The sequence below is a fragment of the Pan troglodytes genome, chromosome 9, assembly GCF_028858775.2.
Source record: "Pan troglodytes isolate AG18354 chromosome 9, NHGRI_mPanTro3-v2.0_pri, whole genome shotgun sequence".
Classification (NCBI taxonomy): Eukaryota; Metazoa; Chordata; class Mammalia; order Primates; family Hominidae; genus Pan; species Pan troglodytes.
The window spans coordinates 113423057-113550940 of NC_072407.2; the positions used below are offsets into that span (position 1 = coordinate 113423057).

Consider the following 127884-nt stretch of genomic DNA (forward strand, 5'->3'; position numbering starts at 1 on the left):
GAAGAGAGATGGGGAGCCCAACGGCTACCCTCGTGGTACCGTGCTAAGGTTAAGGTTGCCCTCGTGGTACAGTTCTGTGAGGAAATTACTGATGGGTATTGGGGACTTGCCCTCATTCTGCCATCAACCAGTTATGTGGCCTTGTGAAAATCCCAAACCTCTCTGAGCCTCAGTTTCCTCATCTTTAAAATGAGATGTTGGAATGAACACGCTCCCTTCCCTAATCCGGCAGTTAATGCAGTCTGGGAGTTCATGCAGGAAGGAAGACTAGCGGCATTACCTGCCTGAGGCTGGATTCACAGCAAGGCCTCCAGCATCTATACCTCCACTCCTGTTGCGTATCGTGCCAACAGGGTCCGGGGATCCTCTGAGCCTTTTCAGCCTGTGTGGGCTGTCACACAGCTCAGTTCCACATCTTTCATCGTGCCCTCCTTTGTTATATACGTGGCCCTATGAGGACAGTCCTCTGTATTCCCACAGGACTGAGCCTAGGAAAGAGGTTCATTAAGTATTTTGCCACATTCTAGGCCCAACATATCCCCAATTGCTAAAGACTCTGAGGCAAGACATTTCAAAGCAGAGAACAATTGTTCTCTAATTAGGATCTGATTTTTAATTTAAACTTCACCTGAAAAGCAACCTGAACTCTATTTTAGTCTTTTCCGGTTTGCTATTCCTAGAAATCCTGTCCAGTGACCTGACCTTGTGGGAATTTTCCATCTTGTCTTGTGTTGACTCAGGACAAGACACTTCCTCCCTCTGGGTCTGAGTTTCTTCATCCACAAAATAAAAGAGCTGAAGGACACAGCCCCTAGGATCCCTTCCAGCTCCACTACTCTCGCCAGTTGGAGTAATCTGAACCTACTTAGGCCCCCAGGACCTTTCACCAGCCAAGTACAACCTCCTTGTCCCACTCACCAGGTAAGAAGTTACCTTTGAGATGGATTTCACAGAAGGGAGGAGAAGTGCAGAGAGCTAATGGCCATGATTATAATAGAAACAGGATAGAGAGACCACAAGGTTACAGAACATCCCTTAAGACCTCAGAGCAGTAGGAAGCTTTCCCACCTACCTACCCAGAGCAGAAGGAAGGTTGACAACGTGAACCTACTTTCTACTACCTGGGAAATGTATGTGATTGATATGGAGTGAACAGGCTTCAGAGCAAGAATACCTGGGCTCTACCCTGGCCTCACCTCCTATTACTGGTATGATCTTAGTTAAGTGATTTCATCTCTTTGTTTCTCCATTTCCCAACACAATAAATGGGGTTCATTACAATGTCAATCTCACAAGGTAGTTGTGAGTACCAAAAAGCGTGGTGCATATCAAAGTTCCTCGCAAAACTTTGATACTGAAAGCATGGTCCAATGAGGTCAGCCTTCACTGAGAGCTTCTTAGAAAGGCAGAATCTCGGGCCCCACCCCAGATCACCCATACTGTTGAATCAGAATCTCTGTCTTTAAAAGATCCTCAGGTGATTGGCAGGGACAGGAACGTTTTGGAATTGTTACAAAACATTACACAGATGCTAATCTTACTTCCTATAAAAAATAATTAAGATCATGATACCAATAAACACACACACACACACACACACACACACACACACACACACATCCTCCCCTGCAACAGCATTTCCTCTTCTCCTTCCACTGGACTCCTCCACGCCCTGCTCACCACTTCCTGCAAGCTCACAGTGCCACCATCTGGACAAACAAAGGCAAAGCAGATGACTAAGATGTGCAGGGAAGGACACTCAAGGGCCTGGAACACCCAGAAGAGAAGTGGCTTTGTGGGAGGAAGTCAGCCTGTGCTGAACATTATGGTAACCACCAGCCACCTATGGCTACTGAGCACTTGAAATGGAGCTACTACAAGCTGAGATATGCTGCATATCCAAATGCACTCTGGATTTGAAAGACTTACTACAAAAAAAGAATGTAGCTCCTGGAAGCTAAGTCTTAGTCCTAATTACTGCGTGGCTGTCCCCCCACAGGTAGTCTCTGTCACAACTCACCACCTGCTCCCTGTGCCCCGGGAACTTTCCTCTCTGGAGCAGGACCCTACAACGCCTCCTTCTGCCACCTCTGCCCTTTTGAAAAGTAATTAATGACAAGGCCAGGACCTGAGCCTTTCTCTCCACTACCTGCTGAATGCTTTATCCGACACATCATGTGGTTATCCAAGGATTCACTGGTGGTTTTACAGTTTCCAGGTTTTCTGGGTATGCATATTCTTTAAGAGCACTTGAATGGTTGCCTGAATTTTCAGTCTTTCTGGACCGCAGTCTTCTCCTTTATAAACTGGGAGAAGAGAACTAAATAATCTCCAACATCCTTTCTAAAGCTAAAACCATATGGGTCTCTGAAACCTGGCTGTACACGCACCAAAGGCAGAAGCCTCGGGTTTTATTTCCTTTGCATCTCTCCTGCAGCATTTCACACACGGAGAGTACTTAAAGGAATCTGGCTGGCTTTGCCTTGCAGAAGAAGGGAACTGAGATGTCCCTTGCCCTCACTAAGCCCAGTTATGCACACGCATGCACACACACACCCCACCAGCTTCTCTAGGAAGGAAAAGGAGATAGGAGATAGAGAAGAACCGTGGAGAGCAGAGGCGGCAGATGGAGGCATTCCTCCAGAGAGGAAGGTTCCCGGAGGACAGGGAGGTAGGAAAAAGAGAGTGGAGACACTTAAGTTGTCTGGGCCAAAGCTGCTCAGAGGATCCATATCTTAGATTTCATCCTCATGAAATATTCAGTGAGTGCATCCCGGAGCTCCCATGGGTGGCAGAGGCTGCCCTTCCTGGGCATTTCTCTCTGAGTTGTGATCCTGGGTCCACATGTCCCTGTGCCTCTCCTGTACCGCCACCCTCATCTTGTTTTCTCATAGTGTTGCTGGCACTGGGCCTCTGTGCTTTGCTGCCTTCTAACTCTCCATCTGCCTCCCCAGTGGTCTTTCTCAGCATCTGTCCACCCTCTTACTTCTATGCCTACCTCTCTCTCTGCCACTGTCACCCCATCCAAGGGTGAGGATGCCCCCCTTTGAGGGCACCCCAGTGACATGGGCTTCCATAGCTGTCTTCTGCCATGCCCTCCAGAGTGCCACATGCCTGAGCATGGAGAACCCTCAGGACTGCGGGAATGAGACGCCTCGTGCAAAAGAAGAGCGAGACCCACCAGGATGCAGAGAGGGTAGGAGCTGGGGGTATAGTTGAGGAGTGGGGAACAGAAAAACAGCTCTGGGGGAAGATGCTGGCTTTATGAGACACCTGGGCTGGGCTAGGGCTCAGAAGCCCCCTAATGGGAGAAGAGCACTGTCAGGGGTCCACTTGGGCCCCTGTGGGATCGTGGGTGACCCACCTCTCCTGGAAGCTAAGTCTTAGCCCTAATTACTGCATGGCTGTCCCCCTACAGGTAGTCTCTGTCCTAACTCACCACCTGCTCCCTGTCCCCCGGGAACTTTCCTCTCCGGAGCAGGACCCCACAACGCCTCCTTCTGCCACCTCTGCCCTCCCAGGTTCTTCAACCCCTGGCCCGGCCAGGATGCCTGTTTCCCCTGTGGCTCAGAGGCCACCCAGCCAGAGAAGGGCAAGGACACGTGTGTCTGCCTGGGGCCTGGGCGAGTGTTCCAAGTATGTCCTCTGGCAGGGGGGCCCAAAGACAGGCTGCATTTCCAGGACTGTTTTGGTCTCAAGTCAAACTCGGCTCAGGTGTAACTTGACCAGGGTTGGCTCAGGTTTCCAAGTGACTTGGGGATAGGGTTGCCAGATAAAATACAGGGTACCCAGTTAAACTTGAATTTCAGATAAATAACAAACATTTTTTTAGTCTTGCATGGGACATAGTTATACCAAAAAAAATTGTCTAAAATTCTAATTTAACCGGGTGCCCTGTGTTTTCATTGGCTAAATCTGGCTCGCCTTCTCCAAGAAAATGACAGACTTTATGTTGCTCTTTGCCACGATCACTTCCAAAACACATCCCAGCCCAAGCCCTTCCAACTTGAACGTTCTCTGCAAGCCAACAAATGTGCATGTGAATTCTTCCTTTGCTGAATGTCTCAAGTCTCTTTTTTTATTGAAATGATAGCACCGGCCAGACCCTTACCAGAACAGGCTGGTCTCCTTCCCCTGACTCCTCCCCTGCCCTGTTTATTGCTCATTTCCCCTCCCCTGCCCTTGTCTTCTGGCCCATTTCCAAAAGGGTCACAGCCAAAAACCTGGGCATGGTTCACCACAACGAAGTATTAACCAACCAACATGAACCAGCACTCCTCCCTCCCCCTCCCCGCCCCCAGCCCAGTGACAGTCGGTGCCCCTGCCTCCCGGGCCACCGAGACTTTGGAGAGCCAATGGGCTGTGTCCAGTGGGAACACAGGAGCTGCAAGGACGGAGCCACCTGGAATCAGGAGGGGCTATGTTTGACCAAGGCTCAGTGGAATGACCACTGTGCCCACGAGGTAGGAGAATGCCCATCTATTATGTCCTTGGCCTTCCTGCCCCTCCACCCTCCCATTCAAATGTCCACCATTCCAGCCACTGGGCTCATTCCATGGCCCCTCTCTGGAAATATAGAGGTCAGTACTTTGCACTCTCAGGCAGTTCCTAGAAGCAGCTGGAGAGAATGAGGAAGAGCTTCCCCAGGGAGGTGTCCCCAAGAAGTTTGAGTCTTTGTGCAGGTGTGTGCCACACCAGGAGATGCCCATGGACATGACCCAAGCCCTGGGGCTCTGCCTGTGCTGGGGACAACAGTCAAGCAGAATGTGCAGCCCTCTGTGCCCAGAGAGACAGAGACACATCTTGCAGCTCAGCTGCCCTGATGGCATCCCACAGATTTCTGTCACTGAAGGCATGGGGAGTCAGGTACAGTACTCTGAGGTCCTACCTCATGCAGAGCCAGGGCCTGTGACTTCTGCCTCCAAAGAGGGAGCATGCAGGACATGACTATGTGCAGGGTCCAGAGGCTGCTGCTGCCTGGCCCACATCACTGGCACCTCACCAACATCAGAGGCTCAGAACCAGAGCAAGGCCCCTTTGTTGATTTTATTTCATCCTACAAAACTCCTTGAATAAGAGGTCATTGTGTTCATGAAAGAAGAGGGACACTGTCCAAGAGGTCATGACTCCAGGCTGCCCCTGCCCCATGGAGTTCCTGGAACTATTCCCACCCCCACCTCCCTTGTGTCCTTTCAGGACACTCAGACACAGCTCAGGGAAGGGGCTGTGTTCGCCCTCCCTTCCTACTGGGCAAGTGTGTGACTCCGTGTCTTGAGGGAAGATCTGACACTGGCTCTTTTTGTTTCCAGGATTTTTACCTTCTGGACCAGCCTTCCCCACCACGTGCTGTGGGCCATCCCTGCAACTTGGACCTAGGGCAGAAGTCTGACCCCTCTATGTGGTCAAGATGGATGGTAAGAGAGCTGGACAGATGGAGGCCACAGGGAGGCCTGTGGCTCGGGACCACACACATGCAAGCCTTGTCCTTACCAGGGCGTGTGCTCTGTCTTATGACCAGAAGCTGAGGTTTGACAAGGCAACCACTCCCCTAGGGAGGGCTCCCTGAGAATTGCATGCAAATTCTGACCCCCCTCAATGTTTCAGAAAGTTGAAGCTACCATGTGCAAACCAGGCTGAACAGCTGCTGATTATATACATGCTCTTGGGAAAACTCTTACCCCGGTCCCTGCAGGGTCAGAGGGATCCCTGCTTGTTCTAGCGCTTGGCTTCCTGGGCCTGACCAGACCAGATGGTGAGCTACTACACTCCCTAGGCCTTCCCTTCGGGGATCCCAGGCATCCAGACCAGGATCCAGGTGGGCATCGCAGCTCACCTGTTGCCCCTCCTATCCCTCCCCTACCCTTCCCAGGTCCCAGCACAAACCCATCTGAAGAGTGGCAGCTCTCCCTCATTCTCTGAATCTTACCTAGGAAAGTCTAGGGAAGGACATCTGGACTCTTCTCGGTCACTGAGCCTCAACTCCACACATCTTGGGGATCTGCTGCCCCCAGAGCCAGGCATCCGAAACCCCACAGTCTGCCTCCAAGCCAATGATACCCTGGCCTTCCTGGTGACTCATGAGCATTACCCAGAGTATGACCTGTGAGTGTCCAGAGACCACAGCCCCATCATCATGGAGGCCCTAGAGAGGAAATGCCCCTGCATCAGCCACCACTCCCAAAGGCAACGTATTCCCTCCTTTCTCTCTCCTCAGGGGCCACTTCTATAACACACTGGAGCAATTTGACTGGGGGCGCTTCCGGGCCCTGGCTGAGGAGTCCCAGCTCTATGAGCAAAGCCTCAGCCTCTTTCTGCAGCATTTCCAACAGCCGGGCATTTATGTCTTTCGTCTGAGCAGCAACCGACATCGGAAGATGGTTTGTCTACGACAATTTGCCTCATTTAAGACATTATCCCATTATTTCCCCTCTCTTTAAAAAATACTGCTGCAGGCCAGGTGTGGTGGCTCACACCTGTAATGCCAGCACTTTGGGAGGCCAAGGAGGGCAGATCACCTGGGTCGGAAGTTCGAGACCAGCCTGACCAACATGGAGAAACGCTGTCTCTACTAAAAATACAAAATTAGCTGGGCATGGTGGTGCATGCCTGTAATTCCAGCTACTTGGGAGGCTGAGGCAGGAGAATCGCTTGAACCTGGGAAGTGGAGGTTGCAGTGAGCCGAGATCGTGCCACTGCACTCCAGCCTGGGCAACAAGAGTGAAACTCCATCTCAAAAAAAAATAAATACTGCCTCATAACCAGCTCAGACAGATCTGCAGGGAAGGAGATGCCCTGATGTCCCTGTCAGTTTCAGGGTCCCACAATGCTAACAGATGGTCGTGGGATGCCAAAGTTCATTCCACAGCAACCCAGCATGTGCTGTGCAAGGAGGGGAAGGTTGAGAGGATGGGAACACAAGTGTGTATTCAGGGACATCAATGGCATTGAGCGGCTTAGGACCTCTGGCTATCTCTCCCAATCCTCCACTTTGTCTCCCCCCGACCCCCATCTGCCAAGCCCACCTACGCATGGTTTTATCTGTGTGACCTGCACATTGCACCACCACACTGATCCAGGTGTGCTGTTTGTGCCACACACAGCATTTAGTATCTCCCTGTCAGCACAACATCCAAGAGGTTTTACTGGCTTAGTCCCAGAACATGCACACAGCTCCCTCATACAGATAGTCATCTGATTTGAGTCATCTGATGTGAACAAGTTTCCCAGGAAAACTCTGATTCTGCCTCCCAGTCCCCAGGTTTACACAATCATCCAAATATTTGGTTGGTGTTGGCCGGCGTGGGTCCCACTCTGTCTTGTGGCCAGTCTCTGGCAGACAATGGGACAAAGACTGAACAGACTTCTTTCCGCCCCGTATGTCCGGGCCCTCCCGCCAGGGGGCCAGTGCTTTGGGGAAGGGCCCTTTGCCTCCACAACTCCCAGGTATCTCATCCAGACTGGCATTGCCAGGATCCCCCGGCCCCTGAAGAGGTCTGGCTGGCCAGGACTCCTGGGGGAGATTGTACTGCTCCTAGGGCTTTGAGTAAAGCCAGACAAGCGACATCTTAACCACTCCACAAGACCACCTCTCCAATCCCCTGTAAGTGGATCTTCCATTCCTGTTTATGATAAGCATTCTAATAGTTGCTAAGATGCAAAGGTGACAAAGGTGCAGTTTCAAGCCTCCAGGGCTTGAAACAAACACATGTCAGCAAATATAATGGAGCTAGCTAAAGCATGTCCAGGGTGCACACAAGGCAGGAGTTGACTGTTCTCCCTGGAGAGGGTGGAGGTCAGGACAGACTTTCTGGAAGAGTTGATCCCTGAATGAGGTTTGAAATAGGAGAATTATTAATATAATGTGGTTCCTGTACTACCAGAGGGTTGGTAAGTTGAAGAGGGGGTACGCAGTGGGGAGGAGGAACAGAGATGAGAAGGGGAGTATTGTGAGCACAGCAAGCACATAGGCATGAAACAACACACATCTCCTCTGGTGACCAAACAGGGTTTCCCATGACTGGAGCTGAGGTGTGAGGACAAGGATAAGGCTGGAACAGGGAGGGAGACTAAAATGGGATGGTCTCCAGGCCCTGCTAAGAAGTTTGGACTCTAACCCCTAGGCAAGGGATAAGAACTTTCAGCAAGTGAGAAAACCTGGTCTAACTTTTATTTGTACTCTAGCAGTAGGGTGGAGGACAGAGATGGATCAGAGGGGGAAAAACGACAGAGACCTAAACAATTAGTCCAAGCAAGAGAGGATGAGGTGCCCCCTAACCACGGTGAAGTGCGACCTGTTTCCTTTCAGAGTCTTCAGGAAGGATGCTGCTCCCTCAGCTCGCCCTTCCCTTCCCACTCCCCATTATGTACTCTGTAGATTCAGTGTCACAGCCTGAGCTGGGCTCGGAAGGCTGCTCCCCACCCCACCTTCAGGAGACGTCAGCAGGAATGCAACCTCGATGCCTACACTTCCCCAAGAACTGGGACAATGTCAATAAGGAGAGGCCGATCTCACCAAGACTCTGACGCCCCCAGGGTTGAGGGGGGTCCTGGTGAGTGACAGGTGGGCTAGAATCCCAGAAGCACCCCCAAATCCAACTAGCCAGCTCCTGCTTCTTTTTTCCATCTTCCAAGATTGCTCAATTCTCAATTCCTCTTCATTCATCCACTGATTTGCTCAAAAAATCTTTACTGAGTGGTACTGTATGTCAGACACTGCCGGGCACTAGGCATAGGCAATATAGAGCAGGAAAGAGACATCTAAACACACTTTCCAAAAGAAACATAGTATAACCATGTACAAAGCGGCCAAGTTACACAGTGACCAGTACTATCTAGAGGAGCAAGTTGCAGAAGGTATTTATTGTATGGCACGCTGAAGGGCTCCCCTTCTATCCTTGCTACTCACAGCATGGTCCTCAGACAGCCGCACTGGGATTTGTTTGTGCTCCTAGAACTTTAATGTAGATATGAATTTCCTGGGGATCTTCTGCTTCAGTAGGTCTGGGATGAGGCCTGAGATTCTGCATTTCTAACAAATTCCTCAGTAGCACTGATGCTCCTTACCCAAGAACTACACTTTCAGTAGCAAGACTGTGCCTGGACTGTTGAGGCTCTATAGGAAGAAGATGCATGAAAGATCTGTCGGGAAGCTCATATTTGCATTTCAGGAGGATAATCCTTCTTCCCTCCGACCCCCACAGGTGGGAGCTGGGAGGCTGAGGAGCAGGTAGACCTGGAGTGGTTTGACACAGAGGCCTTCTTTGGAATCCTCCTCAGGCAGTCTCTGTCAGTGACAGCCAAACTCAGCCAGACGAAGGAAGAGGTAACTGGCAGCTCCAGGCAACACTCCTACCCAAGACTGGAGGAACATGTGGGGCTAGAAAGAGTCTCCTCTTCAGGAGAGTTGGTTATAGGACATAGAGTCCAAAGAATATGGGACATAGAGTCCTTAAGGAATCAGAATAAAGCAGAGTATATGGGAAGGGGAGATAGAGGATTTCAGATTAAAATTAGAACTGATTTCATGAAACCTAGGGCTTCGGACCAGTAATAGGGATTCTACCAAGGCCACCATTGGAGCTCTTTCTCAGATCTCCATCCCTAGTCCTCGGTAGCACAACTAGGTGAGCAAATTTATGCCAGTAGATGGCAGGCATTAGAAGCAAAAAGAATACATTAGAAGTCCAAGTACCAAAACTGGGCCAGGGCTTCCCCAGCAGAATGTGCATGCTGAGACTGGCTGGGACGAGCCAGTGTCTGTCCTCATTCACTCTTTCCAAGTGTCTGGGTTGGGGGTTGGGGGTGGGGGGTGGGGTTCTGGAGTCTCTCCAGCTGTTGGCAGCAGGGGGCGCTGCAATCACAACAGTGAGAGGCTGGGTGGCTCCGGGAACAGAGTTCACACACACTCAATCCACCCTCTCTCACAGCTCAAACTCCTCTACCTTAAACTTCTGGGTGAAGCCCGTTCTCTCCAGCAGCTGTGGGGAACAAGGCGCTGCCTCCCAGCCTCCGCTAACCGGCTTCTAAGGAGCGTGCAGAGGGAGCAGCAGCAGGTGGGCTTGGTTCACACCTTCCTCTCTGGTCTCTGTGCCCAAACACAACTCCCTCCCCTCACTGAGGTCCAGGCTCCCTCCCTTAGCACCTCCCCTACCTGTTCCATCTCCCTGGCCCTAAAGCTCTTACCTACAGTTCCCACCATCTCTGGGAATTTCTCATCCCCTTTGCCGCTGCTGCCATGCCTGTCCAGAATAACTCTGGAGTTCCCAAGGTGAGCGGGGTGTCCCCGAGCTTGCTGTCCCTGGTGGCTGTAGCGCCTGCAGGTGAGCAGGCAGGGTTGTCTCTGACCCAGGCTGCTGAGGCAGCTGCCTGGGCTGCAGAAGAGAAGGCCAGCCGGAGGAGGCACCTGGCAGGCGAGTACGCAGCCAGCCTTCGTCACCAACTCAAGCTCCTTTGCCAAAACCTCCTCGGGAGGCAGGAGCAGTGGGCCTCTTTCTGCTCGACGCTGAGGGAGGCTCAGCAGCAGCTGAAAGCACAGATGGGCTCCAGGTCAGAGAAATCCTCTCCAGCTGGGCAGAACCCAGAAAGGTGTGGATCTGGCCAACCTGGATCAGACTTAGGGAGACATGAAATGGGGAGGAGAGAGTGTGGCTGCAGGGGGTCCCGGAACTGGCCAAAACAAAACGTCCTTTTCCCACCCCTGATTGCTCCTGTGCCCCTGCAGGGCAGTTCCCCAGCTGGACACTGTGCTGGGCCACCTGTCCCAGGTCGTGCTGCAGGAGGGCCACCGTCTGAAGGCCTGGGGCATTCTGGGCACTGGCACTGGGGCGGAGCTACTGCGGCCAGGTGAGCTTTGCTTGGGCCTCAGCCAGGGCCCCCCAGGAAACCTGGCCCTGAATCAGGGCAACTAGCCCTGTAGAAACTCCAGTTCCACCCCCAGACACCCAGCAGGGGAGGAGAGGTAGAAGAGGGCAAAACAGAGCGGACACCCCAAGGTTGGGAGGGGCTTCCCATGCAATGCCTGCTCAAAAGAAGAAGGAGCCTCGAATGTGGGAAGAACCAAGGAAGAAACAAAGCCATGGCAAGTCATAGCTTTATAGATCCGGAGGCACTTCCTGAAAATAAAAGCCTGGCAGATGAAGGCAAACGGCCAAGTTTGGGAAATGATTAACCTGTCTTGTGGTCTCACAGGCCTGCTGAGTCCTGGGAATCCCGTAGCCCCCCTGTAGGCTGTTGCCACCATTTCCCAAGGCTTTTCCAGTCTCTGCCAGCCTGCGCAATGATATCACAATGGCACGTGGAATCCTGCTCTGGACTCAGCAAAGATGAGACCCCTGCCCCTCAGGAGCACAATGTCTGTGGAGGCTGAGGAGGAGTTCTCACCAGCTCCTTCCAGTCACCAGCCAAGGGAGTCCCCGCATGTTCCCTCCCCCACCGGCCCCCAGCCCAGGGCTAAGCAGGCAATGATTGCTTTCCTGCAGCCCCAGCAGGCCCTCCTGGTGCTGATGACATCAGTGTGAACCCCGTCACCGAGTTGATGGTCCCTGTCCCCAACTCCTTGATGCTTCCAGCCAGCGGCCACGCAGGCTCCATACCCCCTGGCTACTTCATCCACCCTGACACTGGGAGGGTGCTGCCCAAGGCTGGACACCTGGGATATGATCTGCTGAGAGCTACCCTGGTGCCCACTATGGACACCAATGCCGGTGCGCCCCTGGCCCACTGACTATCCCCAACTCAGCTCTGGGCTTCAGAGATGAGGCAGGGCTTGCTGGGACTCTCAGGAATGAGCTCCCAGGGAGCACAGCACAGGACGCAGGGCTCTCTCCTTGGACAGTGGGGCTTGGTGACCAGCAGAGTAGTAAATACTTCCTTCCCCTCCTCACCTTGACATTCTTGCTGGATCCAGAAGGTGCCATGAGCTGCATGGTAAAAGGAGGCAGGTCCCAAGGCCCCTCTGTCCTGCTCTGCAGGGCTGAAGGAGGCTGGTGCATTAAAGGGTACCAACAGCTCCCTGTATCCCTGTCCAGGTGGTGTCCGAACATCAGAAGCTGCCATCCTGCCCTATGTGCCCTACCCAACCAGTCCCACCACAGGTTCCCCTCCAGCCACGCACCTGCCCATCCTGCAGCCAAGAAGGACGTCCCTGCTGGGGGCTCTCATGATAGACCCCATCACAGGCATCGAGGTGCCCGTGCTGGCTGTGAATCTGCACCCCCAAACAAGGCAGTGGCTCACTCTTGGGGGGACATACTGCAATCCTCTCACCAAGACCTTGGCCCCTCTGGAGATGGGGGGCCCATTGAGGATCCAGTCACAGGAGGCATCTGGCCCATCCTGGGAGTCGGGTCGAATGAAAACACAGGTCTCCCGGCAGCCCTCGGCATTGTCCTCCCTCGCCCTCCTCCATGCCTGGCCTGGCCTCCCAGTCCCCTTCCTCTCAGCCCCCTACACTCTCCATGTTCTGATCTGAGCCACAAACTCCACCCACGACCCTCTTTCCACCCTTCATCCTCACTCAGCCTCTTACCCCCAACCTTCCCTCTCCCCTTCCCCATCTCTACTCCAGTGCCCCTGGGGAGGGGAAGAGAAGCAAGGTACTTCTATAAAGTTAATGGACACTTTTCAACCAAAAAGGACCATTTCTCCACCTGTCACCACCATGCTCTACCCCCTGCCCCCTCCCTCTCCCCCTCCTCCTTCCCTCCCACAGCTCACTTCCACCCTTGTGCCCTAGTTCCCCTTATGCCACACCTGCCTACATCCCTGCTGGTTCCCTCTCCCACCTTGCCCCCTTGGTTTCTTTCTTCCAGCTCAGCTACTTGTACTGGGAGGGCTGCGAGATGCTTCGGGGAACCTCTTGCTGCCTGGTGACAGCTCTGTGGAGCCACTGAGCAGGAAGACAGTCCGGCTCCAGGGGGCTTCCCGACGAGAGGGCCAGACATTGCCCCATATGGGAGGGCCACAGGCCCTGCTGGACACCAATGTGCTAGTGGCCCAGAGGCAAGTGATTACAGTGCTTCAGCCGTGCCAGGAGAGTCCAGAGTCGGGTATACAGGAAACTCTGGAGGCTGCCATTAAGGACATGAGACAGGCACTGGCCTTGACTCTGCACCATGTCCTACAGCAGGCTCAGAGGCTGGAGAGGCAGCTGGTGACAGCAGATGACATTGAAGCCAGTGGTGGCAGGATAGGTATGGACAAATCTGGGCCAGAGGCTCTCAGGCCCCGATATCTCAGGCCCAGAATGACCTGGTGCTTTGATGCTCCTAGGCCCATAAGCTCAGGGACAGGGCTGCAGCCCTACTGGCCATGCACATGCGTGACCAAGGGAAGAGAGAAGGAACTCCATGACTTCATACCCCGACCCCATGAGTGCTTGACTGCCTCCCTGTCTTAATTTCTTGCCAATGCCATTGAGTTTATGTTATGGAGCGTACATTCTCTTGTTACTTCATGGCTCATGAAACACCACCAACAGGTGCTATGATACCCATTTTAGAGTGGGAAACCTGACGTTCAGAGTTAAATGAGTTGCCTAGCTGGGGTCCTCTAGCTGCAAAGCCTGAATCTCCTGAGTCCTCAATCTCTTCTCACCTTCATTCTGCAGCAGTCTTCCACTTCCCACGAATAAACGCAAGAAAGGAGCTCATCCCAAAACTCCACCTCCCACCGACAGCCCTGATACAAGGAAAGGCAAGGAGAAGTAGGAGTGGCATCTTCCTGGAGTTAATCTCACTCATTCTAGAAATTACCCTCTTCCCACAAATAACAACAAAACAAAAAGAACCAGGTCAGAATTGACTTGAGTTTGAAGACCTGCCCCACAATTTATTAACTCTTTGACCTTGGGCAAGTTATTAAAACTAACCCCTCCCTGCCACTGTTTTACCATCTTTTAAAAGGAAGAGTAAAATTGTGCATACTGGCCGGGCACGGTGGCTCATGCCTGTAATCCCAGCACATTGGGAGGTCGAGGCAGGTGGATTGCTTGAGGTCAGGAGTTCGAGACCAGCTTGATCAATATGGTGAAACCCCGTCTCTACTAAAACTACAAAAAATAGCCAGACATGGTGGTGGGAGCCTGTAATCTCAGCTACTTGGGAGGCTGAGGCAGGAGAATCGCTTGAATCCAGGAGGTGGAGGTTGCAATGAGCTGAGATCACATCATTGTACTCCAGCCTGGGTGACAGGGTGAGACTCCGTCTCAAAAAAAAAAAAAAATTGTGCATACTTTATAGCTTGGGTTGTAGGACTGAGTGAAATATAACTTCTACAGAGTCCTGAGTGCAGATTCTGAGGAATGGCAGGTGCTCAAGAACACAAGCCCCCTTCTTTTAGAAGTGGTTCTCAGCTTCTCAAAAGGTCTGATGCCACTCAATTCCCACTTGCTTCTTCCAAAACAGGCCATTAGGGCATTGTCCTTTCTTCCTTTCTGAATTCAGAATGCTAAGTTGAGCCTAAAGAAAACAAATGTAGTGTTTGCAGGGAAGCCTCTCTGGTCAGGGACGTAGTACTTTGAACCTGGAAAGACTTCAGGGTGATGCTTAACCCTCAACTCCTCCTCTTCACTCCCTCTCCCCCTGGTGTTGGGAATGATGCGCTATCCTGGGACAGAGCTGTGGGCCCCAGCCCTGTATGGAATGGAGATCCCAGATCCTGAGGGCTCGGGGCTCATGGTGCCTATCCTGGGCATGGAGCATGATGAGAATTCTGGCGATGCCACACCGCTGGCAGGCTCAATGGAAGACGCTGATGGCAAAGGTAGGAGAGAACTTGGGACCTCTGAGAGCTCAGGAATGTGACTTAGCTCTGGGAGAGAAAACCCCCTAAAGCTCAGGAGGGGTACCCATGTGCCAAGGGAAGGGGTCATTCTGGTCTTCTGCTAGGGCTGCTGAGACCCAAAATTAAAGGTGCCCAGAGATTCCAAAACCCCAGGACCATAAATCATGTATGTCTCCCCTAGATTATTGGGTCCTTTCAAAGACCAGCACTTCAGAAACTCACCACCCACCCCCACGCCAGGGCTGTGGCCACCAGGAGCCCTATAATCCAGCTTAGAGCCCTTTGAAGGGCAAAAGGAGGTCAGGGGCTCTTCCGGCTTCCTTTTTGCCAGAAAAAGGACCTTCCTTCCTTCCCCATCTCTGGTTTCTAAAGCCAGTGGTGGGCTTGGCATCCCACAGGTCTAATCCCAATCTCGATTGGGGCTCAAGCCATAGACCCCTGGACTGGGAAGCCTGGTCCTGTCATTGGAGCTCAAACGGATCTCTCTGCCAGAGTGGTGGTGCCCGTTGTCCAGGTGCTGGAGGCTTTACCTGGGGGAGTGAGAGACCCTGGTCAGGTATGTAGGAGGGTTTATTGTATTCATTCATTCATTCATTCATTCACTCAGCAACTACATATTGAGAGCTGTGTTCCAGGCAACATGTTAGGCATTGAGATACAAGGACAACTAGATAGGGTTCCCAAGGAACTGGCTGGCCATGGGTCCCAAACAGTGGGTGGTTCACAAGGGTGTTAAGAAAGCTCAGGGGAGGGCATCTCAACACACACAGGAGAGCTCAAGACTTCCCAAATGAGGTAATGCACGCAGCAGAGAGACAGCAGAGAAAGTCACTCCAGCCTCGGGGAAAGCAAATGCAAAGGCAGCAAGTATGAGAAATGTATCTTCTATCATGAAAGCCACGGGGAGCTGCTGAAGGATTCTCAGACATGGGATATAATCAAATATAAATGCAAGACTTTAAAATTTTGAAAATATGAAACAATACAAAACATAAGTTACTCATACATTTTTAAAGTATGTCAATGAAGAAGCAAAAGCTTTCCTGCCCATTCCTCTCCCTCCACCCACAGTCAACACCCCCATGGCATCCCCATCCAGGCACTCTTTACCTCTCCCCCTGTCTCTCCCACCAAACCCAGCCACTTCACAAGTTGGCACACCTCCTCCCATTTATTTTTATGTTTATGTATGTGTAGGTACAGTCAGCGTTCTAGAAAGCTCTCCCTGGCAGCTGTGCGGAGGATGGATGGGAGTGGGGCCAGACTAGCAGAGGAAGCCCCGTCAGGAAGTTATTGCGGTAATTCAGCCATTGGCAGATCTCCACCACAATGAAAATGATTTAGGGCCCCCATACATTCTCAGTCTGGTTACGTTTCAGAAACTGTGATAAAAGGTATGTGATAAATAAAAGGTTCTTGTTAGAAGCCAAGAAATTTCAATTCTAGCCCTGACACCACTGTTTCACAGGTCAGTATGTCTTCACGATATGAGGGGGGTGAGAACAATTTCCTGCTGCCACGTGCCTGTCTCCTCTGGACTTCCCAAGAGAAGAGTGGGGGCAGGAGGCACGGGGGACTCTGGAGCAGGTGTCACCAGGAGGGAGGGAGGAACCAGGGAGCTTGAAGAAAATGTATGGTTATTTTTCTAGCTAAAACCACGTTGTTGGAAGGCAGAGGTGGGAGGATCACCTGAGGTCAGGAGGTCAAGACCAGCCTGGCCAACACGGTGAAACCCCGTCTCTACAAAAATATTAGCCGGGTGTGGTGGCAGTCACCTTTAATCCCAGCTACTCGGGGGGCTGAGTCAGGAGAATTGCTTGAACCTGGGAGGCAGAGGTTGCAGTGAGCCGAGATTGCGCCATTGCCCTCCAGCCTCAGCAACAACATGAGACTCCGTCTCAAAAATAAATAAATTAATTAATTAAATAAAACCAAGTTGATGGCCTCACCAAGTTTAGTCATAGATACCCAAGGTCAGGGAGGGCCATTACCCTGTGAAACTTTGGGGATCTACGGCTGGACCACATGGGGCCATGAGCAGAAAAAGCCAGTAAGCCCTAAACAGGCTGGATATTGTAGCTGGACGTCCTGGAGCAGGAGTTGAGAGCCCAGGAGCAGTACTGGTGCCACCAGGAACAGGAGGAGGAGCAGCTACTGGAACAGCTGGGGCACCTGAGCCAGGAGCTCCACTTCATGGCAGGAAATGGCGCTGAGCAGCAGGTGAGGCCCAGAGACACCACCTCACAGTCCCCATCCATCTGCCAAGATTGCACAGTTTTCTCTTTGAAAGTTTGGAGTCCTTTTCTCCCTCAACCATGGGAATGAAATCCATCTCAGAAAAGACACAGTCCCAAGATTCCCCAGCCCCAGGCCCAAGATTTCAGTCACCCCTAAGTATCTAAGCAGGACAGAGGTAGGGGAGGAAAAGCAAACAGGAGCCCCACCCAGAGCTCCTGGCTTCCCCTCCGAGGCCCATTCCTTTGTCCCTTCTGTCCTACATAGCTGAAGGCTGCAGAGGAGGCCTGCCAGGCCCTTGAGTCCCGCTGCCTGCAGGAGATGGAGAGAAGAGCCAGGGCTCTGAGCACACACAGCAGCCCAGAGCGGGGCCTGCTCTCTCAAGGTGGGAAAGCATCTCCTAGGCTCAGATCCCCACAGCAGAAATCTCCAGGGAGTGCATCACCACAGATAGCTGCCCCGTGGGGAGCCCCTCCTGCCCTCTGAATGTGCTCAGCCCTCCCAGGCTCAGCCAGGCCCTGGCTCTTACCTGCAGGTTCCCCTGACTCCGATAATCTATTGTCTTTTCTTCTCCTCCTTACCCCTGGTGGTGGTCGCTGCCATGTGGCCTTTTCTCTGCCATTTGCAGCAGAGAGGAGTGGGAACAGGAGGCACAGGTGGTGCTAGGTATGCAGAAGGTCCTGCAGAGTTTAGGGCAGGCAGCAGAAAAGCTTAGGCAAGCAGCTGGCCGGCTGCAGGGCCAGGAGGAGGAGATGCGGCTGCAGCAAAGCAGGAATCAGAGCCCACAGGTCTGGAACCGCCCCAGGAAGGTGACGCTCTGAGGCTGACAAGGGTCCCCACATGTGATGAGCACATCCTCCCACATCATCAGATGTGGCTCTTCGGGGCAATGTAATATTCAGGGGTAGGTGGGCTCAAGGAACCGTGGATGTGCCAGAAGGGGAGTGAGAAGAAAGAAGGCTCATCTTAACTTGGCCATTACGTTCCCTGTGTTGTAGGTGGTTCAGCGTCCCTCTGATGAGTTTCAGTGGGTGGTGAGGGAGAGACAGAACTTCCTGGCTAAGGCCCTGGGTCAGCTGCAGTACCGACGGGAGTGGAGCTGCCTCCAGCTGTTGCACACCCAGGTGCTGATCCCTGGACTGGACTTGGCTGAGGAGATCTGTATTTCCATCTTTGATAGGGGGCCTCAGAAAGAGACTCCCAAGGCAACCACGTGGGACAGGTGGGGACCAAGCATGGAACTCAGTGCTATTTCATCCTAGATGATTGCCTCAGGAACCCCTGTGTGTTTGGAGAATTACCCTGGAGACATATTCTATGGAACAGTCACCACTTCTCTCAGGGACCGGGCTGCTACCTGCCCCCTGTTGATCCCATTCCTGAAGCAGCTCACTGCAGCGCTAGTAGGAGCTCCAGGGCTGGAGGATCAGAGGCCAGAAACAGGTCAGGCTGGTCCCTATTCCAGCGTTGTCTTCTGCAGCCAATCCTGGCCATTTCGATAGGTCCTAATGCTACACTTAGAATTCCCAGCACCATAGGCGTGTGTCCCCAGTAGGTTCTTTAGGAAGAACATTAGAGGAACCAAATGCATTAGTTATTGATTGCCATGTAAGAAATGACCCTAAAATCTGATGGCTTAAAATGACATTTATTTTCTCACAGTTTCTTTGGGCCAAGGATCTGGGTGCAGCTTAGCTGGGTACCTCTGGCCCAGGGTCTCCACAAGCTACACTCAAGGTGTGGGCCAGGACTGCAGTCATCTCAAGGCTTGACTGCTGGAGGATTCACTTCCAAGCTCACTCTTACGGCTATTGGCAGACCTCAAGTCCTTGCCTGCTGTTGGTCAGAGACAACAATTCCTGCCACGGACTTCATGGGCAGCTCACAACATGGCAGCTGACTTCTCTCAGAGGAAGGAGGCCAGAGAGTGAGAGAGGGCGAGCAAAGTGGAAGCCAACGTCTTTTTTTGAGATGGAGTCTCTCTCTGTTGCCCAGGCTGGAGTGCAGTGGTGCAATCTCCACTCACTGCAACCTCCGCCTCCCGGGTTCAAGTGATTCTCCTGCCTCAGCCTCCCGAGTAGCTGGGATTACAGGTGTGCGCCACCATGCCCAGCTAATTTTTTTATATTTTTAGTAGAGACAGGGTTTCCCCATGTTGGCCAGGCTGGTCTTGAACTCCTGACCACAAGTGATCAGCCCGCCTCAGCCTCCCAAAATGCTGGCATTACAGGCATGAGCCACTGTTCCCAGCCCCACAGTCTTTTTGACTCAATCTCAGAAACGACAACCCATCACTTTTGCCATGTTCTATTCATTTGGATGAACCACTAGATCCAACCCACATGCAAGGGGAGGGAATTACACAAGGGCATGGATACACATTAGGGGGTCACTGGGGCCATCTTAGAGGCTGCCTGTCACATCCAATGCTACAGCTGGCTCCTTTTGGCTTTGGCCACAACCCTAGGCCCTCACCTCAATAACTATTTTATTCCCCTCTGTTCGGATACAGATAAAGCTGACATCATCTGGACTTCACCATTCTTCTCCATCCTGAAGAAAACAGACATCTGGTCCCAAGCCCACAAGGAAGAAGCTGAATTGCAAAAATAAGTGTATCACAAACCAGGTAACCTTTTCCCTTGTAGCTCCTGTTTGGGATTCTCATGGGGGGCACTGAAGGTATGTGATGGGGTAACCCCTAGGATCTAGGAATGTTAGAATCCTGCCTTGCCAAACATCTCTTTCTCTCTACCCGCACACTAAAGTTCCCCAAGTGATTTTCCCATATAAGGAATAACAAATAGGAATCAAAGTACCCTTATAACTATAACTGAGCAAATTTCCAAAAGGGAATTTCCAAAGGCCCCCTACCTTCCCCACCAAACATGAATCTAAATCTTGGGACTTCATCCCATACCAGCCAGCCACATGTTAGAAGGAGCTAATGTAAAGGTGTGAGGCAGGAAAGGGAAAAAATGAACAGGGAAAAAAACAGAAGAACTGAACGAAGAGAAGACCTTGCTCCCCAAAGGGACCCCAGATCACTTTACCAATACCACTCCTTGGAATTGGAAGTCAAGAGAGCACGTGGCTTGCCTAACCTGAAGAACCAGGTCCGTTTCAACTCACACACATCCCAAGTGGAAAAGAAGTAACAGAAAATGCATGTGTGCCTTTCAGTAGACCACAGTGCAGGGCTCCAGGTAAGCACAGCACCATGAACACCCCTGAACTTGAGCAGGGAAGTGCAAACTATGGCCCACTCCATACCTCCAACTCCAACCTGCCACCTGTTTTTGCATGGCCCACAAGCTAAGAAAGATTTTACATTTTAAAATGATTAGAGAAAAAATGACAAAAGAAGAATAAAAATTTTATGGAGTGCTTTATAATATGCCACATACTATTCTAACTCTTTAGATGTATTAACTCATTTACTTTTTACAACAACCCAGTAAAGTGTGTACTATTACTCATCTTATAGATGAGGGAACTGAAGCTCCTGGATAGGTCAAGAAAGTATTCAAAGATCATATTGCTAGTGAGTAGTTCAGCTGGAATTCAATCCCCAAGAGTCTTTCCCCAGACCCTGTGCTCTTCACGTGCTTCCTCAAATGAAAAGTTGTTCAACACTATGAAGGCAGTGCCAAAAGAAGATGCAGGTAACACATTTTGGTGAGTTCCCAGGAGGGCAGATCACTTGCTTTTCTGGACCAGAGAAGCAAGAGAAGGCTTTGTAGGAGAATGAGGCCATGCTTCTACCGTGAGGAAAGGGAACACTAACTTTGAACCCTAATTTTGGCTTTTGGCTAACAAAGCCTAAAATACTTACTATCTGGCCCTTTCCAGAAAAAAAAAGTTTACTGACTCCAGAGAACTTGACCAATCTCATTATTAATTCCTCCTTTCTTTGGGTGAAACTAGGAAGGGAATGGCAGAGAAATGAGCTCTCCTTTAAGGGTTCCCAGCCCCACTTCAACCTTCGTCTTGCCATTATACTGGCCTTGTAATTTTGAGAGTAATTTTATATACATTATCTTGTTTATATCTTCTAGTTCTAGAAGATAGTAGAAGGTTATTAATTACTTTTTAATAGATGAGAACTGATGCTCAAAGAAGTTCAGTGACTTTCTTGGGGTCTTATAGAACCTGGGCTAGAACACAGGTCTTCTGACTGCTACTTCAGCAGTCTTCCCTAAACTTTGCTACCAATCCATTCTTTACTGTTCTCTCAAAAACAATAAAAAAATAGAAATTTTAAATACTCAAGGCCCATTACGGACATTCCCTACAGATATTGTAGGGAAGTAAGATTCTTAAATATATTTAACATTTGCTGAATGCTTTCTATGTACTAGACACTGTTCTGAGTATATTACATTTAATGCTCCAAGCAACTCAAGGAAATAGAAGAAGAAAATCTGTTGCCATCTTCTGTGGACCCTCATTCTGTCCTAGCCCCTCTGTTCCTATTGACTGAAACTCAATCATTTTTTCCATAAAGATGGACAGAAGACCATGTAGCATGATGCATATATAGCACAGGAGGATGGATGGGTGGGTGGATGGATGGATGGATGGATGATAGATGGTTGCAATAAACCTTTTCCTAAATTGAGTTGTGTTTTATCATTATTGTACAGAAAAGTTAGTGAAATTATTACTGGTTTCTCCTGATCTCTGTAGACCCAAAGAGCTCTTTGCAGGATCTTCTAAAACCTCAGACAGTGCAGAGGAAAAGTTGATAACTGTGCAACCCACTGACCTTTCTGCCAGGGAGTTTGTGGTTTACCAGTATGGCCTCTCCATCCTGCACCTCCTCATCCCCCAGCTGCATGTAAGTCTTGTTTCTGGCCTCTCTGGAGCAGTTACTCATGGAGCCTAGAAGGTCAGGGTGGCCAGGAAGAAGCTTTTGAGATGGCAGATATTCCCTAGGATTAAGCACCTGGAACAGCAAACTTTCTAGTCTCTCCTTTAAGGGGATTTATGGGAGTTATTTTACCAATCCAAAGTCTAATCTCTCGAATGATATTAATCACAGGTAGAATGAATTAGTCACTTTCTACATGCCAGAAAATATTCTAATAACTTCTATTAATTAACTCATGTAATCCTCAAAAAACCCTATGAGACAGATACTATTATTTTTCCTATTTTAAAATTGAGCAGAAGAGACACAGTGGTTACATAAACTACCCAAGATCACACAGCCAAAAAGGCAGAGCCAAGGTTAAAATCTAGGCATCATGGCTCAAATCTCTCTAGTCTAGTCAAGCTCTATTTAGAAAAGTAGTAAATTGATTGTCATATTTAGCATAAATATTAAATATGCAGTTACTCTTTCCATTTTCCTGTATACTAAGCCTACTTACCCTGTTGCAATTTAAATTAATGCCCCAATGCATTTACTTCTCATCAATTTGGCTGATGCTACGTAGCTGAGATGCATGAGAATTTTTTAGCAAAAGGATAGGTTTGGTTTTGTTTTTTATTCTTTTCAGGCTCCAGAAATCACCCTGAAGATTTCTTCTCATCTTCCTGCCATGGAAGCCCAAGGCAGTGCCTTCCAAGGTGCCTTCTTCTACCAGGTGCTGCAAATTCATTCCCAGATGTGGGTTATAAAATTCTGGGGTCCAGTATAGATAAATGAAAGCAAAAAGAACAAATTTTATAATTTTTTCCTAAAATCCTGACATATTTTATTCCCTCCTGGAAATAAGTCATTTAGCTAAGGCATAATAAATGTCACAGTGTAAGAGCTTTCTCTAATCAGTAAAATGAATATGTTCTGGCTTGTGCCCAGAGAAGCATAATAGCTTGGTGCCCTTTAATAGATCTCTGTCATTATCAAAGCCAGAGGTTCCAGGCTGGTATTTCCTACAAGAGTCATGGTTCCAGCTTCAGGAAATCCTGCACAATCAGCATCTTTCTACAGAAAAGGATCTAAATTGTTCCTGTCCTGGCAGTTCTTCAGATATGTAGATTGGAAGTGCCTTGCTGGTAACTGCCTTAAACACTGATGACAGTCTATTGCTAAACAATTCTGAGAGGAGAAACTGCTCATTGATACTGGAGGATTAGAAAAAGGTTTATACTTGACTAGTAGGTTGTTGGGGGGTTTAATAAAACCAGAAACTACTCACATATGGTACTCTCCACACATTTCACTTGATCCTCAAAGCAACTCGATGAAATAGATGAGAATTTAATCCCATTTTATGGATGGGTAAACGAACTCAGGTTGTGGTGCAAGTGCCATGTGCCAGGAACTCAGCCAGGTGCCTTACAGGCATGGTCTCATTTACGACTCACAACACTATGGGGTACTTTTGTTATCTTTGTTTTAGAAATTAGGAAATTGAAGCCCAGAGAGGCTAAGTAACTTCCCCAAGATCACAGAGTTAGCAAGAGTTAAGACTCGAGCCCAGGTGTGTTTGACACCAAAAACTCATAACCATGAGTCTATGCAGCTGCCACTCACAGCTGAGTCAAAGGATAGATCTCAGATTGTCTGATTCCAAACTACCTGAAGTTTTTTCATGCCAACCTACTGTCTCTTAAGAGAATGAACAAGAGAGTTACTTCAAATCAACAGGCAAGAGAGGCGATTTGAAAACTTGATTACAATAAAGGCATGGAAGATGAAGAAAGCCTTGAGAGCCCTCTAAGGCAGTGATTCTCAAACTGCGATCCTTAGACCTCCTGAACCAACCACTTGGGGAACCTGGGAAAAATGGAAGCACATAGACCCCACAGAACCAGGAATTTGGGGATGGGTCTCGAGAACAGCATCACTCCCTTGTGATTCTTATTACACAAAAGTTTGAAAACCACTGCTTAAGGAAATAGTGATTGGAGGATATTGACAAAAGAGATACACAAGTAACTCTGAATTTCTAAGTTTGTTTTCTGTAAGATGGAGGCAGTAGGAAAACTTGGGAGACAGTGGAGCAAATGACTTATTCAGAGAGTTGAACTCAAACAATTTTTCCCCGGTCATCTGAATCTTCCCTTCAGCAAATTTCCATTAGGGCCAGAGAGTATTGTTTTAGACCATGTGCCATAAACCCTGAGAAAGAAATGGGCGGTGGGAATGTTCCCAGGGGTGGACATCTCTGTGTTTGGGTGTTTTCTCCTCTCAGAGTGCTGAAAACACACTGTTCATTGGGAGAGAATGTTTGGCCTCTGTGGGAAGCTTTGTTCTGCTGCTGATCCGCTGCCTGGCCCACATCACTGCTGGGGAACCCCACCAGGACTCCGGCCCTGCCTTTCTGGGGTCATTTTACAAGGTATTTATAACATGTACAGGGCATTTTGCTTCTCTTTCTCTGTGACTCAGACCCCGTTCCCCAGGAGAATAAATGCTTTAGGCTTTGCAACATTTCAAATCTACTTGAGTCCCATTGTGGCCTTTGGTTCCTCCTGCCTGGCCAGGAAGAGGATTTTCCTAATCAGATTTCCCGTGGCAGCATATGACAAAATGCATGTACCACTGCTTCACGGAAGTGGTTTTCCTATGAGCACAGCATCTCAGCTTTCTGTGGCTGTTTAACAGTTCACACATAAACCGCACCAGAACTGCTAAAGACAATGATAACCCATGGTGAGGGCAAGTAAAGATGAGAACGCTCAAGCTCCATTTTTCTTTCAACTATTATTTTAAAGCTTTAATAGCAATTGTATAGAAGCCCTACTGATCTGTCTGTCCCCCTTGCCTTCTCTTCCCTTGACCAAGGGCCTGGAGGCCTATTTCAGGGAAGCATTCCCTATCACACTGAGAATGGCAGCAGTTTCCAGGGACAGTAAACTTGACCAAAGCATAAGTGCTATCCTGCTGGAAGAGCAGCCCATCTCTGACAGAGGAAGAGATCTTCTGTCTAAACTCATTGAAATGAAGCATGTGTCTATCTCCCTTGGAGCCAGAACCACTAGAAGAGGTAACTAACTTTATCATGTGTATCACATGGTCTTGACTAAAATGGACTTCTTCACAGAGTAAATGCCTCAGTGTATTCAGATATTTCTGACCTCAAGCCACATATGACAATATTTTTTGTTTTGTTTTTGAGACAGGATCTCGCTCCGCTGCCCAGGCTGGAGTGCAGTGACGCCGTTACAGCTGACTGCAGCCTTGACCTGCTGAGCTTAAGCGATCCTCCCATCTCACCCTTCCAAACAGGTGCACACCACCATCCCGGCAAATTTTCATAATTTTTTGTAGAGACAGGGTTTTGTCAGGTTGCCCAGGCTGGTCTTGAATGCTTGGGCTGAAGCAATCCACCTGCCTCAGTGTTCCCAAAGTTCTGGGATTACAGGCATGAACCATGGCACCTGGCCTCATGACAATAAAAATCCTATTCTACAGGGCAGACAGTAGTTACATGACTGAGTCATAAGGAATACAAATGTGGGCTAACTTCATGTCTCACTAACGTATTATCAATAATTAAGCAGAATCCCATCTGTAAAACTGTGACTCATACTAAGTTTAGATGCCCAAGTGGCAGCATGTTTACCCAAACTTATGGTGTGCTGTTTTCTGTGCAAGCTTGATAATGATATTCTTAATATCTTGTTAAAGCACTTTTGCCAGGTGCAGTGGTTTACACCTGTAATCTCTGCACTTTGGGAGGCCGAGGCAGAAAGATCACTTGAGCCCAGGAGTTTGAGACCAGCCTGGGCAACACAGTGAGACCCCATCTCTACAAAAATAAAATAAAAATAAATTAGCCGGGCATGGTGGCACATACCTGTAGTCCCAGCTATTCAGAAGGCTGAGGCAGAAGGATCCATTGAGCCCAGGAGTTTGAAGCTGAGGCTGCAGTGAGCTATGATCACACCACTGCACTCTAGCCTGGGCAACAGAGTGAGATCCTATCACAAAAAATACAATAAAACACTGTTTTGAAAATATCTCAGCATTTTAACTATTAAAAATAAAAATCATAAAATTTAAGTCTATGATAAGAAAAATATCATCCTGCACTAAAGGTTAATTCATTCTTATGAACAAGAGCATATCATGTTTCAATATTTATATCAAACTATAATTTTCAAAGCCACTTTTATATATAGTGTCACTCGATCCACCCAGCAATTCTGCAAAGTAGGTAGTGTCTATACTTTTAGCCACATTATTGAAAAAGAAGATAAGGAATTTGCCCAAAGTTATAAAGCTATTTGTAGTGGTGGATCTGAGACTAGATTCTAGATTTCCTGAATCCTGCTAAGTAATTGTCCCATACACATATCTCCATCATTGAATCTCTATTAGTTACTAAGGCAGATTTATTTTGTGGGTTTGATAATGATGTCGGTCATCCAGACCACAGAATTCTGTTGGACCCCAATTCCCACAAATCACAGAGAACAGTCCATTTTCTGTGCTCATCCATCAGCAGCATTTGACATATCTGACCACATTCTCCTCCTTGACATATTTTTTTCATTTGGCTCCCAAGACACTGGCCTCCTCTGGTTTTCCTCCTACTTCTCTGATTGTTCCTTCTCAGTCTTCTTTGCTGATCCCTGCTCTTTTCTCCGGCCTCTTAATGTTGGAGGGCCAGGACTCAGTCCCGTCCCCTTCTCCAGTCTATATTTTCTGCCCTTGAAGTTCTCTTCTAGTCTTCCAGCTTTAAATCTCATCTATATGTCAATGACCCTCAAATTTCTATCTTCAACCCCAATTCTTTAACCCATGCCTCCAACTGTTTATTGGCCATCTCCACCTGACTGTTTCAAACTCAACATGTCCAAAACCCAATTTTTAATTTCTTTCCAAACCTGCTCCACCCAAAACCTTCCCCCATCTCAACTGATAGAAACTGTTCTTCAGGTTTTTCAGGCCAAAGCATCCCTTGAAACTCATCTGTTACACACACCCACAACCAATCCATCAGGAAATCCTGTTGTTCTACTTTCAAAGCATATCTAGAATCCAACCACTGCTCATCAACTACAATACCACCCTTGTGAAAAGGCCACCATTGCCTCTTGCCCAGATTACTATAATACTTACTAATGGCTTCCTCAAGTCCACCCTTGTTTCTCTTCAGCCTACTCGCAACACAGCAAAGTGATCCTTTTAAAATGGAAATTGGATCTGCTCAAAATCTGCTGTGTCTCCCCAATTTACTCAGAGCAAAAGCCAAATAATATTGTCATGAGGCCTTATATCTCACTCTCTTACCTACTACCCTTCCCCTCATTCACTCAACTCCAACCACACTTTCCTCCTCACTGTTCTTCAAGCACTAGGGACACTTCTCTCGAGGGTTCCCTGTGCCTGGAATACTCTTTCCCCTAGGGCAGTGTTTCTCACCCAGGAGGAATTTTTGTCCCCCAGGGGATATTTGGCAATACCTGGAGATGTTTTTGATTGTCATGACTCAGGAGAAGGGGTTGCCACTGACAACTAGTGGGTAGAGGCCAGGGATGCTGCTAAACAGCCTACAGTGCATGGGACAGCTCCCAGAGCAAAGAGTTACTCATCCCAAAATAGTGCCAATCCTGGTCTACCCCTGACTCCCTTACCTCCTTCTTATCTTGGTTCAAATATCACCTTCTCAATGAGGCCTACCCTGACTATCCAATCTTAATTTGCAACTCTTTTCCCCCTACTCAGCAGCTTTCCCTTAATTTTTCCTATATCCTTTCCTAACACACTACATAATTTACTTACACTTGTTATTACTTTCCTTCCTCAGCTGGAATGTAAGCTCCATGAGGGCAGAGGTTTGTTTCATTTCCTGATGTAGGCCATGTCCCAGGCTCACAGTAGGCTTGAGATGTATTTACTGTGTTAATGAACAAGTAGATTTATATGGGCCCTGATGCAATATACTGAAACCACAATCTACCTGAGCTAACTATAAGACAGATAATAGCAAACATTTATTAGCTTGCCATGTGCTACCTGCCATGTTATGATTGAGAGTTTTACATACATCATCTCACTTAATCTTCTCATGCTCTTATAAGGTGGAAGCCACTCTTATTCCTAACTTATGGATGAGGAAACCGAGGCCTAGAAGTGAAAAAAAAAAAACACCATACTTGCCTAAGACATAGCAATAGTTGTGGAGCTGGAATGTTAGTCCTCTGCTAACCACCCTCTACGAAGAGATATTGCTTTAATTTAAAAGCAAAATTGTACATAGTACTCTCAGGTCCACATTCTGGCTAATAAGATCCAAGGGCACTTAAAATAAATGGTAACAAGAGTACTAACTCTGTCTTCCACATTCTCTACAGTATATTCAGAAAAACAAAGATCTTCTGCTCTTTACCAGTATGGAACATTTCCTAAAAAGCATCCTCGCTGCAGAATAACAAATCCTAAGAAAACCAAGAAATCAATTTGGGAGTGAAGATAAGGTGAGATACCCTTATGATCGATAGCATTAAGATAACAATTAGCTATATGCCAACTATTATTTATTATTGTGTTTGGGCCATATTTATAATTGAACATGTCCACAGAATAAAAGGTTGGAAATGAGTGATGGTATGAATAAGTGGCATCACTTCCTTTAAGAGCTTCTCCCACAACAACAGAGGGTGGATCTTATATTTCAGAAAGCATCCAAGAGAGCATAGAGCATTGGTCATCAGGGAAATTTAAAACTACATTGAGATACCACACACCAGAAAAATGAAAATAGTAAAACAGTTGTAGTTTAAAGCATAGTTTATCCCTTTCCCTTTAGGCAGGTAACATATTAATCCTAGAGAGAAGGAACTGAGGATTAGACTTGCCCCCATTCATCAAGCTGGAGGAGAACAAAAAGTAGCTAGAACATGGGTCCACTGTCTTCTCATTCAGGGTTTCTTCCACTACACCACAAAGATACCAACTGCTGTTTTACAAAAGTTTATTTTTAATCCTAAGCATTTAAAATGTGGTATCTTTAAAAATCACATGTTTTGGTTCCAAATCATCACTAATATTTTGTAAGGTCAATGGATAATATTAGCAAAGAGAGAACCCCAAAGTCTTCATCTTCCCCATGCACAGTAGAGACCTATCATGTCAAGATCAAGATCAGAAACTAGCAACCTAGAGAAATAACCAGGCACTGACTCCTCCTGGGCCCCAATCCACTTTATTTAAAGTTATTGCCAGTGTCTGGGATGAAAACTTTTAAACCTTTATTAAAATAACAGCTTTAAAAGTGAACAGATAATAAATTTATACCTCAACAAGTTGTCCAATGTGAATACTCCCATATAACAAGCCCCAGATCAAGAAATAGAACATCACCAGTTCTCTAGAAGCAGCTTATGCCTCATTCTAGTCACTTGTTCCAAGATAGAGTAACCACCATCCTGACTTCAAACATCATCAATAGTTTTCGCTTATTCATGAACTTCATATAAATGGAACCATAAGATATGAGTTACTTTGTTGCTTATTTTGCTCCACTTTCTGAGATTCATTCACATTGTGGGAGGTAGTTGTAGTTTGTTCATTCTCTTTGCTATAAACTATCCCACTGTGTAGATACATTACTACTTACTCATTCAACTGTTGATGCATATGTGGGTATTTTCCAGTTTGGGATTATTACAAAACAGTCTTGCACACCTTCTGGTGATGAAACATAACTATATTTAGCCAGGTACATACTTAGGACTAGAAATCTTGGGTCTTAGGACATGGATATGTTCAGTGTTAGTAGATACTACCAACTAGAGTTCCAAACTATTTACTGCTGCCAACAGTGAAGGTTCTGGTTGCTTTCCATTTCTATCAGCACTTAGTATTTTACATCTTTTTTACTGTTTTCATTTTTCTGGTGTGTGGTATCTCAATGTAGTTTTAAATTTCCCAGATGGCCAATGAAACTGAGTGTTTTTCATGTTGATATACCATTTAGATACCTTCTCTTGTAAAGTGCCTAATCCAGTCTTTTGCCCATTTTCCATTAGATTGTGCCTATTTTTTTTCTTGTTGATTTGTAGGAATTATTTATTCTGCAACTATTTCCCCCATTTTGTGGACTGTCTTTATAAAACAACTATATAATGTTTATCTTTTTCCATTTTATTTTTAAATCTAGAAAGAAAATGGTAATCTCATTTCAGTCTGCATGATTAAAAGGTCTTAAATACATCACTACAACATCTGATGAAGCTGATAAGAATTATTGGAAAATCTATAATATTCATGGTAAATCACATAAATGTGTATCATAGTTTTAGGTGTATATATAATAGGGGCTAATATTTGCCACAGAAGTTGAGGACCCCTGCTCACTGTGACTAAAATTTTCAGTGTGACTAAAATATCATTAGATCATGTATCTTATTAAAATATTTATTAAAGATATTGACTAAAACTCTTTCTGGGAATGTAAAACTTGTATATGTCATTATTCAATCAGGCTAAGGTTGTCTATTACTGAATCACAGAGTAGATGGATATATGTATATAATATTTGGTGATCTAGAATGTGTACTTAAAATATAGGCCATGTCACACAAAATTCACTTTGGAGGCCCTGGTTGAAACACCACAAAGAGATAAGCAGTCATCTGAAAGTGAAGTTTTAGAGTGCTGATCAGGAGACACAACACCATCACATGAATTTAGGTTAAAAATAAATCCAGATACAAACTTCAACTCAAAAGCTGCTCAGATTACAAAGCCAATGCTTGAAATTCAAACTGCTTCTCACATGGATAATTCTCTATCATGCCCTGTATTTATCTGTTCTCATGCTGCTAATAAAGACATGCTTCAGACTGGGTAATTTATAAAGGAAAGAGGTTTAATTGACTCACAGTCCCACATGGCTGGGGAGACCTCACAACCATGGCTGAAGGCAAATGAGGAGCAAAGTCACATCTTACATGGCAGCAGGCAAGAGAGCTTGTGCAGCGGAACTCCCATTTATAAAACCATCAGATCTTGTGAGACTTATTCACCACCACAAGAACAGTATGGGGGAAACCACCCCCCATGATTCAATCACCTCCACTCGACCCTAAGGAAGGATCTCTTAACACATAGGGACTACAATTCAAGGTGAGATTTGGGTAGGGACACAGCCAAACCATATCATGCACCAAGAGAAGTACCAGAATAGATACACACACACACACACACAGACACACACACACACAAACATTTGTTAACAAGTCTCCTAAGCAATGCAAGGAAGATAGACTACTAAAGAATTAAAGCTTTCTTTTTAAAAATATTATTTGGGTAGATAATGAAAGATGACTAATTTATGAATTCAGTGTCCATCTGGTATTCAACATTTTTAGCTCTGTAGGTCTTCTGTCATAATTAAGAGAAGTCCATACATGGCTGAGGATTTAGCTGTCAATCCAACTGATGAAAATACTAATGGTAGATTACTTTCAAGAAAATAAAATAAAAACACTGAAATAACATGAAAAGAAGATTTACAATTAAGTTAAACGAGGATTTTTAAATCAAGCTATCACGAACATCTGCTCAGAATCAAGTCACTACATCTAACTCCTCTATTTTGAGTTTTTTGTTGTTAGAATTGGCTACTTAGTCATCTTAATTCAGCTCACATAGTTAGATTAGTCATCAGGTAAGTACCAAATTAGACAGCCTTAAAAATACCTCATTAGTTACCATTTTGATTGAAATCGTGCTTTCATGGCACAGATACTAATAAAATGGTAAAATAGTCATTGCCCATAAGAGGGGCTATGAGGGAGCTGTCCTCCCATTTATTCCATTAACAGGGAATTCTTAAACAGAGCACACCCTCAAACCAATGCATAACTTTATAAGATTAAAGACTCTCTAGTATTTCAAGAAGAAGGCAAGTCTTAGTTTGATTTAATATTGGGTATGTGTCTTCAAGAACTTTATTTAGCTACCCACATAAATTATGAAATGTATTTACCAGAAAGCAGAGTGAAGATTAATTAAGCCAGACACACAAGACTATTTAGGATAGTTAAGCCAAGAGTCCAGGTCCCCTGGGAGAGGTGGCAAAGAAAAAGTAGTACAGAACTTAAAGACCTTTTTTCTATATTCCTCATTCTTGGCTGATCAAGGCATCTACCAGGACATGATCCTATTAATTTCCTGGCTGACTTCTTGGGCTCTCCGTCTTATTTCCATTAATACACTAACAGCTGCAGGCTTTTAGTAAGCACATGCTTTTTAATGGAAATGCCACAGATTACAAGACAGGGATCATGTTCTCCTTACTGCTGCATTATGCGTTTTTATTGCTGAATCAAATCAATAGCAAGTTCTTTTTTAAAATCGACATTCTAGTTATCTGTAAGGAACAAGCTTGTGTACACACACACACAGCCCACTGACTAGAAAACAGATAAGAAAACCTCAATAAATGTAGAAGACATATTTACCAACTATTATCAAAAAAGACCCTTTTCCAAAAATATATTCAATTGTCTTAAGATTTATTATTTCAAAAGTGATACATAGAATTCTATCTTTGAGGAAGATGGAATAGGTGTTTTTTCTCTACTCCTCCCACTAAGAACAACTAAAATCCCTGGGCAATACACATAAAAGAAAGAAGAGAAGACTCTGAAAGGTGTAGAGAAGAAGGCAGACTGGCTAGGGAACCTCAGATTCCAAGGGAAGATATGGAGGTGAGTTCTAAAGATTTTCTTTCCCCATCGTATATTCCAGACTTGGAAATAAAGAAGCCAGTAACCCATAAATACCAATGGTAACCAACCAAAAGAGACCACAAAAGCCTGCTCTTTAGCGAAAGGACCAGGAAAGGGACAGCGCAGCAAAAAAGAAAACTTTAACAATAAATCCTATACACTAACAAAACAACGAGAAAAAACTGGCCCTACCCACACCAGCATAAGTTGAATGGGGAGTCTAGAGCTCCATCTTTGCCAGTATGGATCAAGTCATCCCAACCTCCTGCTAGGTTGGTATCAGAGAAGACCGAGCAGAGAGCTGGGAATTTTCATCCCCACAGGGCAGTTCAAACCCTCTTCCACCTCATGGTATCAGTAGAAACCACATAGAAAGTCTGGACATCCCCACACCTGGCAGTAATAACCTCTCCCCTCCCTGCAGCTGCCATCACCACCACCACCTCCCTGCTGTAGTGGAATCAGAGGAGGACAAGTAGAGAGTTAGGGCTTATGCCATTGTCCAGTGATAATGAGGCCACCCTGGCCTCAGTGTTAGTGGAAGCCACATAAGGAGCTAGAACTCCTATACCTGCCCAGCAGTAATGAGAGACCCTTTCTTGGGTATTAATGGAGGCCAAGAGGGAAACCCGGACTTTTACTTCCACTAGGAGGTAGCAAAGCAGCACTCCCTTCTCTCCCCCACTGGCATAGGGTCAAAGGAAACCAGTTGAAACAAAGTTTAAATAAAATCCCAAGTCTCATGATATCAAAAGCATCCAGGTTTGGCAAAAATCATTCATCATACTAAAAACCAGAAAGATAAACAAAGAGTGAGGAGAAAACCTAATCAACAGATTACAACACCAAGATGACAAAGATGTTAGAATTATGACAAAGATTTTAAAGGAGCATCAGAAAAGTTCTTCAACAAGCGATTATGAACATGCTTGAAACAAATGAAATAAGTCTCAGCAACGAATGGTAAAGTCACAGCAAAAAAATGGAAGACAGAACTAAATGAAAGTTTTAGAAATGAAAAATGTAAAAACTGAAATATAAAGCTTCGTGAATAGGCTCAACAGTAAAATGGAAGAGATAGAGGAAAAATCATCAATGTTTTTAGATAGAACAATCAAAATTATTTAATCTGAATGAAAGAGAAAAAAAGACTGAGGAAATGAATGCATAGAGCACCAGAGGCATATGTTACTATAGCAAAAGATGGAGCATTCAAGTAATCAAAGACTCAGAAAGAAAAAAGAAAGGGGTAGGCTGAAAAAAAATACTCAGAGAATGGCTGAAAACTTTCCAAATTTGGAAAGAGATATAACCCCACAGATTTAAAAAGCTGAATGAATCCCAAACAGGAAAACCCAAAGAAATCCATACCACCACATCATAATTAAATTTCTGAAAACAAAAAGCAAAGAAAAAATCTTGAAAGCAGCCAGAGAAAAATGACACTCTACCACTAGAGGAAAAACAACTGGAATGACAGCAACCTTCTCATCAGAAACCAGGAAGCCAGGAAGAAGTGGCACAATATTTTTCTAATGCTGAATGAAAAGAGCTGTCAACCCAAAGTTCTATACAAGGAGAAATATTCTTTAAGAATGAGATGGAGAAACAATACATTCTCAGATGAATCAAAGCTAAGAATAAGCCGGGTGCAGTGACTCATGCCTGTAATCCCAACACTTCTGGAGGCCAAGGTGGGAGGATCATTTGAGCCTAGGAGTATAAGACGAGCCTGGACAACAGAGTGAGACCCTGTTCTCTATTTTTAAAAAAGAGCTAAGAATATATCAAGCATACCTCACCTAAAAGAATGGCTAAATGAAGTTCTCTAAATAGAAGGGAAACAAAAGAAAGAACTTGAAACATCAGGAAGGAAGATCACAGGAAGTGAAATTATGGATAAATATGATAGACTTTCCTTCTCTTGAGTTTCTAAATTATGTTTAACAGTTGAAGTGAAAACTATAACACGGTCTATTATAGCTCTAAATATATGTAGAGGAAATATTTAATGCAAGTATATTATAAATGGGGGAAGATAACAAGACAAAGGGAAGTAAGGTTTTTATATTTTACTTGAACTTATAAAATAACACTGGTAGACTGTGGCAAGTTACATACATATAATGCAATACCTAGAGCAACCACTAAAAAAGCTATACAAAGAAATATGCTCAAAAACACTAAAGATATGCCAAAATGAAATTCTAAAAAGTGTTCAAGTAACCCACAAGAAGGTGAGGAACAGAAAATTGAGAAATGAAAAAGAATAGAAAACAAAAACTAAGTGGTAAACTCGAGGCCTAACATATTTATAATTGCAATAAATGCAAATAGTCTAAAAACACCAGTTAAGAGACAGAAATTGGTAGAGTGAACTAAAAATAAGACACAATATGCCATCTACAAGAAACTCACCTTGAATATAATAATATAAGCATATTGAAAATAAAAGGATCAAAAATAGATACTATGCAAACATTAATCAAAAGAAAGCAGGAATGGCTATATTAATATCAGATAAAGCCGACATCACAGCAAAGTAGATTACCAGAAACAGGAACATTACATAATGATGAAAGGGTCAATCTACCAAGAATACATAGCAGTCCTAAATGCTTATATACACAACAGAACTGCAACACATGTGAAACACAGAGAAACAGACAAATCACAATTATAGTTGGAGACTTCAATACCTCCTCTCAGCAATTTATAGAACTAGACAGAAAATCAGCAAGGATATAAAAGAACTCGACATCATCAATCAACATTATCTAATTAACATTTATGGGACACTCCCCCCAACAACAACAGGATGTACATTCTTTTCAAGTGCCCACAGGATATGCATCAAAAATCATATCCTGGGGCATAAACAAACCTCAACAAATTTTTTTAAATTGAAAACATGCAGAGTGTATGCTCCAACCAGAACAGAACCAAATTAGAAATAAATAACAAAAACAGGTAAATCTCCAAACACTTAGAAACTAAACAACATACTGCTAAATAATCCAATGGTTAAAGAAGTCTTAGGGAAATAAAAGATACATTGAACTGAATATCAAAGAAAATACAACATATCAAAATTTACAAGACACAGCTAAAGCAGTGCTGAGAGGCAAATTTATAATACTAAGTATATACATTAGAAAAGAGGGAAAGTGTCAATTCAACAATCTTAGCTTCCACCCCAAAAATCTAGAAAAAGAGTAAAATAAACCCAAAGCAAGCAGAAGAAAGGAAGTAATAGCAAAAATAAATGAAACTAAACACAAAACAATAGAAAAAAACACAGTAAAGCAAAGAACTATTTCTTTGGAAAGGTCAATAAAATTGACAACCCTCTAGAATTAAACCCTTTGACAATTAAAAAGAAAGTGAAGACACAAATTACCAATATCAAGAATGAATGTAGGGATACCACTGCAGACCTGCAGACACCAAAAGGATAATAAGGAAACACTATAAACAACTCCACATGCATAAATTTCAGAGATAAAATAGGCTAATTTGTTCAGAAACACAAAGTATTACAACTCACCCAATATGACACATATTATTTAAATAATCCTAAAACTATTAAGGAAATTGAATTTATAATTTTTTGATTTCCAAGGAAGAAGTCTCCAGGCCCAGAGAGCTTCATAATATAATTCTACCAAACATTTAAAAATAGGATTAACATCAACTCTATGCAATTTCTTCTATAAAATAGAAGAGCATTACATTCTGATTTACTTTATGAAGTGTTTATAGTATGTATATAATAAATTACATATTGTACTATATATTTATAGTATTACTCTGATAACAAAACCAAAGATAGTACAAAAAATTAGAACTGTAGACCAATATATTTCATGAATATAAATGTAAAAACCCTTGAAATATTAGCAAATAAATTTCAGCAATATATAAAATGAATTATATGCCATGATCAAGTTGGGTTTATTCCATGGATGCAAAGCTGGTTCAATATTTTTTTTAAAAAATCATAGTAATCCACATGTCAATAGGCTAAAGAAGAAAAATTATATGATTATATAAATGGATGCAGAAAAAGCATTTTACAAAATCCAACATCCATTTATGATTAAAACCCTCAAAAAATGGGACTAGAAGGGAACTTCCTCAATTTGATTTTTTTTAAAAGGTAGTATCTACAAAATTGATGAGTATCTACTTAATGGTGAAGGATTGCTTTCTCCCAAGAAAAGGAACAAGTCAAGGATATCTGTTCTTAGCACTCCTAATTCAACATAGAGCCAAAAGTTATACCCATGAAAAGCACAAAAAAAAGAAATAAAATGCATCCATATTGGGAAAGAAATAAATAAAACTATCCCTATGCAGATGACATGATTGTCAATACAGAAAATCCCAAGCAATCTACACAGAGATAAAAAAAATTCCTGGAATAAGTAAGTTCAGCAACATCTAGAAAGGACAAAAGGAAAACATACAAAAATCACCTGTATTTCTATATATTACCAATGAACATATGGATACTGAAACTAAAAATATAACACCATTTATAATTGATCAAAAAATGAAATTCTTAGATATAAATCTAAAAATCATGTACAAGAGTTGTATAACACACACACACGAAGAAATTGATCTAAATAAATGGAGAAACATATTGTGTTCATAAATTGAAATACTCAACATAGTAGAGACATCCTTTCTCTCCAGATTGATATATAGGGTGAATACAATTCCTTTCAAAATCTCAGCAAGATTTTTCATAGATATAGACAAGATCATTCCAAAATGTACATGGAAAGGGAAAGAAACTGGAATAGCTAAAGTAATTTTTAGAAAGAATAAAGTGGGAAGAATCTATCCAGTTTCAAGATTTATACAGCTACAGTAATCAAAACTGTGTGGTGTTGGCAGAAGAATAAACACACAGGCCAAGAACACAGAACACAGAAATACACCCACAGAGATATACTCAACTGAATTTTCACAAAGATGCAAGAACAATTTGATGGAGGAAAGATAGTCTTTTCATTTTAACAAATGGTGCTGGAGTAAGTGGATATTCATAGAGGGGAAAAAAGCACTTTAATCTAAGTCTGGTATCTCATACAAAAAATTAACTCAAAATAGATGGCGAACTAAATGTAAAACATAAAACTTTAGAAAAAAAAAACTTCAGGATCTAGAGCTAGGCAAAAAGCTCTAAAACTTGACACCAAATCATGATCTATAAGAGAAAAATGAATGAATTCGACTTCATCAAAATTAAAAGATTTTGATCTGTGAAAGACGTCATTAAGAGGATAAAACACAACCTAGAAGTCTGAGCAAGATGGCCTAATAGAACCCTCTAGCAAGCATCCCCCCACAGGAACACCAAATTGAACAACTACCCATGCAAGAAAGCACCTTCGCAAGAACCAAAATAACCCAGCCCACCAAGGCAGTTCCTCAAGGAGTCAGCAGAAATTGCAGCATTCCTGTGCTTAGGGTACACCCCAGTGCTGATACACCTGCAGTGACCACAAGCTTAGATCACAACACTCAATCCCCTTTTAATATGTGGAAAGCCTTCTCAAGAAGGGCAGGTACAAATAAATCCAGATTACAAAGATTGGAATACTTAATTCTTCAATGCCCAAACATTGATGAATGGCCACAAGCATCAACAACATCCAAGAAAACATGACTTCACTAAATAAACTAAATTAGACACCAGTGACCAATCCCACAGTGATGAAGATATCATCTTTCAAACAGGGAATCAGAATCACCACCTTGAGGAAACTCAGCAACATAGATAAAAAGATAACAGAGAAGGAATTGAGAATTCTTTCAGAAAATTCAACAAAAAGATTGAAATAATTTGTTTTAAATCAAGCAAAAATTCTGGAGCTAAAAAATTCAACTGATAAACTGAAAAATGCATCAGAATCAACAGCAAATTGACCAAGCTGAAGAAAGAATTAGTGAGTTTGAGTCAGGCTACATGAAAACAGACAGTCAGAGAAGAGAAAAGAATAAAAAAGAAGCACACCTACAAGATCTAGAAAATAGCCTCAAAACAGCAAATCTAAGAGTTATTACCCTTAAAGAGGACAGAGAAAGAGAGACAGAGAGAAATATCAGGGTAGAAGTTTCATTCAAAGAAATGACAGAAATTTCCAAGCCTGGAGACATGAATATCCAAGTACAAGAAGGTCATAGGACACCAAAAAGATTCAACCTAAATAAGACTATCTCAAGGTATACAATAATGAAACCCTTAAAGAACAAGGATAAAGAATCCTAAAAGTAGTAAGAGAAAATAAGCAAATAACATATAAAGGATCTCTGGTATATCTGGCAGCAGACATCTCCATGGAAATCTCACAGGCCAAGAGAGTGGAATGACATTCAAAGTGCCAAAGAAAAAAGAAAGTCTAACCTAGAATATCATATCTAGCAGAATTATTCTTCAAACATGAAGGAGAAATACTTTCATAGAAAAACAAAAGCTAAGGGATTTCACCAATACCAGACCCACCTTACAAGAAATCTCAAGAAAGCTATTCAATCTGAAAAAAAGGGATGTTAATGAAAAAGAAGTAATTTGAAGATATAAAAATTACTCATAAAAGTACACAGAAAAATAAATACACTAACACTGTAGTTGCTCTAACAGTATAGTTGCACTAACAGTGTCATATAAACCACTTGTATCTTTCATAGGAAGACTAAAAGACAAATCTATCAAAAATAATTACAACTACATTTTAATAGATACACAGTATAAAAAGATAAATAAAGAGATCAAAAAGTGAAAGCAGGGGGTAGGGAGGAGATGGAGTTCAAGTGTAGTGTTTTAATTTTATCTTTGCTTTGCTTTTCTTTGTAATCACAGTTGTCACCATTGTCACCATTTTTAAATTGGTTAATAAATGCTATTTGCAAGCTTCATGGTAATGGCAAAGCAAAAACCTGTAAGAGATACACACACACAAAAAAAGGAAATTAAGACATACTGTCAGAGGGAATCACTTTTACACAAAGAAAGACAGGAAGGAAAGAGGACCAACAAAACAACCAGAAAACAAACAAAATGGCAGTAGTAAGTTCTTACCTATCAATAACAACACTGAAATTTAAATGGACTGAATTCTCCAATCAAAAGACATACAGTGGCTGAATGGAGTTTTTTAAACACCCAACTACATGCTGCCTGCAAGAAACTCATATCACCTATAAAGGCACACAAAGACTGAAAAAGATATTCTATGCAAATGGAAACCAAAAAAGCAGGAGAAGCTACAGTTATCAGATAAAATAGATTTCAAGACAAAAACTGTAAAAGAGACAAAGGAGGTTGTTATACAATGATAAGGGGGTCAATTCAACAAAAGCATATAACAATTATAAATATATATGTACCCAACACTGGAGCACCCGGATTTATAAAGAAAATATTACTGGAGCCAAAGAGAGATGGACCTCAATATAATAATATCTGCAAATTTCAACACGCCACTTTCAGTATTGGACAGATGACCCCAATAGAAAATCAAAGAAACACTGGACTTAATCTGTACTGTACACCAAAAGGACCTAACAGACATTTACAGAACAGTTTATCCAACTGCTGCAGAATATCCATTATTCTCCTCAGCATATGGAACATTCTCAAGGCCAGACCATATGTTAGGCCACAAAACAAGTCTCAAAAATTTTTTAAAAAATGAAATCATATCAACTACTTTTTCCAACCACAGTGGAATAAAACTAGAAATCAATAACAAAAGAAACTTTGGAAACTATACAAACACATGGAAATTTTAAAATATGCTCCTAACCGACCATGAGGTCAATGAAGAAATTAAGAAAATATAAAAATGTATTGAAACAAATGAAATACAACATTCCAAAACCAATAGAATACAGCAAAAGCAGTACTAGGAGTGCTAGTTTATAGCAATAAATGCCTCTGTCAAAAAATAAGAAAAACTTCAAATAAACAATCTAACAATGCATCCTTGAAGAACTAGAAAAGCAAGCGCAAACCAAACTCAAAAACCAGTAGAAGTGAAAGATCAGAGCAGAAGTGAATGAAATTGAGACTTTAAAAAAATACAAAGAACAAAATGAAAAGTTGGTTTTTTGAAAAGATAAACAAAATTGACAAACCTTTAGCCAGATTAAGAAAAAAGATCTTTCCTGTAGGAGTACCTAAAAAGGAAAAAAGAGAGAAGAACCAAATAAATAAAACCAGAGATGAAAAGGGAGGCATTACAACTGATACCACAGGACAACTATGCATCAATAAATTGGAAAACCTAGAAGAAATGGATAAATTCTTAGACACACAACCTGTCAAGATTGAAACCTGAAGAGATCCAAAACCTGAATAGACCAATAACAAGTAATGAGATAGAAAGCTTTTTATTACTGCTCCTATCAAAGAAAAGCCCAGGACCTAAAGGCTTCACTGCTGAATTCTACCAAACATGTAAAGAACTATGATGCCTGTAATCCCAGCACTTTGGAAGGCCAAGGTGGGTGGATCACTTGAGCCCAGGAGTTCAAGAACCAGCCTGGGAAACATGGTGAAACCCCATCTCCACAAAAACTCAAAAATTAATCAGACACGGTGGTGTGCACCTGTAGTCACAGCACCCAGGAAGCTGAGGCAGGAGGATTGCTTGAGCCTGGGAGGCAGAGGTTGCAGATCACACCAAGATCACACCACTGCACTCCAGCCTAGGTGATAGAGTAAGACCCTGTCTCCAAATAAATAAATAAATAAATAAATACACACATACATACTATTCATACTATTCTAAAAAATTGGGCTAAAAAATTGAGCAGAAGGTAATACTTCCAAACCCATACTATGAGGCCAGTATTACTCGGATATCAAACCCAGACAAAGATACAACAGAAAAAAAGAAAACTACAGGCCAGTATCTCTGATGAATATAGATGCAAAAATCCTCAGTGAAATACCAGCAAACTGAATTCAATAGCACATTAAAAAAGTATTCATCATGATCATGATCATGTGGGATTCATCCCAGGGATGCAAGGATAGTTAAACATATGCAAAAAATAATGTGATACATCACATTAAGAGAATCAAAGACAAAAACCACATGTTTTTAATTGATTTTTTTTAATATTTAATTTTATTTCAAGTTTGGTGATACATGTGCAGGACGTGCAGATTTGTTATATAGGTAAACATGTGCCATGGTGGTTTGCTGCACCTATCAACCCATTACCTAGGTATTAAGCCCCCCATGCATTAGCATTTTATCCTGATGCTCTCCCTCCCCCCGCCTCCTCCCTGACAGGCCCCAGTGTATGTTGTTCCCCTCCCTGTGTCCATGTGTTCTCATTGTTCAGCTCCAACTTATGAGTGAGAACATGCAGTGCTTGACATTCTGTTTCTGTGTTAGTTTGCTAAGGATAATGGCTTCCAGCTCTATCCATGTCCCTGGAAAAAACATGATCTTTCCTTTTTATGGCTGTGTAGTATTCCATGGTGCATATGTACCACATTTTCTTTATCCAGACTATCACTGATGGGCATTTAGGTTGGCTCCATGTCTTTGCTATTGTGAATAGTGCTGCAATAAACATACACATGCATGTATCTTTATAATAGAATGATTTATATTCCTTTGGGTATATACCCAGTAATGAAATTCCTGGGTCAAATGGTCATATGATAATTTTGATCGATGCTGAAAAAGCACTCAAAATTCATCATCCCTTCATTTTTAAAATACTCAACAAATTGGGTATAGAAGGAACATACCTCAAAATCATAAAGCCACATATGACAAACCCACAGCTAGGATCATACTGAATGGGAAAACTGAAAGCCTTTTCTCTAAGATCTGGAACAAGACAAGGATGCCCACTTTCACCACTTTTATTCAACATGGTGCTGGAAGCCCTAGCCAGAACAACTAGATGAGAGAAAGAAATAAAGGGTATCCAAATTGGAAAGAAAGAAGTCAAATTATCATTCCTTGCAGATGATATAGTCTTATATTTAGAAAAACCTAAAGACTCCACACCAAAAATCTATTGAAACTGAAAAATAAATTCAGTAAAGTTGCAGGATATAAAAATCAACATACAAAAATCAGTATCATTTCTATATGCTAACAGTAAACAATCTGAAAAAGAAACCAAGAAGCTACTCCCATTTACAATAGCTACAAATAAAATACCTAGGAATAAACTTAACCAAAAAAGTGAATGATGTCCACAATGAAAACTATAAAATATTAATGAAAGAAATTGAAGAGCACACAAAAAATGGAGACATTCCATGTTTGTGGACTGGAAGAATCAATAGTGTTAAAATGTCCATGGTACCCAAAGCAGTCTACAGATTCAATGCAATCCCTATCAAAATACCAATGACATTCTTCACAGAAATAAAAAAAAAAATTATAAAATGTATATGGAATCACAAATGACCCAGAACAGCCAATGCCATCCTAAGCAAAAAAGAGCAAAACTGAAGGAATTACATAACCTGACTTCAAATTATACTACAGAGCTATAGTAACCAAAACAGCATGGTACTGGCATAAGAACATACACATTGACCAATGGAACAGAATAGAAAACCCAGAAATAAGTCCATGCATTTATAGTCAACTCATTTTCAACAAAGGTGCAAAGAACATACACTAGGGACAGTCTCATCAATAAATAGTGTGGGGAAAACTAGATATCCATACACGAAAGAATGAAACTAGACCCCTATCTCTTGCCATATGTAGAAATCAAGTAAAGATGTATTAAGAACTTAAATATAAGATCTGAAACTATGAAACTACTAGAAGAAAACATTGGGAACATGTTCTAGAACATTGGTCTGGGCAAAGGTTTCGTGGGAAGACCTCAAAATCAGGCGACCGAAACAAAAATGGACAAATGAGATCACATCTTGCTAAAAAGCTTTGCACAGCAAAGGAAATAATCAACAAAGTGAAGAGACAACTCACAGAATAGGAGAACATATTTACAAACTACCCATCTGACAGGTATTAACTGCTAGAATAGATAAGAAGCTCAAACAAAAATCCAAACAGGCATTTCTTTTGTTCTCTTTGTTTTTATTTGGCTCAGAAGGTACTAAATAGAGATTTCTTAAAAGAAAACAAACAAGGCCGGGCACGGTGGCTCAAGACTGTAATCCCAGCACTTTGGGAGGCTGAGGTGGGCAGATCACCTGAGGTTGGGAGTTCAAGACCAGCTTGACCAACATGGAAAAACCCCATCTCTACTAAAAATACAAAATTAGCCAGGCACGGTGGTGCATGCCTGTAATTCCAGCTACTCGGGAGGCTGAAGCAGGAGAATCACTTGAACCCAGAAGGCAGAGGTTGTGGCGAACTGAGGTCATGCCATTGCACTCCAGCCTGGGCAACAAGAGTGAAACTCCATCTCAAAAAAAAAAAGACAAACAAATGGCCAACAGGTATGTGAAAAAAATATTCAGCATCACTAATCAGAGAAACACAAATTAAAACTACAATGAGATATCATCTCACCCCATCAAAATGGCTTGCATCAAAAAGACAAGTAATAACTGTTGCTGGTGAGGATGTGTAGAAAGGGGAACCCTCATACACCATTGGTGGGAATGCAAACTCCTACAGCCACTATGGAGAACAGTATGGAGGTTCCTCAAAAAAACTACAAATAGAACTACCATATGATCCAGCAATCCCACTGCTAGATACATATCCAAAAGACAGGAAAACAGTATATCGAAGAGATATCTGCACTCCCATGTTTACTGCAACCCTATTGACAACAGCTAACATATGGAATCAACCTAAGTATCCATGAACAGATGAATGGATAAAGAAAATGTGGTACATATACACAATGGAATATTATTCAATCATGAAAAAGAATAAAATCCTTCATAAAAAAGAATAAAATCCTATCATTTAGGAAGAATAAAATCCTTCATAAAAAATAATAAAATCCTGTCATTTGCAACAACATGGATGGAACTAGAGGACATTAAGTGAAATAAGCCAGGCACAGAAAGACAAATATTATATGTTCTCAGTCACATGTGGGAGTGAAAAAAAAAATTGAACCCATGGAAATAGAGTAGAATGGTTGGTTACTAGAAGCCAGGAAGGGTAGCAGGGAGGGGTTGGGTGAGTGGGGATTGTTAGTGGGTACAAAAATACAGTTAGAATAATTAAGATCTGGTACTTAGTAATACAATAGGATGACCATAGTCGATAAGTTACTGCACATTTTTAAATAACTGAAAGTGGCCAGGTGCAATGGCTCATGCCTATAATTCTAGCACTTTGGGAGGTCAAAGTGGGTGGATCACATGAGGCCAGGAGTTTGAGACCAGCCTGGCCAACATGGTGAAATCCCATCTCTACTAAAAATACCAAAAAAAAAAAAAGATTAGCTGGGCGTGGTGGCGGGCACGTGCTACTCGGGAGGCTGAGGCAGGAGAATCGCTTGATACTGGAAGGTAGATGTTGCAGGGAGCCGAGATCGTGCCATTGCACTCCAGCCTGGGCAACGAGAGCAAAACTCCATCTCAAAAATAAAATAAATAAATAAATAACTGAAAGTGAAATTGAGATGTTCCTAACACAAAGAAATGATCAACACTTGAGGTGATGAATACCCCAATTACCATGATTTATAACACAACATGTGCCTGTATCAAAACATCACACGTACTCCACATATATAACTATTAGGTACCCATAATAATTAAAAATAAAGAACTTTTTAAAATACAAGGTACAAACTGGAAGAAAATAGTTTCAGACCACACATCTGACAAAGCACCAGTGTCTAGAATATATCAAATACTCTCAAAACTCAGTGGAAAAATAAACAACGCACTCAATTAGAAAATGGCCAGAAGACTTACACAGATATTTCATCAAACAAGATATTCAGATGCCAAATGAGCACAAGATGTTCAACATCACTAGCCATGAGGGTCATGTAAATTAAAACCATACTAAGATACCCTACACACCCATCAGAATGGCTGAAATAAAAAATTATGACAATACCAAAGACTGGTAAGTGTGTGGAAAAGCTGAATCACTCATACATTGCTGATGGGAACATAAAATGGCAGTTTCTTTAAAAACTAAGCATGCAACTACTATATGACCCATTAATTGCACTCATATGTTTTTATTTCTCTGGAATAAATGCCTATGTTCACACATTGTCTACACAAATGTTTGTAGCAGCTTTATTCCTAATATCCAGGAACAATCCGGTTGTTCTTTGACAGGTAAATGGCTAAACTGTGATGTATCCATACCACGGAATACTGCTCAGCAACAATAAGGAATAAACTACCAATACATGCAGCAACCTGGATGAATCTCCAAAGAACTATGCTTAGTGAAAAGAGCCAATTCCAAAAGGTTACCTACAGTATGATTAATTTATAACATTCTTGAGATGACAAAATTAAAAGAACAGGGGGAAGATTAGTGGTTGCCAAGGGGTTAAGAGAGGGATGGGAGTGGGAGGAAGTGTGTGCAACTATAGAAGGGCAACAAGAGGAATTCTTGTGGTGATGGAAGTGTTCTGTATCTTGACTGTAGCAATGTCAATATCTGGTTGTGATACTGTACTAAAGTTTTGCAAAATGTTACCAAGGGGGAAAACTAGGTAAAAGAATGCATGCAATCTATGTTATTTCTTACAACTGCATGTGAATTTATAATTACCTCAAGATAAAAATTTTTTTAAAAAGAGGCGGCCAGGCACGGTGGCTCATGCCTGTAATCCCTGCACTTTGAGAAGCCGAAGCGGGAGGATCCCTTGAGCTCAGGAGTTCAAGGCCAGCCTGGGCAACATAGCGAGACCTCATTCTCTACTAAAAATCAAAAATTAGCCAGGTGCCTGTAGTCCCAGCTACTCAGGAGGCTGAGGCAAGAGGATGACTCAAGCCAGGGAGTCAAGGCTGCAGTGAGCTATGATTGCACCACTGCTCTCCAACCTAGGTGACAGAGTGAGACCTGATCTCAAAAAAAAGAAAAAAGAAAGAAAGAAAGAAAAGAAAAGAAAAATAAGTGGCACATACTCATCATAGAAAATTTTCAAAATGTAGATTAGGAAGATCTAATTTGGTTATTATACAAATAGACTAATAGATATGGCATTAATATATTTAGGGGCTTTTCAAGTATATTGACTACTTTTTATCACAATAAAAATATATAGTTGATTATATTTTTCCCCTACACATTTGCTCAGAGCCTCCTGAGAGGCTCTAAAGGATTACACAGGGATCATATGCTCATGGATGGCTGCCTCTGAGCCAAACCCTAGCACACTGTGGAATTGGTTTCTTCCTGAGTACCAATTTGGAACAATTAATTATAATGGTCATCTCAAGTACTGTGCTACAAGAATTATGAGGCAATCTCTGAACCCAAATCAGAACACTGTGATTGACTAGCAGTGTCCATCAGCAGCATGGGGTTCAGGGGTACAGTGTCACCTCTGCTGGCTGGAAGAAATGTTTTTAAACCAACCTTGCAAACTGCAAGGGACACTATTAATAAAACCCTCTGTGTAAAGGTTCTTGAAAAATCACTCAGTCTTCTGTCATATCCAAATATTATGTTGCATTTTTTATCTAGCAACTATTATATATGGTTGATTTTTCTTTTTTTAGTCCACTAAATTGTACATGTAAAGACCAAACAGCTTCAGATTTTTACAGCGATTAGTTCTCCATGCCCAGCCTAGAACACAATACTTCTTACTCTGCTGAGAGAATGATCAACCAAAAAGCATTATTTAATGCCGTGTATCAGATTATATATTAGGCAAGCATTTAATCACCAATAAAGTCATTCAGTCTATAAATCTGAACACTGCTATATGCCAACATTAAATGGGAATATGAGGTATCTGTACTCTGAAAACTCAGTCTATTGGGAGGATACTGATAACTATGAAACAATTATAATAGATAAGTGCTCTTCTAGGGGCAGACAGAATGCTGTAAGGAACCCCTAACATATGACTGTAAACTGGACTTGGGGATCAGGAAGTCTTCCTGGAAGAGGCAGCATCTCAAGTGATACCCAAAGATCAAGAGGGAAGGGAGAACAATGAGGCAAGGTGAGAAGTATCCCAATCAAGAAGTCTTAAATACCAGAGTCCCCGGTAATCCCAGCACTTTGGGAGGCCAAGGTGGGCAGATTACTTGAGGCCAGGAGTTTGAGACCAGCGTGGCCAACATGGTGAAGTGCCGTCTGTACTAAAAATACAAAAATTACCCGGGCATGGGGGCGCACGCCTGTAGTCCCAGCTACTCTGGAGGCTGAGGCACGAGAATCACTTTAACCTGGGAGGCGGAGGTTGCAGTGAGCCAAGATCTCGCCACTGCACTCCAGCCTGGGCAACAAAGTGAGACTCTGTCTCAAAGGAAACAAACAAACAAACAAACAGAGTCCAAAAGAGTCGAGGTTAGGCTGAAAAGATATGCAAGAACTCAAGTCATTAAGACCAGAAGTCATATTCTAGAATTTGAATAATTTCCTGATTGAAACATTTTAAACTGGAGAGTAAAGATTACCTTAGGATAGGTAACAAGACGAGAAACAGTTACTGTTGTTAGTAGACTGTTGCAATAATCAGGTAACTAATGACAATTGCCTGCACAAGGGCAGAAGGTAGGGAGGCAGAGAAAATGAAATGTTACCAGAAATTCTAACTTGATGGTTAAGGATTAAACTAAAGTACATTCACATACATGCCAGCATCCTAAAGCCTAATACTTACACCCATTGCTGGTAGTCTTGTTTCTGCCCCATTATCTGGAGACCAGAATTCACCCACACACGTATGGAGGCTGGCAAACATCACAACCACCTCCAGGAGATGGTTTGCTGAGGGGCCAGTAAACTAGTGTTGTGGTTGCCTTGAGAGAAATCTAGGGAGGTTCACAACAACTCCCACACTATAGTAGAAAGCTCTTCAAGAGAGGACAAACTCACTTTTCAGCAGAGAAACTTGACCTCATATGCCATTAAGGGTAGGTGAGTTTGTCCCACAAAATAATGCTGCTATGTGCCCTAATGAACCATCATTTCTAGAAAAAAAAGAAAAAATGATTACTAAGAGCTGCACCCAAAGTAATGAGGCTAGAATCAAGCTCCCTCCCCCTTCATCAGCACTAGCATGACTGCTGGCATGTCGTACCCAAGTTGGGACTCAAGGTCACAACTTTTTGTATCCACTCAGAGCCACTGGCCCAAAGCACAAGTCTACTCCAAGAGAATCAAGCTGTGACTGCTCCAATGCTACCAGCTTCCTGGATCCAGAACCACCTAACAGCAGAAACTCAGCAAGAAAACCAAGATGTAGGGAGAAGATACAAGCGGCTGGAGAAGAGCAAAGCCTTAAAATGGAGATGAGAGAGGAGAAGGGAGGGATAAAGTTTTGAAGTAGGAGAAAACAAAAAGAACAAGTCCCCTGCTGAGAGCACAGGAGGGTGGAGTAAAAAGAGATTGAGAAGACAGCTACAATATGGCTTAAGTGGAGATTAACAGGATCTGCCAAACAACAGCAAGGACCTGGCTGAGAACAAACAGCATGAGTAGGAATGGGTCCAGTCAACAAGGTTTTGGGAATTTTCTAACAACTAGAGACACAGAATTTAGAAGAGTCAAACTATTTTTGGCTAATAAAGTGAAGCTGGATTGTAGAATCTCCCTTCCTAATTTTAAAATCTATAAAATCTAACAAAGATAAAATTCACCAGCAGCAGCCTAATGGGCATTTCCTCATACCATAAACATCGAAAAGTAGCAGCCAAAACAATTCTCACTGCTATCAAATTTGTAGAGACATGGACTGCAGAGTCATCAACTTTCCCTCTAGCAAGTGGTAGAGGGTGAGGGGAGAAAGAATGAATGGTGGCCGGGCACGGTGGCTCACGCCTGAATCCCAACACTTTGGGAGGCCGAGACAGGAGGATTGCTTGAGCTCAGGAGTTTGTGACCAGCCTTTACAAAGACAGGGAGACTCCTTCTTTACAAAAAATAAACTTTTAAAAGTTTGTTTCTTGCAACAAACTGTACTAAGAAGTATTAAAAACACTGTACGTTTATTTAAACCATTACTTTTCATAATTCATGGAGTCTTATTACAGGTCAACATCTTCATTCTGTTACCTTACTGGGTACATTCACTGATGTTACATAAAACTTCATGTAAAATTAAATAAGAATTAAAAGTACAGCTAAGAACAGTGATGATCTGTATGAGAGGATTTACCATTGTGTACCCTAGTCCCTAATATGGTCATTTTTTGTTTCATGGGCCTCTCAACCTTAAATTCATTTTTATTTTAGAGAGAATAAAGGCGCTCCTCTGAGCTCTTGCCCACCACGTGCCCAGTCGCTGCGTCATCGGTGTGTGTTGACCCAGTGGTACCTGTCCAGCCGGTGCATAGCAGGCCTGTAACACTTAGGATGCTTCTGCGAGCCATGGTAAGTGTTTCCCAGGAGGCCAACACGGCCGTCCACCACATTCTTTTTGCGGGGGATTTGTAACCAAGATTGAAAGGGCTGTTTCAAGTTTTCAACCTGGAAAAAAAAAGTATAAAGATCTCTAATAAGCTAGCTGTAAGGACTAAATATGAACCCATAATTCAAAAGTCAGGCACTTCAAAAGCATAGGGAGCACAAATGAATAGAATTGAAAGTGCATAACCGTCTTTGAAAAAAATTTCTAGCACTTGGCGGGAACATAAATCACTTTATACTGTACCTTTTTAAAAAGTTAATTAATTCAACTAAAAACTTTTTAATACGCTTGTTCAAGTTTATGTTTATTCTTGAATTGTCCCTCTTCCATCCCTACCTCACCACTGCCAACCCAATCCAAAACTGCATGTTCATGATCTCTGGGGCCACAGCCTAGAAATCTTCATTTTAAACACCTAAGATGATGGATACAGATGTTTTACAGATCACACTTTGAAAAGACATTGCTGTAAAAGAATACAGCTGATTACAGGTCTGATCCCCAAATGGAAGAAGACCTTTCTAAAAATAAAAATAGAATTAAGGGCAAATACTGTAAATCCTCACTCAACAACCTCGATAGGTTATTGGAAACTAATTTTAAGCTAAATGACATATAGCAGGTCTTTGAATAACATAGTTTGGTTATAAGACTGAGGAAAAAAATGGCTTTTTCATACATCATTTTACTTAAAGTCACTGTTTCCAAGAAACTATCAATGACACACATAGTTTAAAAAACTAGGGACAAAACATTTGCCAGAAATATGTCAAGGGGTTAAAATCGTTCCAGCATATAAAGAACCTACAATAATACATTAGAACTTCAAATAATGAATGGCTGAATAAGAGAAAATTTGTAGGACAGTAGGTGCTAAAACATTTGGGCACATGGAAAGTTTTAATGTTTAATTTCACTAATACTGTATTATATATGCATATCATGTTAATCAAATTATCTGTTTTTTAAATGAGAATAGCCAATTCTAGAAAAAAATGGCAAAGTTGGCACTTTTACATACAGCTGGTGAGACTACAAATAAATACAACTTTCTACATGGTGTTTCGGCTGCATATTAAAAACCAGTAAAATGTTCATACTCAGCGACCCAGTAGTTCTGTGCTTGAGAATCAAATCTCAAGAAACAACCTAAAATTCAGGCATCACTATACGAGTTACCAGCTTTTAAAAAAATATTACGACCATGTGGAAACAGCCTAGAATATCTGCCAATAATAAGTTACAAGGGAGGCAAATGAATATTAAAATTTTAATTGCTTTAACATTTAATACATAGGTGATTAAGAGAACATACAAACAAATATATACATATAGTGTTAACAAATTCTCTCTAGATCAGTGTTTTTCAAATTGTGGGTCATGAAATCAATTTAGATACTTGAAATCAAATGAATTTAATTGGAAGTATTGGGAGCATTGGGAGCATTGCTCCTAGTAAAGATAAGCACTGTTTCATGAAACTTTTTAAATGTAAATATACATATTTTGAATGGGTTATGGTTTAAAAAGAAGAAAAAAATAGCTGAGAAAAACTGCTCTAGTGGCAGAATTTATAGGCCTTTGACCTTTCCTAAATCCAAATTTTCTATAAATGCCGTGGTATTTTCAATTGACAGAAAAAAAAATCCCACTAATCTTAATCTTTGATTCTGTAGGAATTTAAGTGGAAGGAAACCTGTGTATCTTCAAATACTGTATGAAGAAATAGGACAATAAAAGATTATGTGGATCCTAAAAGCTCAGCCAAGTGTAGGGAATACATTGTGCAGTGAAGGAGACAGAAAAAGTTTTGCCAAAATATTAAGAGTCTGGCTTTTAAAAATCTACAGTTTTGTTCTTTCCATGTTTTTTTGCTTCTTTGTTTTCATAATGAGTGCATTCTTTTTAGAATTAGATAGAAAAAAAGTATAGAAAAGAACTGGAACACTCTTGACCTGATAAATACTCTTCGGATTGCTCACTTTAGGAATGACACGAGGTTCCTTGCTACAACTTTCTTCATCGCAGGAAGTGCCAGAGGAAACGTCTGATGAGGCTCTACTAACTGCATAACTGATTTGTTGATATAGTTCCCATTCCTCCCATCTGCCTTTAAAAGAAGCAACTGTAAATGGATGGTTTTTCTCACCATACCTAAGTAGGAAAAGAAATTTAAGTGCTAATTAGCGATTCAACTTTCCATAAGATCTCCAATCTTTCCTGGAGACAATATGCTAACTTATTTTAAAAGAAATTGCCTTAAAAAGTTGAAGGACATTATGACCTTCACCTACTACACTGTTATAAATTAGGATATTCTATAAGAGCTATTTTGGTTAATTGTTCAGAAAAAAACAAAGACTAGTTTCTTTTGATTCAGTTAATGAACTGAATTGTCCCATGGTAGATAACTCTCCTTCCTTTCTGATGTTGCCTATAACACTCATCTGTTATCAACCTACGGTTTGTAATAGATACTGTTACCAATCTATAGTTTGTAATAAGGTGCTGTGATTAAAGCCACATTTCAAATATTTTGCAAAATCATTGTGCTTTCCACCTCACCCACTTTCAATAGAAGTCTGCATTGTCTAACAGAATTTTGCATCTAAAATCTTAACCAAGAAGTATCCCTGCTGCCAACTCAAGGCTTTGGGGCATCATCTTTCATGAAGGTATGTAAAGTTGTCTAACTTAAGGTTTCCAGGTATCACACAGCACACAAACTATGAGATTACTCACCTACAGCATACTTCAAAGGGATCTACCCATATGGTCATCTCCTTCGGAAGTCCCAGGTGAGAAAAATCTACATTACTTTCCACACATGCCCTTTCTATAATGGGATCTTTATTCTGATTGTTGTTTATCCTGATGCACCTTTTTAAAAAGCGAAGGGAAACGAAGACATGATGACAGACACTTTAGCAGGAGAATCACATTATGCACATACTGTTCCAATACACATAGCTCCCACCTCATCCCCACCTTCCCCTCAGCCTCCTCCACCCTCCACTCTTACAAGTAAGACATCATCAACTTTTGATACAGTGGCTCAGAATGTATGTTGCATCACTAAGTCACAAAATTAGTTATCTTTCATGGCAAAGACAAGTTAGAAATTGTTTAATCTACCTCACATAAGGGGCTTTGCTCTGTTGTTTCCAGCCACAGTGTCATCTACTATGTCTCCTCCTTTCAATTCCACGTTCAAACAAATGAACTCGAGCCCATAAAACTTTTGTTAGTTATATGCAGAAAACAAGATCACTCCATTTTCCTAGGAGCTGGCTGGTTGCTTGGTGATTGCTTCCCTTTGCCATCCCACATACTAGCTCTCACCTGAAGGCTTGCCCTTTAGAAGGGCAATCAGAGTGCCAGTGACTTCTGTATGTTTCAAACAAGATCGTCATCAGCTTTTCTGCAAAGTCTTCTATTTGCTGTTTACTTAGTTTATCATGTTTTTTCACCAATCTTGTGACAAAGAAAACTGTTGTTGCAATTTCATCTCTCATGATTCAAGAAAAATAGATAAGGAGGTCTGAATCATTAAAAGGAAGCAAGAAAAAATAGAAAGAAATGGTTTAACTTATTATCAATATTTAACTGCCATTTGGAAATTTTACATACCTTAAAGTTAAAACTGAGAAAATCTGCTAGAAAGAAGTCCTTAGTAAACTAGATAAGTACATGCACACTATCAATCAACATAACAGCCAAGAACAGCAATTCCTCAAATAGCCCAGTTTTAAAGGTTTTCAAAGGGAAAAAAAAAGTCTTTTTAAAATTTTAAAGCACTTAAGTAATAAATGAAACATCACTACAACTTAAAAAAGATCCTGATATGGGACAGTAATTACCTCAAGCATCACTTTTTAAAGATATATTAACAAAGAGCAAAATATTTCAGGAGAGAGTAATTCCAAAATGTGGCTCCAAGTTGCATGCTTTAGGAATAATCAAACACATTATACTTGCCAACAAAAGCTCTTTAGCCCCTAAGAAAAGTGGGCGAGACTTAGAAGACCAACCGCACTATCCCTTATGTTTCCAACTCTCACCCACACCTGTTTGTGAGTTCGAGGCTGAAGTTTATATAAGCCTGGGCCCTAAAGGCTGATGGGTGTTTCACCTTACACAGGTGCTGCCTATTGAAATGATCATATGGCTTTTTCATATGCCAATCTGGTCTCCATCTGATTGCTCCTTGGCATAAGTGGAGTGGGTTCTCTATTTGAAGTGTTTAAAATTTTCAAACTGGATCTATATTTTCTATTTTGCTATTATAATCTTATCTTTTATAACACAGAGTGAGAATCAAGTGTTCTCCTTCCATATCCTAATATCGTACATTCCAATGATGTCATCTCTAGCTTAGCTGACAACATATTAAGGAATTTTGCCTTAGATTTCTTATAAAACTTGTTAAGACAACTTTGAGCAGTCATTATGTTGACTACACATTTTTTACTAAAGTGTTTATTTGTAGGATAAGTGGAAGAGATCTGAGTTTATCTAACCTCACCAGTTCTCAAAGGGTGGGTCAGTGACCATGTGATCTGGACTCACTGTGTTTCTTGTTAAAAATTCAGATTCTTGGCCAGGCGCGGTGGCTCATGCCTATAATCCCAACACTTTGGAAGGCCGAGGCAGGTGGATCACCTGAGGTCAGGAGTTCGAGATCAGCCTGGCCAACATGGTGAAACCCCGTCTCTACTAAAAATACAAAAATTATCCAGGCATGGTGGCATGTACCTGTAGTCCCAGCTACTCAGGAGGCTGAGGCAGGACAATCACTTGAACCCAGGAGGCGGAGGATGCAGTGAGCCAAGATCACACCACTGCACTCCAGACTGGGTGACAGAGTAAGACTCCATCTCAAAATAAAATAAAATAAAAATAAATTTAAAAATTCAGATTCTTGGACCTTATTTCAGATCTGCTGAAGCAACTCTTCTCAAGGTAAGGCCTGGCAATCAGTATTTATCAAGTTCCCCCAGGTGATTCTAATACCCATTAAGCGTTAAGAAGCCACACCTGACATACGTTAAGTCTTTAACGCTCAGGATTAGTGATCATTCAGTTTCTTCATTAGTGAAAAGGAATTCACTGTCTTACAAGGAAGTCCATTTCATTTCTAAAAAGCTCCAAATAACAGCCAGACCTTCCTTTCTGTGTGGAGCCAAATCTACCTCTGATTTTCCTATATGTGCGGCCTAGTTTTTCCTTCTGGAACTACACCAATCGTGTCTAATGTTCCACCACATGATGATATTTCAAATACTAGCTACTCAGCCTCCCTCAGCTTTCTCTTTGTGGAGCCTAAATAGTCTCAGCTTTTTAAGAGTTTTTCCTACAGACACAGCTCACCGTGCTGGGTACTCACATCACAATGAGTGTCAGGTGTGTGAGTAATCCTCTTTTTTCCAGCTTGCACACAATGCTCCAGGTGTGCTCCACCCCTAAAGACTAGCATGGGACTGTTTCTTCCCTCCCTCTGAATACTGTATTCCAGAACACAACCTCAGGTGGCTTTTACCTTGTTGGCAGTGGCATCACACCACAGACTCACATTGAATTTGCAAGTACTCTTTTTCATTAATGCTATCATTTTGTCATATCTTTCCATTCCTGCACAATACAAAGTTTAAAAATATGGGCATTAAGATCGGATAGACCTGGGTGTGAATTACAACTTTAGGACTCACCATCTGTGTAACCTTGGGCAACTTAATTTTCTGCCTGTGAAATGGGAGGTACAATAGTGAACTCATAAGGTTGTAATTAAGATTATACTAGATAACATTAAAGCACTTGTTCTTGAGCTGGGCAGAGGGCCTCATGCCTGAAATGCAAACACTTTGGTCCCAGGCGAAAGGATCACTTGAGGTCAGGAGTTTGAGGCCGGCCTGGGCAACTCAGCAAGACCCCTGTCTCTACAAAAATTTTAAAAGTCAGCTTGGTGTGGCATGTACCTGTAGCCCTAGCTACTCGAAAGGCTGAGGTGGGAAGACCACTTGAGCCCAGAAGTTTGAGGCTGCAGTAAGCTATGAGCTATGATTGTGTCACTGCACTCCAGCCTGGGCAACAGAGCAAAGACCCTCTCAAAAAAATAAAAAAAACCTTTCACTAGTGATGAACTGAGATGAAATACATATATTAGGTAGTGTGCTGGCTATTGTAATGTCTTTGATGCTTGAGAGGTATAAGAAATGTAAGTATAAGGATTATCAAAGTTGGTTAAGGATACAAAAATAGATAGAAGAAATTAGTTATAGTATTCCAGTACAGCAGAGGAAAGGATACAAAAATAGATAGAAGCAATTAGTTCTAGTTATTCTAGTACAGTAGACAAATTATAGGTAACAATTGTTGTATATTTCAAAATAGCTAGAAGATTTGTAATGTTCTCAACACAAAGATAAATGTTTGAGGTAATGGATATCCCAATTACCTTATTTGATCATTATATATTGTATACAAGTATTAAAATATTACATGTACCCCCAAAGTACATACAACTATTATGTATCAATTTTTAAAAATTGTTTAAAAGGACTATGAAATGGGTGGCTGAGCATCTTGATATCTAAGAATATGATTTACGATTTAATTAAGATTAATTTAATTCAATTTAGTAAATATTTAAACATCTACTATGTACCCAGAACATATTAAAATAAACAAACGTGAAAGTAGGACCTTAATAATCTTCCAACTCCATAGTATCTTGTTTGTTTCAGCTGTCCATGATGTAGTTGTCATTCCTCTTCCTCAGTGGCTGGGGTACCTAAACTGTTGCACTTTGGAATCACCTGAAGATCTTTTAAAAATACCAATGTCTGCCTCCTATCCCTTACCCCAGACATTTTTTTTTTCAACAGAGATGGAGTCTCCCTATGTTGCCCAGGCTGGTCTTGAACTCCTGGGCTCAAGGAACCTTCCTACCTTGGCCTCTCAAAGTGCTAGGATTACAGGTGTGAACCACCACGCCCGGCCAAGACATTCTGACTTAATTGGTATAGAGTGCAACCTGCACATCAGGATTTTTAAAAGTTCCCCAAGCGATTCTAATGTGCAGCAAAAGTGGAAATCATTAAGATAGATACCGCCTTAGCTGTGAAGAAGATTTTAAGCTTATTTTACACTTTTGATTGCTTAATAATGCCTTAAGTTTAACAGATTATTAGGACAAATTTGCATCATTTATTCTCATATTTTCTAGCCATTTGCTAGGGTAACTTTTGCAAAGATTATTTTTTAAAATTTATGTTAAAAGGGACAAAGCTGAAAATTAGGGTAACTCCTTGTATACTGCTGAAATTTTGCTTCTGAACTAAAGGCAACAGATGCATTAACAAACACAAAAATTTTTTTCTTTTCAAATGGTCAGTTTGCATTTACAATAATAGAATGGTGCCAGGTGTTTTTATAATTCTTTCATTACTTCATCTTCCTGATGACAAACTGTTCCCTTGCACTTTGAGTTGGTGAAGTACATTAATGAGGTTTTGAACCCTCTCCTAGCATTATTTTCTGCAACAGGCCCAGGCAGGCCTTGAAAGTTATGAATAGAATAGTAGAATAACAATGTACTTAGATTTCAGGAAAGAACAATCAAATAAAAAGTAAACATCATGCAAGGTTTCCTTCCGTTACTTGTTTATGACTTGAAACACCTTATTTAAATCACCTCCTTTACATTAATGACAACTACACCTTCTGTTTTAATTAACACTCACTTAGTGACTATTTACTGACCACCTACTTCACAGACACTAAGTATTAGTGGGGCTGGGGGTAAAAACAAAATTCAACTTTCCTTTCAAGAGGCTTATTATCTAGAGAGGGAAACCAAATACATACACAAGTGACTACTTGGATGTAAAGTTTGGGAAATGAAATACTCAAAATTTACCCCAAGTTTCAAACACTTGTAACCAACAGATTAATGTTATCATTGAAAGAATGAAGTTCAGTGGAAGAATCAGTATAAAACAAATGGTGATTCGTTCAGATTGAGGTATACTGAGCTTTCAATGGCAATTAAATACCCAAGGAGTAATGTCCACTGACAAGATGTCAGAATTTAGCAGAAAGACCAACCTGGTCTGGCCTAAGCCAATCCCAGAGCTAAGTAGAAGAGAAAATTACTGCTGAAATTTGAACAACTCTCCCACTATCCTTGTGTCATGTCTAAAATTCTCATTATAAGACATTTGTTCCCTTGCTTAAAACCTTGTCTTTCAAGTATATCTTTTTGAAAATGTCCAATGAACTATCCATAGTAGAGCAACAGGATGGTGTTCTGTTTGGGTGAGGGGATTATGTCTGGGTGAAGAACCACAGAAAACAAGAAATAAGAGGTTCTGGCCATTTGGAGTGAGGATGAAGAACAGAAAGGCAGTGAAGCAACATAGACATATTTTATTTCCTATTATGCCTGTAACAGAGAATCAAATGGTATAAAACATGAATATGACTGACATGACCTTGTACAAGTAATAGTTTCTAGAATTGCATTCTTCATTTTAAAATTAGGAAATTCAACTTGATGGCTAAGGAATAGTCAAGCCCCAAAGTTCATCGATGAAGGTAAAACTCGAAAATCTGGTTCTACATTTGTCTTCTTGGTTTTAGCTAAACTTCATTTATAAAATGAAAATAGTTATGCTTATAAAAGTTTTAAAATAGACTAAGTAATTTTAAAATATCATCTGAATTGAATATTAAATTTGCTGGACTTGTGATGTAATAACCAGTCTTATCATAACCCCATTTCATTTATTTAGCTCCCCTCCCTAAACTACAAGTTATATCCCTAGGCTCACCCATCCATTCACAAATACATGTTATTGCTAAAGAGGGGAAAGGTATAGATGTTTTAGCAAAAGTCCACTTCTGACAGAAAGTATTTTTTTAACAACAGCAAGCAAGTAGCACTATTTTATAAAATAATGAACTGATTCTGTAACCCACACATAAACTCAGTTCCATTATGGTCAAGCCACATAAAAGGAAGTTACATTAATTGCTGAAACAAAATTGCATTTCCCAAAACATTATCTAATAAAATTCTACAGCCATACAATGTTGATTTGAACTCAAAAGAAATTAATTTTAGTGCAGCCTAATCAAAGTAAAATTCCTTTACCAATAATACTAAGCAAGTGTTTTATCCGCCACAAGCTTCTTCCTAATTTGTATTTTCTATCTGCATTACTGAGCATTCACAATGTAAGTGGCATTGTTTGAAAGACCACAAAAAATACATACATTTATATAACGTTTCAAGTTAGAAACCAAGATAACTCCTATTCAACATAGTACTGGAAGTCCTGGCCAGAGCTATCAGGCAAGAGAAAAAAATAAAAGGCATCTGAATTGGAAAAGTAGAAGTCAAATTATCTCTGTTCACTGACAATATGATTGTATACCTAGAAAACCCTAAAGACTCCTCTAGAAGACTCCTTGGCCTGATTAACAACTTCAGTAAAGTCTCAGGATACAAAATCAATGTACAAAAATCAGTAGCATTTCTATAAACAGTAACATTGAAGCTGAGAACCAAATTAAGAATCCAATCCCACTTAGGATAGCCACGAAAAAGACCAAAATACTTCAGAACACATTTAACCAAGGAGGTGAAAGATCTCTACAAGGAGAACTACAAAACACTGATGAAAGAAATTGTAGATGACACAAATAAATGGAAAAACATTCCATGCTATGAATTGGAAGAATTAATATGGTTAAAATAACCATATTACCCAAGCAATCTACAGATTCAATGCAATCTGTATTCAATGCAATCCCTATCCAATTACCAGCCTTGTTTTTCACAGAATTAGGAAAAACAGTCCTAAAGTTCATAGGGAACCAAAAAAAGCCCAAATAGCCAAGGAACTCCCAAGCAAAAAGAACAGAGTCAGAGGCATTATAATTGCCTGACTTCAAATTATACTACAAGGCTATAGTAACTAAAATCGCATGGTACTAGTACAAAAATAAACCCAGAGATTAATGGTACAGTATGGGGTTCTCTCACCTAGAAATAAAGCTACATATATACAACCAATTGATCTTCAATTAAAGTCAACAAAAATAAACAATGGGAAATAGACACCCTATTCAATAAATGATGCTGGAAAAACTGGCTAGCCATATGCAGAAGACTGAAACTAATTCCCCATCTCTTAACATATACAAAATTAACTATAGATGGATTAAAGACCTAAATGTAAAACTATAAAAACTGAATCTATAAAAATCCTAAAAGAAAACCTAGGAAAACTCCTTATGGACATTGGCTTAAGCAAATAATTTATGATGAAGATTCCAAACACAAACGCAATAAAAAACGAAGATAGAGAAATAGGACATAAACTAAAAGTTTCTGCACAGCAAAACAAATAATCAATAGGATAAAAAGACAACTCACAGAATGGGAGAAAATATTTACAAATTATACCTCCAACAAAGAGTTAGTATTCAGAATCTACAAGAAATTCAAACAACTCAACAAACATAAAACAAACCAATTGAAAATGGGGCAAAGAACATGAACAGACATTTCTCAAAAGAAGAAATACAAACAGCTAACAAACATATGAAAAAATGCTCAACATCACTAATCATCAGAGAAATGCAAATTAAAACCACATTGAGATACCATCTCACTCCAGTCAGAATGGCTTTTATTAAAAAGTCAAAAAACAACAGATATTGGTGTGTATGCAGAGAAAAGGGAATACTCACACACTGTTGGTGGGAATGTAAATTAATTCAACCTCTATGGAATACAGTATAGCGATATCTCAAATAACTAAAAATAGAACTATCATTCGACCCAGCAATCCCACTACTGGGTATCTACCCAAAGGAAAAGAAATCATTATATCAAAAAGATACTTGTACTTGTGTGTTTATTGCAGCACCATTTACAATTAGAGCAAAGTCATGGAATCCACCTACATGTCTACCAACTGTTGACTGGATAAAGAAAATATGGTGTATATATACACAATGGAATACTACACAATCATAAAAGAAGAATGAAATCATGTCCTTTGCAGCAACATGGATGGAGCTGGAGGCCATTACCCAAAGTCAACTAACCCAGAAGCAGAAAATAAAATATTACGTATTCTCACTTGTAAGTGGGAGCTAAAGAAATGGTACATGTGGAAATGAAAATAGAGAAAATAGACTCTGGGGACTCCAAAGGTGGGTGGGGAGGGTTGAAAAATTACCTACTGGATACAATGCCTAATACTGGGGTGATAAGTACAGCAGAAGCCCAACACCCAACATTATGCATGTAATACCCAGGTAACAAACAAGAATATGTACCCCTTAAAAAAAGAAACCAAGATAACTCACTAAAAATAATTCAGAGTATAAGAAAATGTTCCTATGTACAACACTCTATACTAATATAAATATGTGTATATGTATCAGCACTCTATACCATTATAATAAAATGCTGAATTCAAAATACAATTAGAATATAGAATAATACTCTCTTATTAATGGAACATACTGATTTTAGAGTGACTATATTAAGTGTCAAAGCAATTAGAGAAGAGAAAGGATCAGGAAGAACTAAAGGTACTAGGGAAGATTTTACCCAGGAAGTAGAATTTGAGCTTAAGATTTCAACAAACTATAGAGGAGCTAAGAGCAGAAAGGACAATGTGAACTTTACTAAATGTAAGCATGATGAAATCCTTGAGATATATTCTATGAATATAGAGGAAATAAAGATAACAAATGAGGATTATGTAAATTTTTTAACTAAATATAAGTTTCCCACTTTAAAAAAAAAAAGCTTAAGTGCCAAATGAGGACTGTGGAAATAAAAACAAGAATAAGCAGACACAGAGTGATGTTTAAGAGGATGGCATAAAGTATTTTCATTCTTGTAAATCAATTAATTAACAGGATAATCAGTCTGTTTTCTCCTTTTGGCTTAATAGAGTTACAGAATACACCCTAGAGCTCTTAAGAAGGGGAAAGTTTATTAACTTTCTTCAACTGTGCAGACTACTAACTAGCTTATTGAAACCTTAAAATTACTTTTATAAACCTGAAAATCTACCTGAGGGTTTTTGTTTTTTTTGTTTTTTATTGTTTTTCATTTTTTATTTTTTTAAGAGAGATGACAGAGGCCAATCAGTAGTAGGACAAGGCCAAGAAAGTTCATCTGTTTAGTTCTAGCCTAGAGAAGATCATTGATCCTTCATTGACTCAATGAATAAAGCCCTGGACAAAAAAATCTGGTAGAGCCAATCCAATCATCTGCTACCTATGGCTAATTCTTTACTGACCAAACCTTGGTGATGTGGTGGTGCCAATGCAGCAGATTCTCTTGAATTCGTAAGCGTATGAATTTTAAAACAGCTTGGTTTTTGTGAGAGTCCTCTCTTCTGCTTCCTGTGGGCTAACCCTTCCCAAGATCTACTTCCTCCTGTCAGCCCCTAAAGAGGAGAGGGATCCTCTCAGATTTGATCCTGAGCCTTCTGTTTTCCTCATTCTATTCTCTATTCGAGATTAATACATTACCGTCATCACCTACTCTAGTGTCCTTGATAGCAGGGACTGGTAGGTCAATGAAGAATCAGCCAGCAGACCTTTCTTGGAGAACTCCTCGTGACTTCAACTATCAAGAGGATAAAAGAGCTTCAATCTCTTTTCAGTTCTGGCCTCCTACCAGAGTTCTAACTCCACATATCTAACTCCACCACAATATTCTTCCATGACCTAAAACTAAACATGCCTATACCTAAAATCACAATTATTCTCTGACTAGATTTTCCCCCTCAACACCTCTACTTTTCGTCGAAGTGTGGAAGTTAATCTTATTCCGTTTGTTCACTTGAACCAGTTATCAACCAAGTCATGCAAAGTTTCCTTCACAAAGTTTCTCTCTTCATCCCATATTTTTTACATCACCTCGTACTGAAATTTACTAATCTCCTAAATGGTCTTTCAGTCTCCTCTGTCTCTCCCTCTTCTAATCTATGCTACTTTATGAATCCTTATAAAACAACACATTGTATACATCTGGGGCTCCTCGAGCAGAATAATGAAATTGAAACTCCCTGGGCTTTTTTTTTTTTTTTGGTGAACTTCACAGAAACGTATGAGCAGGCAGGTAAGTAGGATCATGGAGGACTTTAAATGTTAAAGTCCTCTTTAATCTTATTTCCCCAATGGGAACACACTCATTGCTCTTCCAATTGGCCTTATACATTACAATCTCCATAAATTTGCTTGTGTTTTTCCTTCACAAATTGCTCCTGCTACCAAAACATTCCCTCTTCATCTCTAGTATTTTTGCTTCTAGGCTCATCTTTTCCATATAGCCTTCTCTGTGTCCTAACCTTTGATAATTTTCCTTTTCCTTTTTCCTAAATGTTGGCAATAATGAAGTATGTATTAGTCATCAGGATTCCTGAAGCACTTTTTCATATAACCATCTTGATATTAAATAATTACATATAATATAAATAGAATATATAACACAAACATGAATTCTTAATCTATTACTATAAGTTATATTGATATATTCATATTACATACTAATATAATTAACATATTAATTATCTATATATACACACATTGTCCATCTCACCAACTAGACCACATAAATCCTTAGAGATTGTTCTCTAAAGATGGAAAATATGCAACCTGTTTGCTCCTACTGAAGCCATACCTAAGAGCTCCGGCAACTTTAATTATAGAGACTATTTTGTTAGACTGCTTATGATTTACCTGAAAGATAAATTAACATTTTATACTTAAAGCAACAGTATTGATTAATCAATAAATATAAACAAGAAGCTAATTAAGAATCTGGTGCACTCTTACTAATGAGAGTACAATGAAATGAAACTAGAAATATGGAATTATAAAAACCGCTGGCAGTTCATTTTAGCTCAAAAGAAAATCTTCTCCCATAAATAGATTCAATCATTTTTAGTTCTTCAAAGGCACTGAATTGACTTCAATTTAGTCTTGCTTCAACATATAAACTAGTTTCTAGGTATACTATCAAGAAGTTTAATAATCTGACATTTATTGATCTATAAACAAAGATATGGTTTTATATTTCCTATGAGTAAATATGCATTTAAAAAAACAGGTTTAGGCCAGGTGCAGTGGCTCACTCCTGTAATGCTAGCACTGTGAGAGGCCAAGGGGGGTGCGGTGGATCGCCTGAGGTCAGGAGTTCGAGACCAGCCTGGCCAACATAGTGAAACCCCATCTCTACTAAAAATACAAAAAATTAGCCAGGCATGGTGGTGGGCGCCTGTAATCCCAGCTACTCAGGAGTATAAGGCAAAAGAATCGCTTGAACCTAGGAGACAGAGGTTGCAGTGAGCCAAGATCGCGTCACTGCACTCCAGCTTGGGCAATAAGAGCAAAACTCCATCTCAAAAAAAAACAAAAACAAAAACAAACAAACAAAAAAACAGGTTTATAAAGAAGCTGCTAAAATCCAGTAATTTCTAATTAGTCTAATTCTTCATTTCTTCCTCTTCCAACAACATCCTTCAAAAGCTGTGGGAGATGGTGAGTTTGTACGTATTGAAGGGAGGGATATGTTGTCTCCACTGTCTCCATCTTTTTTTTTCTTTTTTCTTTTTTCTTTTTTTTTTTTTTTTTGAGATGGAGTCTTGCTCTGTCACCCAGGCTGGAGTGCAGTGGCACGATCTCGGCTCACTGCAACCTCTGCCTCCCAGGTTCAAGCTATTCTCCCACCTCAGCCTCCCAAGTAGCTGGAACTACAGGTGCGCACCACCACGCCCAGCTGATTTTTATATTTTTAGTAGAGACAGGGTTTCACCATGTTGGCCAGGATGGTCTCTATCTCTTGACCTCGTGATCCGCCCGCCTTGACCTCCCAAAGTGCTGGGATTACAGGTGTGAGCCACAACCCCCGGCCTGTCTCCACCTTTTCTAATTCCCAATTCCTATCAATCTAGTCTTGTATCTAGAAGTGGTAAATTAAGTCAATATAAATGTGCCAAAGCTAAAGCAGAAGGTATTTGTTTTCTACACTCTTCTTGGCTTCCTCCTAGTCATCAACCTTGCCTCTCCTGATAGCTCCTTTTCCATCTCCCTAATCACCAAAAGCCCAGAAATTAAAACAGTAAACAATTCCCCTGAAAGGTGCCTTCCTTGTACTGTCTAAAACAAATGCAATCCTCTGTGTGGGCATTTAAAACACCACAAGCATTCTTACTTAGATTAAATCATGGGTCTCCCTGGTCTCCAGGCATGCCTAGACATGAACCATAAAGGGAATGAGATCCTTGGAGTTTCTCTAGTAACTGCAGGCCAAATCAACAGCAACCCTAAGAACAAGCATTCTTTTTTTTTTCCAACAGAACTAGGCCACACACATTTTTTGTCGTTATTTAAATTTTTAGTTGTACTACATAGAAAATAAACTCATTTTAAAAAGTTATTTCAGTAGGCAATGCATCATCATGACTTTTACATATGAGTTTTATTTTTTATTACTTTTGAAGAAAAGTCTGTAGAAACCTACTTTTCAAGGCATCTAACACAACCATTGCCTTGGATGGCAGCAATCCAGCTCAGGTAAGATATTTAAGATGCAACTAATAATCATAAAACATCAGTTGGGAAGAAGTGTTCGATATAGTATTGGGTAAAAGTGACTAACAATTTGGTAGAAGAGAATCGTTTTTATAACTATCTCCTAACCAAGATTTCTCTAAGTCTGCATATTGTTAATGGAATGAAGACTATTTTGCTCCTAGTTTCATGTATGTATATTTAGGTGAATGTGAGTCATTTATGTAATGTGTGCTAAAACACTGTGCCCCTCACAAAGATAAGATGAATACAAAATACAGTTATTGTAGATGGCTTGTCTTTCGCAATTTAATTCTACGAGTTAATTTTTACAATTAACATTTTCTGTGCTACATATTTTGTATTTTGGTTTCTTTCCCTTCACTATGGGGTGTACAGAACAAAGTATGCATTTGGGAAAAAAGTGCTGTCTTTCATATGCAAAGAAAATGCTATAACTTATTCAAACATCCTTGGGCAGTTCTTTAGTTGTTTTAATAGTGTGAGTTTGGAGTTTGTATTGAATGATCCAGATGACCTGCCCCTGTTCATGTTACTTGTGGCATCTATGAGACCATTTGCTGGTTTTAGGGAATCAATCTATAGGTGGGAAGTTTTCTTTTGCAGAAACTAATTTAGAACTAAGCCTTTGGTGTCAGCAATGGGTGCTCTATACTGGATGCATGAAGACCATATTTCTAGGGGAGGCTGCTTCCAGCTGAATTTCACAAGGTGAGGATAAAGAGAACATTCCTTATCCTCTCCTGATTAATTCATTAAAGGCAAAGGAGGGGAAGGAAAGTTATTAGCAGAGATCTCCCAGAAGTCCTCTGTAACTGTCCCTTTTGCCCAACTGTCACAAGATACTGTTTTTCTGGCATCCACAGCCCTAACCCTGAATATCCAAATGTACTCTTGCATCAAGGATCTACTCAAGTCTCACCTCCTCTGGGAACCTTCTTTGACCTATTACAGCTCTCATTGAGGACCTCCCTTCTATTTCTGATACAAATAGTTTCTACTATTCTAAATAGTCCCTACTTTAGTAATTTATTATATATATACTGTCTTGAATGGTATGGCCTTGATCTCAAGAGGACCACGATTTGATGTAACTAACAAGCTGCCTGGCTCACTATTTGACTAGAAGGCCCAGGCTTCATTCACATCACTGCATGGCCCTCTAAGAGTATAAGGCCAAGTCCCCAACAGAGCACAGAGGTGCAGATGAGACTCTCCAAGCCATCCTCCCATATGTCAGAGGCTACCCAAGTCCACCTCCATTTGGAAAATTCAAACCTATAATTTGAGGTACCTGGGAAGCCGCTTTCCCAGGGCGGAATGGTCACGGAAACTGGGTAGGCTGGGGGCCTTCTTGGGGAATGAGGGAGTGGAGGAGCTCTTTGTCCCTCCTGCTAGATCAGAAAGAGAAACGTCTCAAGAATCTGGGCCTCCATCTTCTAGGCGTCTCCCTTGGAGGCCCTTCAGGGACCGCCCACAGCGCTTTCCCTCAGCCTCCTCCCCTCCCCCACCCCCTCCCCCACCCGCCCCACCCCCCCTCCCCCGCCCCGTCTCGCGCCCGCCCCGCCCCTCGGCCCGCGGGGTTCCAAGGACGGTTGGTCGCCCCCGCCACAGTCACTCGGCCGCTCAGAGCGGCGGGGCGCACGGGGTCGAGAGAGCCAGCTCTAGGGTTTGGGGCTGGGAACTGATGCCTGGCGTGAAGGAAGTGGGAGCCCAGGCCGAGGAGGCGAAGGGGAAAGGAAAAGCGAGGGGAACCTGAGCGGGAGGGCCCTGAGAGGAGCGGGAGGCTGCGGGAAGGGGAGGCCCGGCACTCCCGGGGGTCACCGGGGTCGGGGCGCGGCTCCCGGCCTGGGAGGGCGCCGGTCCTCCCCGGCAGCGCCGCCCGCTGGCCCAGCTACGCGTGCTGTGCGCTGCGAGGCCGGCGGGGGTCCCGCTGGGCCCGGGGGTGTCCTCGGGGGCCGCTTGCGCCCAGCCATGGTAGGGCGTCCCCCGGTGAAATGGGGTCCGAGGCGGGCCCCGACCCCGCGTCGGCGCTGCGGACCGTCCGGGAGCTGCAGCCGCGGGTGCCCGGTGCTCGGTTTGTAGGCAGTGTCATTAGCTGATTGTACTGTGGTGGTTACAATCACTAACTCCACTGCCATCAAAACAAGGCACAGCATCACCGCCGCCCGGCCGGGAAGAAGACGCCGGCTCGGGCAGCCCGCAGCCTTCGAGAGAAGATGCCTGAGAAGCGCGGCGTCGGCGTGGGTCCTGCGCAGCCTGCCCCGCGAGCGTCCGCTGCAAGTGCGAGGAAACCCGCGGTTTCTCCAGATACAGTTAAACTGTTAGCTCTCTCTAGGAGTCACAGAAGATGAAACAGTCTCATGCCAGGAAAGCAAAATCCCTGGAGGTGAAGCCCCTCCACCCATGTAACAGTTAATACTGTATGCTATGATTCACTGTGTCTATTTGCCATCGTCTAGTAGAGTATTCACCAAGCTAGCAACTCAGTTGAGCTCCAACTCAACCAATGAATTGCCTGCCTGTCACAACGTGTTGGGGTACCAACTTGAGACTGCAATTTTTTCTATGAGTCTAGTTACTAGGCAGTGTAGTTAGCTGATTGCTAATAGTACCAATCACTAACCACACGGCCAGGTAAAAAGATTTGGGAATTCGTCCAAATGAGCTGCCTGTGCATCATCAATGTGCGTGGGGAAGAGGGGTGTTGGAAAATGCTGATTTCATCCATTGCCTATTAATTGCTCAGCCAAAAGAAAAAAATCAACATTTCAGCTACTAAGTTTACAATGTATGTAATGTGTATGTATGTGGGGTTTTGTTTTTTTGTTTTTTTTTTTTCAATATTCCTTCAGGCTCTTAACCAAAATTTTAGATATAAGGGGGAATATGATTTTTTTCTTAGCTGACTGATGTATGTTATTATATGAACATGTGATTATTAACTTCTTGAGACTATATTGTTAGTAATATTTTGAAAGTAATATTGTTAGTAATATTTTGAAAGAATAAAGTGCCATAAAGACATAAATTGTGGTTATTGCTATGTGTCCATTTCCTTTGCTAAATTGACTTTATGATGTCCATCTCAGTTCCTGCCACAGTAATCTTAACTTTTCTATCAATGAAGTGGTTAAGTTGTTCCTGCCATGACAAAAATCTCCCGGGAAAGCTACTCATACACACAGACTTGTTAATACTTTTATAAGAATACATTAACAAAATTTTTCATACTTCTTTTTTCCATGAAGAGACTCTGTTCACTCATTAAGATGTATCCCTTCTTTTAAGTAATCATTTACAACTGTTGGAGTCTATGCAACTTTTAGTGGGAGTGATTAGTAAATGCACTTACACTTTAAATCCAGCTTGTTTCCTAAGATTTAAAGGATTCAGAATTTTAAAATCACAGAAAGTGTACACATGGGCACGTATCCGCCCAGTTCAGGCCTCTAGCTCCCAAGGGCTAGGCTTTCAGGCGTGAATTCTCCAGCGCAACGTTCTCAGAACTTCCACCTAGCAGGTGCTGTCCCTGGCAATCTGGTTTGGAAGTGGGGATTGGGGCAATGGGGCTGAGGAATTTAAAGTTTATTTAGCTATCTTTTTGGGGGGAGGGGAGAGGATGTGGCAGCCCACTGAGGATATAAGAAGCTAAAGTACTCCCCCACTGACTCCGACAGGACACAACCCAAAGTTGACGTTTTGACTCTCCCATATCCAAGATTTGGACTGGTCCTAAAACCTGATCACCGCAGGGGTGGGCTTCCGACGGCCCCCACGCGCGTGGCGGATCCCAACACCTACCTAGGAAACCGAGGGCTGCCGGCAGGGGCTGATACCAACTTGGCGGTTCTCGGAGGGGCGGGGCAGGGGCGGGGCGGGGGGAGGGGAGAGGACGCTTGCAGAAGCGTCCTCAGTTGCCATGGAAACGGGACCCAGCGAAGAACTTAGCGGCCGAAAAGAGTCCCAGGAAATGTGCCCCCCGGGATTACTGGTATTTGCTGGCTCCTCGGAACAAGATGCCAACTTGGCTAAGCAGTTCTGGATCTCGGCGTCGATGTATCCCCCTAGCGAATCTCAGCTGGTGCTGCGCAGAGACAGCAGTCAGCGTCTGCCGGTGGCGCGGCCCAGGAGGAGCAGAGGGTCTGGTGAGTAGAATAGCGGCCTCCTGTCAGTCATATCTGCCTCCACCGTAACCGGCCTGCAGGTACCAGAGCCCTTTCCAGGAGAAACTGCAATGGTATATACAAATAGTTATAAGTACATACAAATGCATGTATAAATATTTCCTGAACCCTTCCAGCAACCCTTCCACCCGAAAAGGATCAGTGGTATATATGTTACATCTAAAAACATATAAGTTTCCCTTAAATTATGGCATCTATTTGGTAAACAGTATAGAATAATCTGAGGAAATGCTATGTGTTGGCTGAAAGGATAGTTTACATAGTTTAATTCAAACATGAAAAGCCCTGGAGAAAGATGAAGGTGGAGTCAACATTACCAATGAACTTCCTGGACCTGTGAGCCCTTAGTGAGGCCTAGGATGTGGAAACTGTTATGCAATTGTTATAGTATAAAAAATTCAAACGCCTTTAATGTTGTTGACTTTTCCAATGATTTCTTTACTTCCCTTTTGTATTTTTTAGAAAACAGTCACTCCTCGCAGTCTTTTCACCTTGCGAGTAACAGTAAGTACCAAGTTTTATGCCTTTCAACATTCTGACTCCTAGGTTCATCAGAAAATAGACAATAAGTACAAGGGTACTACTTTACACTGTGGTATAACTTTCTGAATTGAACACCTAAGTCCCTGCTCAGGGACCACCCTGGTTATCCAGAGGACAATGCCTAAATTCCTTTAACAGTTTGAACAGGAATGTAGAAATTGGAATCTCTGATCCTGCAGATATGCTCTCTTTTGAGACTTTTTCTTGTCTCTGGACTCGAGCTTACTCATCATCTAAAGAGATTAGAGGTTCCCTGCAGCCATAGCTAATTAACTCAGTCTCCAGTTGTTTGCAAATCTGGTTTGTAAAGTTCCAATACACCACATGTATTTTTGTTTACCTTCCTACTCTATGTATTCCCTTTCAACCCATGTCCAATTTTATATCAATTTTAGTATAAAATCATAATAAAATTATTTCAGATTGAATTTGACTTTATTCCCTCTAGAAAATAGAGACATCTTTGCCGAAGCCCTAAAGATACAGGAATCTGAGGAGAAAGTAAAGTATCTCCAAAAGGTAGGCCAATATTTCAGAAGGTCATCTGATCATCATTAAATTTCTAAATAATCTTGATTTTTTAAACACATGTATATTTAAAAATCTGCTACTTCTAGTGCATCAGCTTGAGCAAATTAAGGAAACCTTTATTAGAATTTTAATTGAAAATTTAAAAATTCTATTCAACATTGGCTATTATCAATCTCAGCAAAAGTCCAAGAATGTATAGGAACAACAGAACCAGAGAGAAATAGAAAGAGGTAGAGTCACACACTTTCCATCCAGTAAGGTCCCCAACCATATACAGTGTTCTAAGAACAGAAATAGCATAAGAGGCCAGGTGCAGTAGTACACACCTACAATCCCAATGCTTTGGGAGACCTAGGCAGGAGGATCCCTTGAGGCCAGGAATTCAAGACCAGCCTGGGCTACATAGTAAGACCTCTAACTCTACAAAAAAAAAATTTTTTTTAATTTGCCAGGCCTGCTGGTGCATACCTGTAGTCTGAGCTACTTGGGAGGCTGAGGCAGAAGGATCCTCTGAGTCCAGAAATTCAAGGCTGCAATGAGCTATGATCTCACCACTGCACTTCAGCCTGGGCAGCAGAGTGAGACACAGTCTTAAAAAAAAATCATAAGAACAGGAAAAATCAAATAGAATTAATTGTCTTAATAGGTCAAAATTAAATAATCAGAGGAATGAGTCTGTCATCTAGACCTGTTTTGACTAAAAGCTGGAATTAAACACATTGGTGTAGTCAAATCAGCTGAGCACAGTTCTCTTTCTGGCAACATCCTTTGTTTGCTTTTCATGATACAGGCATGGCCTTTAACTCAGCAATTAATACAGTGATTTATAGAAACATTTAGTTTGATTAATGTATAAATTATACTCCTGTAACTGTTCCTATACTGTAAAAACAAAAATAGAGGATTCATTTTGGCTGAATATCTTTAATCATTGGACATATTGGCAAACTCTGACAGACTTATCGGGAATTCTACATAAATTACAAAACAATGCATTTGAGTTTGTTTATCACATTAATTCACTTTGTGGACTACTGGTGCTTCCCTCAAACAAATTAGGTAATTAGAAATAGCCAGCATTTTATTCTCTCTTTAGAATATTATGTACTGTATATTTATATCCAGACTTTTTAGGGAGGGGGAAAGCCTAATTTTCAGTGAATTAAAAATCATTAAAAGTCAACTTCAGTGCTTTCGGAATTTAATTTTCATTTTATTTCATTTTAGGAAAGGATTAGAAATAAAAGGTTAAAGACAAACTATTATAAATTTCTATCAGCTTTTGTCAAACAATAAGACAATATGATGTGAATTACCAGTGGAGGTTATGCTGATAGACTGTTAGGCTAATAATCTTAGAACTGGATTCCTTGTCTTGGCTCCTTCTATGAACTCATCTTAATTACTAAATTCCACAGATATTTATTGAGAACCTGCAAGTACTATACTAGCTGCTGGGGATCCAAAGATAAGATGTGATCCCTTATCTCAAGGAGTTTACAATCCAGTGGAGGAGACAGCCAATTAAAGTCAATAATTATTATATATTATAATATCATGATAGATATATGCACATAATACTATGAGAACACATTGAGGGACATCAAAATCAAGTGTAACAAATCAAGAAAGCTTCCCAAAGGTGCTGGGTTTTAAAGGATTTATAGTTTGTTAGACAAAGAATATGCAAAGCAATCCCTCACAATGTATTAGTTGTCTTCCTAAAATCCAAATATGATTATACTAGCCCTCCTGCTTTTTTTTTTCCCCATGGCTGCCCATTTCCTTTACAAGATCAAGGCCAAATTCCTTAGCATGTTCGAATTCCTTTCCAATCCAGCCCTAACCTGTCTTCTCCTATCACTCTCCCCACTTTCTCCTATGCTCTCACCCCAACTCTGTATAGTTGGATCTCAACCATGCAGGCCAAGGAACACTATTTACACCTTCACATATATGCTTGCAAAGTGATGAACAGGAAAAGTATATTTTTGTTATACCTAAACATGCATAGTATCTGCCAAGTTGTTCATTAAGACTAGTGGTCCTGCACTGCAATATAGAAGATGATTCCAATTGTTGACAGTAGAAGACAAGAGGCCTACAAAACAGTAAGGCAGTGGGAAAGAAAGAGAAGTTACTGAAACTGTGCCTTCTTAGTATATGGGGAAACTTAGCACTATCTAGTACAATTCAATTTGAACAATGCCAAAATACAAAAGGGCAACCAAAAGAATCCTGAAATAACTGAATTGTCTTATAGATATAGTGAGATAACATAATTTAGTGTTCATAACAACCAATTATTGAATGTATATTAGGTACTGTACACTAAACTAAGCAATTGACATACATCAACTCATATACTCCTTAAAATAGCCCATTATGATTATCACCATTTGGCCAAACAAGGCCTAAAATGATTTTCCAAAGTCCCCACAACTGGTAAGTGGCAGAGCAGATTCAAAGCCTGCAATCCTAACTCCAAAGTCCATGAAATTAATCCCATAATAGATTTGTTGTATCATAATGATTGCTGACTATGGCATTGTTCAAGTATGCTGCCAAATATTCTAAAATTCAAAACTATGGTATGAATACAAATGTGAGAAGCACTATTTCCAGCTCTGGAACTATAAGCTGGTTCTCCATTCTGCAGTGCACTTTCATGTATCTGCCTGAAATGCTCTTCCCCATTTACCTTCAAGGCCTAACTCAAATGCCAGCTTCTGTGAAGCCTTCTCAGGGGTTACCCAGAGACTAGCAGAATGAATAGATCTCTTCTCTGTGCTCCCACGGCAAGCCACATATCCTTTCTCATAGTATTTGTACAGTCTCTGATGTGTATTGTAGGTAATTGTGTATGTTTCTCTCTTTCCTGCTAGATTACAGGCACCATAGTGTAGTAGATTTTGGAGACAACAAGATGGGTTTGGAAGCCTAACTCTGCCACTTACTATTTGTGTGACCTTGAGCAAGTGGTTTAACTCCTGGGATGCTCAGCTTCCTCATATATAAAAAGAGAAATGATTTTTTTTAATATCCTCCTCATAGAGTGATGTAAGGTATGTGAAGTGCCTGGCCACAGTTTACCCTCAACAAATGCACTCTATAAAGGCAGGGGTCATGTTTTATTTGCTTAACCTAGTGCCTTTTTGGTTATTGAAACTCAATCAATCTTTGTTTATTGAATAAATAAATGCATAATTAAATGAATTAAAGAGTAAATGAAGGCCCTATATATTGATATTTCAATTTTGTTTAGCTTTTCCACATAGACTCATCTGGCAAATTTTTCTAGGCTGATAATCTTTACTAGAATACTCCCAAAATCTAATCTGTTAGCACATCACCTCTCCCTAGTTCTGCTTTATCTCATGGGTTATGGATATAATGGGAGGAAACGTAACTCCCTGTAATTATTGAAACAGAATCTGGTTTTGGATACCACTTTTTTTCCTAAATCGATAATGTTGTCTCTGCATTGCTGCCACCACCATTCTAGAATTTTTAGCTTGATGTTAGAAAATAGATGAGGGGAGGGTATCTTTTTAACTAACGAAGCATTTACAATGATCTATTTAAGAGAATCTTCTACATGTTTTGAACATATACATTGATAAGTAAATTCCAGGTATAATTTTCATCTTAAATTGGAAAAAACATTACCCATAAATTCTCTTTAAGGTTTATTCTTCCACTTTCTCCTTAAAATTAATGAAAATCTAGAAATTAATTTCTCTCTGAAAGCACCTTTTTAACTCTCTCTCCTCAACGGATATTGATTTTTCAGTTGTTACAGTTTTTTGCACTTGAATATTATTCTCCATTTTGGAATATTTTCCAGGTATACATTATAACAAATGCTTTTGGTTAGTGATCAAAATGCTGTTAATCACAACTGCTATTTCTGTAATGGATATCCATGGCAGGAAATCAAAAACAATTGAGCCTGTCAAGATTAAATGGCTTGCTCTGTCCATAAAGGAAACCTCACAGCCCTACACTGGACCATCATTCCTCCTTTGAGAGTCGTAAAGTAGTCTGAAAATATTATAATAAGTGGATAGTCAGCTAATTCTTTGAAATCATAAAACTAATTTGCTTTTTAGTTTTGCCACCTTTAAGAAAGCTCTTCAGCTGATTATCCCTTTATGAAAAGAATTATAAATAATTCATTTGCTGGGAGAAGGAAGAAGAGGTCAGAGCAGTATTTGAAGGCATATATGTAAATGACAGATTTGGAAATGATCTGTATTCAAAGTTTTAACATGAATGAATATAAACCAAAGGTTTTTACAGGGAAAATATGCAATCTGCAGAACAATATCTCAGGTATGCTCCTTATTTGGGTATGGGTTTTTAATCTGTTCTATTACACATTCTGTACAACCAGTAATGTCCATAGTATAAGTCTTCCTCAAAAGTTTGTTATATGGCACTTCCTTGAACCAGAAGCAAGTCATGCTACAATGAGAACATTACAGTAGTCCTCCTTCCATGATTTCACTTTCCTTGGTTTCAGCTACCTGCAGTCAACCATGATTCAAAAATATTAAATAAAAAATTCTTGAAATAAATAATTCACAAGTTTTAAATTGCTCGCCATTCCAAGAGTGTGATGAAATCTTGTGCCATCCCACTTGGGATATGAATCATCCCTCAGTCCAGTGGATCCATGCTGTAGACACTACATGCCTGTTAGTGACTTAGTAGCCGAGAGAGAGATCGCATTCACATAACTTTTATTACAGTACATTGTTATGTGCTCTATTTCATTATTAGTTATTGTTAATCTCTTACTGTCTCTAATTTACAAATTAAACTTTATCATAGGTAGTATATATAAGGGAAAACATAGTATATCTAGGATTCGGTAGCTTCCGCAGTTGCAGGCAACCATTGAGGGTCTTGGAACCCCATCTACCAACATTGCCCTTTAAATGAAATTCATGCTGCAGCCATTTTGAACCACTTGTGGTTCCAAGAACCCAACAAGGTGTTTCATTTTTCTGTGACATTGAACCTACAGTTTCTTCTGCCTGGAAATGCCTTTCTCCCATTTCTTCCCATTTAGCTAATACCTACTTGTATTGAAATGCAGTCTGTATTCTCAGAAGAAAAAAAAAACCTTAGAACTTCAAAAGGTTGTATTTTTAGACACTGAGTCATGAAAGTGGAAAACTTTTTAACATTATCAACTGTTGGATTATCACTTTCAAAGTAGTGAAAGGGATACTTTGAATCATTATAAGTCAACTTCAGAGAACCAAAGCAAAAATGTAGGGAATTTCCTCAGTGTCATTGCCAAGATGCTCAGATAAAAGAAAATCCTCTTTTGTGTCAAAATGATAGGGATTGGCTTCTGAGACAAACCTAAAATTTCCCAGTAAGTGTTACCTGGCTTTTAATTTTGCTTTCTCACCCTAATATGATATTTATGAAATTCCTTTCCTCCATAAAAGGAATACCAATAGGAAGTAGTGGATTTCCCCTTCACCAATAAAAGTTGTTTAGTCATTTAAATTCTTGTTCTTCTCTTCCTAATTTGTCAAAGCATTCAAGTGGAAGAGTCATAAAAACAGACTGTGCATTTATGGTAACAAGCAAATATTTTGATAGCAAATGATAATTAAAAGATTATATTAATATACATATGTTTTATGCTTTTATATCATCCATAAGTACCACTTTGTTTTCAAAAGTTATTCAATGTTGGGGAACATTTTCAGTTGACAGATGAGGTTCCCCTCTAAATCTTCTTTAGTAACATCTACAGTCTGTAAAATCATAATTGGGAGAGGAATGAGATTTGGGATCAAATAGCTGAATTCGGCTACTCTGGGCACACTGCCTACGGGGTAGCCCTGCTCTGCAAAGAGTAGGAAAAAAAAAATGCTGAATTCATTTGTCCCATACAGACCCAGCCTCAGAGTTCCATAGGGACATTCTCCAAATGCATCTCTTCCTCTTTTTTCCAGAGATCTGTGTATTATATCTTCTATACATTTCACCTTAAGAACAAAATGAAAACACTTTAAACGCTGAGATAATATTGGGCAAGGATCCACATTCATTATCTGCTTATAAAACATAATTAAATGAAACTATTAGATGCAAAATGAAGCAAAAAAGGATCATGTACATTTTTCCTTTTTAAAATTAATGCAGAACTATCAATTTGGTTCCAGTTACATGAATCCTTATTGTTCAAATTAGTAAACACTTTATAAGCAGCAGGGCAAATCAAATCGGGTTTATTGAAGAACTGGAATGATTCTGTGGATCAGGTAACTCAGAGAATAACCATGGCACATCTGAAATTAAAGCCATTATCCACCTTTGTACTTTGCCTCTATCTAACGCAAGATGAAAACGTTCTTAGGCAATTATATCAGAGCCAGATAATAAATGAGTGATGTATCTATATTTACTTCATTTTGTCATTTTCTGTGATAATGTATTCTAGTCACATAAAGTGTGGTCAAGAAAGCCTCAGAGCCTGACGATACAGTCATTTGTCTAGTTGACTCTTCCCAAGCCACTTGGGCAGTTCCCAAGCCACTGTATTGGCAATATAGTAGATCCTCATAATTCATGGATTCCTTATGTGCAAATTTGCCTACTAGCTATAGTTTATTTACAACCCCAAAATCAACATCCGTGGCACTTGCATGTTCATTTGCAGACATGCGGAAAGTGGTTAAAAAAAAAAAAAAATTGAGGCTGGGCAGGCCAAGGCGGGCGGATCACCTAAGGTCGGGAATTCAAGACCAGGCTGACCAACATGGTGAAACCCCGTCTCTACTAAAAATACAAAATTAGCTGGGCGTGGTGGTGCATGCCTGTAATCCCAGCTACTCGGGAGGCTAAAACAGGAGAATCGCTTGAGCCTGGGAGGCGGAGGTTGCGGTGAGCCAACATGGCGCCATTTAGCCTGGGCAACAAGAGCGAGACTCTGTCTCAAAAAAAAATTGAGTTGTTCAACACACACGTTCACAGCTGAGATTGAACAAGATGATGTTTTGCCTCTGTGTTTCACTCTCATAACTCCAAACAAGAGTCTTTTTGTCATTTCATGCTAAGTGTTCACTTTTTTTTTTTTTTTTTTTTTTGGTGACTTTGCTGTTTAAAACGGCCTTAAAGTGCTAATGTTCCTAAGTGCAAGAAGGTTGTGATGTGCCCTATGGATAAAATATATGTATTAGATAAGCTTTATTCAGGCATGAGTTAGAGTGCTATTACCATGAGTTTCATATTGATAAATCAGCAGTATATTTTAAGGTGTCTTTAAACAGAAACACACATAAAACAAGGTTATGTATTGTTCTATTGATGAAACATTATGACCAGCGGCTGGCAGGAACCTAGGAGCAATGGTTTAGTATTCACTGATTCAGTGTTTGCGGTGACATTCTAGAACATAACTATGACAATGAGAATCAACTGTACTCCTAAAACTGGTTGAATCACAGTTTAACATACCAAGACTTTCACTATCTGCCTTCTGCCATACCTCCCCAGCCTCATCTACCCACCATTACCCTTAAGTGCAATTCATATTACAGCCGTTTTGAACCACTTGTAGTTCCAAGAACCCACCAAGGTGTTCTGTGACATTAAACCTACAGTTTCTTCTGCCTGAAAATGCCTTTCTCTCATTTCTTCCCATTTAGCTAATAACTACATTTAGCTGTTTACAGTCCAATAGTCATACTCAAGCCTTTTCTCACCCTCACATATCTCCTAGTCTGATATAAATGCCTCTTTCTTTAATTCTCTAGGACCCTGGGCATCCCCCTGTCATCATCCTTGAAATACAGTACTGTGGTGTCATTGCTCTGTTTCTCCTGTAGGTTCCAAGTTTCTTAAGGTGAAGGACCATGGCTTTTTTGACATTATAATCACAGAGCCTTACAAATAGGTGATCTCCTGACATACCAAATAAGTGTTATGAAAGAATAAGCGGATTATCTAACTTGTCTGGACCAAATTCTGCATGATAGCCCAGTTCCTTGAGCTAGATGTCATATAAAGTATTCATTTAATAGGAAAACTTGCAAGAATAGCATTAAGACCCAGAGGCCTCACAGACTCATAGGTGCTGAACAGACATGTAGTCAGTTGAGCAAGAGGATGTGGGAGCAACAGAAAAGAGTGGAAGTACATTTTGCTCTGTAGTCACAGAAGAAAGTCACAGTAGATGAGCAGAGCATTGCATGTTCTCCAAAGGAAGTGATTCCAGAAAAATTTGATAGACGTTCAAAAACATTATGCCAAGGTTTAACAGCATGTAAGAGAAACCCTGCCATGGGCATTGGAATGTAGGGTCAGGAGTGGAAAATAAAGCAGAACCCCTCTCCCAGAGAATCTGGAATGCTAGACAAGAAATTGAGACTAGGAATTGGACACAGGGGACAAGATAATATTCCGTATACTAGAACTTTGGTACCAAAGAGAGGCTTGGCCAAAAAAAGAAGGAAAGAAAGCAAAGTCCTAGAAGTATATACCCTTCCCCCAACTGCAATCACATTGCTAAATGCTTGTGTCATTCCTTACTGCCATATGTAGAAAACCCAGAAAGTTTAGAACCATCAATATAGGAGACAAATTGACCTATGATTATTTTGACTTTCTTGGCCAGGTCAAAAAAATATTCAAAAATCAATTTACAAATAGTTGATTTTATTGTTGATATAAACTTTCATGAACAGCTTTTTAAAGAAAATGTGCATATTTTCTTTTTCTTTTCTTTTTTTTTAGACAAGGTCTCACTCTGTCACCCAGAATGAAGTGCAGTGGCATGATCACGGCTCACTGCAGCCTCAACTTTCTTGGATTCAGGTGATTCTCCCACCTCAGCCTCAGCCTCCAAAGTTTCTGGGACTACAGGTGCACACCATCACATCCAGCTACATTTTTTGTATTTTTTGTAGAGGCAGGGTTTTGCCATGTTGCCCAGGCTGGTCTTGAACTCTTGAGCTCAAGCGATTTGCCCACCTCGGCCTCCCAAAGTGCTGGGATTACAGGCATGAGCCACCACACAGGACAGGAAAATGTGCATATTTTCATTGTAACAGTAATTTAGCAATTTGTTTTTTTAAAAAAGAAAAACCCTATAAGTTATTTAGGATAGTGTATCTAAACTTTGAAACTTTCATTATAAAGGACACATTTTTTAGAGCACTGAATAACTAAAAATATAAAAGATAGTTCTTAACTGTGGTTATGTTTTATATACTATCTTTGCATTCTCTGGAGTTTCTGGTCATAAATGCTGCCAATAGATAAAATAGCTGGTAGTATAAGTATAGACATTAGTCTGTATGTGTGAGGTTGGATTGGACGTTGTTTAGGTTTTACTCCAGACATGTGGGCGCCCTGCACTGAAATCATGGAGCCAAGCTGAACTCTACAGAATGTTGGCCAGAAGCAACTGAAAACTCTGTAGGCTTCAGAAGAAATCTAGGCAAGTTAGAGGTCAACACTGAAAAGGCAATGTCAAGTTCAGGCAAGAAGGGCCAAGCAAAGCCATAAACAGTAAGATGAATCATGGGCCCAAAAGATGGGAGAATTTTTTTTGGAAGAATTGTGCAAGATTCATTCAACAAATATTTATTGAGCACTTCTATGTGCCTGGCATTGTGCTAGGCACTGGCATACAATGATGAACAATGACAACAAAACATGTTTTAACCTATTTCCCATTTAGAAAAAAGAAGTGCAGCTCACTGCCAGCACAGTGTTCTTGGGGCAAATGGGAAATGGGTCAAAGACACGAACTCTGCCCTTATATGAAATTTGGAGTCTAATCAGGGAGATAAATATTTCTGAAAGAATTACAGTGATGTTAGGATAATTTAATAGGGTGGTATTGATCCAATCAAGGGAATCAGGGAGGATTTCTACAAAGATTAACCAGACTGAGATTTGAAGGAAGAGCGGGCATTAACTAGGTCAGAAGGAGGTGGTGGAGGGAACATTGGAAGAGCATTCCAGACAGCGAAAACAGCATGTGCAAAGACCCTGTTCTGGGAACAGGCACCGCACATGTCAAAAGCTCAATGGCCAATGTGGTAATGTGGGAGGAAGGTTAGGCTCCAGTAAGAACAGTAAGAAGCTACTGAAGGGTTTAAATTGGGGAATGAGAATATCACATTTGCTTGAGAAAGATCAGCAGACTGTAATATGGAGAATGTATTGAAAGTGGCCAGAGCAGAAGTGGAAAAACCAGACTGGAGGCCATCACAAAACTTCAGTCAGGAGGTGATGCGATGTGAATTAGGATCATGCAGGTAGATGAGAAAGACCAGATAGATTGAAGGGATAGTTAGGAAGTAAAATAACTAGTATTTAGGGTTATATACTGGATATGGGAGGTGAGGTACAGCAAAGTATCAAAGATAACTCAGTTTTCTGGCCGCTTGCCTAACAGGATGGGTAGTGTCATTCTCTGAAACAGGAAACATTAGATGAAGATCAGGTTTGGGGGTTTTGTGGGGGAGGGGCTACAAGTTTAGTTTAGACTTACCTAGTTTGAGATGCTTTTGAGAAAAGCAGGTGAACTGTCAGATAGGCCTGTGAATATATGGGCTAGAAACTCAAAGAAGAAGTATGAGCCAGAGATGAAGTTTGAGGTCATCTGTGTGGGGAATCCCTAAACTCTCCTTCTTAAGTCATTATGGGCAGAACAGGAAAGACATATCTGAAAGATGAGGTCAGTATCATTCACCCACTCATCATAGCTGTATAACCAGCAACAATGAAAATCTTCAAGACTCAGTAGTCTTTGCTAAGGAAAAGCTTTGATAATTATTGCAAACTGAATCATCAATAACATATAATTCAATCATATAGAGTTACCCTCAATATATGTATACTTTGTTGAATTTTAAAATGCAGTGCTCATTTTATGCTCATATTTTCTCAATATTAAAATACAAACCTCACTTATTACTTTTTTAAAATAAGTGCCTTTTAAAGCAATATTAAAGCAGTTTTTTAAATCACTTGTACTTCTGCTCTGCATGCATTTTGTGTGTGCATGCATGTACGTTCTTCAGGCAATTATTATTGGTAAAATATATGTAACAGATCTAAGAAAATGTATGTAACAGAACCAAGAAAATACACATTTTTTTCTTCCTCACAACAGATAAATTCATACTTGATTGAAATATGCATTTAAGAAAAATTGTATTGACTCCCTCTTATATAATGACTAATTTTTTTTCTCATTTTAGTAAGTTGTTATTTTTCAAATGAAAAGTGTATATGTCAGACCTAGGAGTTGAGCCAAGATCAAGCAATTTCCAGGAGGTATAGAAAGGTGCTTAGATCTGCATCTTTTTCCTGCAAGTCAGCATTCTTCCTTTCTCTGATTAATAATCCTGTAACATCTTCGATCCACTCCCATAGATTACTATAGTTAGGTCTATCTTTTAAAATCAGATTATACTGGGGAAAGCCTTCTCACTGATTATTCAGCCTGTCTTTTAAAGTGCATAGTAGATAATTTGAGGTCCAACAGTTCTGTATCTTATTATTAGAGTAGATACAAATTTCCTATATGGTAGTTGTAGAATCAACATAGCAGATTTCAGTTAATAGGCACAGGGAATGGTAGTAAATTCATAGAGTAAATTCATAGTTGAAGCATTCTGTTATCAAAATCAGCAAGCCAAGGTGCATACTGCTTTTTGAAACCAGGCCCAAATATGAGATGTTTTAAAATGATAAATCAATAAAAACCTTAAGTCAATCATAATTCTCACCTTCCTAATGATTGCATTTGTAACATAAAAATGAAATGGAACCCACTGAGGAGTGAGATTCTTGCAGAATGTGAACTGAAATTCCCTAGTACACCTATAGACAGTTAACTCTCAATCACTGGGATAGAATTAAAAATTAAGGCTAGGTATGGTGGCTCATGCCTGCAATCCCAGCACTTCAGGAGGCTGACCCAAAGTGGGAGACTGGCTTGAGCCCAGGAGTTCAAGACCAGCCTAGGCAACACAGGGAGACCTCATCTCTACCAAAAAAAAAAAAAAAATTGTTTTTTAATTAACTAAGTGTGGTGGCATGTGCCTGTGGTCCCAACTACTCGGGAGGCTGAGGTGGGAGGATTGCTTGAGCCCAGGGGGCAGGAGGTGGAGGTGGCAGTGAGCCCTGATGGTGCCACTGCACTTCCACCTGAGTGGCAGAGCAAGACCCTGTCTCAAAACAAAGAAAATTAAATTCTGGAGGCTCAAGGAAATAAAAATCAGATAATGTTCTCAATTTCTGTTAAACCATAGAACCTTGGCTCTGCCTAGGTAATATTCTGAATTTGGAATGTAATTCCCATTTTACAATTACTTTATAATTTAAAATCCTTGCATAAATATTTCGTTTACACTACGATCTTAGAAAGCTCCTCAGTTTATAAATACCACTATAATTCAACTATCTTTACCCTTTAGCCACATCTTGCAAAGAGCCACATGATACCTTCAAATAAGTAAATTAACTATGATCAAGGCTGAGCTCAAGCTGGATTAGCTCCACCTGCTATATTCTGATAAGCATGCATTTTCTACAAGAATAAGAATGTTTCTGTGAGAGCAGAGACTATATTTTTCTTCTTCAGCATGGTTGATGCTAACTCATTTTTAGAGTAAAGATTGAATGAAGAAACCATTCTGTCACTCTGTGTGTGTGTGTGTGTGTGTGTGTGTGTGTGTGTGTGTGTTTGAAGTCTGTGTGTGTTTGAAGTCTGTGTGTTTGAAGTGTGGCAAAAGAAGCACAGGAAATGACATCCAACAGAACTGGAAATGAGTTTGAATCTTTGGCTCTGCCAGTTACTAGTTAGTTAAGTGACCCTGATAAAAGTTGTTCATTTTTACGTGGTTTAGTTTCTTCTACCTGTAAAGAGGTAATAATAACAATGCCCACTTCACTGTGCTATAAAGATAAAATGAGATAACCTATAAGGAACTCACACAAGGCCCGATATCTAGTAGTTACTCAGTGAAAGTTTGTTTTTATCTTCTCTGCTTCCCCCTCTTCCTTTTTTTTCCAAACCCATGATTGAAAAGTAAAATTTTAGCAGGTTCAAAATAAGCATTAGCATTAAATGGAAATGCTTTGACTAAAATGGTAACTCTCAAAGGATGATGACTAGATTACTAAAGGCATGATCACTCAAGTATCCACATCCTGATTAAAAGACACAAGATTGGCTTGCTCATAGTGTTAAAATGAGACTTATATTATTTTCCCTTAATCTTTTTCTTTTTTTTTAAGACAGAGTCTCACTCTGTCGCCAGGCTGGAGTGCAGTGGTGCAATCTCGGCTCACTGCAACCTCCGCCTCCTGGGTTCAAGCGATTCTCCTGCCTCAGCCTCTCGAGTTGCTGGGACTGCAGGCGTGCACCACCACACCCAGCTAATTTTTGTATTTTTAGTAGAGACAGGGTTTCACCATGTTGGCCAGGATGGTCTCGATCTCCTGACCTTGTTATCCACCCACCTCAGCCTCCTGAAGTGCTGGGATTTCAGGCATGAGCCAACGCACCCAGCCCCCTTAATCATATCTTTAGTTATTGCCTGCAAAAAGAAAAATTACCACTGAAGCTATATTTTGAAATTTCAAACACAGAGCAGAAATGTGTGGGCAAAGTTAATTAAACCTTTGCAGATAAATAAAAAGTAATTACATTTATCATAATGCCTCCCTCTACAAGTATAGATTCAGAGGTGAACATCATAATGATTCTGAAAGTCTAGAAGTGGTCTCAACTAGAACCCCATCAAAAATCAACTGGGAAAGGAATTTTCAACCATATACTGGCTTTACAACACTTGTCGGAAACCTATGAAAAGGCTAAATTACTGAAGCTGAGGCACTATTGGAAGCGATGAATAATACAGTGACTATACCCAAGTTAACCCAAGACAAACCCAATTGATTAGCCAATGGTAACTGAAATTAGTTGAGGTGATAAAGATGGTCCTACTCTGCATAAGCCTATAGGTTTTTTGCCCATTTACTTTTTGTGTTTGATAGATAAATTGGCCTATCTGTTATTTCTTAAATTCTTTTGGTAAGTTTTTTTTCTCTAGGAAATTGCTCATTTCATCTATGTTCAAATTTACTGGTGCAAAAGACTCATAGTGTTTTTAACACCTTTTTTATCTCTGCTGTAGCTCCAGTTATTACCTCTTTTCATTTCTAATTATTTGTATCTTTTTTCATAAGTAATTATGCCAAAGTATTATCTATTTTAATAGTCTTTTCAAAAAACCAACATTTAGCTTTATTGTCCCCCATCATATTTTCATTTTCTAGTTATCCATAGTTGATTTTTATTACTTCTTCCTTCAACTTTGGGTTAGTTCTTTTCCTTTCAACTTCCTTCTCTTTTCACTTTAACTTTCCACTTTCTTTCCTAATATACAAATTTAAAGCTATAAATATACCTCAATGTTCTATTTTAGCTTCATCTCATAAGCTATATAGTATTTTCATTATTATTCCATTTTAAATATTTTACATTTCTATTCAGATTTCTAATTTGTCCTATCAATTATTTAAAAGTATGCTTTTTAATTTCCAGTGTATGAGGTCTTTTTATGTTAACTGTTTTTATTTCTAACTTCATTATATTGAGGTAAAAAATATAGTGCCTATCTTCTACTAAATCAAGCTTAAACAGAAGTATCTTTATGTCAAGGTTCTCAACATTCCATTAACCTATCCTACCCTTCATCTTTCTAGTCCTCAAAGCACACACCTTGCTTCAGTCAAGCAAGGCTTATCACCATCATTAAGCATCTTTAAGCTCATTCCTACTTCCATGTCTCCATTTATTTTTAAGTGGACTGCTATCTTCTTTTTATCCCTGTGTATAATTTTTTAAATAATTTCAATTGGTATTTTAGATTCAGGGGGTACATATGCAGGCTTGTTACATGGGAATATTGTGTGATGTGGGTATGAATGATCCTGTCACCCAGGTAGTGTGCATAGTACCCAATAGGTAGTTTTTCAGCCCTTGTGCCCCTCCCTTCCTAACCCCTCTAGTAGTCCTCAGTGCTTATTGCTCCCATCTTTATGTCCATGTGCACCCAATGCTTAGCTCCCACTTATAAGTGAGAACATGTGGCATTTGGTTTTCTGTTCCTGCTTTATTTCACTTAGGATAATGGCCTCCAGCTGCATCCATGTTGCTGCAATGGACATGCTTTTGATCCTTTCTGTGGTTGTATAGTATTCCATAGTGTATATGTACCACATTTTCATTATCCAGTCCACTGTTGATGAGGACCTAGCTTGATTCCATGTCTTTTGTGCATAATGTTTGTGTTATAATCATTTTAAGCTAGCCCACAGCTTCTTTAGCTGCCTTTCTCCTTTTGATGAATTATTTTTAAGTCCATAGATTATTTATTTTGGAGCTTCTTTAAGGGTCTTCTGAAATTTTTACATGTTTAAAATATTAAAACTTATATTAATATGTTAGATTTAGCAGTTGGATTTATATAAACATCATTTCCTTTGTGTATTTTTTCACATTTTCTGATGTCTATACCATGTACATCTATTGCACTTATAGTCAATGGAAAGAATTTTAAATGTTTTTAAATTCCATTTGAGTTAAAACATTTCCCTCAATACTTCTTAGTCTGTCTTCTTAATGTTTTTTTATCTCCAAATATCTGCTCATCTCCCTACATAATATTTTTGAGAACTAACTGCATGCACTAAATATATTTTGTGTGCATTGCATCTTACTCACATTCTTATTTAATCCTGAGAATAATTCTGTTGAAAGCACTATGATTGCCCTCATTTTACAGATGAGGAAGCTGAAGCTATAATGTGACTTTTTCAAGGTCACACATCTAAACTATAGTATAAGGGTTTGAACTCAGGTCCATCTGACAGTGAAGCCAAGGGGCTTAACTACTATCCCATACTGATTTCAAGAGTTCTTTGATTCTCTGTGCGTTGAGATGATTGCCAAGTATCTAAGCAAAGAACTGATCCTGGAATCAATTCAATATTCTTGTAAGACATTTTTTAAATTATATTCAGTAATTCAGCTTTCATACTATGGTAATCAAGAGAAAATTTCTTCTGGCTACGTAGACAGATAATCAGAGAAAAACACTACCTCATTTTTTTTTTTTTTTTTTTTTTTTGAGATGGAGTCTCACTCTGTCACCCAGGCTGGAGTGCACTGGCACGATATTGGCTCCCTGCAACCTCTGCCTCCCGGGTTCAAGCAATTCTTCTGCGTCAGCCTCCTGAGTAGCTGGGACTACAGGCAAGCACCACCATGCCCAGCTAATTTTTGTATTTTTAGCAGAGACGGGGTTTCACCATATTGGCCAGGATGGTCTCGAACTCCTGACCTCATGATCCTCTTGCCTCAGCCTCCCAAATGCTGAGATTACAGGCATGAGCCACCGCACCTGGCCCCTCGTGTTATTTTTGATGAATGTTTCAGCCCAAAAATTTCAATCATAATCCACGAAAGAAATGCAGTTTGTATATGGGAACCAGGTCTTGAGAAGAAAGGACCTTTCTTCTAAAGTCTAGTGTTTATTAAGAGCTTTTTTTATCATTGAATATTAACTGAAAAGAAAGTTGATAACACACCAGAAAATTCGTGGTCAGAAGAATTTGCACTGCGTATTTAATAACAAATCATACCTTTAACATCTCTCCTTGTTTCTCCTTTCCTCCCTCAAACTGTATTCACCAACTGACCCATAGGTCAGAGGTTGAATCGTAAGAATTCCTTCATGCCTATAGACAAAAAGCAGACAATCTGTCCTCTTTTTTCTTACTCTTTTCAAGATTTTAAAAGCACTGAAAGAAAAATTTTCTAATAATAATAGTGTTATAATAACTACCATTTATTAAATGTTCACCATCTGTCATGCATTTCATTAAGTAATTTTTATCTCCAATTTTCACAACAACCTTCCTCACAGATTAGAAATCCACAACTGGGATTGTGGATTCTTTGGTTTACCCAAGATCACAAAGCTCTAACTTACAGGTCAGTGATTACTGCATAGTTGCGGTGGGGAAAGGAGGAACCAGGCGGGAGAGTTAAGCTAGAACTTGCCATTCAACACACAGCGGAACTGGGATTCAAACCAAATGTATTTGACTCTACTAATACATATTGCCACTCAAGTCATTTGGCTCTGAAAAGCCAAAAAGAGAGAACCAGACAATTTAACTCTTGAGGTGACATTAAAATTCATTAACCATCTATGACACATTAAATGTATATGTTATATCACATCCTAATTTTCTGGAATCAGTTTTCTTTCACAATTTATTTTTTCAGGAATAGTATAAATATAAATCATAAATAAAAATATAAATATAAGTCAATAGTCAATGGTCAAAGATGTTATAAAGATAAATTCTGACCCCCTTGTATTAACAATTAATTGAATAATTATAAAGTCTTATAAAATTCCATTAATAAGCCCAACCAAAACACTATAATTAGAAATGAAAATTTTTTGTTGATATGAAATTAAGAAGTAAGTTATGCTTCCTTACTAATAATATAAGTTATAAGGATCTTCTCTTACCAGTGAATTGTATTTAGCTTTCCTGGCAGAGATTTCCTAGAATATTCCACAATGTTTTTGTTTAGATGACACAATTGTTTACACTAGTTTTGTTATTTATTTCCAGGAAACATGTCCAGGAGGCAGAAATCAGATCATATTTGAAATATTTGTTTCTAGTGCATTATGTGATATGTGATATTTAAAGGCACCAAAGTCCTTTATAATAAAAAATAACTTGAAGTCAAGGAAAAAAATGAATGCATATATTTGTTATTCTACTATTATTTTTGAATCTTGTAACTAAATATTTGTCTTTTTATATGAGAAGCACAGGACAATATAACTGGTCCATGATTTCCCAATAGTTACACAGAAAAATTCATAGAATTTTGTTCATAGGGGATTTTTAAAACTAAATTTACCCACTGTTTAATTTCACTTTCCAAAACTTTTTATTTTTTGCTTAGGCCAATAACTGTGGATTACACAGTACAATGATTGCATTCATACATCATGACTCAATCAATTCAATTCAACAAAAATCCATTGAGTATCACATACAAAGCACTGCTAAGCTCTAAGGAAGGATAAAGAGATGAGTAAGATTCTGAAAGAGACATGGTGGCAACTAAGAGACAAAGCAGGAACAGTAAGATCAATACCATAATAAAGGTATAAAGTGCTATGTAATCACAGTATGAGAGCAATTAATACTGATTGAATACACGTGTAATGGAAAAGTTGGAAAAGAAACTAACATTGAATACCTGCATTGAAAATATCCCAGGTCTTTAAGGACATTATTTTATTCAATCTATGCAAGTTGACAGATATTGTGAAACAGTTTTCAAATGTACTCTGAATTTTTTTCTTTCAGTGACTGTGATATATGATGCCTAAAGCTCAAGTAAAACATAGAAATCCTATCTCAAAATAAATAAAATTAAAACTTTGTAGGCTTATAAAAGGCAAGATTCATACCACTTAAACAGAACGATGCAAAGCCAAGGCACCCAGTTCACCAGCCAAGACACTGATTACAGCTGCCCAGCGTGGGCCCCTTCTCTGTGTGTCTTGATGAATCATGCCTGAGGTTTCTAGCTTCTCTAGCAGATGAGCCATCAGGACTGGGGAACCACCCTGAGAAGTACTTAGCCACCCAGCAGCTTCTGGGGCTTTGCACACGCTGTTTCCTCTGCCTTAAAAGCTTTCTTCCCCATCTTGTCTCCAACATTATCTGACAACTACCACTTTCAGGTCTAAAGCATGGACATCACCTCCCCTGGGACATCTTCTGAGTCCCCACCCCTACTCCACACACACACCTTTGTCTTAATTAAGGGTCCTTGATCTTCAGTTCGTTCATCGTACCCTATATTAACCCCACATAGCACACTTGAAACTATTGTCTTCTGCTACATAAGTCTGCAGTCACCTTACAGGCAGAAACTGTGTTATGTTCAGCCACTAACACATAATGTTACATCATAGGCGCTTATTATGGGTTGAAATACGCCCCCCCACATGCAAAAATTACATTGACGTTCTAACCAGCAGTACCTCAGAATGTGACCTTATTTGGAAACAGGGTCTTTGCAGATGAAATTAGTTAAGATGAGGCCACAGTGGAGTAGGTTGTGCACCTAATCCAGTCTGGAGTCCTCCTGACAATTGCCACGTGAAGACAGACACACAGAGAGAATGCCATGTGACAACAAAGGCAAAGATTGCGGTTACGCAAACCAAGGAATGCCACAGCTTGTCAGCAAACCACCAGAAACTAGAAAGAAGCAAAGAAACCCTATAGGTTTCAGAGGGAGCACGGCCCTACCAATACCTTGATTTCGGACTTCTAGTTTCCGGAACTGTGAGACAATAAATATTGTTTTAAGCCACGCAGTGTGTGGTACTTTGTTACAGCAGCCCTAGGAAGGTACTCAATAAATTTAGATAGATGACAGAATCTGCACCTGGCTATGACAAATCTGTGTCTATTCTCACTTCTTATTTCTTTCTTGCAGCTTGATCTAAACAGAATTTATGTGATTTTATCTGGCCATTTGAAGTTACAAGTTTTATTTGTTAGATGCTAGATTATCAGGATTTCCTTTTTTTCTCAAATACACCAGATGTGATTTTCCACCTGGCTATCTCCAAAACTTAATATAGATGAATTCTGTGAAAAAAATGGAACCTATATTTGCCTATTTTTATAGTTTATATATTGATAAATCTTCATGCCTGCACTAAGTTAGTTTTTTGCACTTAGGAAAACTTACCTGAGAATGTGCAGGTCTCAATATCTAAGCTAGAAATAGGAGAGACGAAAGAATAAGGCTTTGTTGCCCTGTGCAAGCGGCATGCTGTTTGAGCTTGCTAATCCTGCTTCTTGCCACCATTAGTGGCAATTTAGTGTGATGGTCAATAGCTTGAACTTTGTTGCTAAATGGAGCTAGGATCAAATCCGGTTCTGCCACTTAATAGCTTGGGTAAGTTATTTAACCTTACTAAGCTTCAGTTTCCTCAGCTATACAGTGGAGTAATAGTAGTGTCAAACTTCTGAGTTATTATAAGAAAATAATGACATAATGTCTATAAAGCTGTTAGCATAGCTCATGTGGTAAGGTCTTAATAAATATTAGTTTTTTTTAAAGTTAGTTTTTATTAGGTGGGGAAAAAAACCCTGTATTTAGGATCAATTATGTAAAGCAGCATTTTATTATTTTACAATAAAATGTTACAGCATTTTAATATTTTACAAAAGCATTTTGTAAAGCAGCATTGTCTTGAATAAAAACAGGATTTTGGCACAAACAAAAATGTATAAATATATCTTAGGAAAAAATATTTTAAAATTCTGCCAATACAAGATGAAAATGAAAGAATTCTACCTTTCGTAGGCGTAAGTCTTTATTATTGAATCGAGACACCCACTTTTTTCTTTCTTTAAACAGGCTAAAACAAGAGAAGAGATTCTCCAGCTCTTAAGAAAACAAAGAGAAGAAAGGATCTCGGTGAGACCAATAGTGAGGCATTTGGATAATCTATCTGAGTGGATGAATTGTGGCAAATTTTGCAGAGGTTTTATAGATTGAACCCTTAAATCTAGCTAGCTATAGTCCAGAGCCATTGATATACCAGAGTGGGGCAAGGTATAGACATTAGATAATTTGGCAACCCTTGATCAATCAAAGCTATCTCCAGAGTTTGCAGCCCTCCTGGCATAAGAAATGAGGTATTATTGTCAGTGGAGTTTACTGTTCACATATTATAAAGCTGTAAGATATTAACATGGGCTATTTCAGTGCTAATATTTGTTTACAATGATTGAGCTTGCCTAGATCATACAAAAACAAATGTTAAATGAAGAGAAACAAACCTAATAAAAATAGTAATAGTATCATGTAAACTTGTGGATGCACAAAACAAACACTCCTGAATAAACCCCAAACTCTCTAATGTGCAACATTTCTGACCGACCCCACAGTTTCCAGATTTAAGAAGCTAGTCTTTATAAACTCTGTGATGATTTTACCTCAGCTTTTTTTCAAATGAGTAAATTCCAATCAGTGCAAGAAGTAAAATTTTACCTTTTTGATTTTTGTTTTGTTTTGTTTCAGAAAGAACTGATTTCCCTTCCGTATAAACCAAAAGCCAAAGAACACAAAGCAAAGTAAGTTTACCTATGTCAAAAATATTCTCTCACCTTTCAACTTACTGTGTAGGGAAGCATTTCTTTTTTCTTACTTTGCCACTTACCCTTAAATCTTCTAGAAACCCACCCGTGTATTACAGATTTCTTGCCTTGAATAAACTTTCTTCTCCGCACAGCTATTAAAGCCTGTGTACGAACTTGTCTGTCTGTGGAATATGCAAGCATAAGTTAGTGCAAAATGGAAAGCAGCTCAGCCTTGAAGCTCTGTGCACATTCTCTGTCCCTCTCTTCTCACCCTGGGCTATATAATCACCCACCATCATGCCCTCCTGACTCCACTGTCCCCTATCCACGCCTGGCCCACTTCTTTAGTGAATCAGCACGTGTTTGTGGCTCACCAGCTCTGAGTGGGCTAAGGTTGCTAAAACTAAGTTCATGTAGCAAACTCTCAATGATAAGGGAGTAGCCTTATCTCTGGAATAATGTTAGAGCAGGACTAGGAACAGTTTAACAGTCTAGAAGAGTTTAAAGGAAATAAGTAAGCAACAGTTAATCACTAACGCACCCCTAATAAGAAATCTGTCCGTTTTTGTATTATGACTAAAAACCAATGTGGCCAACTCAACATTAATATGACAAATATTTATTTTCATACCACATTCTGGGAGAAACAGAAAGTGATAGAATTTTGATTTTTCTCTCATTGGTATTGAGGCTAACTGCCTTTAATGCTATCAAAGTAACACCCTTAAAGAAGAAAGAATATGTCTACACTAATTTTGTAAACTTCTGGAAAAAAAAAATAGAAAGATCATTTAATCACCTAGCTATATTATCTACACTATGCTCAGCAACCTAATTTCTCGCTTTTTAGCCAGACGATTTGACTTAGCTTCCACAGATGAAGCAAAACTAGCCCAATCAAGAGTGACTTAATGATACCAATAGTGGATGAAGACTGCTACTTAAATAGCATCAATAGATACGTCTGGGTGCCTTAGATTTCTGCATGTATTTTTACAGAACATTCTTGCTACTACCCATGCTGACTCACCTAATAATAAAACATTTCCCGGCTTGGACAGTTAATTCTCTTAATAATTTAAATGCTTACTTAATTCCTTTTGTAAACTAACTTTGTCCTACATCCTGAAGTCTTGAATTTCATTCTATTCTGTTGTGATTATCTTCCTACTATTAACTTCTTCTAGCTACTCTTTTTTTTTTTTGAGAAGGAGTGTTGCTCTGTCACCTAGGCTGGAGTGCAGTGGCGCGATCTCAGCTCACTGCAACCTCTGCCACCCAGGTTCAAGCAATTCTCCTGCCTCAGCCTCCCGAGTAGCTGGGATTACATGCGCCCACGACCATGCCCAGCTAATTTTTGTAGTTTTAGTAGATACAGGGTTTCACCATCTTGGCCAAGCTGGTCTTGAACTCCTGCTCATGATCCACCCATCTCAGCTTCCCAAAGTGCTGGGATTACAGGCGTGAGCCACCATGCCTGGCCTCTAGTTACTCTTTGTACATTCTTTGGGCAACTAATCATGCATTACTCTGTGCCCATATTTTATAATTATTTAACTCTTATTATTGCTTTCATTATTTAACTTTTCTCATATTTTTTGTATTGTCTGTAACTATACTGTAAGCTCCATGAGGAATTGGGTCACCCAAAGTGCCAGCATACTGCTTACATGTTGGACTTCAGAAAATATTTATAACAAAAAGTTTAGTTGAAAAATATCATGTAATTCAGTGTTAGCCAATTTAGAAAGTGATGTTTGCATACTATACATTAATTTATAAACTTTAAAAACTATTCTATTAGACACAATTGTAAAATAACTCCCCTACATACACAGACTCCCCCTTACCATTCCTCCTTCAACAGGTCTTCTTAGTATAATCCAGGTCCCCTTCTGTTAGAAAGAAGGAACCGGAAAATGTGTTCATAGTAAGGTTTTAGTAGCAATATGTTTATTATCCATCCCAGAATATTTGCATTTTAAAAGAAGTCTGAATAAATAAAATAATGGGTAAACCAAAGAAATCAATTACCAATGATGAAATCTCAGGAGTCTGACTCTAGAATAAACAAAACACATTTAGGGTAGGAGGGCTCCTGTACCTCCAAACTACACTTCACAATATCATAACCACTTCTCTCACATACAAGTTTATACTTGGTTGCAAAACCCAACACATAGAATCTACAACAGTGAATTTTTACTGGGAGAATTTTCAAAAGTTGTTTTCATGCTACATCATGTTCACAATGGCGGAGCTCTGTGTATTGGAACTGACTGATATTACTACCAACAGGAAAGTGGTATCAGAGTCAGATAAAGAGGACCAAGAAGAAGTCAAAGCTTTGGACTAATTTGCTTGACACATGGCAGAGGATGGCTCACTTATACCTTCACTTTGGAAACAACCTTCTCTTAGATCAGGATCATTGAGATCACTGGCAACATTATAGTAGACAAAGAAATACAAGTTAAATACGCAGATTTCCAGGAATTTTACCAGTTAGTGAGTACTGGTGTTAAAATAAAGAAATAAAGGTTAAATATGCAGGCTTCTATGAATTCTACCAGCTATTGAATATTTGTGTCTATTTACTTACTGGGTACTACTGTTTGACACCACAACATACATCTCTTTCATCTTACCACATTCTCAAACTCCTATTTATCTTGTTTTCATTTGAAGCGTATTTCCAGAATTTCTATGCTAGATCTATATTATGAATATCAGGTAAGCAAGAAACAGGGGCTTTGCGTGTCTTAACTTGTAGACCACCAGTAAAAACAATCAGGAAATAGGAATGAAAGGGCAGTTTTGAAAACTTCAAGCCTACTTGCTTTAATAAGAAAACCACTTAGCAAAATTTGGTTTGTTCCATTTCTGAAACATGTCTGAAGTCAGAAGTGAGTTGCTTCTACCTCTGTGAATAACTGGCTCCACGTGCCTATGTTTTACACACATACATAAACCCAGTGCCAGCCCCCCTCACTTTCATTCCCTTTGCTATGTAATGGAAAAGAAAAGATTAAGGATTTGTCCCTTCTGCACTGTCCAAATGGCAGTCCTACTCAGGGTTAGATGCTCTTCCCCATCCCTCCTTCGAGAGATCTTAATATAATCCAGGCCCCCTTCTGTCAGAAAGAAAGAACTGGAAAGTGTGTTTATAGTAAAGCTTTAGTAGCAATATGTTTATTATCCACCCAGGAATAGTTGCATTTTAAAAGAAGGCTGAATAAAAGGAACAATGGGTAATCCAAGGAAATCAGTTACCAATGATGAAATCTCAGGAGTCTGACTCTTGGGTAAGCAACATATATTTAGGGTAAGAGGGCTACCCAGAGTTTGCAGCTCTATTTAGGACCACCATTTCCATCACTACTGGCCTCCACTTGGAACTCTTGGACATAGCTTTCATAAGACACAGCCCCCATCCACTGTGCCAACAGAAGACTGGGTGGCCCACTGGTCAGAGCGTAATCACAAGGACACATCAGGCTGCAAGGGAGGCTGGAAATTGTCTTTAGAAAATGGGGAGGGGGCTTCTGTCTAATTAAAATTCAGGGATTCTATAGCCAAAAGAAGTGGAGAATGGATATTAGGGGACAATGACAAGATTCTGGCACAACACTATTTGAAGAAAAATGTTTGGAACAAAAGGAAGGTAGTCAGGCCTAGGAAAGGAAAATTTTGAAAGTTATAAATTGGCAGCCCCATCCTAGCACCAGCAAGAATAAAAGGTATCCTGTCTGGTTGATGTATCTGTCTGCCTGGCAGGTAGGTCTTCGTTGTGAAGATGGACACAGCAGGCTATCAAAGCCTAAACTATTAAATCATATAACTAATTCCTTTCATTCTGATTCCATGCTGATAAATCTTTTTTGCCCAGAGGGAGAATATGTGTTCAACAGGCCAATGCAAGCATTAGTTTACCTGACAATTCTATTTCTCAATGTGTAAATATAGTAGTCTCTTAGATTGGGTTTGAACATGTTAAACTAGGAATTGGACCCTGGACCAAGGTAATTTTACCAAGAAAAATTCTACGTTGTGGACTTTCTTGGCAACCAGCCTTCCCCTAGTGATACCTCCCTACATTGCCAAGTGTAATGGTTAGCTATTGCTGCAACAATGCTGCATAACAAAGGGGTCTAAAACAACATTTATTATTGCTCACACATCTGCAGTTTTGTGTGATCTAGTTTGGCTGACCTAGGCTTAGCCAGAGAGCTCTGCTTCAAGCTACAGCACCTAGAGCAGCTCTGTCTCTTACTGCAAGTGTGTCAATTGCCTGTGGTAGCTCTGCTCCATTTGTCATCCTCTTAGGGATACACATAGACCAGTGGGATATCTAAGGTATGTTCCTCTCAGAGAGTGGCAGAGAAGAAAAAGAAATATGAGGCCTTTCTGGTCTAAGCTCAGAACTGACTCATTCTGTTAGCCAAACAAGTCAATCACATGGTCAAACACAAAGTCAAGGTGTGGGGAAATATACTCTGCCTCTTTAGAAAGAGAAACTACAAAGTCATACGGTAAAGGATATGGGTACAGGGAGGTGTGGAGAATCGGGGCCGTTATTGTAATCTACCAGGTTTGGTTGACTGTATACCCTAACAAAATCCATCTGAACCAAGGTCCAGGGTATCAAAGCGAGAAGTCGGGACATGATTTAATTATGTGGACCCAAGTAACAGCTTTTTAAAGTTGTAGCAGATGTTATAATATTAGAAATAAATCCTTTTCAATTGACATTAAGTGCCTAGATATCTGAACATTTACATATATATTTGCCTTATCAAACACTCACTAAACTCTTAAGGCAACTGTTAATGTTACCAACAGTTAAGTGAAACTTAGGCAAACGGAATTGCCAAAGGCCACACAGACATTAAATGAAGAAGAGCAGAATCTGAAACAGACCCTCAAATGCCAACTCAAGTACTTCTTTTCACCATAACAGTTCTCTCAAGTTGTTTTGATAACCAAGAATTTCTAAGAAGAATGTGTGTTGGATGTGACATTGACGTATTCTAACTGGGACAGAAGGAAGGTCTATAAATGATCTTGCCATAAAGGTCAGGCCTCATCCTGCCACAACCGCTGTTACGTGCCGCAGCAGAGCTCCCCCATAGTCTCAGCTGATACTGAAATTCATCCCACTCCCCTCTCACCCCCAGCCTGTATTCAGGCTGTTTGTTTAGAATTGCAGTGGCTAGAGGCCTTAGAAGCATCACTGCTTTCTTGGCTGTTTTGAAAAGCAGAAAGAGTACGTTAAGAAGCATAAAGCTGGAACCAAAATCCAGAGGTCGTGGCCCAGGTGGGGCTTCTGCTATGCTTCACAGCAGCATGGTGTGGCAGAAAAGGCAGAAAGATTCACCTTCTGCTACTTAGTGCCTTAATCTTTGGACAGATGGCTCACTCTATTGCTTGACTATATTTAAAAGCATTTTGTTTACGAAACCAAAGTGAAACACACCTACTTTGGGAGTTTACAAGAGGAAGCACACATTGAGGGCTAGGTTAGGAAAGCTTTTCCTGAGATAATAGTTTCATTCTTTCCTGCGGGGCGAGGGGCCAAAGCTGAACTCCCTAACTATGACCCCCACCTCCCAACCTGTTCCCTGCAAAAAACAGAATCATTTCCTTCCAGGGATCTGGGACATCTTTTGGCTTCTGGTAGAAGCCGCTCTCCTTTCAGTCGGGAGGGCTCCAACTCAGCCAAGTTCTTTGGACGCCATCCGCGCGGTGTCCCATAACTTTCCTGGCCGGTGGGCACACTGCCTGCGTGAGTGTTTGTTCTCTGCATCGACCATTCCCTGCTCAGGCGTCGCCCTTCGTGCTGGGACTGCGGCCTGCTGAGCCCCAGGTAGGAGTCCACGCATCGCCTCTCTCTCCAGGTGCACCCGCACAGCTGGCGAACTTGGCTAAGGTCAGCGGGAGAGGAGGGGTGAGATGTGGTGCTAGTTTTAGGCACACTGTGCTCGTTATCAGATTGCCTAGGAGCCCGACTGAAGTATTCCTCCGCCCAGCGCCTCGGGCAAACGCGGGATCTCCCACGGAAGCTCGGAGGGGGACAGGGAGCTGGTCCCCCTCTGCGACTCTCCCCCCTCTGGCTGGCCGAGTGTCTGGCGCCAACCTCGCTGGAGGAGGCTGTCGGGGGCGGGCCAGCCAGCGGGGCTGCCCTCCTCGCAGTGACGTCCCAGGGGGCGGAGGGGCGACCAACTGACTCCGCGCCCTCCCCCCGCCTCCCGTGCGGTCCGTCGGTGCTCTGGAGATGCTGCTGCCGCGGTTGCAGTTGTCGCGCACGCCGCCGCCCGCCAGCCCGCTCCACCGCCGTAGCGCCCGAGTGTCTGGGGGCGCACCCGAGTCGGGCCATGAGGCCGGGAACCGCGCTACAGGCCGTGCTGCTGGCCGTGCTGCTGGTGGGGCTGCGGGCCGCGACGGGTCGCCTGCTGAGTGGTGAGTGCGCGCGCTGGGGCGGGGGCTGGTGCCGGGGTGGGCTCACTGCACCCCAGCTGCTGCTGACCCTCTTCTGGGTCGCCACGCGTGGGACTAGAAGGCCGTCCCATGCCCCACTCCCAGACGCAGCCCTTCGGAGTCTCTTGCGTTCTGGGGGCAGTCGCACGGCGTCTGAGACCCACGCCAGTTCCCGGAGCTGCGCAGTTCCCTGCGCGTCCTGGAACGCTCGAAGCCCGTTCCCAGTCCAGAGTTATGGGGGTGGGTTGGAGAATGTAGGAGAGGTGGGGCAGTGGGCAAACCTGCCCCAGTGGGTGCCCCTTCGGCCCGCTCCTTTACACGCATCGAGTCAGTCCTTGGGACCACCCCCGCGGGGCAGGCTTGCCAGCTGGCCCCCGCCTACCGCCCTCTCCGGGAGGCGGCCGCAGAGACAGCGGGGTAGAGATGCTGGATCCGCGGTGCCGTGGGAACCCTGCCTGTTACTCCTCGTCTCTTCTGGGGGGTTGGATGGCTGGGTCGAGCGCCTGGTATGAGAGCGCTTAGAGATCGGGAAAGAACTCCAGTTAGTGTGGGACGAGCCCCGCCTGACTCCGGGGAATGACTCTCTGCTTCCTTCCTCCTGTTGTGTCACTGCAGCCTCGGATTTGGACCTCAGAGGAGGTACAGTGCTCTGGCTTCTGGCCTCTTTCAGTTGTTCTGCATGTCGGGGGGAGAACATCCGTGCCCTTTTCTCAGATCCCTTTTGCGGGTGCCAACAGCTTGACCAAACGGGACAGAGGAGACTGGGAACCTCCTCTACTCCGGCATCCTGGCTTGCGAAACTAATTTTAAGAATGTAAAGTTGGTTTCAGGATGGGGGCGGGGCGCAGGGCGGCAAAAGAGGTGGGAAGCTGAATTGAGCTGCTTGAGTTAAGGCTGCGTGGGCTCCGTCCTTGGTCGCGGGGAACAGAAGGCCCTCCCACCCTTCGCCTTCCTGCAAATGAGAAGAGGACACTTCCTGAAGGCAGGAGAACCAGTCCGGCCCGCGGGCCTCCTTCCAGCTCTGACGGTCTCTGGCACTCACCCGCAGACTTGGGATGTGTGGCCAGGCTGGACCATACAGGAAACTCGCTTAAGGTGTTATGTTTCCCTTGACAATCCAACATGGAAAGTGGGGGTTGTCAGGAAATTCACCTCCAGCTTATGTTATGCCGGTGGCCAGGCTGGATAAGTTCCTGGGGGCTCATTTGCCCCTCCTCTGCTGCCCAATTTGGAGCCAGCTTTGAGGAATTGCAGAAGCGTGGCTGGCCCAGCCCCCTTCCCGGGGGCATCCCTGCCTCAGCCTCTCTGAATACCTTCTTGTAAGCAGGTCTGGCTTTTGAACCCTCCTAATGTGCTGCTGGACCAGTCTAATTAGAGTTTCTCTATTATCAGCAATAGCCAAATAATGACAGGAAAAGGGAGAAGATGTGGAACTCTTATAACTTGTTGCTCATTGAGAATTCCTTTATGAAAGTGATGAGAGAAGAAATAGAAAATGAAGACTCACTGGAGCTTTCTGGATAATATGTATGTGCTCTTTCTCATTTATCACTAATCATATAGTTCTATCTGTCTGTGGCCCCTTGCCCTATATGCTGGCCAGTGTTGGGAATAATGAATGCTATCTGGCTCCCTGCGCAGCTGTAAAACAAGTTGGGAAAACAAGAACATTCCAGAAGTTCTGGGAGGAGGTTCCCAAACCAAAATATTTTACCCCCAGCACTGTGGCAGCAGTTCGCACCCACAGCCCACAATTTGGCTTTCTCTTTGCAGGGGGACTACTCCCCGTGTTGATACGTGGTTTTCACTTTGAACATTTGAATCCGGAAACATAACGCTGTGTGCTCCTGTGGGTTAGGAAGTAGCTTTTGTTCCTGTATTCCCAGCACCTCGCACAGTGCCAGGCACAGAGTGTACACTCAATAAATGTTGATTGAATGAAAGGAGTGATAAGGTTAGTGTCTCCATTGCAGCAAGGCTTCAGTCACACAGACGCAAGCTAGAGCAGTGTGTACTGTGAGCGATTTGTTATTGGCTCCTCAGTAAAATCCCATCTGTTTGTCTGAGATGATCTTCAGCCCTTCAGGGGACAGTCTGATAAGACACATTACATAGGCTCCCAGTAAAACATGAGCCTGGGGTGCAGCGGGGAGCCAGCAATTTAGTTCACTGGTACCAGCATGATTTTGTAATTAGATCTGGGCTCTAACTCCGGTGATGCTGATGATCACTGTGTGATCTTGGCCAAATTACTTAACTTCCCTGGGATCCAGTTTTCTCATTTGTAAAATAAGCCATAAACAGTATCTGCATCAGGGGACTATTATGAGGGTTACATGAGATAAAGTATGTGAGTAAATGTTAAGCCCTTACCATAGTTTATGGCACATAGTAGGAGTTCAGTAAACCTTAACTGTTGTCTTTAGATCAGAGGGCTGACTGTCAGTAGCAGAAAACCCCGTGGGTCTGATGCTCTTAGCTTCTGCTTACACCTGAGACTGGGCAAATTCTCAGTCCTGCTGCACAGGCAGAGGGTTCCAGAATAGAGGAGCCCACGCCTGACTTCAGGAAGCCTCTCTTACCTTAAAGAACCACCAGAGACACTCCCTTTAAGCCACATTATCCCCTGAGACTCCCTAATGAAAGTGTTATTTGTGTGCCTTTCAGTGAAACCATAAATCTTCATCTACTTCTCTTCTAAAGGACAGTCAAAATAAAACATTTGCTTTTTAAGATTCTGTAATGGAACAAACAAAACATGATGTCCCTACACAATATAGGCATCAGAGTTTAAATCACTACATCTCCATGCTGGAAGGAGTATTAATTTGCTCTGAGAACCCCAACTGACATGATAACAGTCTACTGATGTGTAACCAAAATTCCTACCCAGGGATACCTTCCTTTGGATGCCTCCATGCATCCCTGCCCCGGTATACTTTTTGAGACACTGAAATAGATTGGCTTCTTTTTTCTCTAGGGCAGCCAGTCTGCCGGGGAGGGACACAGAGGCCTTGTTATAAAGTCATTTACTTCCATGATACTTCTCGAAGACTGAACTTTGAGGAAGCCAAAGAAGCCTGCAGGAGGGACGGAGGCCAGCTAGTCAGCATCGAGTCTGAAGATGAACAGAAACTGATAGAAAAGTTCATTGAAAACCTCTTGCCATCTGATGGTGACTTCTGGATTGGGCTCAGGAGGCGTGAGGAGAAACAAAGCAATAGCACAGCCTGCCAGGACCTTTATGCTTGGACTGATGGCAGCATATCACAATTTAGGTAAGTGTGTGGAACCCACAGCTGCTGACTCACTTGACATAACTCAAAAAAGAGGCAGGCTGGATCCACAGTGCCAGATCAGTGGGGAAGAGAAGACCAACCAGGCAGATCTCTGAAGGGAAAGTAGCACCAGAATAGCTGCTGACCTAAGCAGTGCAGGTGGTGAACTTAGCCTTGATTTGGGCCCAACTGATGTCCAAGGAACTCTGTTCAGGTGAGTGCAGCCCACCAGCCTTGTTTCAACAGCATATAATGCTTGAAGCCAGTTGTTCTGGCTCTCTGGCCTTTTGGACCAGAACCTCATGGAGAGACTGAAGATCCAAAGGGCTATGACTCAGGATAGGACTCCAGTCCACAGGGAATTGTAATAATGGGCAAGAAATCAGAGCCAAGATCTAACTCTGTGGATTGGCCAAAAGTGGGGACCTCAGGAAGCCTGCAGTGTGTAGGGCCCTGCTAAACCCACAGCATCAAGACTCACTCATCCCCCACCCTGGAAACATGACATTGCCATCATCCCTCCCTAAGAAATGCAATGACATAGACAAACATTTAAAAAATATCAAAATTAAAAGACAGACATGAGACTAGGAGAATGCGTGTAACAAATCCAACAAAGAGTTAATATCTTTTTATGATAAAGAGTTTATATGTCAATAAAATACTAAGACCCCAAAATATAAAGAGACAAAAGACCTGAGCAGACTGTTTATAAAATAAAAAATCTAATGGTAAACAATCATATGGGGAAAGGTCTAAACTCATCAAAAGAATGAAGATTTTAAAATATATTCTTTAACATATACCTACTATGTACCCCCCCAAAATTTAACAAATATATATATATATTTTTTTTACCTATTACATTTAAGGCAGCACATCAGCATCTATCTTAGTCCACCCATTACACTGATCAGGTGCACATCTTCATATAAGTTCTGGGAGTAGCTCCTCCAGGATTCTCATGAGCCTGTCTTCCTGGGAGAAACTTTAGAAAGGAGGGTTAGTAGGATGAACTACACTTCCCATCAGTGCAGCTGGTCCCAGGGCCACAGATGGTACTTACTGACCTCCCTACTCTATTAGCCAGTCCAGATTCCCTTACCGTCTGCTGGTCTCAACGGTTGACCTTGTGGCATGATCCACATCCTCATATCTGAAGAATCTGAGGTCCTAGTCGCCTTGCCCTTATCATGCTAGAGTTAGTGCACTTTTCTATTGACCATCAAAATTGGGCAAGCAGATTCCAAGAGGTACCCAAATAGATAACTCCTTGCCCATAATACATAACAGCAGGCCTATCTCCTCCTGATGGTTAGGGCCACTTACCTCCTGCCAAAACAATGTCTTCTCTTTTTCTCTGCTGGTCCCTGGACACAAAGATTCCAGAGTGTCCAAATGACAGTGATAACTCATCGTTTAGTAAGATTCTTGTATCTTCTGACAGTCCCCTGTGGGAACCAGGACCTCTAAACTTCCAGATCCCAGTGTTGCAGAGACAAGAAGCACAAATTCCTAAGTGGGTCACTGCCAGCGATTCTAAAACGAGGCTACTCCTGCTTCCACCCCTCAGCTCCCAAACCCATGTATTCTTATTCTTGGAAACACAGGACTGTATAAAGGGCACGTGAGTTATTGCCTCTTTCAGAAGTCCCATGTAGTCAACTTGCCACCAAGTGCCACGTTGGTGTCCTCAAGTGTTGGTGCTGTGTCAGAGACTTAGCATTGGTTTCTGTTGCTGGAAGTTGAACATTCGGCAGTAGCAATAGCTAGATTAGCCCTAGTGAATGAGAGCCAATCTGTTGAGGCCATCCATAGCCTTCATCTCTGCCACTACCTATTAGTATCTATTGTACTAGCACTGTGGTGGCTGATAACAGGCTGGCTGGCATTACCTAGCTGAGTTATTTTGTCTCCCTGCTTGTTCAGTGCCTCTTCTAAGTAGATGTTTCCTGGTGGTCTTTAATATCTGATGGAAAGAGTTGCATATTTTATGTTCACTCTTCTATGTATAGTCACATCCCTCTATCCAAAACTTCCTAGTCCACAACCTTCCAGTCTATTTCCATTTAGACTCTTGATCAGCTGGGCATGCTATTTACCTTACCCCTAGTTCTTATATATTCTAATCTCCAATAATTTCCCTTTCCTTACAAAGTGGTTAACTAGATGTACCAACTAAAGCTCTGGCCATTGGGAAGATGTTCCCTTACTGGTCTCTTTCAAGGCCACCTCAGTGAAACTGCAGTGCAGCTGCTGTCCATTTCACTGTGTACTCCCATACTTAGCTGACCTACCCTTGAACCAGGCTCAGGCTGCCTGTATCAGCTAGTCACAAGGGATTCCTCCATGCAGTCACAGATGTGAGCTAAGGAAGAGGCTCTGGTCCAGCAGTGGCAGATGTCATGGAAGTCTGCTTTACCTGCTTATGCAGTGCTCTTTGGTCCTGGATGTACCTCTTCCATCTTACAACGGATCTATTCCAAGCTTGCCTAATCTCCGATTAGGTGTGTCTGACAGTTCCTTGCTCATGATGGGCAGGTTGTGCTTCATGGTCTCTGGTGCTCCTTGCCTAGTAGCCAGCCAGGAATTGTTTCTCAAAAGGTGACTAATTTTCAGCTACAGATGGTATGGCCTTGCTTCAAAATCCTATGGGTCTGCATGTGATTCTGTCATTGAGGCTTGTCACAAACTCTGTATGGCATAATTTTTCCCACCACTGACATCTCTAATAATAGGAGCTGCTGCATCATATGGCCCAAGTGGCAAATCTGCTTGCACACAGCCTAGATCCACTTCAGAGTTCTTTTCTGCTGTGACTCCTACTCAAAATGGCTGTATTCCATGTCACCTGGTTTATGGGCCAGAGCAATATTCCAAGGTGTGAAATATGCTGCCTCTAGAGCCCAAAGAGACCTACCATGTGCTATGCTTCATTCTTCAAATTACTGCAAGATGCAATAGTTCGTTCTTTAATTTGAAAGGGATGTTCTGGTATTCCCTAGATCACTAGACACCCACACATTTTATTGAAGTGGTAGGCTCCTGAATCTTCATAAGATTTATCTCCAACCCTCTGGAGTACATAAGTCTTACCAAGGCATCCAGTGTACTAACCACTTCTTGCTCATCTGTTCCAATTAGCATGATGTCAGCCATATAGTAGGTCAGTGTGATTTTCTGCAAGATGTCTAGGAAATCCAGATCTCTTTACACCATATTATGACAGAGGACGGTAAAAATTAATATAGCCTTGAGTCAAGACCATAAGTATATACTGTTGTCCATCCCAACAAACTGTTTCAGATTATCTTTCTGATACAGAAGGAAAAGAATGTGTTCACCGGATCTGCATACTAGGTACCCAAGGGCATGTTAACCTGCTTTAGCAAAGACACCACATATGGCACAGGCAGCCACAATCAGGCTTCCACTTGGTTGAGTTTGTGCTACTCTATTATCACCTTCAGGATCTGCCTGGTGTTTTCAGGAGTCAAGACTAGTGAATTAACTAGAGATGCAATGGGGAACACCACTCTTGGATTCTTTGGGTCTTTAAGGGTGACACTACTTCCTGCCATCTTTCCCTGGATAAGATATTGTTGTTGATTTATTATCATGGCAGGGGTGGGGAGGAGTGCAGTTTCAAAGGCTTCCCCACTTGACATTCTCCACCGTGATAGCTCTTGCCCCACAGGTAAGTAGACCAAGAGACGACGCAGCTCAACCTGCCCATCATAGGCCAAGGAACCAATGTGGAACTGTACCAACTAAAAATATGTCTGTTCAATTCATATATTTGGGGACTGGGGAATGATGACTGGCTGGGTGCCACTATGAGCTGATCCTGGGCCAGACCTCTACTTAATACGTGTCCCCAGTATGCTCCCATTCTAATGGGTAGCTTTGATGACACTTTAAGTCTGAGTATTAATGTCAACTTGCACCCTGTGTCCAACAGCCCTTGTAATATTTGGATATTCCCTCTTCCCCGCTGTATGGTTACTGGAGGAAATAGCCATGGATCCCTTTAGGGAAAAACGGGAAGTTATTACCATGTGCACCTGCCGTGGTGTTGCAAGGTCCTTCTTACTGGAAACCTGGCCTCTCTATCAGTGAGTTCTGGGTCTGAAAATTGGCTCAAGTACAGAAATTATACGCCAGACATAATATTCAACCTATAAGACAAAATAATGTAAAGCCATAAGGCCAGTGGGGAGGGGAACAAGGCAAGTCAGGGTAGGAGGCCCAACAGGGCTGGAATCTGGACTGGAGATAACTAATGAGGTGCCCCCAGCTGTCCAGGCATAGTATCCAAGGAGTGTTTATTGTAAGCTAAGCTATTTTCCAGGAAATTCAATCCAGTGAGTGCAGCAAAGGATGTTCCTTTTAGTAGACAACAATACAGGACTTAAGCAGAGCCTTACTGTGGCGCTACAGGGAGAGCTGTCTCTTAGCTGTCTCTTTCCTGAAGAGGGCTCTGACAAGAGCTAAGCAGAGCAGCATTGCCTGCTCTGAGCATCAGAGCAAGATCTGAGCCCTAGAAGGAAACAGCTCAGGCAACTAACCAGGGAGGTTACAAAGCCCAGCCCTGAGTCAGCACATGGGGTGGGTACTCACAGATGTAAACGCTCCATAAGATCCAAGGCTTTAACCTGGCACCCACATATCCAACTGGGTGGCAGCACCATTTAGTTTCAAGTGCCACTGGATAGTAGTGTAAGGTTGCTAATGCACCCCTCTAGGGGGCTAGGGAGACAAAGACAAGACATCTGGAGGTAGAGGCTGAGGGGCTCATCAGCCTTATCAAGTGGAAACAACTTAAAAACTGAAAAAGACCAAATGGTCCTCCTGCTTTTGTCCCCACCCTTTCACCTGTTTTGACAGCCTCTATGTTTGGAATGTCTTGCTCATGTGCTTGAATTTCTTATCTACTTCCCAGGGCTGAAAAGGCAGTTGGTGGCTGTTGAAAATCATGGAGAGATGAGAGCAGGGCAAGCTCTGGATGAGATAAGCCATGTCTCTTCTCAGTGCATCTGAGATCTAAAAAAAGACAAACAAACCCAATTAGCAAAAAGCAAGAAAGAAATAAGATCGTCCAGACTAGCCCTGCTGGCTGCTTTTTCTCATAATTACTTTACAGACATCATATGGTGGCATGTTCCTCCCTGCAAAGAGATTGTGGCAAATGTCAGATGATTGATTGTGATGTCCATATGAGAATGCGTGTGGTTCTGCTTACTGGCAGTACTTCAATTCCTACCTCTCTCTGTATCACGTTCTGAGGCAGAATCTTATGTTTATGGCTCAGTGAGACTTGACGGGAAAACAAAGGCTTTGAAGTCTCAGGGGATCCTTCTCCAGTTGCCTCTACTGCTGATCCCTTCCCTACAGGAACTGGTATGTGGATGAGCCGTCCTGCGGCAGCGAGGTCTGCGTGGTCATGTACCATCAGCCATCGGCACCCGCTGGCATCGGAGGCCCCTACATGTTCCGGTGGAATGATGACCGGTGCAACATGAAGAACAATTTCATTTGCAAATATTCTGATGGTAATGAATCCTCTCCCAAGCTATGCGGCTGAATTCTCAACTTCTCTCATTTCATGAGCTGCTGCTAGTACCAAGAATTTGTCATGTGGTCTCTGAGAAAGCTTGTTGCAAATGCCAGCAACATAAAACCTTAAGAATTCTTGTAAAGGGCAATGTAATGACAATTCCTCACCGAGGAGTAATCCTAGCAAAGGAAAGGTTATCAGATGTTAAGAGAAGGGATGAGAAAAAGAAAAGGTCTAATTTATGTGTGATAAAGCAAGTCTTACGAGAACATCAGGAAATAAGCCCTTTAAGTGGACAGCCACAAATTATTACTCTTTCCACATGTGAGATTGGCTGTAGGGGCTTAGAATAAGCTGGCCATTGCTCCTACAAGTCTTCTAACAGCCCAGTGAGATTATTTTCTGGGGTTTTAAGGAAGCACGATACATACGTAAATGATAAAGTACACCAACTGCAATTTCACTGGGCAGAGATAGCAGGTAATTTGATGAGCAGATTTAAACTCTCAGACCACCCTGTATTTAATGCCTTGCAAATTCAACTTACATTTGCTTCCAGATCTGTTAGGGTTTTGAACTGGCTACAAGCTTGTAGTTTCACTATACTTGGGTTTCCCAGACTTCTCCATTATAACTGACAGATTTGAATTTGAACTGATTCTTAATCTGCCCTTGAAGCTTCTCACTTCCCTAAAGCCAACTGCTTAGCCCCAATTCTGCATTCTTTCTTGATAGGAGTAGAGTGACTTGTTAGTTATATCTAGTTTGGGACTAAGTAATCCTGTCATTTTAAAATTGTTTGAACTGGACTATGGTTTGGTGGCAATTTTTGCTGCTAAAAGATGTTTTTCTCTCTCTTTGTCCTCTCGGATGAATTCTTCTCTCCAGTGACCTGGCCCTCCCCACCATACAGCGTTGTCTCAGGCGGGGAGATTGCAAAGACCTAGACTGACTTAGCAAGTCACCTTTATAAAGCAGTGACAGCAAGGCACTTCTTACATACTGGCTTTCCATCACTTTTGTTAATTATATTCTATTATTAATAGCTCCATGGTTTAAATTTTTGCACTTCCTTTAACAGTTTTTGAAATGTGAGATTTTGAAATTTGCTTTAATATCCTTTTATTTTGGACTTGGCATCTTCTTGGAAAAAATCATATTCTTCATTACTTTTGTTATTGCCTATATTAGTAACACTAAGTCCTGGCAAGAAAAAGATGGCACACACAAAGGGTTTAATGAGGAAAGTGTAATAAAAGGGACATTTGCTGAGGTGTAGGCAAAGAGCAAGAGATGGTAAAATATCCAGGGACTAGCTACAATGGGGAACTGTTACGTCCAGGCCTGAAGGAATAAAAGGAGGGAATGGTTTTAGCAGAACCCGGGAAAAGCTTGGGGTCATGAAAGAGGACCCGCCCAGCAGGAGCTATTACCACAAAATGCAGCTACTATCAAACCATGCTGACGTGGGATGGGGGCATGGGGAATAAATACTGAGACTTCTCTTTCCTTCTATCCTCTGACCTTCTGCCTTTGCCTCTCATTGGCTAAGTCCAATCAGAGACCAAAGAACAAGGGAACAAGGAAGCCCCATTGAAACAGTTTATAGACCTCAACCTCCCAAGGCACAGAGGACAGAGAATGGATCCAATAGAGGGAGGTGGGCACATGGAGAAAAACTAACACACTGCCTGTTTTTGGCCACCCATGCCTAGAATAGTTTACACACCTTAGCATGCCAGAAGAGGATCGGCACAACCAGACTCTTGCCGACCTGTCCAGCTCAATTCTCACCACTCTAACTCCTCTCCTCATCCTATTCCAACACCTTTGTACCAAATGGAATTCCCCAAGAGCTCTTAATTTCTGTTTCCTGTGCTTGAAACACCCCTTTCCCAGCCAACTCATTCTCACCCTTTGGCTTCAGATTAAACAACACCTTCTCTCCTAACAGCTAAGTGCAACCAGTGATCCTGGGTTGGATCCTGAACATGATGTGATGATTTCCTATAAATGGCATTATTAGGAAAATTGGTAGAATCTGAATAAGATCAGTAGATTAGAAAATAGTATTACATCAATGTTAATTTCTTGCTTTTGTTCACTGTACTGTGGTTATACATGGAAAGGCCCCTTTCCCTTTGTAAATATGGACAAAAATCTTTAGGAGTAAAGGGGCACCATGCTGGCAACTTGTTTGCAGGAAAAATGTTATGTATGTGTATGTGTGTATATATATATATATATATATATGCATGTATGCACACACACATAAACGTGTGTATGTGATACAAAGATAGAGAGAAAGAGGAGAGATAAGAAAGAGGGAGAATAATTAAGTAAATGAAATGTGATGAAATGATAAGGTGAAGGATATGGGATAATTCTTTGTACCATTCTTGCAAATTTTCATAAATCTGAAATGTTTCAAAATAAGAAGTTAAAAAAATAACTTCCTTTGGAAAGCCTTCCAGAGCCCCTCAAAGCTAGGTTTGGTGTCTCTCCTATAAGGATCGTAGCACCTCACCCACACAGTACTTTAACTACCTATTTATAAGGCTGTCCCCTTCACTACATGATTGGCATGAAGTCTGGAAACTTACCTGTTTAACCACTTGATGGGCTGGGGAAGCTCACTCCTGTGGTTCCAGCAGGAGGGCGCATCATCCCATTATGTCAGAGTGGCAAGGAACTGGGTGAATGATAATATATAAAACTAGATTTGAGAAAATAATCATGTAGAGTAGGCAGCATGCTAGCCATAGCTGAACACTTGCTTACTTCTGGGGTGTGCTAAAGGCACAGGCATATTCAGTGAATATCAGAAACAAATCATGAGGCAACACAGATGCACGTGCAGGGATTGATGGAAATGCTGCAATGATGTGCCGTTTTTAACTTTGCACTGTGGATTGAAGTATGGAGGGACAACAGTATGAATAGATTATGTGTTGAATAGATCATGTTATTACGTATTCCAGTGTAATATCACAAAATCAATGTTCATTAATATTTTCCTGTATTTCCAGATTTTATGGCTATCCTGTAGAATATAAGCTTCTTAGAGGGCTGAGATTCTTTCTCGTTTGCTGTTTTATCTCCGCTACCTAGCACAGTTATGTCTCCTTACTATTTTAATTTTTGTTAGAATGTATTTGGTTGAAATTCCTTTACAGCTACTTATCAGCTGTGAGATTTGGGCAAGTTACTTAATCTCCCTGAATCTTGGTTTCCTCATGTACAAAACCAGAATAATAATAAGGCCACCTCCCATCCTGGCTAACACTGTGAAACCCCGTCTCTACTAAAAAATACAAAAAATTAACCGGGTGTGGTGGCGGGCACCTGTAATCCCAGCTACTTGGGAGGCTGAGGCAGGAGAATGGCGGGAACCCAGGAGGCGGAGCTTGCAGTGAGCCGAGATCGCGCCACTGCACTCTAGCCTGGGCGACAGACCGAGACTCCATCTCAAAAATAAATAAATAAATAAATAAACAACAATAATAATAAGGCTGTTATCAGGATTAATTGAGTTTGATTTTATAAAACACTTAGAACAGTCCAGGCACAGTGGCTCACGCCTGTAATCCCAGTATTTTGAGAAGCTGAAGCTGGTGGATCACTTGAGGTCAGGAGTTTGAGACCAGCCTGACCAATGTGGTGAAACCCCATCTCTACTAAAAATAAATGTACAAAATTAGCCAGGCGTGGTGGCGCATGCCTGTAATCCCAGCTACTTCGGAGGCTGAGGCAGGAGAATCACTTGAACCCGGGAGGCGGAGGTTGCAGTGAGCCAAGATTGTGCCTCTGAACTCCAGCCTGGGTGACAGAGCAAGACTCTCTCACATAAAAAAAAAAAAAAAACACTTAGAACAGTTTCTCTCATATAGTAGACATTGTATAACTGGGTTTTTTTAAATAAATGGATTTACATCACCTATACACACACACACACACACACACACACACTCTTATGGGAAGATGACTAAAAGTTTTTGTCCTTTCTGAGTGAAACTTCAGAATGGGCTTGACATCCTGGCCTTAAGACTGTGATTTTTAAGGTCTTTCCCTCAAAGACCCTGTCCCTACGAACATCAGAGCGTCTGATTGGCATAAGAGACTCATTGCCAATACAACAGGTGGACACACTCCCAGTCAAAAGCAAAAACATTTGATGTCAATTATCTGTACAACCTGATATTCTCAAGACACTTTGAAATATGTACAAAAGCTCAGAGCACCAGCCTCTGCCTTGGTGCTGGCCAGTGGTCTACTGAGCCCCTAAACCACTTTCACTACTTGGAGATCAGTGTTTGTTGCCCTCTAAAACATCCCCATTATGAACTGAAAAAATGTCTTAGACTGCTTTAAAATAATCCAGGCCAGGAGTGCAGGGGAGAGGAGTAGGGATTATTGTTGAAACTAGATGAGCTATACATTGATAGGAGTTGAAGCTGCATGACAATACACAGGGTACATTATACCAGTTTTTCTACTTTTTTGTATATTTGGAAATTATCATATTTAAAGGTTTTTAAATACTTTTTTAAAAACAAAAAAGCACCGAAATAAAGCTGGGGAAGGTTAGTCTTTGTGCAAAAGCAATTATTTTGATTTACTAGCCCAGTTCCTGATATCTGATAACAACAAATAAAGTTTATCGGAGGAATGAATCAGCAAATAAATGGATGCCATGAGGCTGTGGTTGATTTCATTCAGATGCCATAAAAACTTACTACTTATTTTTGTTTTTGTTTCTTTCTACTACAGAGAAACCAGCAGTTCCTTCTAGAGAAGCTGAAGGTAAGCCTGTTACTTGAGATTTGGGTTAACTGGGGCTGTTTCATAGCCCCTCCTCACAGGTTTAAAGCCCTATGTCCTTTGGACTGGATTATTCAACAGAAAAACTACTGGTATTAACTCAGGCATTTGGGACAGGTATACACCACACCCAGCCATGACAGCTAGTTTAGTCATCTCATTTTCTAGTGTTCTCACAGCTGAAAAGCAACAGTTACAAATTTTGTTTGGGGTGTTACTTGTCATCATTGACAATATCAAAGGAATAATTTAATCTAATGAGACCAAAAAAAATGAGCCAAACTGTTAATTTATGGTCCTAGAAGTGAGTCCTTGGCCCTTCCCCTTGACACCTTGGTATTTTATGTACCTTGATGTCAGCTGCTTCTTGATTGTTTTAGTACTGGATTCTTGACAGCAAGGGTCTCACCAAAAAGACAAAGATAATTTAAACCTCTAGTGCAGCAAATTCAACCCTTTACTTTTCTACATTTATAGATGGTGCTGGCAAAATTTCTACAGCTTTTTTGCATCCCAATTTGAACATGGTAGGACCTCAAAGAATACCTGAATTATGCCTTTCTTCAAGTTCACAAGTCCATGTGTCTCTCTCCAGGTGAGGAAACAGAGCTGACAACACCTGTACTTCCAGAAGAAACACAGGAAGAAGATGCCAAAAAAACATTTAAAGAAAGTAGAGGTATGTACAAAACTCTCCTGGGAAAGATGAATAATCAGGCTCCCTTGATTACAAATTACCCATGGTTGAATTCCCTACTTTGTTCTTTCCCACAGCTACCTAAAAATAGAACTAGACAGGGCATGTGTGGCTTTGCAAAAGCTGTACTAAATGCTAGGTTTCATCAATGAAATATGCAGATGGAACTATCCTAAGATGACTGGGGAAATCAGACAGCGGGTGAAAAATTTGCATGAAGACAGAGCCTTGGGAGCCACTCAGAGGTCATGTGGGGTAAGGTGGAGTGAGGACTGAGAGAGAAAATGTAGAGAAATAAGAGCAGAAAGACCCAAGCTGTGATGCATAACATCTATGATTAATATTCATCTGCAAAACAAAGAGAAGAAATAGACAAAAACATTTAAAATGCTAAATCATAAAAGGTAAAAGAAAATAGGATGACACATTAGAGTGCTAATGGATTTCAAACTCACTCTCGCCCTGAAGTTCAATAAGGACATCTGAGTTTTTGTCACTGGGCAACTTTTAAAAACCACTTTACTTCTCTGTGCTTCAGTTTAATTGTTTGCATAATGGAAGTAATAATATTTTTCTTACCTACCTGAGAGCACAACTGTGTCCATAAAATGAAATAGGATATTGCAATAGTGCAGTTCAGTTCTGACACTAAATTCCAGAGTTGGCACACACTCCAGCTCATGAGCACAACTCATACCAAGACTGCCCTCACTTCAGACATTGACTGCAAGTTTAGGGGTCCCCAGGCCACCTGCATTTCTGACCAATTGGCTACAAATCCAGGAGTGCTCATGATCCCCACCTCTTAGGTTTGATAATTCACTAGAACAACCTACAGAACTCAGGAAAATAGTATATTTATGACTAGATTGATTGTATGGGATACAAATCAGGATCAGCCAAATGAAAAGACACATAGCAGGACGTCTGGGAGGAGTTTCCTTGTCATCCCCCACCCCATGGAATCAGGATGCATTAGCATCCTGGCACATCAGTGTGTTCACCAACCAGGAAGCTCCACAGAGCTTTCGTGTCCAGAGGTTTTATTGGGGGTATCAATGCATAGCAGTCTCCAAAAGAGGTCAGGCTGCTATCACTAGGCTCAAAGCCCCAACCCTATCATCACATGGTTGGTCTTTCTGGCATGGCCAGCCCCCGTCCTGAATCATCTCCTTATAAACTCTCTTATGGTCTGAGGGGCTCATGAATAACAAATTCACTCCTATTACTTGGGAGAGTCCAAGGATTTAGAGCCTCTCTCCCAGGAACCAGGGACAAAGGCCCATCAGATTCTTTATTATATAACATATATGTGAAAAAAGTACAAAGTGCTCTGCAAAGGTGGGTGGCATTTCTATTGCTCATTGTTATTATGGTGGTATTTAAAGTGGGTTTTGAGGGTTTAGGGGTTTTAGTGGTGGTCAGGTTTGCAATCTCACAGAAAAAAAGCCAACAGCCTCTGGATAGTCAGGAAGCTTGGGTCAGTGGGAGTAGGAAGAGGGTTAGCCTCCAATCCTTGATTCCTCCCAAAGCCACTTGAGGGGAACATCTTTGGTTCTAAGTCTTAAAGGACTAGAAAGTTCAGAAAAGTAAGCCTCTAAGTGCTCTTCACAGTCATGGCTCATGGACCCAGCTGAATCTAATTGGTCTTAGAAATGTCGGAAAGGTTTTACACTGTAATTTACTTGCTTCCTGTGACCTCTTTCCTGGTAATGACACCGAAACTTCTGGCTTGCTTCTTTTTCCCTCTCTTTCCCCCATCCCATTGTGGGAACTCCGTGACTGTCCTTGGAGGAAAAAGCATCAACACTGCCCCAGCGGCCCCTGCTTTACTAAGGGAGGACAAGAAAAGAGGAACTCTCTTTTCTCTGAAAAAAACAAAAAACAAAAAGCTTAATTAACAAAAGTGCCCTTCTGATATTTGGAAGACCTAAAAATTTAAACTGATTTTCATTATCACTTAGGGTAATAAGACAGGTAGAAAATGCTCATCCATCGAAACCAGAAGACTCTTTGCTAACTGGCTAGATGTGTCTTGATCACTCAGGAATGAGCTCTTTGGAATACTCTATGTTGATTAGGCTTTTTCTTTGTTTTGTTTTTTAATTTTTTAATTTTAATAGATTTGGGGGTACAAGTGGTTTTTGACGATTATGCTTTTTTTAAGCCTGGTTTGAAGCACAGAAAAACAAAACAAAAAACAGCCAATGCTGATCATGTGCTTTCTTTCTTTTCAGAAGCTGCCTTGAATCTGGCCTACATCCTAATCCCCGGCATTCCCCTTCTCCTCCTCCTTGTGGTCACCACAGTTGTATGTTGGGTTTGGATCTGTAGAAGAAGGCAAGTAAAACCTTCATTGTGTAAACCTTTGCATCTTCTGCTCTCTTTGAGATTTGGATATTGCCTTGTTTACTTCATTAAAACCCACGGCAGCACCAAGAGTATCACCATTGCAGATTGGAGAGTGGGTTCTCTGACAGGCCAGGGCATTCAGAAGTACTAGGCATTTGTGCTTAGTTGTGATTAAGAGAGTGATCTTACTTGCTTTACTGTCCGTACGTGGAAGATTTTAAAACAACTTGAAGGGTGAATTTGCATTATTCACCTCCCGTGCACTCACACGTCACCCAGCAAAAATGCTCTCATGAATGTATGCCCTCACTCTGAAAATGTTTGTGGACTGAGTGAAGGAATGAATAGTGAGCCATATGAAAAATGACTGCTGCAAAGTATTCTGGTAAACATCTGAAACTAAACCACTTAATTCAAACTGAAAGAGCCAAATTCCTTTTAATTGATTTTTCTTTTAAGTCAGTACACAAGTATAGAGTGCTATAAAATAGCTACACTAGGTGGCATCAACAATTTCTGTATATGGTCAGGATCGTGTGCCACTATTTTATTTTATTTTATTTTTATTTTTTAGTACTGAAAGCTCTTCTCAGTTACCTTTTTATTCTCCATCATCATGGTATACGGAGAAGATGTCTAGTATTCCCATTTACAACAGGAAAACTAAGGCCCAATTTAAGATTTGACTCCCTTTAAAGACCAATTTGAGATGAATTAGTAAGATTCCAATGTAAAATCTATTTCATTTAACTGTAACTTCCTTATAGGATTATTATAAGGATTAAGGCAGTTAATGCTTGCAGAATAAGTATATACTAAGCACTTAAATGTTACCTATTATTGGGATTATTTTATTAGTTATTTCCTTTGAATCTAAAAGTAGAATTTAGTTCAAAAAATTACAAGCATATTTTCCAGCTGCCTACTCTGCCTACTCAGTTGGTTCTTGATTTCCTTTCCTGACTCTCTGTTTTGTACTTCACCAGGATTTGGGAATTGTGACTCTAAAGCTGGGGTGTCTGTCTATCCCAAGGGTTTTTAATCTTTTTTGTGCCCTGCAGCAGTCTGGTGAGGCCTATGGACTCCTTCCAGAACAATATTTTATTTTATTTATTATTTTATTTAAATATATATATATATATATTTGAGACAGAGTCTTTCTCTGTCGCCCAGGCTGGAGTGCAATGGCACAATCTCGGCTCACTGCAACCTCCGCCTCCCGGGTTCAAGTGATTCTCGTGCCTCAGCCTCCCAAGTAGCCGGGATTACAGGCACATACCACCATGCCTGGCTAATTTTGTATTTTTAGTAGAGATGGGTTTCACCATGTTGGCCAGGCTGGTCTCGAACTCCTGACCTCAGGTGATCCGCCCACCTCAGCTGCCCTAAGTGCTAGGATTACAGGCATGAGCCACCACACCCAGCCCAGTACAATATTTTAAATGCATAAAATAAAATACATTGGGTTGCAAAGGAAGCAATCATACTGTTATATAGTTTAGCAAAATATTTCCAAAAATGAATATGTGATTAGTAATACATGTACTCCTTTATTAATGCTTCTTTATTTAGTGCTGGGTATAATTATTATAATTTTGAAGTAGAGATGAGGGTAAAATATTTCAAGGCATCTATAACTGTGATATGAAAACATCTATAATTTCTAGTAGTGATCAAGTCAAAGATATTATTAATCCTGCTGTTTTATCTCTTACATTCATAATGGAAGGACATGCTAAATTTCACTTATGAATGAGTTGTGTTTTTTGTTGTTTTGGTTTTATTTTATTTTATTTTATTTTATTTTATTTTATTTTATTTTTGAGACAGGGTCTCACTCTGTCGCCCAAGCTGGAGTGCAGTGGTACCATCACAGCTCACTGCGGCCTTGACCTCCCAGGTTATCCTCCCACCTCAGCCTCCCAACTAGCTGGGACTACAGGTGTGCACTACCATGCCTGGTTAATTTTTGTATCTTTTATAGGGATGGGGTTTTAACATGTTGCCCAGGCTGGTCTCAAACTCCTGGGCTCAAGTGATCTACCTGCCTCAGCCTCCCAAAGTGTTAGGATTACAGGGCGTGGGCCACTGTGCACAGCTGAGGTGTTTTTTTTTTTTTTTTTTTTTTGTAATGTGGTATTTTCTCCCTATTCAGTTCTATCCCTGGACACTCCAGGGACTCTAGGGAACCCCAGGATAATAACCCTGCCCACACTTGGGCAGCAGTGAATGACAGATACACAATCACTTTGAACATAACATCTCCCTGTTTGGTTCCCTCCCACTCCGAAGCCCTGGCCTGTAAGTTACATAGACGAGACATGCAGCTGGGTGACTGCCCAGGGCTGCTTCCTCTGGTCTCAATAGGAAGCACAAGGGTATTCTCAATCACCTGGTCTAAAACACTCAGCCCTGGTTTTCTTTCTTCCTAGAAAACGGGAGCAGCCAGACCCTAGCACAAAGAAGCAACACACCATCTGGCCCTCTCCTCACCAGGGAAACAGCCCGGACCTAGAGGTCTACAATATCATAAGAAAACAAAGCGAAGCTGACTTAGCTGAGACCCGGCCAGACCTGAAGAATATTTCATTCCGAGTGTGTTCGGGAGAAGCCACTCCCGATGACATGTCTTGTGACTATGACAACATGGCTGTGAACCCATCAGAAAGTGGGTTTGTGACTCTGGTGAGCGTGGAGAGTGGATTTGTGACCAATGACATTTATGAGTTCTCCCCAGACCAAATGGGGAGGAGCAAGGAGTCTGGATGGGTGGAAAATGAAATATATGGTTATTAGGACATATAAAAAACTGAAACTGACAAGAATGGAAAAGAAATGATAAGCAAAATTCTCTTATTTTCTATAAGGAAAATACACAGAAGGTCTATGAACAAGCTTAGATCAGGTCCTGTGGATGAGCATGTGGTCCCCACGACCTCCTGTTGGACCCCCACGTTTTGGCTGTATCCTTTATCCCAGCCAGTCATCCAGCTCGACCTTATAAAAAGGTACCTTGCCCAGGTCTGGCACATAGTAGAGTCTCAATAAATGTCACTTGGTTGGTTGTATATAACTTTTAAGGGACAGTGCTTTACCTGGCAGTGATAAAGATGGGCTATGGAGCTTGGAAAACCACCTCTAAGTTCTGTTTTCCTTGCTCTATACAGCAGCACATATTATCACACAGACAGAAAATCCAGAATCTTTTCAAAGCCCACATATGGTAGCACAGGCTGGCCTGCGCATCGGCAATTCTCATATCTGTTTTTTTCAAAGAATAAAATCAAATAAAGAGCAGGAAACAGAGTGTTAGTCTGTGTCTACAGCCCTTCCTCTGCATGTGGCCACAGGGGACCTTTTTTTGTTTCTCCTGACATCCAAACTTGGAAATATCTAACTACTTGCAAAACTAAAAATGAGGCGAGGCGCGGTGGCTGACGCCTGTAATCCCAGAACCTTGGGAGACCAAGGTTGGAGGATAGCTTGAGTTCAAGAGTTCGAGACCTTCCTGGGCAAAATAGTGAGACTCTGACTCTACAAAAAATTTAAAAATTAGCAGGGCATGGTGGCATGCGCCTGCAGTCCCAGCTACTCAGGAGGCCGAGGTGGGGGAATTGCTTGAGCCCAGGAGGTTGAGGCTGCAGTGAGCTAGGATCACGCCACTGCTCTCCTGCGTGGGCAACAGAATGAGACCCTGTCTCTAAACAAAAATATTTTTTAAAGAAACTAAAAATGAAATTTGAGTCTCAGCTTCTAGGCTTATGTACTCCCATCCCTGATACTACACGTTGTTCTGTTTGCGTGTTTGTTACTGCAGCATCAACATAACATGACTAATAATGATGACAGTTCTACCTTTTGTTGACAGACCTCATTGTTTCAATTGTGTTTGGCCTCAAATTCAGAGAAAAGTTTCTCAGCCCAGCATCAATCATATACACATTGGAGGTCTGAAAGCCATTATTTAAATCACCAGCAATTTCCCTCAATCAGCTTCATAATCTCATATTTTAACCTTTCCTCATATGTCTTACTTTTTAATAGCTCAGCAACTTTGCTTCACATATGGAGCCCCAACCTCTAGAGTTAACTAGTCTGGGTCAAAGCAGTATCGAATGTAGTGGATTGGAATCCCTGCCAAATTATCTGCCCTACTGCAGAACTGAATATACTAGGAAACAAAACTCCCTGTTTTGGGAAGTGTGTTTTGTGGTTACATTTCAAGCAAAAACTGAGCACATGGTCCTGAAGGACTGATTCACTGCTCTAAAATGCCCAAGGTTCCATTCTTGCTTCAGACAGCCTCGCTCTATCATCTGCCCTGTATCCTGCACTGTGCCCCACAACTCTGGCCCTTATTACACTGCAAGCTTCGCTAGTAGGAATCCTATCTGCCGGTCAGCATCATGGGTCCTGCAACCCATGGCAGCACCTTGCAGGGTAGGCAATCAATGTCTATTGAATGGATGAACAATGCATCTTTTCAGACTGATGTCAAATAGTTTGAATATTTCAGCTTAAAAGTTTGTTTTTCACAGTCCCCCTAGGTGGAGGAGGTAACTGAGTCATTGTAATTGGAATGCCTCCCAAGAAGGAAGCATAGTAACAAGTAAACAGATGCTGGTGAATTGTGCTAACAACTTACTTTATGTCACTCATGCTTGAACTGAGGACCCACTGTTAATCTATAAAGGGAGTAAGGTTGTAATCAGAACAGACCCTCAGCATCTTCCCTTCCCTTTTTTCATTAATGTGTTGTCTCTTCTGGGACCTACAGATCTCTTCTGTGTTTGTACACAGCCAGTCTTACCCTGCATTTTAATTATTCACTTTCTTTTTCCTCCTCAGGTTTACTAGCCTGAGTTTACCCAACTCCATTTCTATCTCTAATAATTGCACTTCACTTATGTAACAAATATTTGCTAAATGTTAAGGGTTTGCTATGTTCCCATTGAGCTTGAGCTTATTCATTAAGCTAGTATCATATGGAAATTTAGTAAGTTTGTTTCATAATTGCTATGATTTGAATGTTTGCCCCCTTCAAAACTCAGGTTGGCCAGGCATGTTGGCTCATGCCTGTAATCCCAGCACTTTGGGAGGCTGAGGCAGGAGGACTGCTTGAGCCCGGGAGTTCGAGACCAGGCTGGGCAACATAGCGAGACTCTGTCTCTACAAAAAATAAGAAAATTAGCTGGGTATGGTAGTGCATGCCTATAGTCCCAGCTATGCAGGAGCTGAGGTGAAAGGATTACTTGAGCCCAGGGGTCAAGGTTGCAGTGAGCTCTGAGCATGCCACTGCACTCCAGCCGGAGTGACAAGTGACATCCTGTTTCAAAAACAAACCAACCAAGAAAAAAAGACAAAAAAACCTCATGTAGAAACTTATTCCCCAATGTGGCAGTATTGAGAGGTGGGGTCTTTAAGAGATTATTGGGTCATGAGGGCTTTGCCCTCATGAGTGGATCAAGCCATTCCTGGATTAATGGGTTTTCACAGGAGTAGGACTTGTGGCTTTATAAGAAGAGAAACAGAGACCTGAGCTAGCACCCTCGGGCCCCTCACCGTGTTACGCCCTGCGCTGCCTCAGGACTCTATAGAGAGTCTCCACCAGCAAAAAGACGCTCCCACATGCAGCCCCTCAACCTTGGACTTCTCAGCCTCCAGAACTATAAGAAATACATTTTGTTTCTTTATAAATTACCCAGTTTTAGGTATTCTGTTACAAGCAACAGGAAATGGACGAAGACAACCATTTAAAACAGTATTTCCCAACCTTTTTTTCCACTGTGACACACATGACAGATAAAATGTATGTATCAGACAACCACTTTGGTCTCTTCACTCGACAAGCATTCCTATTTGTTTGTTTGTTTGTTTTTTGAGACGGAGTCTCGTTCTGTTCCCTAGGCTGGAGTGCAGGGTCATGCGATCTTGGCTCACTGCAGCCTCCACCTCCTGTATTTGCAACTTTTCTTAGTTTGAAATTCTTTAAGGAACAGCATCTGCAAACACAGGTACTGGGATGGTTGGTAACATATTACTTGCAGCACACCTTCCATCTAAGCTCAGCACACAGGGGTTTGCCATGATGTTGGAGTTGAGAGCATCTAAAAGCCTCTGATCCAAGATAAAAATAAATCATTAGTAAAGCTGTCAATCAGTACCCAAGCCCCAGGCTCAGGCCCAGGACCCCAAACCCCACCTTTGTCATTTCCTTGCAGGCTACAGGGAGCCATGTGAGCCACCCCACAGAAGTGAATCCGGAGATTCCTTTCCTCCACAGTTTCCCATCCCTCCCCTGTGAGAACGCAAATAGGTTGTGTGATCTAAGGTGACTTCCAGTTCTAAAATTATTCAATATGATTCTTTTTCTAATTTGTTAAGCATGTTATGCCCACATTACTTCTGAGCTTGTAGTAAGACACACCTAATGGATAGCAAACTGAAGACAGAAGTGTCAAATAAGGTCTAGGAAACTGCAAGCCCAGAGATGGAGAAGCAACAAAGCCAATTATTCTGTACAGCCCCTTCCTTCTTTCTTCCAAAGAACAGTAAATGGTAACTAATGGCTAAAGAATCTTAAGTTATTCTTGAATCTTGAATTTGAACAGTAGAAAGAAATAGTGACTAGAATGAGTCTTTAGAGCCGGGGCACCAGGAGAAACTGGTTTTTAAAACAGAATAATACCATGTATAGGCTGGAGGCAGTGGCTGTAATCCCAGAACTTTGGGAGGCCAAGGCGGACAGATCATGAGGTCAGGAGATCGAGACCATCCTGGCCAACGTGGTGAAACTCCATCTCTACTAAAGATACAAAAATTAGCTGGGCATGGTGGCACGCACCTGTAGTCCCAGCTACTGGGGAGGCTGAGGCAGGAGAATCGCTTGAACCTGGGAGGCGGAGGTTGCAGTGAGCCGAGATCACACCACTGTACTCCAGCCTGGTGACAGAGCATGACTCCGTCTCAAAACACACACACACACACACACACACACACACACAAAATAATACCATGTATGACAAGGGTCCCCAGCCACCAGGCCAGTGACTGGGACCTGTCCCTGGCCTGTTAGGAACTGGGCTGCATAGCAGGCAGTAAGCAAGCAATACTGCCTGAGCTCCGCCTCCTGTGAGATCAGTGGCAACATCAGATTCTCACAGGAGTGCGAACCCTATTGTGAACTGCGCATGCGAGGGATCTAGGTTGTGTGCTCCTTATGAGAATTCCTGGCTCACGCCTGTAATTCCAGCACTTTGGGATTCCAAGGTGGGCGGATCACCTGAGGTTAGGAGTTCGAGACCAGCCTGTCCAACATGGTGAAACCCCATCTCTACCAAAAATACAAAACTCAGCCGGGCATAGTGGCTCATGCCTGTAGTCTCAGCTACTTGGGAGGCTGAGGCAGGAGAATTGCTTGAACCAGGGAGGCGGAGGTTGCAGTGAGCCAAGATCGTGCCACTACACTCGAGCCTGGGGGACACAGCGAGACTCCATCTCAAAAAAAAATTGAAAAAAAATAAAAAATATATATGTAGGATCAAGCAGAATTCTCCATTGCTTGACAGCATTGGTGTATTAGGGAAAAGGCCTGTCAGCATTTTTGCCTGATGCAACTTTGCCAGGAAGTTCGAGGCTGCTTTGTTTTCACCACCAGGTGGCAGTATTAGGCTGGCATAGAAATTTTACCTAATTATAATGACCAATTTCTGGCAAGCAACTGCAAAGAGAAAGGGAGGTAAAGATATATGGAGAAATAAGAAAATACAATGCAGGTGAAAATCCTGGGTTCAGGTTGTTGAGTTTCTAAGTCCTATTACTGCTACTTACTGGCTGTGCAATCTTGAACAAACTACTTCATTATTTAACCTCGGTTTCCTCATCTCTAAAATGAAGATAACATTACCTACCTGGAAATGTTGCTGTAATAAAAATCACAAAATATGCATAAGGTGCTTGATGCATTCTGTGGGTTGAATTTCGTCCATCACCACCACCCCCCTCAGAAAAAGTATTGAACTCCTAACCCCAAATCCCTCAAAAATGTGACCTTTTTTGGAAATAGGGTCATTTCGGATATACTTAGTTATGATGAAGTCATTAGCACGGAACCCTGTTCCAATGACTGGTGTCCTCAAAAAAAAAAGGCAATTTGGACACAGAAATGCATACAGGGAGAGCGCCATGTGAAGACGAAGGCAGAGATCATGGTGATGCTTCTACAAGCCAAAGAATGCCAAAGATTGTTGGCGAACCACCAGAAACTAGGCAAGAGGTGCGAAACAGATTTCTCTTACCGTCCTCAGAAGGAACCAACCCTGCTGACATCTTGATCTTGGACTCGTACCCTCTAGAATGATGAGAAACCATTTCTGTTGTTTAAGCCACCCAGTTTGTGGTACTTTGTTATGGCAGCCCAAGCAAACTAATAGAACAGATAAGCCCTCATTAAATAGTAGCTAATATTAGTCCTGTACTCTTTTAATCTAATTGTACTGAGACAACAATACTGTTTTTACTGTAAATTAAAGCTCACTTTCCAGCTCTCATGGGTTTATATATCCTGCCCTCCCCCACAAAATCATGGCATTGTGTGGAGTGACAGAGGGCAAAACTAGGGCAGACATGAGAGTCACAGGTGGGGGGATTTCCATGACACGCAGGAGGATGCCTGCTTACAACGAACACTGTAAGGCCTTCACCCCTCCAGGGGCTCACGGAGAGACCACATGAGCCCTTGGGAGAAGGAAGGATTCCAAGCCCCCAGGTGCGAGTTTTCGCTGATCAATGTGCTACACGGAAGTGATATAGGTGCCGGCTCTTATTGCCAGAGGGCTCTTATTCCACCTGCTGGTGGAAAACAGGTTGGATGTCATAACCTTTAAGACCCCTTCATCTCATCTCAGTGCATACATTTCAGCCACTTTCTTTTGAACGTATAGAAGCTTAGAATAGAAAGTGGGCAGAGCAGGTTGGTGGTAGTTTGTTTCTTTTTCTTTGGTGGGATCTGGAATCCCTAACAGCTAGTTTTACTAAAGACTGAGATTGGCTAGGTAGGATTAAGGCTGAGGAACTGCCCCTAACCCCCTACCCCATGCCACACACCTCCTCACTATTTCATCACCACACCCCCAGCCTCCAAGGCAATGAACAAGAGTGTCGAATAAATTAGTTGGAATAGGCAGCTCTGAAAGTTACCACATTTGGCAGACAATTCATCCCAAACCTTCCCTTCCTCAGGCTCTAAAAGAGACTCAACCTTGCTGGGTAGGCTGGGTGCTGTCCACAGTTAGGGGGATTTGGAGCTGATTCTATTGTACGTATGATAGAGAAAACAGGAGGGAATACAGTTGCCCTTCTCATTCTCAGGTTCTGCATCCAAGGATTCAACCAGCCATGGATGGAAAATATTCAGAAAATACAAAGCAAAATGAATGCTAAGAAAAAGAAAAAAATTTTAAAAAAAGATAGAAAATATTTGAAAAAAAATACCAGAAAATGTTATGTTGTTACTGGAGTTCGGCCTAGCTGGTTACATTTGTACTGAGCATATACAACCTTTTTTTTTCTTGTCATTATTCCCTAAGCAATACAGTATAACAATTGTTTATGCAGCATTTACATCGTATTAGGTATTTTAAGTAATCTAGAGACAATTTAAAGTATACTGCATGTAGTGGCTCAGCCTGTAATCCTAGCACTTTGGGAGGCCAAAGCAGGAGGATTGCTTGGGCCCAGGAGTTCCAGACCAGCCTGGGCAACACAGAGAGACACCATCTCTACAAAAAAAAAAAAAAAAAATTGCCAGGAGTTGTGATGCACACCTGTGGTCCCAGCTACTAGAGAGGCTGAGGTGGGAGGATCAGTTGAGCCCGGGAGGTCGAGACTGCAGAGAGCTACGATTGCACCACCGCACTCCAGACTGGGTGACAGAGCAAGACCTTATCTCGAAAAATAAATAAATAAAATAAAATATACAGCAAGATGTGGTTGTATGCAAATATTACACCATTTTATAACAAGGACGTGAGCATCTGTGGATTTTGGTATCCACTGGCCCTGGAACCAATATCCTGCAGATACTCACAGACAATTGTATTGCCTGCCAGGGTTGCCCCAAAAGTCCCACACCCAGGTTGATGCCACAAATTGCCTCTAGGGCAGACCCCCACTCTCAGGATGGATTGGAATTTTAACTAAAAGGAATTCTGGATATGATGGTCTTATTTGGATCCCGATTTGAACAAGCTAATCAGAACAAGACATCTTGAGATAATTGGAAAAAATCTGAACATAAACTGAGTATTAGAGAAAATTAAAGATTTATTTTTGTTTTCATTAGGAGTGATAATGGCATAGTGGTTTTATAAAAGATAAAAGGCCTTATTGGTTAAAGATGACAGTAAAATGACCCAATTGCGGCCAGGCGTGGTGGCTTATGCTTGTAATCCTAGCACTTTGGGAGGCCGAGGCAGGCAGATCATGAGGTCAGTAGTTCAAGACGAGCCTGGCGAACATGGTGAAACCTCGTCTGTACTAAAAATACAAAAATTAGCTGGGTGTGGTGGTGTGCGCCTGTAATCCCAGCTACTCAGGAGGCTGAGGCAGGAGAATTGCTTGAACCTGGGAGGCAGAGGTTGCAGTTAGCAGAGATTGCGCCACTTCACTCCAGCCTGGGCAACAGAGCAAGACTCCATCTTGGGGGAAAAAATGACCCACTTTCTTGGGCCTGTTTTAAAATATGCTATTAGGTTGGTGCAAAAGTAATTGTGGTCTCTGCCATTACTTTCTCTTTTTTTGAAATGGAGTCTCACCCTGTTGCCCAGGCTGCAGTGCAGTGGTGCAATCTGGGCTCACTGCAACCTCCACCTCCCGGGTTCAAGCGATTCTCCTGCCTCAGCCTCCCAAGTAGCTGGGATTACAGGCGCATGGCACCATGCCTGGCTAATTTTTTTTGTATGTTTATTAGAGACAGAGTTTCACCATGTTGGCCAGGCTGGTCTTGAACTCCTAACCTCAGGTGATCTGCCCACCTTGGCCTCCCAAAGTGCCGGGTTTTCAGGCGTGGGCCACCGGGCCCAGCCTGCCATTACTTTCAATGGCAAAAAAGTGCAATTACTTATAGCAAGAAAAAAGGTAGAGAGAAATGAATGAAACAAGATCAGCAAACTGATCTTGTTTTTTAAATAAGTGAGAGGCACATGGTGGTTCATTATATTATTTTCTCTCAACATACATTTTTATGTATGTGTGAAAGTTTCCATTAGAAATTTTTTAAAATAAAAAGAATGGGAAGGGGGAAAGAATCGCAGATCTTTCTCCTGCTGAGGGAAGTTCTTCTGTTGGGGTGTGAAGGAGAAAGGCTTAGAAATTCCACTGAGTTTCGGGCTGGGCGTGGTGGCTCACGCCTGTAATCCCAGCACTTTGGGAGGCCGAGGCGGGCAGATCATGAGGTCAGGAGATCGAGACCATCCTGGCTAACATGGTGAAGCCCCGTCTCTACTAAAAATATAAAAATTAGCCAGGTGTGGTGGCACACACCTGTAGTCCCAGCTACTCAGGAGGCTGAGGCAGGGGAATCGCTTGAACCCGGGAAGTGGAGGTTGCAATGAGCCGAGATGACACCATTGCACTCCAGCCTGGGCGACAGAGCAAGACTCGGTCTCAAAAAAAAAAAAAGAAAGAAAGAAATTCCACTGAGTTTCTCCTCACAGAAAACAATAAAGTGGCTTGGAGAGAATACTACTGGAACTAGTTTATCATACATGTATCCAACTTCTACTGTCTCCCAGGGCCTGGGATATGATAAACAAGAAGAAATATTAGTTCACTGGACACCCACTCTGTGCCAAGTACTTTCAAACGTCATCTTTGTTAATCCTCATAACAATATTGCTCAGGTAGATGTGATTTGTATGAATGAGATAGAAAGACCACCCAACCAGTAAGGGGCAGGGCAAAGAGAACTTTTGGTTTTGTTGCACATTCCACAAATCATTCCACAAATAGCCAAGCTGTGTATCCCACAGTGGAGGCAAACGGGGATGTAATTTTTTTTAATTTGTATTATTTTTTCTATTTATAAAAGCACATGTGGAAATTACTTGCGTTTTTTCACATAAGCCCTCCCATTTTTTCACTGACATACATGTCTTAAGTACCTTCTGTGTTTCCAACACTGTGGACACAAAGATAAATAAGGCCCTCCCCTCAAGCTATTTACAATTCAACTGGGGAAGCAGAGCTGGAAATAAATGTCACTGTGCGTTACTTGCTCTCACAAGGGGACATGACAGAGGCAACTAGCACGCACAAGGAGGAACCTGATGTCCTACCTCC

At 41.6% G+C, this 127884-nt stretch overlaps 3 protein-coding genes and 2 non-coding genes across 21 annotated transcripts; 4 read left to right on the plus strand and 1 right to left on the minus strand.

Moving 5' to 3' along the window:
• Positions 1-13792: 13792 nt before the first annotated feature.
• BTG4 (BTG anti-proliferation factor 4) lies at positions 13793-67376 on the minus strand. Of its 14 annotated transcripts, XM_016921967.3 has the most exons (8): positions 67133-67342; positions 62786-62869; positions 53551-53749; positions 52951-53088; positions 52164-52362; positions 50116-50267; positions 40810-40851; positions 27701-27815 (listed from the first exon to the last, which is right to left on the minus strand). In XM_016921967.3, exons 3-7 carry the CDS (start codon positions 53721-53723, stop codon positions 40821-40823), a joined length of 693 nt encoding a protein of 230 aa, XP_016777456.2. In that variant the 5' UTR covers positions 53724-53749; positions 62786-62869; positions 67133-67342; the 3' UTR covers positions 27701-27815; positions 40810-40820. The 14 variants fall into 14 exon arrangements, with proteins under 14 accessions (XP_063639475.1, XP_063639474.1, XP_063639471.1 ...); XM_063783405.1 differs by lacking the exons at positions 27701-27815; positions 62786-62869 and adding an exon at positions 13793-15311 and having other exon boundaries at positions 52191-52362; positions 67133-67366; XM_063783401.1 differs by lacking the exons at positions 27701-27815; positions 62786-62869 and adding an exon at positions 13804-15311 and having other exon boundaries at positions 67133-67366.
• Positions 67377-67909: 533 nt separating this feature from the next.
• On the plus strand, positions 67910-67992 carry MIR34B (microRNA mir-34b). Its single transcript, NR_035764.1, has one exon. It is a non-coding gene; the product is annotated as a microRNA mir-34b (primary transcript).
• Positions 67993-68410: 418 nt separating this feature from the next.
• Positions 68411-68486, plus strand: MIR34C (microRNA mir-34c). The gene has a single exon (NR_035765.1). It is a non-coding gene; the product is annotated as a microRNA mir-34c (primary transcript).
• A 1100-nt stretch (positions 68487-69586) lies between these two features.
• HOATZ (HOATZ cilia and flagella associated protein) lies at positions 69587-94927 on the plus strand. 2 transcript variants are annotated; one of them, XM_016921971.3, is made up of 7 exons: positions 69733-69986; positions 70488-70529; positions 71017-71087; positions 79863-79943; positions 91639-91698; positions 92305-92357; positions 94662-94927. In XM_016921971.3, exons 1-7 carry the CDS (start codon positions 69761-69763, stop codon positions 94717-94719), a joined length of 591 nt encoding a protein of 196 aa, XP_016777460.3. In that variant the 5' UTR covers positions 69733-69760; the 3' UTR covers positions 94720-94927. The 2 variants fall into 2 exon arrangements, with proteins under 2 accessions (XP_001143554.4, XP_016777460.3); XM_001143554.8 differs by lacking the exon at positions 79863-79943 and having other exon boundaries at positions 69587-69986.
• Positions 94928-98424: 3497 nt separating this feature from the next.
• On the plus strand, positions 98425-118851 carry LAYN (layilin). Of its 3 annotated transcripts, XM_508749.8 has the most exons (8): positions 98515-98822; positions 99456-99479; positions 101821-102118; positions 107513-107670; positions 112446-112478; positions 113092-113175; positions 115431-115533; positions 117978-118851. In XM_508749.8, exons 1-8 carry the CDS (start codon positions 98738-98740, stop codon positions 118339-118341), a joined length of 1149 nt encoding a protein of 382 aa, XP_508749.4. In that variant the 5' UTR covers positions 98515-98737; the 3' UTR covers positions 118342-118851. The 3 variants fall into 3 exon arrangements, with proteins under 3 accessions (XP_001143776.3, XP_508749.4, XP_063639478.1); XM_001143776.7 differs by lacking the exon at positions 99456-99479 and having other exon boundaries at positions 98425-98822; XM_063783408.1 differs by lacking the exons at positions 99456-99479; positions 107513-107670 and having other exon boundaries at positions 98614-98822.
• Positions 118852-127884: the final 9033 nt, after the last annotated feature.

Coding starts and splice junctions, on each gene's coding strand:
- HOATZ (XM_016921971.3), top strand. CDS start 69,761: ATGGAAACGGGACCCAGCGAAGAACTTAGCGGCCGAAAAGAGTCCCAG. Junction 70,530..71,016: donor TTTTCACCTTGCGAGTAACA/GTAAGTACCAAG, acceptor TATTCCCTCTAG/AAAATAGAGACATCTTTGCC. Junction 92,358..94,661: donor GCCAAAGAACACAAAGCAAA/GTAAGTTTACCT, acceptor TACTACCAACAG/GAAAGTGGTATCAGAGTCAG.
- BTG4 (XM_063783400.1), bottom strand. CDS start 53,723: ATGAGAGATGAAATTGCAACAACAGTTTTCTTTGTCACAAGATTGGTG. Junction 52,363..52,950: donor CCCTTTGAAGTATGCTGTAG/GTGAGTAATCTC, acceptor TTTCCTACTTAG/GTATGGTGAGAAAAACCATC. Junction 48,770..50,115: donor GCTATGCACCGGCTGGACAG/GTACCACTGGGT, acceptor TTTTTTTTCTAG/AAATGATGGTTCATTAGGGC.
- LAYN (XM_508749.8), top strand. CDS start 98,738: ATGAGGCCGGGAACCGCGCTACAGGCCGTGCTGCTGGCCGTGCTGCTG. Junction 107,671..112,445: donor CATTTGCAAATATTCTGATG/GTAATGAATCCT, acceptor TTTCTACTACAG/AGAAACCAGCAGTTCCTTCT. Junction 115,534..117,977: donor GTTTGGATCTGTAGAAGAAG/GCAAGTAAAACC, acceptor CTTTCTTCCTAG/AAAACGGGAGCAGCCAGACC.